Here is a 144,179-nt window from a genome sequence, read left to right as displayed (position 1 = left end):
CTGATTTCCAAAGTAAACTTTTCCAGATATAAAATTTGGCAGAAGAAAACAATAAAACGACTATACAAATTGTATATGAGAAAAAAGACTGTTTTTGAAGATAGGATATACACAGATAATTAAGGATCATAGGTCCTATGGTTGAATATGATGATTAAAAAAACAGCCCTGAATATAATGGAGCAATATAAGAAAACTGTACTAAATACATGGGATTCAATAATAAAAATTCAATTAACACATTCATAGATCATCACCAGAAAAAACGTACTATTCTTCAACCTCTAAGATATTTAGTAGTTAATTTGAAACAAAATGAATAGCAACCAACTCATTTTCAAGTGTCAAGGAGAGACCTTTATATATAAAGGAAATAAATACTACAGGAATATTCTGAATTCACAAAAAATTGCAAGAGAGATTGTAATATATTTCGAAAAGCTGAGGAATACACAATGAGTGGTTTTTGTTTTTTTAACCTAGGAGTCAATAGGAACTACTGAAAATATTTGAGGAAAGCAATGATGTGGTCTGGTCTATGCAAAAGAAAGATATTGTGTGGGCAGTATACGTAATGTATTGAAGGGGTGAGAGGTATGCAGGTCTTTCATATTAGTGGTTTTAATAATACTATCCACAGCATGGATTATTAGTGTGTGATTCAATTGAAAAAGAAAAGAGTGTCATTTTAGAAATTTCAGAGGTAGCACATCATTAAGACTGTTAAATTAAATTGGCCTATGATTTAGCCCATCTATAAGGACTTTTTTTCTCTTTCTGGATATCATAGAAATCAAATGCTGAGCCGAGGTTAGATAGTCAAATTGCTATTTTAGTTGTTTTCTTTAAGACATTCAACCACTAAACATTTAAAGAACAATTAATTCCAATACTATGTAAACTATTTGGGAAAACAGACAAAGAAGGAGTACTAATTAATTCATTTTTCCATGCAAATATAGTGCTGATACCTAAACCAAGAAGAATAAAAACAGAAAAAAAAACCTATAGACCAATTTCCCTAATGAATATGGAAGGAAAAAATTTAAATAAAATACTAGTAAAGAGATTACAACAATATGACTAAGTGAGGTTTATGCCAGGAATCCAGGGATAGTTTAATCTTAGGAAAGCTATCAGTATAATTAACCATATCAATAACAAAACCAACAAAAATCATATGATAATCTCAATAGATGTGGAAAAAGCTTTCAATAAAATACAACACTCATTCCTGTTAAAAAACACTAGAAAGAAAAGGAACAAAAGGTCAAGAATACAGTATCAAGGGAATTGATGGGAAAAAAAAGTGTGAAGTAGCCTAGCAGAAATAGATCTCCAACATTTTACAAAGTGGTAATCATCAAAACAATCTGGTACTGGCTAAGAGATAGAGTGGTGGATCAGTGGAGTAGATTAGGAACACAAAACACAGAAGCAAAAGACCATAGTAATCCAGTATTTGATAAATCCCCAAATCCAAGCTTTTGAGGCAAGAACACATTATTTGACAAAAATTGCTGAGAAAACTGGAATGCAATAATTATTTTTTTGGGTCACCTTGGACTATTGTAAGTTTCCTTCATTGTATCTTATATGTTTTTATCAGGAAAATTGAAGAATCAAAGCAGGGGATCCCTAAGGTTTAGAACTGTCCTAGAAATCTCTATCTTTATGGACAACAGTAAATAGAATGTTCAGAAACAGAATCTCAACTGCCAGAAATCAACAAATCCAATCTCCTTATTTTGTAGATGGGAAATTTAAGGCCAAGCTGAAGCAAATGATTACTTCATGAGGTTATTGGAAACAACATGCATACTTGGTAAATTATATTTCTTTAAAGTGCTCTAGAATTTTAGGCTATCTTTATTGTTTCTATTGTGGAAGCGGTAGTGAAAAGGAACAAGCTTTTGTTAAGCATCTACTATGTGCTAGCCACTATGCTAAGCACTTTACATATAACTCATTTGGTATTTACAACAGTATTGGGAAGAAGGTACTCTTAGAGTCCTCATTTCACAGTTGAGGAAACTGAGGCAGAGAGAGGTTAAATGACTTGCCTGTGGTCACCTCATTGGTATATATCTGATGCTGGATTTGATCTCAAGTTTTCCTCACTCTAAGTTCAACATTCTAATCACTACACCACCTAACTGCCTATTATTATATATTTTGATTATAACTTTTATTATAATTGTTTCTATAACAATTAACTCTTTTTGATTCCATATTTCATCTCATATTCTATTTTCCTCAATCCTAGTGATTTCTGCCCTGTATCTAGATGAATTCTCATAAGTAACAACAGACTCAATACATACAAAACTCTCTGACCCTAAACATCATAGAGATTTTTTCCCCCCAAATCCACAGAAGCAGCATCTGCACAATCTTCTGTCTTTGTGCCTTTCAGTAAGTAGTCAGTCATCCAGCCTGCTCAGGAATTCACTACTACACTGCTCAATACCATTTTATGACACATTTCTCAAATCAAATTTAAAAGCATAACTGAGTGGAATTAAATTAATTCCATCTGGTAATGTCAGCAGCACCTTGGCTATGGGAGGCTAGCTTACCTTCTAAAACCTTTTTCAGCTTCATGGTGCTTATTTTCCCCTAGTATTATTGATAGAAGCTATGTGTACAATGTATGCATGTGTATATGTCTATGTGTTTGGGGTAGGGTGAGTGGGATGACTTGTTACTGTAAATATAGCTATGGATCAATGGAATATTAGAACATAATTTTCTTTCTGAAAACAATTATCATTTGCAGCTTTTGCTTTTACAGCATAGGTATATACTGACATAGCACCCCTTACCCTTTGGCGCTGAACTCTCTCTTGTAGTAATTAAAAACAGTTAAACGTCATATCTTTCAGCATATGCCATATTCTACACCCATAGTTCCCCACCTCTCTGCTGGGATGAAGGAAGGCATATTTCATATGTTCCCCAGGACCAAGATTAGCTAGTAAAATTACTCGGTAGATTATAATTATAGAATGTTAATTCTAGAAGGGACCTTAGAACATGGAGTGCAACAGCAGGAACAGATTAAATTTTAGAACATAGAATATAGACTACTAGTGCTGGAAGAGACTTTACTCATTATCTGATCTATTGTTATCTTGGTGACCCCCCTTCTTTCTGTTCCCCCAAGATTTCTTCTAAATTGGGAGTTTTAGTGAAGTATTCAAATTCATTGAAATAAAGTGCAGTGAGATTTTGAACATCCCTGTCTATGGGGTTCATGGAGTGGATGAGTATGTGACTCTTATTTTGTACACATGATAGGCAGATCAATATATTCAGCCTTGAATCTAGTATAGCATTTTGTATGTAAAATAGACATAAAATGGATGTTTGTCATATTGTTTAATGTGATTTAATGAAAAGAGCACCTAACTCAGAGCTAGGAGTCAGGGGTTCTAGTCCTATGTGTTCATGAACTAGTCATGTTCCCTTTACTGAGTTTCAGTTACCGCCATTTAAAATAATAATAATGAATTGGATGGGACCTGGGAATATCCCTTACAATGCTATAACATGCTGCATTTCAAGAAACTTACCTGCTATGACTTTCTAGGTTTACCAAACTCTTTTAGCTCTAAAATTCTGCATTCTTCATTCTAACACTATATTCTAAGGTACCTTCGGGCTCTGTGATTCTACAATTTGGATTGGCAAAGCTGTATCCACGTGAGAAAAAGAAGACAAAATCAGTGCAATTATGTAGGGTGAAAGGGAAACATAAATGTCTCTATCTCTCTGTCTCTCTTTCTCTCTCTCTGTCTCTCTCTGTCTCTCTCTCCCCGCTTCTCTTCCTCTCTCTCCTATGTTATGTGACTTTTCTAGTCTAGTATTATTTGGATAATTACTTCAATTCTGCACTTTCCTCTGCATGGTTAGATATAACCTTCACATTGTTAAATGGGTTCAGTTACACTTAAATGAGTACAGTGCTTTGGTCTGTTTCTCTTAAATTCAAACACAGCACTTCTGTCATTTTCCTTGCATCAGTGAACCATCCCATAATGTTTTGAGCCGATACAGGCTCAAATTGTTCAAGGGAATTTAGCACACGGTGTGCTTCCTAAATGCTGAGTTGGGTTTGTTTATTACTTGCCTGCTTATATTTGCTCATCCAATCCCAAGGCCATTACTTGAACACATCAATCAATTCAGCTGAGTCTCCCTTTCAGCAGTTCCTCAATGGAAACCTTGAGAGAAGAATTCTATTGACAACAGGCTCATATTTCACTAGGGACTCCTCTTCAGAGTACTTTATTGAAGTAATGAAACATATCTGTTGTGAGACAGAAAACAGTATCTGATCATTGGTATCAGTCTTCAACCTTACACGTAGAGGATATACCTGTGTATTTACTAGATATTATAGAGGTAAGAGTAAAAGGGCTTTGTAATGAAAAGTTAGGGTTCTATTCTCAGTTCTAGATCTCTAACTAGAACTAGTGAGATTTCCCACTCTAGGCCTCAGTTTCTTTATAAGAAAAAAATAGAGTCAATGTCTCATTTTTTTTGTTCTAGCATTTTATTTTCTCACTCCTCCTATAGCTCTCATGTTCTTTGTTTCAAAGTTTTACATTCTAATTTTCGTTATAGCTCTATCATTCAATGTTAAGAACCTTTTCCATTTCTACCAACATTTGAAATCCAATGCTTCTTTCTCAGCCAAACTTGAAAATGAACTTTTAAAAAAAGATATCCTCTGATTGCCTAAACCTCCCCTTCTTTTGAATTTTATAGCACTCTATTTGCCCATTTCACGCATTTTCAAACTTTTTTATATTATAATTATTTTTCACTGGGCCTTACCTTCTGCCCATCAATATTTTGCAATCATTTTATTTCTCCTGCAGTAAACAGCACAAGTCTGGGCCCATGAAAGGTGCTCAGTTAACGTGTACACAGTTGAATATATGGGAGATAAAGGGATCACTAAAAATAGCAAAGTTTTTAACTTGTCTGTTAAGTAGTCAAGTGTTAATGATACAAAGAAAGATATGGTGTCAGAGTCAAGATGGCAGATTAAAGGCAGGTACTTGCCTGAGTTCTCCCCCAGACCCTTCCAGTATCTTTAAAAAATAACTCTAAACAAATTCTAGAACAGTAGAAACCACAAAAAGATACAATGAAACAAATTTCCAGCCCAAGACAACTTGGAGGCTGGCAGGAAAGATCTATTGCAAGAGATGAGATAGGGGCTCAGTCCAGCACAGGCCATGCCAGGACATACCAGTCTCCAGCAAACCCAGAGCAATGATTGGGTCAACTGAATCACTGGCAGCAGTAGCAGGTTTCAGATCTCTCAATCTACAGACACTAAAGACAACTTGGAAGGTTGGCAGAAAGGGTTTGTCACACCTATGTGAGAATGGAGCACATGGCAGAACAGCCCAGCATGGGCCAACATAGCCCCAGACACAGCAAGCCAGGAGCAGGCTTTGGGAGTGACTGAATCAGCAGCGGCAGTGGCAAAGGCTGCTTCTGGAACACTTAGCCCACAGGTGGTAAGGGAGTTAAACTGATCAGAAGGAGATGATAGGAATCTTTTTGCTAGCACTGAGGCAAGTCTCTGTTACTTTGCCCACATTCTGATCCAGGTCACAGTTCTGGAAGGCAGTCCTAGGGTGAGGAGGAGCACTAGCATAGCAGAGTTCATGGTCACAGTGGAGGGGGTACCCTCCTCAGTTTCAGGATAGAAAAGAGTGCTTGTGGTAACCCTCAGATCAGAACACAGTCCAGGAGAGTGGTAAACACCTCTCCTTAGATCATACCACCTTGGAAGAACTGAAAACTTACAGGTCATTAAAAATATCTCTGAAAAGAGCTACACAAAACCTCTGAAACTTGGGACAGTATGTTCTCCACACTGGAAGCAGAGCCCTACTTTAACAAAGAGTTAAAAATCAAGTAATAGGGTGTGAACATGAGCAAACAACAGAAAAAAAAAAAAAACAACTCCAAAAACTGTGAGTATAAAAAGTTTCTATAGTGACAAGGAAGATCAAGGCATATACTCTGAAGAAGATAACAATACCAAAGCTCCTACATCCAAAGCTTCTAAGAAAAATAAGAATTTGATTTCAGGCCATGGAATAGCTCAAAAAAGATTTTGAAAATCAAGTAAGAGCGTTAGAGTAATAATTAGGAAGAGAAATGAGAGTGGTGCAAGAAAATCATTAAAAAACAAGTCACAAGAAGACACAAAAAAAATACTGAAGAGAAAAAATAAAAACACCTTCAAAAACAGACTAGGCCAAATGATAAAAGAGGTCCGAAAAGCCAATGAGGAGAATGCCTTAAAAGTCAGAATTTGGCCAAATGGGAAAGGAGGTGTAAAAGCTCACAGAAAAAAATAATCTCTTAAAAGATAGAATGCAACAAATAGAAGCTAATGATTTTGTGATAAATCAAAAATCAATAAAACAAAACCAAAAACATGAAAAGAAAATAGAAGAGAATGTGAAATATCTTACTGTAAAAAAAAAACAAAACAAAAAACAATTGACTTGCAAAACAGACCCAGGAGAGATAGTTTAAAAATTATTTTACTAATTGAAGGCCATGTTTAAAAAAGAGCCCAGAAATCATCTTTCAATAATTTATTAAGGAAAACTGCCCTGGAAGTTATCAAGGAAAACTGCCCTGATATTCTAGAACCAGAGGGTAAAATAGAAATTGAAAGAATCCACCAATCACCTCCTGAAAGAAAATTCAAAATGAAAACTGCCAAGAATATTATAGCAAAATTTCAACCCTCTCAGATCAAGGAGAAAATAAGCAGCCAGAAAGAAACAATTCAGGCTAACGCAAGATTTTGCAGCTTTTACATTGAAGGATCAGACAGCATGGATTATGACATTCCAGACAGCAAAAGAGATAGGATTATAACCAAGAATCACCTACCCAGCAAAACTAAACATCATACTTCTGGGGGAAAATGAATATTCAATGAAACAGAGGACTTTCAAGCATTCTTTATGGAAAGACCAGAGCTGAATAGAAAATTTGATTTTCAAATAAAAGACTCAAGAGAAGCATAAAAAGATAAATAGGAAAGGGAAATCAAAAGGGACTTAATAAGGTTAAATTATTTATATTCCTACATGGGAAGATATTTGTAAAAAAAAATCTCATTAATTAGGGTAGTTAGAAGGAGTATATATAGACAGAGGGCACAGGTCTGAGTTGAATATGAAGGAATGATATCTAAAAAAACAAATTAAAGATTAAGAGAGGAATATATTGGGAATAAGAGAGAGGGAGAGGTAGAATGGGATAAATTATCTCACATAAAATCTTTTACAGTGGAGGAGAAGAGAAGGGAGGTGAGGGGGAGTGAGCCTTATTCTCATAAAAATTGGTTCAAAAAGAGAATAACATGAACACTCAATTGGATACAGAAATCTATCTTTCCATTCAGGAAAGTAGGAGGGGAAGGGGATAAGAGAAGGGGCTGATAAAAGAGAGGATGATTGGAGGAGGGGATAGTCAGAAGGAAAGCACTTTTAAAAAGGTACAGGGTGAAAGCAGGGAGAAAATGGAATAAATGGGAGTGGGAATAAGATGGAGGGAAATGTAGCTAGCAATAGTAATTATGAAAAAATTGTAGCAAATTTCTCTAAGAAAGGCCTCACTTCTCAGACACATAGAAAACTGAGTCAAATTTATAAAAATAGGAGCTATTCCTCAATTGATAAATGATCAAAATATATGACAAGTTTTCAGATGAAATAATCAAAACTATTTATAACCATATGAAAATAATATTGTCACTATTGGTTAAAGAAACGCAAACTAAAACAATTCTGAGGTACTACCTCATACCTATTAGATCAGCTAATAGGACAGAAAAGGGAAATGACAAAGGTTAGAGGGGATGTGGGAAAAATTGGACGTTATTGCACTGTTAGTGCAGTTGTGAAATGATGAGGTGATGCATCAGTCAGGGAATGACTGAACAAGTTGTGGCACATGATTATAATGGAATACTATTGTACTATAGGAAATGATGAAAAGGATGTTCTCAGAAAAAACCTGGAAAGACACTGATAGAAAGTGAAATGTATTGTGTACAAAGTAACAGCAATATTGTGAGATGATCAGCTGTGAATGACTTAGATATTCTTAGCAATACAATGATCAATACAACTCTGAAGAATTTATGATGAAAAATGCTATCCATCCCAAGAGAAGGAACTGATGGTATCTGAGTATAGATTGAAGCATACTTTCTTTTTAAACTTCCTTCTTTTTTCTTGAGGTTTTTTTTTTTTTTTTGGTCTGTTTTCTTTCACAACATGACTATTATGGATACATTTTACATGACTACACATGTGTAACTGTAATGAGAATGCTACTAGCAGCTGCTGTGGAAGAGTAAGACCAATAGCACCAGCACACAGGAGGGCTGCCAACACAGGTTCTTGGTCTGCTTTTCTAAAGGAAAGACAGTTTCAAAGGGGTTAATAATCTTACTTTAATTAAACAATGAGAAAGATATGTAAGTAGAGAAAAGTGAGTATACAAGAAAGAATCTAATTGACAGGGCTCAAACTGTCTAAACAAGGTAATAGATACATAATCACCAGACCAGGGAGCACCAATATATGGGTACACAAAGTAGGGGGGGGTATCTTTTAACAATGGCTACCCAGAGTCTCATCTGGCCAAATCATAAAGACTTCAGGTGAATATTTTTTCCAAAGAGCAGGCCTCAAAGTAAAATACCAACCTCTCAGTATATATAGTTTTCAGCTAATAGGCTCAGAGCCACAAGGCATCACAACCCAAGTGACTCAGTGCCAAATTGACTCAGTGCCAAACTGTATGAAAGTCTATATGACAGCACAGAATGTATCACAGTTGTGAACTGGACTGGAGTTCAAAGCATCAAGACATCCGTGATTGAAATACTTGTGTACCTTTAGACCTGGGAACACAGCCCCTTTTCCAAGGAAAAAAGGGAACACGTGGTCACATAGGATAATAAATGAACAGGGAAGATCTTATATTCCCTTAACCCTTCAATAATCTATATCAAATAGCTTGCTTTCTCAATGAGGAGTGGGAGTGGGGAGGGAGGAAAGGAGAGAATTTGGAATTGAAAATTTTATAAACCAATGTTAAAAAATATTTTTACATGTAACTGTGGAAAAATAAAATTTTAAAATACAGAACTGTATGATGTTAGGTAAGCCATTTTTGAGCTCAGTTTTTTGTTTTTTACCATTTATCAGCTGTCAAATTTACAAATCCCTTACCATCAGCCATCCTTAGGCTATAAAATGGGTATATGGGATAACAATTCATGTACCACAACCTATATCACAGTGTGCCTTTTGTTCGTTTGTTTGCCCGTTGTTTTGTTTTTATCAAATTGGTCAAGAATACCCAGAATTTATGGAGTGTCTCAAGGTTTATGAAAGACTTTCCCTGTTACAAAGCTTTTAATGCAGTTACTATTAGATAACAGACATTTTATAGATGACGCTCACTAAGATTAAATAAATTGCTCAGTATGACACAGCTAGAAGGTGGCAGAGATAGGGCTCATTATTTAAGGTGTGCTGGAGTCACCTTGAACTGGATTGAGAGTTGATGGTTAAATTTTCAGCATGAGCATTTATACCTCAAAATTATCAAGTGCAGCAAATCAGGGTTAGATTTATTTGTTTATTTTTATTGATTGCCTATACTTAAGAAAGTGATGGAGATGTTAAGAATACAGATTAAACTTAAAAGTTTTTCATACATAAGTGTTTTTTTGAGAGCCAGTTGTTAAACATTTATCATCATAAGACTACCTTACACCCATGTCTTCTTATGTCTAATCTGATGCTCACTGTAATATACCTTGCTGGCTCCTATGTAAAGTACTTTGTGATCACAACGCATTATCTAAATGTGAGTTTTCTGATAATTAAATGAGGCAAATAGAAAGGTCCCTGGAAACAGCCTTCCTTTGCCTGAACATTGTGCTTTTATACCTTCACAATCTTTTAGGTCTACATGATGTATTGGATTTACTGTTTCAATTTTTCATTATTCTGGTGTTCTTTTGATTATTAAGAATAATATTACAATAATAGCAATCAGCCTTCCACATAACTAATGGTCTCATAAATTGATTTTGACCAATCAATTGCAAATTCATTTCTTTGTAAAATTTCACCAGGCTGGGTCAGAAATACCTGCTTAAAGGTACTCCGCGTAAGACTTTGATAAGCTGTATTTTGTGGAACCCTAGAGCTCTATGAAAGCTTCTAAGGGTTTAATAGAAAGTTGTGAGGGTTCAGTGAAAGCTTGAAAAGTTCAACAGAAGCATACAGGGATTGCTGGGGAACACATGAAGGTTCCACAGAGGCTTACGAGGTTTCTAAAGTCTGTGAAAGTTCCACAGAAACATGTGACAATTTCATAGAAATGGTTTATGAGCATTTCATAGTATATTTTCACAAGTGATATGTGGCTTCAGGTACAGGGCTACGTTGCTCAATCTTTCTCCCCTTACCTGGTTTGTGTGAGGATATTCTCTTTGAATACAGTTCCTCTGTCTATCTCTAATATGCATTATTATCTTCACCCTATTTTGATATTTTTGTTCCTAAATAAAATAAACCGGATGGATTGAGGGAAAAAAATAAATGTTTTCATGTTGCCACCTATGGATTTAAGGTGAAATTTGGAAAAGTGTACACCCAAAATGGCAAGCTAAAATTGAAAAAAAAAAAAAGGCATTTTTTCCCCTAGTATTGTTGCAGAGGCAGCATGGTAATTAACAGAGCACCGAATTGATATTCTATGAATGTGAGTTCTAATCTGAGCTCTAGCCTAACTTTTTGTATGACGCTGGATAAGTACTTTACTTCTTTAAATCTATCTCCAGATAGGCTTTCCTACCCAGAAAGTGATGGAGTTGTACTTCTGTGTTCTAAGTCCCTAACTTTCTATACTGTATGGACTAATATTCTGTCATCTAGGCTAGATCTCTTCCATTCCAGTTCTATCATTTATCTGTCTAGTTGAAGAGCACATACTACCTGGCAAAAGTCACTGGATTTGAAGACACAAGGCCTGAGTTCAAATCCTGGTTCTGTTCTCATGCCCTCTGGGCAAGTCAATTAAATTATTTGTAAAGGGATGAAGTTGGGCTGGATGATCATGAAGGCCTCTTTCATTTCTAAATCTATGATCCTATATTTAGAGTAGTGTGCTAGATACTGACCAATGCAAAATAAAGATATTTCCCTCACTTCTTCTCCAGGAAGCTTGCAGTCTAATTGAGGAGACCAAACAGTCATGAGTCAAGAAATACAAAACAAATGAAAACACCACCCACGATAATCACAACAAAACTAAAACCAAATCGTGTGAGCATGACTAATTTATTTATTTGTTAGTTAATTAGTTTGTTTATTTAGAGTGAGAGAAACAACAATATGATCTGAGACAGTCAGAGAAAGATAGAAGGAGGAGCTGGTGCTTGAACCAGGCCTTGAAAAAATATCTATCATAAACATGAGAGTAACTGGCAAAGTAAAACTTTCTATCTCTTTCAACTTTCAAGTATTGTGGCCCGAATTACCCTTGACAAATAGAGAATTCCTGACACTTTAAAATTTTTATTCACTATTTTATTATTCCCAATTACACATAAAAACAATTTTAACCTTTTTTTCCTTCAAAAATTGAGTTTCAAATTTTCTTCTTCCCTCACCCTATAGAGAAGACTAGGAATTTGACATAGGTTTTACCCATGTGGTCATGCAAAACACATTTCCATGTAAATTATTTTGTGAAAGGAAACAGAAAAAAAGTAAGAGAAATAAAGGAAAAAGTATCTTTGGTCTGCATCAAGGTTCTACCAGTTCTTTCTCTAGAGATGAATAATACCTTTCTTTCATCATAAATCCTAGAGAATTGTCTTGGATCATTGTACTGCAGAGGATAGCTAAGTTTTCACAGTATATTATCATACAATATTGCTATTACTGTATACAAGGTTCTCCTGGTTCTGCTTATTTCACTTTGCATCAGTTTGTGTAAGTCTTTAAATGTTTTTCTGGGACCATTCTGCTCATCATTACTTAAAGCACAATATTATTCCATCAAAATAAGAAACAACTTGTTCAACCATTCTCAAATTGATGGACATCCCTTCATTTTCCAACTTTTTGCCACCACTAAAAAAACTGCTGTAAATATTTTTGTACACGTAAGTACTTTTCCTTGTTCTTTTTCATCTCTTTATATTTTTGGGATACAGACCTAGTAGGAGTATAACTTGGTCAAAGGATATGCATGGTTTATGGTCTTTTGGTTATAGTACAAAATTGCTCTCCAGAACGGTTGACTCAGTACATCAATATTCTAATTTTCCCACATCCCCTCCAACATTTGTCATTTTACTTTTATGTCATATTAGTCAATCTGACAGGTGTGAGGTATTAGCTCAGAGCTGTTTTAATTTGCATTTCTGTCATCAATAGTGATTTAGAGCATTTTTATGTGACTATAAATAGCTTTGATTACTTTGTCTGAAAACTGGCTGTTCATTTCCTTTGACCATTTATCTTTTGAGAAATGCCTCCTATTTCTATAAATTTGACTCCATTTTTATATGCTTGAGAAATGTCTTTATCAGAAAAACTCACTGTAAATTTTTCTTTCACTGTAATGATTAACAAATATGCATTTCCCTCCATTCTATTCCCCCCCATTTATCATACCTTCTTTTCTTTTACCCTGTCCATTCTTAAGAGTGTTTGATTCTTAATTTTAACCCCCCCAACTATCCTCCCTTTTATCAGCTTCCCCTTCTTCTCTTATCCTCTTCCCTTCCTATTTTCCTGTATGCTAAAATAGACTTCTACACCTAACTGAGTGTGTATGTTATTCCCTCTTTGAGCTAATTACAAGCAAAATAAGTTTCTAGTGCTCTCTTCCCCACTTCCCTCATTTCCCTTTGCACTGTAAAATCTCTTTCAGGTCTTTTTTATATTGGATAATTTATCTCCTTCTACTTCTCCCTTTTCCCCTTTTCCTAGTGCATTCTTCTTACTCATCCCTTAATTTTATTGTTTATTTTAGATAAACATACCATCACATTCAACTCACATCTCTGCTTTTTGTCTGTGTATACTCCTTCTAACTAATATAATAATGAGAAAGTTTTTAGGAGTTATAAATATCATTATCACATGTAGATAGTTCAACCCAATGGAATCTCTTATGATTTCTCTTTATTATTTACATTTTTTGCTTCTTTTGCATCTTATATTTGGAAGTCAAATTTTCTATTCAGTTGTGATATTTCATCTGGAATGCTTGAAAGTCCTCTATTGTTACTGAATGTTCAGTTTTCCTCCCTGAATGATTATACTAAATTTTGCTGGGTAGGTGATTCTTGAATGCAATCCAAGCTTTTTGGGCTTCCAGAATATCATATACAAATCCCTCTAGTCTTTTAATGTAGAAATTGTTAAATCTTATGTTATCATGACTGTGGCTCCATGATATTTGAAACATTTCTTTTTGGCTGCTTACAGTATTTTCTCCTTGATCTGGGAGACATGGGATTTGGCTAAAATATTCCTGACAGTTTTCATTTTGGGATCTCTTTCAGGGGGTGATTGGTGGGTTCTTTCAATTTCTGTTTTACTTTCTGGTTCCAGAATATCAGAGAAGTTTTCCTTGACATTTCTTGAAAGATGATGTCCAGGTTCTTTTTATTTGATCATGTCTTTCAGGTAATCCAATAATTATTAAATTATTCCCCCTGGATCTATTTTCCATGTCACCTGTTTTTCCAATGAGGCATTTCACATTTTTTTCCCATTTTTTCATTCTTTTGATTTTGTTTGATTCTTGATATCTAATAAAGTCATTAGTTTCTACTTCCCTAAATTTAGCTTTTAAGGAATAATTTTCTTCAGTGAGGTTTTCTACCTGTTCTTTCATTTAGCCAACTCTACTTTTTAATTAGTTCTTCCCTCCAGTGAATTTTTGGATGCTTGTTTTCCCAATTGGTCTATCCTGTTTTTTAAGATATTTTTCTCTTCATTGGATTTTTGTGCCACTTTTACCATTTGGCCTATTCTGTTTTTAAGGTGCTATTTTGTTCAGTTTTGTTTTCTTTGTGCCTCCTTCACCAAGCTATTGAATTTTTTTTTCTCATATTTCCTTGCATCACTACTATTTTTCTTCCTTATTTTTCATCTACTTCTCTTACTTATTTTTTAAAATAATTTTTTTAGCTCTTCCATGGCCTGAGACAAATTCATAATTTTCTTTGAGGCTTTGGATGCAGGAATTTTGACTTTGTTGTCTTCTTCAGAATGTGAGTTTTGATCTTCCTTGTCACCATAGTAATTTTCTATGATCAGTATTTTTTTCTGTTGTTTGCTTATTTTCTAGCCTATTCCTTGACTTTTAACTCTATGCTAAGAACTGTTCCAAGCTTTAGGGATTTTATGCAGCTGTTTTCAGAGGTAATTCTGGAGACCCATGAGTTTGGAGCTCTTCTAAGGGGGTATTATCTAGGGTGAGGATTGTTTTCTACTCTCCTGGCCTGTTCTCTGGACTATGAGTGTCCATAAACACTCTCTTCTTCCCTGGAAACTTGAGGAGGGTATCTACTCCACAGTGACTACAAGCTCTATTGTGCTAGTGCTCCGCCTTGCCCTGGGACTGCCCCCAAGGACTGCAACCCAAATCCAAGAATAGGCAATGCAACAGAGTCCTGCCCATGGAACCAGCTAAGGGACACCTGTAAATCTCCTTCTAACCTGTCATCTGATCCCCTTACTGTATGTAGACTGAGAGGTCTAGAAACAGTCACTGCTGCCAGTGATTCAGTCACCCCAAAGCCTGCTCCTGGTTTACTAGGGCATCATCTGTGCTCCTCTCTCATGCAAATATAACAGGCCTTTCCTCACAACCTTTCTAGTTGCCTTGGTCTAAAAAATTCTTTCACTGTTTTTGTGAGTTCTGACACTCTAGAATTTGTTAAGAGTCACAATTTGAAGGTATTTGGAGGAGTTTTGGGGAAAACTCAGGAGAGTCCTTGTCTTTTCTCAGCCGTCTTGATACTGCATTCCAATGTATGACAATTTTAATGAATACTATTTCTCCTGGCATTCAAGAAATTTTAGTTGTTGATTTAACTACTATTTCTAAAGCCAGAGTTGGAAAAGGAGTGAAGGGAGGGAGAGAAGGAATATCAGTACCACAGAATGACATAAAGATGGCCACAGTAAATTAATGTGGTAGGAGAAGTTAGTTATGGAGAAGTCTAAGATATCAGAATGCAGGGAACCAACAAGCCACTGAAAAGCCCTGTGAGAGGAAGAAAGAGATTTTAAACTTACTTTGCTTGTCTAGAAGGGAAGAAATAGGAACAATGATGAGGGAGGTGAGGAAGGACTATTGAACTACAGACTACATTTTGATAGATTGGTTGATTCTGTCAAGCTATTTGAGTCTTCTCTGCTTATATAAATTGAGATGGCAATGGAACCTTCCACTCCTGTACTCTGTCATTAGAGGACTTCATGGGGAAGATGAATGGCCATTTGTCAGGAATAGTCTATAGTAACGGTTTTGATCAGGATGCAGTATAGTGTACTTGGAAGTGCTCAGACTTGGAACCTGAGTTAGAATTCAAGCCCTTCTACTCAGTGACCTTACACAAATCATTTAACCTCTCTTGGATTTGGTTTCTCATCTACAAAATGAGGAGGTTGGATTAGATGTTTTATTAGGTCCCTCCCATCACTAGATCTCAGATCCCATGATCCTTGATTTATGAATCTGGAATAGATTGTCTCTGAGGTCCTATCTAGCTCTGGAAGTCTGTGATTTTGAGGATGAAGTGATGAGAAAAACAACAACATAATCAACAACAATAACAACACAGAAAAGCCTGATTATAGATTGCCTTCATTTCTTCCAGTTGACAAATCAGGTAGAAAAGTCTCCTGTGGCTTGGTTGATTGGTTGTTCAGGAGTTTATGAAAGGAGTTCTTTTTTTCTAATTAGCTCTACTGATTGCCACTGGTTCAATGTCATTAGACAAGTTAGGGCAAGTGTTTATTAAGAGGATCCTTATTAACTATGCCTGCTTTTAAAGGCTTCCTAGAGAAAGAAAGGATACAGGGCAAGTCATACTGTTCCCATTATGCCTCCCTTTCTGTGTCTGTCCACTGGGCATCTTTAATCCGGCTGAGAGCAGGTGAAAATAAACAACCAGGGGAGCCAAATTGTTTTTTGGAAAGAATACTGGATTTGGAATCAGAAGACCTGGGCTTGAATCCCAGCCCAGCTACTCAATGAATACAGTATCCTTGACAATTATAGCACATAACTGAAATAGGAAGGGAAACTCAGGCCGTAAGAGATGGCTATTTGCTCAATGTCACAGAGGATGTGGCAGAGAATGGATTCAAGAGCAGGTTCAATGACTGAGAAATGTTGCTAGTGTAAAGGTGGGAGTTTCCACTGCCACTCCATTTATATAACCAGAGAAAAACCAAATAGCTTGATAAGATCAGCCAATCTATCAGTATTATAACTAGGTGCCAATGAGCCCTTAATCAATTTGGGAAAAGTGAAGTGTTTTGATAAAGAAGCCACTCAGAAAATATCTTGTGTTTGGGTAAAAATATCAGACACAACTCAGGCTCCATACATAAAACAGAAAGCCTGTTTGGAACCTTCTCAGTGAGAGGTAGGAAAAGATGGGTCCTATGGTCTTCTCAGAAATGAAGAATGAACACAGACTGTGAGTAGACTAAGCTGCTGAGTAGGAACCCAGATAGCTGGGTAACCCAGCTCATTCTCTCTCTTCTGTCTCCCTTTCCCCTTCCTTTGGGGCTTTCGAGTTTACTGGATAGATGTCCTTCCTCCCTTCTTTCCTTCCTTCCTTCCTTCCTTCCTTCCTTCCTTCCTTCCTTCCTTCCTTCCTTCCTTCCTTCCTTCCTTCCTTCCTTCCTTCCTTCCTTCCTTCTTTCCTTCTTTCCTTCCTTTCTCTCCACCATCCTCAATTTCTTTCTCTCAAAAATATTTGCTCTGTGAAGGAAATGCCCTCTCCTTTAAACCAGAAATTATCCCTTTAATTGGTAATCAGCTGTCCAGAGAGGCGAGATTGATGTTCCTTTCTGGCAGGTGTCGGTTTTGTTCCTGCGTAATTGGCTCCTGGGAATTCAGCTATATTGATGGACCTAGCCCTAAGCTTATGTTACACAATCAACCGGGACTGGAACTACCCCTTCAGGAGAGACAAAGGAGAACACAAAAGTTTATCTTCCTCTGGATACATGTTTCCAGTGACAGAGGAGATAGCAAATGAAAGAGTTTCATTGACATGAGAAGAAGAAGTACCTCCAGCAAATTACCAAAGTAGATGAAGTTCTGGAGATTTGAGGCTGCATGGATGCAATCAAGCCTATTCTTCTATACTACATGCCCTAGAAAACAAAGGGATACTGCATGGATAACTCCTAAACTCATTCTAGTCATCAACATGTCTAATTCTTTGCTATGCCCAGTGAAGTCATAGTCATTCAATTTTGCAAACAGGAGGGATCATATAATTTATTTAATCAATACTTTCCTCCCCACCCATTTTATATGTGAGGAAACTGAGATGCTGAGAAATGTTGCATATTTCTTCTGGGTTCAGTATCTTTTCACTTACAATTTAAATCTTTCAGTTTTGGAAGTCTTAATTCTTCATTTCAGTCATACAAATGTGTTCCTCTATGGAATGTAAATTTCTTTCAACTCACTGGAGACTTCCTGATCTTCTACCATCACACATAACCAAAGGGTGAGAGTTTCAATCTTTAGTTACCCTGGGGTTTTCTGAACAGACCAACAGAAGAAAAGACAAACTGCTTTTAGAATAGAGATCAACTGCTCTGAATGACAGAAACCACTCCAGCTGGAATTTCACTGCCCATGGGCAATTATTTATACTATTGTTTATCTAGAATTCACCAACACAATTTAAAAATTAAATTAGTCTAATTACCCTAACTTAATAAGATAACTTGTCAGTTACCACCACTCCCATAATCTCTAGTTCTTCCATATCATTTTTTAGCCTAATTTATCCACTCAGTTCTAAAATTCTTATATATATGTATGTATGTATGTATCTCAAAAAATATCCTTGGAGGTATAATTAACTTTTTCATTCAGAATCCTAATTTCCTTTCCTGTTGTGTTGCGGCAATGTTTAAACTATTTATTATGCAAACTCAGAGAACTTAAACTATGAATTATGTACAAATCTATGGATCCAAGCTCAGTCTAATCACTGCATCTTAGTGCCTTCCATTTTAAGGTAAGCACAAGCAGAAGGAAGGAGTTAGCAAACCACAAATGGGTTTACTTTGGAGACTAGTCACTTTGAAGGGCAATTTCTCTGCATCAGCTCTTTTTAAAAAAATCATCTTTCATGTCTTCAGTTAGTCACTGAACCCTTCGTATTTCTCTCTGAACAAAGATAGAGATTTGGATTTGAATATATCTTTGGATGTGGCTCCCTGTGTTTCTTAACTACTTTTTCCTTGAGGGGGAGTTAGTGTAGCAGAAGGAGAATTTGGGAGGACTAGGTTCTAGTTTCCACTTTGCTGCCAACTACACGGGCAACCTTGAGTCAATGTGGCCTTGTCATCAAGAAGCCTGGCAACAGTAGTTTGGCTGCTGTTCAGTGCTATGCTGTTTGTCTCACAAACAGTCTCTTAGGCCAGGTGAGCTCATCTGCCCAATGAGAGGGCTCCCTCAGCTTCTATAATCACCAAAATAAAATGTCAATATTGCCCCATCAATGAACTGACTTGACTTGCAATCAGATAATTGTGCTGCCTGCAAATTAAATGACATGCTGAAAGAATTCAGTTCTGTCATTGGTGTGGAAATGAATATAAAGGCTTTTATGTAAATAACTTGTTTAGTGATGTTGTTTAGAAACTATGATATAACTCAGTTGCATATAGTCAAGGGGAAAGGGTAATAATTATTCAATATATTGGATAAATGTATAGAGTTGACCTAAATAATTCAGGCCTCCGGATGAATTGTCAGCCTTAACTATTGACCTGGGTTGAAATAGTTTCAAATAAATTCATTTTATCTTCATGCAGCCATAGTAAGGGACTCTCAGGAAAATACAAGTAAAATAAATCAATAAAAGTTGACATTTCTAAGGCATTTTAAAGTTTACCAAGCACTTACCTATGTAATAAGGGTGATCAGGGGAGTCCCTGATCAATTTGATGAATTCTAAAATTCAATTGATAAGATTAAAGGGTGTGAACATTTGCCAAAAGAGCATTTCACTGTGGGGGTACACATTGACCCTAACTGATTGCTGAAAGAATACAATGAATTCCTTTGGTTGGTCAGCAGAGCCTGGGGCCATCTTCAAGATGACTGGAAAAATTTTTGTGGGGGCAAGTGGTTGAGCAAGATTAATATTTTATAAACTACCCAATTTATTTCTTCCTTTTTCCTCCTTTCCTCCCTCCCTCCCTTCCTTCCTTCTTTCTTTCATTTCTCTCCCTCTTCTCTCTTTCTTTCTTTCTTGCTTTCAGTCATTTATGTTTCTGTTCATCCATTTTTATTTTTCTTTTTTTATCTCTGCCTTGGACTTACAGAAAGGAGTACAACAAGGGTCACAGAAAATGGGAATTTGCATTAAAAACACAAGGTGATTGGACGATGCTTACCCAGGTGTTTGGATAGGTCAATTCATTAACCTTCAGGTCCTAGCTGCCTTCTTCTTTCTGTTTCTTATTCTGAGTACAAGTCAAAGACTAGTGATAAATCTATGGATGGACCTAGGATGAGGCCTAGCTAACTATTGGTAGAGTAGAAAGAAAATTGACTGTAATCATAGGATCTGGTCTTGATTCTTACTTCTGATGCTATCTCTGTGACTCTGGGCAAATCATTAACTCTTTGGGTCTTGGTTTCCTCATCTGTAAAGTAAGAGACTGGGATTAGGTGGTTTTTTTGGTGCTGTTTGGCTCTGTATTTAGGATCCTATGACATTACTAGGCTGGATAATCCTTATTTTGTGGATAAGCTTTATGTTGAGAGTTTCTAAGAGACAGAGAATTTCTTACTTGGAGTGTTTGGAAACCAGCCTCTCAGAGAGGAAAATAATTCCTTTCCCTTGTGCTTCTTGGAGAAGAAAATCATTCTCAACTGAATCACTAAACCCATGCCATGAAAGGCCGGGAGATCTGAATCTTATAATCATTCATTATAACTGAGTTTCTCAGAAAGTATCTTATCTATTTCTTTCTATTTTGGGGGGGGGGGTGGGGAGAGGTTGGGGAGGTTAATTAGTCTAATGGATATTTTAATATTTAATTTTTTGAGAAGTATTCATGGATACCTGTGAATCCTCTGAATGTTTTGTACCCCCATATGGAAGCCTAAAAGAGAGAAAGTGCAGGAAAAGCAAAGGGGAAAGGGATGATCTGGATCATTGGTCACTGTTAGAGATTACAGAGAAAAGGTGATTTCTTAGACAGATTATGGAAACTGTGTTCCCTTTGGCATTGGGGACAATCAGATGAATTCTCTGTGTCCTTTCAACAAGAGGCTTCCATGGAAGAGGTCTTTCATTTAAGGTTCCATGCTGTATAGCTGTAAACCTTGACAGTTTGTTTGGGATACTAATCAAATTGATTAGGGGCTACCCAGATCACTCATATAATATGATGCAGTCACCTTAAAATTCACTTCAAAGTCTGTAACAACTGCTTACAATGGACAATGTTAAGATGAAAATTTTGTTTGTTTGTTTTTTGCATCTACATTTCCTGCTAGTGCACTTAGAACCATAGATAATAGAATGTGAAAGCAGGAAAGGGCCTTAGAACATAAAATGTTAGGAAGAGTTAGAAAGTAGAACATAGCAATCTGAGCCAAGAGGGTCTTTAAATCATAGAATATTAGGAAATGGAACAGACTGTTAAGTCTAGAAAAGATTTTCATAATAACTGACATTTCATAATAACATTTGGCATTTGCTTCAAGGTTTGAAAAGAATTTCACCAATATCATCTCCTTTAATCCTTACAACAACTCTGAGAGGTAGGTACTATTGCTGTTCTCAAGTTACAGAGGAGGCAATTGAGATATATAGAGATTAAATGACTTGCTGGGTTACACTGGTAAGTGTCTACTAGTAGCTAATATATTTCTGAGGCCAAATGGAACTTGGGCCTTCCTGAGTTCCATTTCCTAAATGCCTCTTTTCATCTCCCTGAACAGTATACCTACTTCGCAAAACTTTGGCAGCTAGATAGTATACTATAGAAAGTGCTGGGCTTGGAAGCAGACAGATTAAAATTCACATTTGACCTTAGATACCTATTCATTTTATGACCTTAGACACTTATTTGGGTGTCTAGAGCCAAAGAGTCACTTAACCTTTTTCTGTCTCCGTTTCCTCAACTGTAAAACAGAGATAATAATAGGATCTGTCTCCAGGGTTGTGTAGTGTTAATGTAAAGTGGGTGGGGGGAAGAGCTAAACATCTTCCCCCCACCCATTAATAGGCCTCAATAACTTTTGTTAGTTTCCATTGAGTCATTGAGTCAGAGGGTCATGCCCTTTGGCTCTGAAAAGTGCAAATACTCTGAGGTGAGGTTTTACTTTGGGATATACTCAATGGAAGTGTTTGTTTGGTCAGACGAGACTCTGGGTGGCCACTAAGGAGTCCCCCAGCTTTGAAAACCTAGATGTTGGTGTTTCTCTCTCTGGTAACTATGTATGTATGTAATGGTCAAATGGTTGGATCTATCTGTTGATTTGTGATGTATGTATTGCTTATGGTCAGAGAGTTGGAAGCTCTGTCTGTTGGTTTTTATTTATCTGCTTATATTTTCTTTGTTTGTATTTGTGTTTGATTAAAGTGTTTGTTGAACCCTCAAAAGTTGCTTTCCTTTTAGAGAAGCAATCCAACAACCTGGACAGCAGGTCCTACTGTATATGCCAGGCTCTTTGCTGATACAGGTTGTTGTGAGGATAAAATGAGATAAAGTTTGTAAAGTTCTTAGCATAGTGCCCCAAACATAGTAGGCACTTAAATACTTCTTCCTTCCTTCCTGTTTTCCTAGGCTACAATGGATGATTTTCTAGAATAATAATAAAGTCATGATAAAATGTGATTTACATTTGAAAAAGCATGAGCATTGAAAATGTACTCATTTTCAATGAAGGGGACTTCATGACAACATTTAAAGCATTGAAAAGCTATCTCCCCTTCTCTACAATTTTCAACAAAAGCTCATTTTAGTATCTATATTCCCTCTTTGCATCACTTTAATTTGTCTGGATGTTATAGCTTATCTTCTTTAGTGATGCAAAAAGAAAAAAAAAAAGCTGCAGTAAAGCCTGTGCTAATCTTAAATGCTCCCCCTGTTTATTGTACACTTTTCTCATTCCCTGTGCCTTCTTCCCAACCAAGTCAACCACCAAGGAAATATCATTCTTTTTTGATGTTGGGATCTTATAATTGAAACATAATGGTGGCTACCCTATTGGGAGGAAGGGTCGGGGAGAAGGGATGGGCTTACAAAACAACATATTTCTTCAGTGTAAAAGTAGTGCTAATGGAATAGTGTGGTGGAGGTGTTTATAATTTCATAAGGATTAATAGTAGGTCATTTAGTCCACAGGAGAGATAGCTAGATGGATAGATCATTAAGTTATAGCGTTGAAAGTGATTCTTTAGGCTGCACAAATAGCACCAGTGGGTACATGTGCTCAGAGAGCTGTTGAGTAAGACAAAATAAGAATGCTGTGAGCGGTTATGTGTTTGGTGCTATGGTCATGGAATCCATGGTACTAAAAATGATTAGATATAAAGATAGCTTTTTACAAGGAAACCAAGAACGTAATTCTTTCTATCTGCCAATTTTATTTGAACTGAGAGTTGGGGGTAAGGAATAGAAGGAAACTTTGTCTGAATTATCTGTACAGGGAGAGTATTATATGATTGATACAAGGTTATGCCTCCCTAGGATCCTGAGCTGCCAGGATCTCCTTCTGATCTCCTTCTGACATTATTGTGGAGCCTCAGTTTTATTTATTTTTTTCCTAGTGGGGTAATAACAATAACTAAATTCCCTAAAAACTTTTGACTTTCCTCTCCCTTAGAATTTAATAGGTTCATAGGATCATAAGATCACAGTGGCTTAGTGGACAGAGTGCTAGGTCTGGAGTCAGTAAGGCTCATCTCCCTGAGTTCAAATTCAGACTCAGATACTTACTAGTTGTGTGACCATGCGCACATCACTTAACCCTGTTTGTCTCAGCTACTTATCTGTAAAAAAAGAAAAAAAACAACAACAACAACAAAAAAGAGCTAGAGAAGGAAATGGCAAATCACCCTAGTATCTTTTCTAAGAAAACCCACAAATGGGGTCACAGAGAGGCAACCCCCACTGAAAAATGAGTCAACAACAACAACTAGGAATATATCTTTGTTCAGGGAAACACGTTATCATATGGGAAACCTCTTAAACATTAAAAACAAGATTTTAGATATCAATTGTGAAAATAGATGAATGATATAAATGTAATATAAATATTGCATTTTATCTTGAGACCACTTATATTCATTTTACAGCTGAGGAAACTGAGCACAGGAAATAAATTGCTGATGCAATATATTGATTTAGTTGAAGAGAAAGGGCTAAAATCTAAATCTCTTATGTTCAGAATAGGCCTTTTTCCACTATTCTGTTTCCTCTGAGAAACTTGTATCCTCCCACTTTAGGGTAATGGACCTGTTCCATTAGAAATCACTCACATCTAGGTAATCTGCATGCATTGAACACACTTAAAGATTTCAGATATGATTCATAGTTTTGGATGAGTCACTGCAGATGGAAAACCTTCTGTGAAAGCTTCAGCAGTTTCATCAGAAGATGTCAGGTCACTATAGAGGATGCTGAGATTAATATGAAATAGAGAGAACCAGTCGGCTTCAAGAACATTGATTTCACCCCCGCCCATCTCTGCTGCTAGTTATGAGCTGGCAACAGGGTCACCTGGAGTTTCTAATATATATTTTTCCTGCTTCTTGTAGTGTGATGATTTCAAGTTTGAGTTCTTGTTTCATTAGGAAGTTTCCAAGGAGACCAGAGGCTTTTTTTTTTCTTTCTTCAATGTTGGTGTCTCTTCTACAATTCAGCTCTGCATTCTTCCTGAAATCCACAAACATGGATTATAAAGAACATATTGAAAGCCTATACGAAATGGTTTCTATAAAGGTTTAATCATATTCTTTTCATATGATATGTAACACAGGGGACCCAATTGGATGAGAATTAAGGAAATATATTTTGCTGATTAAAACACACATACACAGCATGGTGTAAGGAAAATAGTACTGGATTTGAGATAAAAATATCTGAGATGAATTCCAGTCTGCCTGTTTATGTAGTCTTTGATATGTCTCTGGGCTTTAATTAAGTCAGCTATGAAATAAAAGAGCTTCGACTAAAAGGTTTCTGAGGTCCTTTTCTGTCCTATGATCCCCAATATCCCCTCCTATCTTCAAGAGTTAGAAGGTAATGTTCCCTAAATATGATAGGAAAAAGGCTTCCCACTGCTTTTCCTTCTAATTTTTACTCAAACCAAATTAGCTCTTTCTAATGTAGGATCTCATTCTCAAAGCTGGGAGTCTCCAAATTTGTATTGCTTTTAATTGATGGATCAGTATGAACTTAACATAGGTGACATGGTATAATGGTAATTTAAAGAGGAAGATCTTTCCCATTCATTAATAGGTCACATGGAACTCTGAGTCACATGAATCTGAGTCACATGGAGCCTATGGCGAGAGAAGTTTGCCAAAGTGGTGGAACAGAAAAGGTGGAACAGGGAGAGGCAGTGCTACAGAAGAGCTGAGAGGAAATTGGTCAGAGTCTAGTCAGGGCTAGGAAGGATGTAGGCAAGTAATTGGCTAGCATGAGTGAAAGGGCTTGTTTGGTTTTTTTTTTATTTAAGGGGGCCTGCTTGTGATTTGTTTAATGGAGCTGGTTTGTGGAAAGCCTTGCAAGGGGAAAGTTTGGGGATAATGTTGTTCACTGCATTGTTATTGTGCATAGAATTTTGTTACTAAATTGGATTTGACTTTCTGGTGTCTGAATAAATGTTTTGATTCTGTCTTCCATGTGGAGAGTCTGTTGTATTTCGTGATTCAGGATTGTGCTGGGATATTCATGGCTGCTTATCTATAGGTGCTATGAATTTGGCAATGGTGCTACAGAAGGCAATGCATAGTTACCCAGATTAATCTTTAACTTTAACTCATTAAACTTAAATTTTAACTCCTCTCTTTAACTCATCTTAACATATGCCATTAATTCCCTAACAATTTTGAATCTTCCATAGTAGGAGATCTTTCGTTTATTCTTTAATTTCCAATTGCAATGCAGCATTTTTGTTCAGATACCTATCTCTTCTTCATGTGAGGTGGCATTATAGATTGGAAAGAAAGATCATTAGGTTTGAAATTAGAATATCTGAGTTCAGATCCAGTCCCTGTTGTTTCCTAGGTATACAACCTTAGGAAAGACTTTTAACTCATGAGCATGATAAGCTAAAATGAATCTTCATTTTTTCCCCAATAGCTCCTCCTCCATCCCTCTAACCAACCTCTCTCTTTCTCTCTCTCCTTCCCTCCCTCTCTCTGTCTCTCTGTCTCTCTGTCTCTGTCTCTCTCTCTCTCTCTCTCTGTCTGTCACTCCTATCTCTCTATAGTTATCTAATCTTATGTATGTCTATCTGTCTGTATCTATCCCTCTTTCAAGGTCCAAACCAAGATCCATCTCCTCCACAATGCCTTCCCTCTTGTCCTTTTCATCAATGTCTCTTTCCAATTTCTCATTATCAGTGTTTCCCCATACTTTTCCTTTTATGTCACTGTTCCTTGAATCAGTTACTTATATATTTATCTTTTTTCTTACTTTTTTTTTTTAACTATAAAGCTGCAAGTTCCTGGAGAGCAGGGTCAATTGTGCCGGTCTTTGTTGCTGCATACACTGGGATCTGTACATTGCCTATGGTAATAAAAAATTTGTCAATGACTGACTGACTGACTGAATGAATGAATGAATTACAGTAGCAGAGATGTAGATTTAAAAGACAATGTATGAAAGTCATTGCCCAACTTTCTAGCACAACTTTCTGCTTAGCTTGTTTTTGCTCCTTGTGCATGGCTCCCCCACCCCCTCTCAAAGACTACAATAGCTGTCACCCATACCTGGCAGTCATTTCCCCTTCATTCCCTACTCATAGAATCCTTATTTTCAAAGATGCAGCTCAAGTACTCCCTCCTACATGAAGTCTTTCCTGATCTCTGTACCTCTTCCAACTGCAAATGCCCTCCTTTCACAGATAGCTTTTATTTTATTACCTTGAAATTATTTTACATTTTTGGATATATTTATTCAATGTAGTCATATACAGAATACACGTTTCCTGTTTAATAGAATGTAATTACTTCGAGTGCAGGACTTTCATTTCTTGCCTTTGTTTCTTCAGTGCTCATCATAGAATGTGGCATATAGTAAGGGTTTAATACATACTTGCTGAGTGATTTCTTTCAAATTCTCAAATTTTTAAGGTGCTAAAGGGTTGAATAGCAAAGGGGGGGGCATTCATAGAGCTGGCATAATAAAATGAAAAGATTTTCTGTAATGCAAACTCTAGTTTCAAGTATGTCGATGATGAAATGTTCTATGTGCCTTAAGCCAGTCACTTTCCTTCTTTTGGTCTCAGTTCCTTTGTTTTTGTTTTTTAAAGACAGGGTTTCTGGGTTGTGGGGCAGAGCCAAAATGGTGGTGCCTTGGTATGTAATCTGGACAATCATCCAGCCCAGTGTCACAGACTTTCTCTGTAGACTTCCTAAGGTGTCTTAGGTTGGGAAAAGTAATTTCTCATTATCACTTTTTGCTGAGTCTGCTGCTCCAAAAATTTGATGTGAGGCATTATTTTAAAGTTGTTTGAAGGAGACTGTTTTGAGAGTTCAACTCAATCATACCTTTGACAAAGAACTGAGCACTTGAAAAAAAAAGAAGCATAAAAATTTGCTGAAGGAAAGAACATCTTTAAAAGAAGCAGAATTGGACAAATGGAAAAGGAGGTACAAAAATTCACTTAAAATTTTGCCTTAAAAATTAGAATTAGGCAAGTGAAAACTTGTGATTTCATGAGATGTCAGGAAACAATAAAACAAATAAAAATAATGAAAAAAATAGTAGAAACTGCAAAAATGTCATTAGGAAAAAAAGAACTTATCTCAAAAGTAGATGGACAGTGATTAGACTACCTAAATGCCATGATTAAAGAAAAAGAGTGTGTGGGATGGGGTGAGGTGGGGGAACTAGACATTATCTTTCAAGATGTTATCAAGGAAAACTAGCCTGACATTCTAGAATCAGAAGATATAATAGAAATTGAAAAAAATATACCCGTTACTTCCTAAAAGAGCTCCCAAAATGAAAACTCCAAGGTATATATTATGGCCAAATTCCAGAGCTCTCAGGTCAATGAGAAAATATTGCAAGAAAGAAACAATTAAAATATGGTGGAGCCACAAGATTTAGGAGTTTCCACCTAAAGTAATCAAAGGGCTTGAAATATGGCATTCCAGGAAGACAAAGGAGCTAGGATTATAATCAAGAATAACCTACTCAGAAAAACTGAGTGTGATCCTTCAAGAGAAAAAATAGATATTTAATGAAATGGATAACTTTTAAGCATTCCTGATGAAAGGACCAGAGCTGAATAGAAAATATGACATTCAAACAATTGACTCAAAAGAAACATAAAAGGGTAGGTATGAAAAGATAACCTTTAGAGACTCAAAAAAAAAAAGGAAATACACTATTTCTTTATGAGAAGATGATACATGTAACTTTTAAGAATGTAATTATTATCGGGAGAGTTTAAAAGAATCTACATACACAGAGGGCATGAGTTTGAGTTAATTAAGTTGAGATAATTCCATCCCCACCCCCAAAAATGATAGGGTGAGAAAGAAGGATGCACTGGGATAACAGGAAAGAGAGAGGCAGAATGAGGAAAATTTTGTCTCATGGAAGAGGCATATTAAGAATAAAGGCCTGGAACAGAATCTATTATACCTCACCTGAAGTAAAAAAAAAAAAAAAGTTTGGAGTAGCAATCATGATTTCAGAACAAGCAATAGTAAAGTTAGACCTCATTAAAAGAGAGAATCAGGGAAACTTCATTTTGCCAAAAGGTATTAAAAATAATGAATATATAACAAAAATCTTTTACCGTAAGTTTTTCTAGTGAAGGCTTCATTTCCCAAACATATAAGAAACTGAGTCAAATTTTGAAAACAAGAGCCATTTCCCAATTGATAAATGGTCGAAGGATACAAAAAGGCAGTTTTTACAAGAAGGAATGAAAGCTATCCTCAGTCAAATTTTATTGACTATTCTATTGATTAATGGAATGAAAATTAAAACAATTCTGAGATATCACCTTACACCTAACAGAAATTATAAATACTGGAGGAGATGAGAGAAAATAAGTACACTAGTAAACTGTTGGTGAAATTATGAACTGGTTCAGCCATTCTGGTGACCAATTTGGTACAGTGACCAAACGACTATAAAACTATGCATACATACCTTTTTACCAAGCAATACTATTATTAGTTCTATTTCCCCTCAAAGAAAAAAGGACCTATATGTACAAAAATATTTTTTAACAATTCTTGTAGTGATGACACTGAATTGGCAATTGAGAAGGTGTTCATCAATTGAGGAAAGACTGAATAAGTTATGGCATATGATTGTGATGGAGTACCATTTTCCATATGAAATGAAAACAGCAGAGTGGGATTCAAGAAAAAAAAAACAAATCAAAAACAAAACAAAACAAAACATGAAGAGATCTATATGAACTGATGGAAAGTAAATTGAGAAGAATCTGGATATTATTGTATATACTAACAACAATATCATAATGGTGATCAACTGTGAAAGTCTTGGCTACTCTGATCAATATAATGATCCAAGCCAATTCCAAGGGACTCATGATGAAATAAAATGCTATCCACTTCCAGAAAGAGAACTGATGAACTCTGAGTGCAAATAGAAATAAATTTTTCTCTCTTTCTTTGTATTTTCTTGCTTTTTTTGGTGACGTAGCTAATATGGAAATGTGTTGTGCCTGATTTCACATGTATCATTGATGTCATTTTGTCTCCCTTTTCAGTTGGTAGGTGAGGCATGGGAGGAAGGGATAGAATTTGGAATTTAAAATTTCAAAAGAAAAGAATATTAAAAATAAATTTTGTGCGTGTGTGTTTATTTAAAGATATTATCTGAAGAAAAAAAAGGAAACGATTGAACTGGATAGTTTCCAATGTCCTCTATATCTCTAACATGTATACAGTCCTGAATATTTTAATTCTTCCTATAGAAGACCCCAAAAGGCCCTCCTCTTCAGTGTTCCAGCAGCCCTGTTGTCCATCACAACAGGACACAGGGATTTCAACATAAACAGAGCCTCAGCTATCTTGTATTCTTCAAGGCTTTTCATTTTCATTTGGACTGTTCATTCCAGATATTTATTAATTCTGCCTTACAAGGTCCCTCTCTTCCCTTAAGATATAGCTCAAGCACCATCTTCTTCATGAAACTTTTCTTGATACTCTTAATGAATAGTTTTTCCCTTTTTGAATTACTTTCTGTTAATCTACCTCACACAATCACACACACACATATACACACTCACAGAGATTTATGTTATATTTATATTATATCTATTCATTTTCTCCCCCATAAGAAGGTATATTCACTGAATTTATTGAATGTAAAGATTGTTTCATTCTTTTTACTTGTATTCACAACATCTGGCATATAGTATGTATTCAACAAATACTTGTTGATCAAGTCGCCCAACCAGTTATTCAATGAATCAGTAAGTTAATGAGTATTTATTAAGGGGTTTCTCTATGACAGTCAATGTCCTATGTCATGGGGATAAAGGAACAAAAAAAAGCTTAAAACCATCTTTACCCTACAGGAGCTTATATTTTAGGTAGAGAAATATATATATATACATATGTACATATACACATTTATATATATATATATATATATATACACATATATAACAATATAAATATATAAATTTATGTTATATATATGTATAATATATAACAATATAAAATTAAACACAGAAAATAAAGACAGGATAATTTTGGTGGGAGGCCATAAGTACCTGAGAGATCCAAAAGGTCTCATGTGAAAAGTGCTCCTTCAACTAAGCTTTGGAAGAGGCTAGGATTATGATTCTAAGAGGCAGTTAAAGAGGAGGTTCACTCCAGGCAAGAGGAATATGGCATGCAAAGTCACAGAAATGGAGATGAAATGCCATGTTTGACTGACAGAAAGTAGACCACTTTGGGATATAGAGTACATGAAAGAGAGTTATATGCAGTATGTCTCTGAAGGAAGGCTGGAGACTGATGGTAAAAGGTCTTAAATGTGAAACAGATTTATTTGCATATTTTGCTAGAGGTAAAAGGAAGCCATTGGAATTTCTTGAGAAAAAGAGTGAAATTGTCAGACCTGTGTTTTAAAAAGATCATTTTGGAAGTTGTATGAAGGATGGATTTGAAAGGGTAGAAAATGGAGGCAGGGGAACCAATTAGGGGAATGCTGCAAAAGTCATAGTGGTCAATACTTTGTTCCAGAGATTAGTCATACTTAAACTACTTTGATGCTAATCTGTGCTCATAGGCTCTCTTTTCTTCTTGAATTCCTATTTGTTTCGTCCTTCCCTAACCCTTCTATAAAGGTGGAGTTTATTATTTTTTTTATTTTAAATATTTCAGTTTTTTCCAATTAGATGTAAAAATAATTTTTTTACATTTTTTAAAAAATGAATTCTATATTCTCTCCCTCACTTTCTTCCATTCCTTCACATTGAGAAGGCAAGCAATTTAGCTTCTGCAGATGTGTCATGCAAAACATTTTTCCATATTAGTCATGTTGTAAAAGAAAACACAGACCTCCCCCCAACAAAAACAAGAAAAGTAAAGAAAGTGAAAAAATATGCTTGAGTCGGCATTCAGACTCCATTAGTTCTTTCTGTGGAGGTGGATAGCATTTTTCATTACAAGTCCCTTGGGAGAGTGTTCCATCACAATCATATACCATTACTTGTTCTGCCATTTACCAATTGATGGACATCCCCTATTATGTTTCTAATTCTTTCTTGCTACAAAAGAGGCATTATAAATATCTACTCATAATGGTCTTTTTTCCTTTTTCTTTGATATCTTTGGGGATGTGCCTGATAACAGTATTGCTGGGTCAAATAGAAATGCATCACTTTATAGCCCTTTGGACATAGTTCTGAATTGTAGAGCCACATTTTCTAAGCATCAGGCCTTCCTAGTGGTGTTCAAATGGATTTCTAAGAGGAAACAACCCTTGGAAGAGGAAACAATGTTTCTTTTCTTTCTTCCGCCTCTGATCAGGTGATGATTTTGTGAACTTTAAAATGTCAGAAAGTGTAGAGTTCCAATTGCTATCAATAGTTGGAGTAGACTGATTAGAGCAGTGGTTGATGATACCATTTTCATTAGGAGTTGTAAGATACAATGAAGACAAACAGAACACATCAAGAGTACTCTACAAGGACATCAGCTCTTAGGGTCCAGCAAAGAGCTTTATTTAAACAGAAATTCATAAGGACACCAGAAGGGAGAAAGGAATAACTAGTAACCAGGAGCTATGTTTACATTTTGGCCAAATACACCCTCTAATTGAGTCCACTCTCACAAACGTCCTTATATATGCAAAGGAAGACTATTTACTTGATCTGGTGAGATTTTTTTGTTTATTTCTAAGTTTTTTTTTTAACTGTCTTTTCTATACCTGCTTAGTAAACACTCTTTCTAAAATCTAATAAATTCTGACATAATTGAAATCACACCAGAGGGGGTCCATGAATAAAATACTATAAATGCAAACTTACATGGGGCAACTCTAGAACCCTGAGGAAAATGCCGTCTCAAGGGATACAATCTGCAAATATGACTAGGAGTTAGATAGGTAGCACCAGAGAGGGGACTATACTTGGATTTTAGTTGCTATAATTTTTTTTTTCATTTATCTTCTTTTTTTTCTTGTTAACCACTCAGTTAAGTGGCTAGTTCATATTTTGTTTCTCCTCACCCCCAATTTATAATTTGCATGAATTTTCTTTAGCACCCCAGGCAGAGGTGATAAGGTCCTGAACTAGTGGTAGCTGTATGAGTGGAATGAAATGAAGATATAAGAGAGATGGTGTGATGACAGAATTCAAATGAACTGACAACTTAATGGATATGGGAGTGGGGTGAGGAAGAGTGAAAAGTCAAGAACTTCCATATGGATATGGAAGTCTAAATCCATCATTTAATTAACTAGTTTTATGTTTTGATCCTTGAGGCCTAGAAGAATAACTATACCAGTTATCATCAGGAAAGGACTGTGAAGTATAGTGGCATCAGATCTGGAGGAATTTTAATATAATCTAATGAACGGAAATTCTGATTTCTAGTCCTAATTCTGCCACTAATAAACTGGCCTTAAATAAATCCCAAAGTCCCATGTAGTCTCTGCCCCTGCCCCATTTTTTGTTTTGTTGTATAAATCCATGAGGGGATTATATTGGATGATTTCCAAAATTTCTTTTTGTTCCAACAATCTACATTTAAATTTATTGAGTTTTTATTTTTTACATTCTCTTTCATCTCTGAGACTAGAACAATGCCAAATGAATTACCTGAACCCTTGTTGACTCTAGAAACACCAATTGAGGAGATCTGGAGATTTCTTATTGCCTGTGAAATCTTAAATAACTCGATTGTCATCCAAGATTCAATTGCCTTTTATGTAACTTAAGGAACATTCTGTCCAAGCCCTCCAAAATCTTTCTAGTTCTAAAGTTCTATAATCCTCATTTTATAGATTTGGCACCAGAGGCCCAGAGTTGCTTCATCAAAGACTCACAGCAAGGCTTTGATAGCCTGATATGAACTCAGGTTTCAAGATTATTATCTTCATGTACTTCTAGCAGATCACAGAATCAGCATAATATGGAGAGGCCACAAAGTACCCTCCTCATCCTCATCCCAGGCTTCTCGTTTCCCTTTCCAAAAGGTATCATCATTGCCCAGCAGGGAGTCAGCAGTTTACATATCTTTGTAACAACCAGTTGCTCCATTTTTAACCATCTGTTCCCATTAGTCAGGAAAGAGAGCCTATACCATACTTCTGTATGTTCCTACTAATCCCCATTACCAAGATCCCACAGAGTAAATAGCCTTGTTATACAGGAGCAAGGAGCAATAAAAATACCTTGTGCTTGCTGTTTAGAGTACCTTCTGACAGGGGAGCTTTTGTATCTTTGTGTATATTCATCTTGATTAACAATAGACCATTAATTTAACCAATGAACATCTTCTTACTGAAGTACCTACTATGTTCAAGCCTCTGTATTAAGGAATGGCAGTATATATGCAGGGTAGACCAGAGCATGATTGCTGCCTTTGGAAGAACATGATTGCATTCTCCCTCTGCCTAAACAGAACAGGTGTGATCCCTTGTACCTGGCCTCATCTGTAACAATTTGTTTTAAGGATGGTATTCTCTTCCCATGCCATCTCTTGGTCTTAGGACTTTCCCTTTCAGAAAATACCCTCACATCATAAATAACCACAGAGATAACTATAACTGTATATGTATATGTACATATCTCAAAGTATAAAATGGCATGAAACAATGAGGTGTGTACTCACCAAAGATGTTCACCAAAGTCATATAGGATATTCTATAAAGAGTGAAAATGTTAAGGGTTTGCCTATATATGAAAAAGTTCTTCAAATGTTTGTGTATTATTATATTGTATTTATTACATAAAGTTTCCATAGTGAGATACATGACAAATGGGGAAAAAAAAAAAAAACCATGTGCTAAAAATTCATATGGTAGTGGGGAAGGAGCAGAACAATATATTATGTTTTCCAAATAATGGCATGCATTGAGTTCTTTACCCACTTCTACTCATATTGAAAAATTTGCCTTGCAGCAGAGTTCCTTAGCAAAGAGGGAACAACAAGGCCAGTAGAGGCAGGCCCAGAGAGTTCTGCTGTGGAGTGAAGATAGAGCTAGCCCTAGGAGTCAGGATTGGACCTGTAGAAAAGAACAATCTGTGTAATATTGGATACATTATTTAACTTCTCTGGGTTTCAGTTCTTATCTGAAAAAAATGGGGAGGTTTGTTCATATGACCCTAAGGAGCCTTCAAGCTCCCCATCTATGATGCTATGAGTATCAATACTCCCCCATATTCCTTTTGTTGTTTCTTCTCTCATTAGATTATAAACTACTTGAGGGCAGGAATTTGTATCCCCAGCATTTATCAGAGTGCCTGACACATAGTAAGCACTGAGTAAATATTTATTGAATAGAACTGAATTAAATGCCTTCAGGAAATTGTCTACTTACTGTCTCCATTTCCTCTCATAACATTATTTTCTAAGTTCTCTGCAGTCTAGTTTCTGACCTCATTATTCAGCTGAAATTGACCTCTACCAAGTTACCAGTGATCTCATAATTGCCACATCCAATGGCCTTTTCTCATTTCTCATTCTTTACCTTTACAGTACTTGAAACTGATGACATATACTGGATGCTCCCTTTCTGAGTTTTTGTGACACAGTTTGCTCCTGAATTTGTTTTTATCTGTACAGCTTCTTCTCCTCAGTCTCTATTGCTAGTTATTTGTCTATGCCATGTCCACAAATTGTGGGTGTCCCCCAAGGCTGTGTCCTGAGCCCTCATCTATTTTTGCTCAATATTGTCTCACTTGGTGATCTCATTAGCTCCCATGGATTCAATTATCATCTCTATGCAGACAATTCCCAGATTTATACACCCAGCCCTAATTTCTCTTTTGAGCAAAAGTCATGCATCATCTACTGCCTCTTTTGCCTCTTAGCCATCTCAAACTGGTTGTCTCAAATGGATCTCAAATTCAACATGTCCAAAACAGAACTTATTATCTTTCTCTCCAAACCCAACCACTATTAAAACTACTCTGTTATTGTTTAGAGTACCATCATCTTCCCAGTTAACCAGTTTTGCAACTTCAGTGTCAAACATGATTCCTCACTCTTGCTAAATATAATACATACATATACATATGCATACATATACATATATATGTCATATGTCACATATATTATATGCCTATACAATTTTATATAGAGATGTATTATCAAATCCTGTCATTCTTACAAAATCTCTCATACATTTCTCTTCTTTCTATTCATATAGCCATTACCAAATTCAAGTACTCATCACCTCTCACCTAAATTATTGCAATAATCTTCTAATTTCATTCCCCTGATTCAGGTCTATTCATTCTAGTCAACCCTCTACAAAACCTCTAACTTTCTAAGGTTTAGCAGATGTAACTACATCAATCCTACTTCCTTACTTCCCCTCCTTTGCCTTCTCTACCCAGTGAGTTAAGGTAACTTTATATTACATCTAGGACCAAATATGAATTCCTCTATTTTATATAGAAACCTATTCATGATCTAGTCACTTCCTACCTTTCCAGTCTTATTATACTCTAACTCCTTTCCATATACTCTATCATCCACCTAAATGGGTCCACTTTCAATTCCTCAAACACCATACTTCATTATCCCACTCCATGCCTTTGCCCTGATGCCTGGAATACTCTGGCCCCTTGACTCTGCATCTTGATGTCCCTGGATTCCTTTAAGACTCTGTTGATGATTAGGAATCATTCGAGGAAAAGGAAAAGAACTTATATGTTCTAAAAGGTTTATAACAGCTCTCTTCATGGTCACAAAGAGATGAAAATTGCAGAAATGCCCATCAATTAGGTAATGGCTGAAGATGTTGTGGTATATGATTATGATGGAAAACCATTGTGTAATAAAAATGATGAGCTCAATGATTTTAAAAAAACATGGTTAGACTTGGATGAAATAATGAAAAGCAAAATGAGCAGCACCAAGAGGACATTGTATACAGTACCAGCAATATTGTTTTAAGAAAAAATTTGAGTGAATAAGTAATTTCATTATCATAAATACCCAAATTAAGTACAAAGGATATATGAAGGAAGACACAATGTGCATCCAGAGCAAGGAACAATGAATAGAAGCAGGTGTAGAATGGTTTTTCACATATACGTATGTATATACATATACGTATACACATATGTACACATATGTATGTATATATAACTATAGTGTGTGGGTGTGGGTGTGTGTACACACATATTTGTGTCTAAAGGTAGCCATCTCTAGATAGTGGAGGGGAGAGAATAAAAGGAAAAAGTTACATAAAATTTTATTATGAATTTTTAAAAAATGACAAGTTGTGCATAATAGTTTTACAGTTTCATTTACAATCATCTTATTTCTATTCTGCTATGTTATAGAAATGCTTGTTTTATTTATTTTCAGAATTAAATAAAATTATTTTAAAAAATAAGATTTAGTTGAAGCCTACATTCTGTAGGCAGCCTTTCCTATGCCCACACCACCACCACCGCCAAGACATGCACATCTACTATTGGCCTCCATTTTCAGATTACCTTCTGTCTAGTGTAAGTGTATGTTTGTGCGTGCACACATATATGTATTATATATAAATGTGTATACATGTATGTATATAATATACTTGGTTGTATGTATGTCTGTACACACATATACACACATATCCTGTCTCCCAATTAGAATCTACATTCCTTGTGCTGAGAGATTATTTTTGTCCTTCTTTGAATTCCCAGTACTTAGCACATTGGTACAGAAGAAATAATAAATGCTTGTTACTTGACTGATGACCATCATAATCTCTGTCTTTGTCTTTGTCTCTCTTTATCTCTGCCTTTGTTTGAGAGATTGATTTTTTAAGCATCTCATCATGGGAATCAAGTCTTTTGCTTCTCTGAAACACATTTCAACCCTAAACATCTCCTCTTTCCCTCTTTTGGCAAAGGGTCTTCTTTATCTTCTGATCTCATGCTATGCATCTTGGTTTCATCTATTTACTTGGATTCAGAGAACAAAAGGACTTATTGAGATATATAGAGTCCTCATTCTAGAGTCAGAGAACCTAGTTTTAAATCCTACTTATGAGTCGTTGTTGTTGTTGTTTTCACCCTGAACTTTTCTGGGCCCAATTTCCACATCTGTAAAATAAAGGTGTAAAACTAGGGGGCCTCTGAGGTCTTTTACAGCTCTGACCTTATAAATGAGTTACAGTATGGGCTAGTTAAACAGATAGAGATTTCAGCTCAATACCCAGAGTAAACTATTTTTGTTCTTCAGCTTCAGACTGCCTTAGAAGGTAGCAAGCCTCCAGTCACTAGAAATGTCCAGAAAAATACTAAATTACAACTTGGAAAAGATGCCAAAGAAAGTATTTGTGCTTCTTCTTAGGTGTTGGCCTAGATGGACTCTGAGGACTCTTCTGCCATTAATGTTCTATGCTCTCCAATCCCTTCTAGGTATACATTCTGAGGTCCTTCCTAGTTCTAACATTCTATGCTTCTATCTATAATATTTCATAGTTTTATCACACAAAAATAGAGCATTATCAGATACAGGAACTAAGTGAGCTCAGACACTAGCTAATTTTGGCAATCCAGTCTAAACAGGTTTGAGATTACCTGCTTTTCCCCACCCCTCCTTCTGAGCCCAACATTCCACTCTAGCCTTGGGGTTTGCCAGGAGGAAGGGCCTTCCCAGGATCATTTATTGGTTGAAAACTTCCTTCTCCTAACCTCTTTAAGGAACCTGGCTTTTGGAAAAGCAGATAAATAATGGATCTAGCAACTGCATTTGTGTGACTCAACAGTGACATCCAGTGACTGTCTCTGTCAATCCCAGGTGGTCATTCCCTGTGGATGTGCTAAGGAATATATTTCAACCTCCATTACCTAGCACATCAAGTAGCTATTGGCAACTTCTGCAATCATGTCAAATTCAGGCTGGAAGAAAAAAAAAAGCATAACATTTTAAAAACAAGTCCCTTTTTGTACTAGCATAACTCATTTAACTGCTGAAGCTTATCTCTTTCATCCCTGTTGGGCTGTGCTTTTTGCTGAACATGATACAGACATGTGCCATGGATACTTCAAATCGGATATACCTGTAAAGTCTTTTTTTTTCCTACTCTTTCATTCACTTCTATGCCCAGTTGCCTTTGCCCTGTATTTTATATGCACTTCTTCCCTCTGTTTGAGACCAGGTGACAACTAAGTTGAACCAGATAATATAAAAAAATCTTATGAATATATTTAATTTTCTATCATACATGAAAGTTATCATTGTATTTATTTTTATCAGAATTATTATAATCAACACATTATATTCAATGGACATCAATGAGAAATGGTATTGAGTCAAATAGCTATCCTGCCATTTCTCTTTTATATTTCATATTATCTAATCCATCTGTCTATCTATCTGTCTGTCTATCTATCTATCTATCTATCTATCTATCTATCTATCTATCTATCTATATCTTCTTCCTATTTATCTCATTTTTCTTATTTTGTTTGATAGGATTCAGATTGAACTAGTACTGAGGAAACTTGTTATCCTGCAATTATTTTTTCTGTATTTAACATTATGTGGACTATTGCACACAGGATAAATGGCCATTTTTCTAGTTGAATAAAGATATTAAGAGAAAGTTTATCCTCTGTAAGCTCACTGAAATAATCCTCGGTACAATTGCAGTTGCAAGTAGTATTACAGGGATTATATTTACCTTTTAATGTCTCCACGTGATTGTTATCTTATTTGCTAGGTGTCTAAAAGTCTATATATTTTGAAGACTTTTTGGTTCATGTAGCTTGGACATTATAAGTATCTGGTATGGAAAAAAAACTATTCTTGTTACTATTAGTAGTATTATGAGAATTTCATTATTTTCTACCCCTTTAAATAAGGTTCAACCTGAAATAGTCCTGACACAAGTTATTCTCCTGTTATTATTGCCTTATATCTAGTATTCTGTAGACTTTGCATAATTCAGTAACTGAATAAACCTGTTAGAAATTTTTACTTTTATGACTTTGTGGTGTTTATTTTGTTTTGTTTTTGGATTCATGGTATGTCCAGGTGCCTGTGGGAAATAGTTCACTCTGTGATAACGATCTGGTTATAATGTAATTTATTGGTTGAGCTCTCTAGGATATCTTGAAGTCTGTATTTGTATAATGGGGATTTGTCATTCGTGCATAAAAGGTACCTACTTTCTGAAGTACAAATTATGGTCACCAATTAATGTGTTTCTATGTATTTTGTAGGGGAATGATTTTTTATAGCCTGTACTGATGATGTACTGTTTCCACCATGTCCTTTTTTTAGTCTACACTAACCATAATGTATAATATCCTTAATATAATTCTTCTGTAATTTCTGGAGTTGGAGACGTGATCCTGAATTATTATCACAAAGTTTAATATTCCTTCAATGAAATCTGTATGACTCAGTCTTTTTTTAAAATATATTTCTTTGTCAACATATCATAGTCTGAGTTCATGTAGAATTTTCTCTGGAAAGGCTTTTGAATTTTATTTTTAGATTGTCAGGCTTCACTTGTGCTTCATGAAGTGAAGTTTTTTGTTCTCACACTATTCCTATATGACTTTGACTTGTTTATCATGGGCTTTAAGAATGAATATCATTCTTTTTCCTTTTTGTTAAGAGAGTGTTAATTTTTCTACAGTTCACTTAGGGTAATGGGCTTTTTGTATTGATACTATAAGGATATTTGTTAGGATACTTTTCAAATTCATTATGGTTCATTTTATGGCTCTAGAAGTGTGTGTTAAAATTGAAAACACAAAGACTTGCCTGATCTCTCCAAAATCCCCTCCAAACAACTTGAAATAACACTTCAAAACAATTCTGTAAAGGTAGAACCCACAAAATAATGGGAAAAAAGTTTCATAGACCAAGATATCTTAGATCAAAAGTAAAGGTCTGTTGTACCAGGGTGAGAATGAAGGATTGGCTGTGCCAATACAGACTAGGCTCAGCAAACCAGCAGCAGGCCATGAGGGTAACTAAATCAATGGTACCAGTGACAGCTTCCATATCTATCAGCTCACAGATGGTGAGGGAGTCAGATAACTGGTCAGAAGGAGATTATAGGGATCCCTTTGCTTATATCAGAGGCAGAACACTATTACATCACATATACTTGAATCTGGGTCATAGTCCTGGTTCTCAAACCCAGGACAAGGAGGAGCAAGAGAATACCAGAGCTTGGAACCAAAGTAGAGCTGGGGATCCTGACCATATTTCCAAGACTGAAAAGAGTGATTGTGGTCATTCATAGACCATAGCATAGGCAAGGAGTGTAGTAAACGTACTTCTTCTTAGATCATACCACCTTGGAAGAATAAAAAAAACTTATAGACCCCAGAATTAGCTCTGAAAATAACTATAAAAAAACCCTGAAGTTTGGGACAGTACCCCCTCCATTTCAGAAGCAGAGTTCTAATTTTGCATATAGTTGAAAGACAAGAAATAGGATAGGAAAATGAGTAAACAATGAAAACAAAGAGATCCTAGCCATAAAAAGTTATTTTGGTATAGGGACAATGAAAGCATAAACTCTGAAGATAGGAAAGTCAAAACAGCTACTTTTGAAGCCACAGAGTAAAAATGGGGTTGAACCACTGGTCAGAAGATTACAGGTGTACTTTTGCTAGCACTGAGGCTCCAGAATTATATTGCTTTGCCCATATTTGGATCTAGGTCACAGTTCTTGGTGTCAGTCCCAGGGTGAGGAAGAGAACTAGCATAGTAGAGCTTGTAGCCACAGTGGAGAGGGAACTGTCCTCACAGTTCCAGGGCAGAAAACAGTGCTTGTGGTCACTCATAGACCAGAGCACAGGCTAGTAGAGCAGTAAACAGAGCAAAGATGGCAGAGTGAAAGTAGGGACTACCCTGAGTTCTGTACCAAACTGATTCAAATACCTTTAAAAAGTGACTCTGGGAGGGGCAGAGCCAAGATGATGGGGTAGAAGGATGGGTATGCTCTAGCTCTACCCCCATAGCCTATAAAATACCTGTAAAAATGACTCTAAAGAAATTCTAGAGCAGCAGAAGCCACAAAACAACATGGTGAAAGAGATTTCTAGTTCAAAATAGCCTGGAAGGCTGACAGGAAAGGTCTATTGCACTGACCTTGGAGTGGAGTGCAAGCCAGTCTTGGATGTATGGTGTGGCAGGGATAAGACTTGAGCAGGTTTCAGGGCATGGAGTCATGGGCAGCAGCTATGGTTCCCAGGTTCCTCAACCCAAAAACACCAAAGATAGCTTCAAAGGTCAGTGAGAAAGCACTTTCACCTGGGTGAGAAGGGATCAGGGTGTAGCCCTAGCCTTGGCCCCAGGGTGGGTGGCAGCCATTGCAGTAGCAATAAGCATTTTTGGAGCCCTCCACCTAAAGAACCTGGAGGAAGGGAGCACCTGATCTGAGTCATCTTTCTGAATGGCAGTCCTGGGGTGTGGAAGAGTGTTGGTTTAGTGGAACTGGTGGTGACTGTGGAGAGGGAATCCTACTCGCAAATCCTGGGCCAAAAAGCTTGTGGTTTCTCCCAGACCAGAGCACAGGACAGGAGAGGAGTAAACACCTCTTCCTTGATTGTGCCACCTTGGAGGAACCAAGAGCTTACAGGTTCCTTGATTATACCATCTACTTGACAAAGGACTCAAAACTCAAGTAACTGGCTGGAAAAATGCCCAAAAAGGAGGGAAAATATGACTATAGAAGGTTACTTTCTCGGGGAAAAGTATTTTCTTCCTTCCTTTTGGATGAGGAAGAACAAAGGATACCATCAGAGGAGGATACAAAAGTCAAGATTTCAATATCTAAAAGCTCCAAAAAAATTATGCAATGACCTCAGGCCATGGAAGAGCTCAAAAAGGATTTTGAAAATCAAGAAAGAGAGGTGGAGGAAAAATTGGGAAGAGGAATGAGAGTAATTCAAGAAAATCATAAAAAGCAAGTCAACAGTTTGCTGAAGGAGATCCAAAACAGGCTGAAGAAAATAAGATCTTTAAAAATAGACTAACCCAAATGGCAAAAGATGCCCAAAAAGCCAGTGAGGAGAAGGATGCTTTAAAAAAAAAATTAGCCAAATGAAAAAGGAGGTTGAAGAGCTCACTGAAGAAGAGAGTTCTTTAAAAATTAGAATGGGGCAGATAGAAGTTAATGACTTTTTGAAAAACCAAGAAATTACAAAACAAAACCAAAAGAATGAAAAAAAAATAGGTGACCATGTGAAATGTCTCATTGGAAAAACAACTGATCTGGAAAATACATGCAGTAGAATTAATTTAAAAATTATTGGTCTACCTGAAGATCATGACCAAAAAAAGAACCTAGACCTCATCTTTCATGAAGTTATTAAGGAAAACTGCCCTGAAAACCTAGAACCAGAGGGTAAAATACATATTGAAAGAATCCACCAATCACCTCCTGAAAGAGATCTGAAAAGAAAACCTAGGAATATTGTAGCCAAATTCCAGAGTTCTCAGGTCAAGGAGAAAATATTGCAAGCAGCAAGAAAGAAATAATTTGAGTATTGTGGAAATACAATCAGGATAACACAAGATCTAGCAGCTTCTACATTAAGGGATGGAAGGGCATGGAATATAATATTCCAGGAGTCAAAAGAACTAGGATTAAAACCAAGAATCACCCACCCAGCAAAAATGAGTATAATACTTCAGGGGAAAAATGATCATTCAATGAAATAGAGGACTTTCAAGCACTCTTGATGAAAAGACCAGTGTTGAATAGAAAATTTGACTTTTAAACACAAGAATCAAGAGAAGCATGAAAAGGTACATAAGAAAGAGAAATCATAAGGGACTTACTAAAGTTGAACTGTCTGCATTCCTACAATGAAAGATGATATTTGTAACTCTTGATACTTTTGTCAGTATTTGGGTAGTTGGAGGGATTATATACATATAGATAGAGGACAAAGGGTGAGTTGAATAGGAAGGAATGATATCTAAAAAAATAAAATTAAGAGGTAAGAGAAGAATATATTGGAAGGCAAAAGACAGAAAAGGAATGGGGCAAAATATCTCTTATAACAGAGGGAAGAAAAAACTTCTTCAATGCAGGGGGAAAAAGGAAGGTGAGAGGGAAAAAGTGAAGCTTACTCTCATCACATTTGGCTTAAGGAAGGAATAATATGCACACTCAATTTGGTATGAAAATCTATCTTACACTACAGGAAAGAAGGGGAGAAGGGGATAAGTGGGGTGTGGGGAGGATGATAGAAGGGAAGGCAAATGGGAGGAAGGAGTAATTAGAAGTAAACTCTTTTGGGGAGGGACAAAGTCAAAAGAGAATAGAGTAAATGGGGGCAGGATAGGATGGAACGAAATATAGTTAGTCTTTCACAACGTGACTATTATGGAAATTTTTTGCATAACTACACATGTATAATTTATAGTGAATTGCTTGCCTTCTCAGTGGGAATGGGTGGGGAGGGAGGAAGGGAGAGAAGTTGCAACTCAAAGTTTTAGGAAGAAATGTTGAGAATTGTTTTCACATGCAACTGGGAAATAAGAAATACAGGTAATGGGGTATAGAAATCTACTTGCCGTACAAGTAAAGAGAGAAGATGGGAGGAATGTGATAGAAGGGAGGGCAGATTGGGGGAATGGGTAATCAGAATGCATGGTATTTTGAGGTGGGAGGAAGAGAGAGACGGGGAAAAAATTTGGAACTCAAAATCTTGAGGAAATGAATGTTGAAAACTAAAAATAAATATTTTTTTTTAAAAAGTGACTCTGAACAAATTTGAGAATGACAGAATACAGAAAGAGACAGAGTGAGGCAGATTTCAAGCCCAAGACAACCTGAAAGTTGATAGGAAAGGTGTGTTACGCAGGTTGAGAGAGGAATGCAGTCCAGCAGAAGCTATACAAGTGCAGAACTGGCCCCAGTAAAACCAGAGGATGCCTCAGGGATTTGAATCACTGGCAGCAATGCCAGTTTTCAAATTTCTCAGCCCTCCAATGCCAAAGACAACTTAGAAGGTCAGCAGGAGGGGTCTGTTGGAACTGAGTGAGAGAGAAGCACAGTCCAGCATATTTTGGGAGTGATTGAATTGGCAGTGGCAACAGCAGTGGTTGTTGGAGCTCTCAGTCCACAGATAGAATGTTTAAAAGTCACCCATTTTGACTTTCAGGAGCCAAAATGGCAGGGTAATCTGTAAGTTGCTCTCATCCTCCCTTATTGACTTGAAAAACCCAGAGAATATTGCTCCAGGAAAAATCTTATATCCAAAATATCTAGTGAATTAACACAAAATCTAAGAGCCATTCTCAATGGAAGTGACAAGATAAGTTCTCAAAAGACAGATTGTAACCTAATTTAATCCATCATAGATTGTTCCAATGAACAACTAATTCTTCACTTAGAAAATTTGTAAAGATGACTTAAAATAAAGATGACTAAAAAATTAAAAAATAAAAAATTGTTCAAGGATTTGAAAAGGCAGGCATATTGCTCTACTCTTGGAAGAGCTATGAATTGATACAACCATTCTGCAAAACAATTTAAAGCTAAGGAAAAAAAAACATAAGTTATCCTTATCTTAAGATATCCTTCTCCAGAAATTTCACTACTAGGCATATTTCCTGCATTAGCACAAAGCCCGAAAGAATAGAATGTCACTGCACCTTAATATATAAAGAATAAAAAGAAGAAAGCATGGTAATGAAGTAGAAGAATGAAAGAAAGCACCTGCATCTTTTTTTTTTTTTATTTTTAGATTTGCAGGATGACAGGTAAGGATTAAACTATGACATGCAATCACCGTATTGTTTGGCTGGTTTTGGTGAACATTTTTTGCTCTTTTTTACAAATATTTACTACAAGCCATAAATATTGGGTGGCATAATACATACATACATATATGTATATATACATATGTATACATATACATATACATATACATATATATATATATATATATAGAGAGAGAGAGAGAGAGAGAGAGAGAGAGCGAAAGAGAGAGAGAGAGAGAGAATTGAAAGTGATAAAAAGCCTTCTATGGGTAGAGTGATAATGGCAGAGAAGAGGAAGCAGCTCAACTCTCTGAACATTCTCCTCCAAGCAACTTTAGAATAATGTTTCAAATAGAATCCAGCAGTGGCAGTGTCAAGTGAGGCATTTCTCCACCCAGGACAAATTAGGAGGTTAGAAGGAGAGGTCTGTGACACTGGTTTGGAGGTTGCTGAGCCCATGTGATAGCCACACCAGTGGTGGGACATTGAGGTTGTGACAGCAGCAGCTTCAGAAGCTCTCAAAACACAGACAAAAAGTGGATAGAGAAACTAGTCAGAAAAAGACTACAGCAGACTCTTATGTTTATACTTAGTGTAGAATAGGATGTTATTAGGCAACTAGATTTAATATTCCCTTTTCCAGATCACAGTTTTAAGACAGAGAGGAGCATTTGCTATCTAAGGGAGTAGGGCCCCCGAAGATAAGTATTTCTTTCAGTTCCAAGGGAGCAGGAAGCCTGAGAAGCAGTATCATTTCTGACTCCAATGGAGGAGGGATCATCTCCCCCAGTCACATACTATGGAAACAATCACACACTATGAAAACACTGAAAACATCCTAAAGCCCAGAACTAGTTCTGAAAAAATTGGGGAAGAACACCTGAAGATACAGATGATTGCTCCACATCCCTAAGGCTTGGGAATAGAACTCAAATTTAAGATAACATTCAATATCAAGAAAGAGGGTGAAAATGAGCATAAAAACAAAAAGATTGATCATAGACTTACCCTTTCCAAGCTAAATATTCACTTTCACCAAAAGTGCTGTCCCCAAGGCAAAATGACTTCCAGAAGAATTAATATCAACAAATTAGAGCTCTTCTTTGAGTGTGAACAGTTTGTTGCTAACTTGGAGGGACAGTTGAGCCAACACATAGTTGTATCAGTGGAGCAGAAAAGGAGTGAGAAGCTTTCAGAGATTTGGTGGACAGCACTGCATTTGCTCATCTGGGTCAGAACACTGGTAAACACCAAGACTGGTTTGATGACAATGATGGGGAAATTCAGAAGCTGCTAAACGAAAAACAAGATCTCCACTGGATATACCAGCAGGATAGTTCATCCACCTCTAAGAAGGCAGCATTTAATTCCATTAAAAACCAAAGTACAAGCAAAGTTTAGAGAAATACAGGATTCATGGCTCAGTAAAAAGGCAGGTAAAATTCAGTTTCATGCTGATGGTAACAATCCAAAGTGTTTTTATGGTTCCCTGAAAGCTATTTATGGATGAAAAACCTATGGTGCATCACAACTACTCAGTGCTGATGGAACCACATTAATTAGTGATAAGAACATGATCCTAGAGAGATGGACTGAACACTTCCATAGTTTTCTCAACAGACCATCGACAATCAATGCTGAGGCCATTAACTGTTTACCTCAGGTTGAAGTTAATCCCTTCTTAGTTGAACTTCCAACTGAAGAAGAGATTTGATGGCTATTAGGCTGCTTTCATGTGGCAAAGCACCTGGTGCTGATTTTGTTCCAGCTGAGATTTACAAGGTAGGGGGACCATTGCTCATAGAAAAGCTGACTCAAATTTTCTAGGTTATATGGCAAGAGAAAGTTATCCCCTAGGAGTTCAAGCATGCCTCCATTGTCCATCTCTACAAAGGTAAAGAAAATGGATTGTCCTGCAACAATCACAGAAGGGTCTGTCCCTTAGTGGCAAAATTCTTGCTAGAGTCCTCTGTAATAGGCTGATCCTTCCCCTGGAAGATGGTCATCTACTTGAGGGCCAGTGTGGTTTCAGAAAGAGCCAAGGAGCAGTTGATTATGGTGTTTGCTGCCTGTCAAGTCCAGGAGAAATGCCAGGGGCAGAACAGAGATGTGTACACAACATTGGTAGATTTGATCAAGGCCTTTGACACTGTTAGTTATGAGGGTTTATGGAAAATTATGTTAAAATTTGGTTGCCCAGAGAAGTCCATCAGTATTGTACATCAATTACACAATGGCATATTTGCCTGAGTTCTTGATAGTGGACAATGCTCTCATGTTTTCCCAGTCACCATTGGAGTGAAACAGGGGTGTGTGCTTGCTCCAGGCTTTTCAGCGTGATATTTTCAGTCATGTTGTCAAATGCTTTCAATGAGAATGAACATGGCATCAAGGTCAACTATCATACTGATGGTAAGTTCTTCAATTTGAAAAGGCTACAAGCCAAGACCAAAGTAGAGGGAGGGTTGGTACATGCTTTTCTGTTTGCAGATGATTGTACAGTTCAGTGCAGCCTCTGAAACTGAGATGCAACAAAATGTAGACCAATTCTCTGCTGCCTGTGCTAATTTTGACCTAAAAATTAACACCAAGAAAACACAGGTGTTCCATCAGCCACTACTACACCACCCATATGTGGAAACAATGATTACAACAAATAGAGAAGTTTTGAATACTATGGATAAGTTCACTTGCTAGTATATTTTCCAGGGATGTACACATTGATAATGAGGTTGACATATGTAATGCCAGAGCTTGCTCAGTGTTTGGGAGGCTCTGAAGAAAAGTTTAGGAGAGAAGAGGTATTAGACTGACTACCAAACTGAAGGTCTACAGAGCTGTTGTGCTGACCTCATTGTTGTATGTCTGTGAAATATGGACAGTCTACCAGCCCCATGCCAAGAAACTGAAACACTTCCATTTGAACTGTCTTAGGAAGATTCTGAGGGTCACCTGGCAGAATAAGGTACCAGACACTGAAGTCCTTGCTTGAGCTGAACTGCCAAGCATTCAAACTATGCTTCAGAAATCACAACTTCAATGTGCTGACTACATTGTTTGAATACAAATAAAGACTGTTTTGCCAAAAAGACTATTTTTTGGAGAACTCACATGGGACAGGTGAGAAGCAATACAAGGACACTCTCAAGGTCTCTCTCAAGAACTTTGCATTTGACTGTGCAACATGGGAGACACTGGCACTGGCTCAGCAAGCCATGCCCACATTAGAAAGGGTGTTCTGCTCTATGAGCAAAGAAGAATTGAGACACCAAAATATAAACATAAGATGCACAAAATTGGAGTATCTACCCCAAATATTCACTTGGACTATCTATGCCCAACCTGTAGTAGAGCATTCTGAGCTTGTATTGATCTGATCAGTCACAGTTGTACACAATGAAACTTCACTTTTTCATGGTGATGTCATTTTGGTCATCTTCAAAAATGGACAACAACCAGTACAACCACTATGATGAAAGGGAAGCTAAAGACACAAACTCAGAAAAAGACAAGAATGTCAAAACAGTTACAAGCAAAGTCTAAAAGAAAATTGTGAGCTAAACAAAAGGAGAAAAATAATTCCTAGAAGACATAAAATGATTTGAATTACCCAATAAGAATGACAGAGGAAAAACTGGGAAAATAAATTAGAATGACTCAAGAAAATTATCAAAAAAGCAATTAATAACTTGGCAAAAGTTATTAAAATAAATATTGCTGAAAATAACACCTTTAAACTGAATGGCCAAATGGTAAAAGGAGGTATGAAACTTTATCAAAATAACTCTTTTAAAAGCACAATTGACAAATGGGGAAAAAAGAAGTACAAAAGCTCATTGAAGAAAATAATGCCTTAAAAATTAAAATTGAGCAATTAGAATCTAATGTTGTCATGAAGAATGAAAAAAAAAGAAACTGTGAAATATGTCTTGGGAAAAATAGCTAAATTGGAAAATAGATCAAGGAGAGCTAATTTAAGAATCATTGGACTGATGACCATGATCAAAGAAAGAGTTTAGAAGTCATCTTTCAAGAAATTATCAAAGTAAACAGCCCCGATATTCTAGAACCACAGGGTAAAACAGAAGTTTAAAGACTCCACCAGTCATGTCCTGAAAAAGCTCACAAAATGAAAACTCCCAAGAATATTATAGTCACATTTTAGAACTCCCACAGTGAAGAGAAAATGTTGCAAGCTCCCAGAAAGGAATATTATCATCGAGCTACAAGCTGTATCACACAAGATTTAGCAGGCACCATGTTAAAGGAGTGAAGGGCTTGGATTATGATAATGCAGTAATGTAAAGGAATCAGGATGATAATAAATAATTATCTACCCAGAAAACTTTCAGGGGGAACTTAACATTTAATGAAATAAAAGAATTTTAACGTTTCTCATAAAAAGAACAGATGAAGAGAAAATTTTACTGTCAAGTACAAAACTCAAGAGAAACATAACAAATAAACATGAAATCATAAGGACTCAATAATGACAAATCCTTACATTTCTATATGAAAAGATGACACGTATAACTTCTAAAAATTTTTCATTATTAGAGCAGGTAGTTGAAGTCTCTACATAGAAATAGGGCACAGAAGTGAGTCAATTATGTTAGGATGATCTAAAGAAAATGAATGAGTGAGAAATAGGGATGCTGTGGGAGAAGGAAGGAAGGTGAGAAAAATGGGAGAAAATATCTCACATAAAAGAGGCACACAAGAAAGATCTTTTATAGCAGAGGGGGAAATAGTGGGAGGAGGCAGGCATTGCTTGAACCTCATTCACATCTGAATTTGTTTAAATGGGGGAAATATACACATACATGCATATATGCATACATATATCTTTTCTATTATGTAAGATTTTATACATGTACACATATCTCTATATTTTACCCAATAGTAACATAGGAAGGGAAAAGGATTAGAGGAAAAAGAGATGGGGGTGATAAAAGAAAGGGAAGCTTAAGGAAGGCAATGGTCAGAAGCAAAACAAGCTTTTGAATAGAGACTGTGTTAAAAAAAATAGGGAAGGACAAGATAGAAGAAAATATGATGGAGACAAATGCAGTTGTTAATCAAAACTTCAAATGTCAGTGGGAAAAATTTGTCCATAAAATAGAAGCAGAGCTCAGAATGGATTAGAAATCAGAATCCAGAGGTATGTTGTTTACTAGAAACATACCTGAAACAGAGAGGCACAAAGAGTTAAAGTAAGGTGTTGGAGCAAAACAGATTATGCTTCAACTGAAGTAAAAAAGGCAGGAGTAACAATCATGACCTCAGATAAAACAAAAGCAAAAATGGACCCAATTAAAATATATAAGCAGGAAAATTATATCTTGCTAAAAGGAACTGTAGACAATCAAGTAATATAAATACTCAACATATATACACCAAACAACATTGCCTCCAAATTCTTGAAGGAAAAGTTAAATGAGTTACGGAAGGAAATAGTAAAACTATTTGAGTGGGAGACTTCAACATTCCCCTATTAAAGCTGGAAAATTCTAATCATAAAATAACTCGTAAAGATATTAATGCAATGAATAGAATTTTTAAAAGTTAGATATGACAGTTGTCCTGAGAAAATTGAAAGAATATACTTTTTTTTCTCAGCAGCATGTACCACTTATCCAAAAATTAACCATGTATTGGGGCATAAAAACCTTATAAACAAATGAAGAGAAGAAGTATTAAAAGCGTTCTTTTCAAGATAATAATGCACTAAAAATGACATTAAATAAAGGGACATGAAAATAGATTAAAATTAATTAGAAACTAAATAATCTAATCCTAAAGAATCAATAGGTCAAAGCACATATCATAGAAATGATCAATAATTCCATTAAAGGAAATGACAACAATGAGACAACATACCAAAATTTATGAGATGCAGCATATGTATCAGCTACAAAAAAAATCTCTTCTCTTCTCTTCTCGATGAGGGATGTTAGCAGGGAGAGAGGGAGAGAGTTTGAAACTCATATTTTTAAGTGGTAAAATTGTTTTATACATGTAACTCGAAAAATCAAATATAAAAAAATTATAATCATGTTAGATTCAGGTAAAAAAACAAAGAAGACATAAGAACTGACACAATATGAAGTGAACAGAATCAGGAGAATATTGTATACAGTAATAATAGTACTGTAACAATGATTAAATGTGAGACTTATCTACTCTTAACAATGTAATAATGAAAAAGAGTTCACATGACCTATGGTGAAAAATGCTATATGTACCTCCAAAGATCTGATGAACCCTGAGTGAAGACTGAAGCATATTTTTTCACTTTCTTTATGCTTCTTGCCTTTTTTTGAGGAGGTGGCAGCATGACTAATATGGAAATACATTTTTAATGACTTTACATGTATAATAAGTGTCACATTGTTTACCTTGTCAATAGGTAGATGAAGGAGTAGGGAGGGATAGAACAGGAACTCAAAATTTATATAAAATAGCATATAGACAAAGAATAGGAGAAAAAGAAAAGCTAAAAAGTGACAAAATGAAAGATCTAAATAATTTAAAAAACTAATAGCTCATATAAGCTAGGAAGAATGAAGAGGACAAGGAGGAGAAAAAAAGAAAGATATACCCTTAATCTAAAGAATGGCCTCAATGATGAAGAGAGATCAGAAAGCTGAGAAAGTAAGGTAAAGGGTAGATACTAAGTAAAAAATGAGGAAAGTTATGCAATTGTAACCTGTAGATTTTTATCAAATTATTTGCAAAATTTTCTTGTGCTATTCTTGTAGAGGAGATGGATAAATATATTCTAGGTTGTCCTGGAAGTAGATGAATGCTGAACAGGTTGAATGACCCTATCCATCAAGTCATCACTGATGATTTGAGGTCATTATAGAAGGAAGTCTGCGATGATTTGCCCAAGTTTTCAATGCTTAGCCATATGATGTTTAATTATATAGAAAAAGACATAAACAGCAGCATCATCACATTTACATCTGAGAATATACATTTGTTGTCACTGCCACCATTCAAAAAGAACTTGAAAATTGTGAACACTTGAATTAATCCAGAGATAAAATTTACTAGCAATACATTTCAAGTTTTTCACTTACGTTTAACAAAAAGTCAGTTTCACAAACATGACAACGGAGGATTGGCTAGTTACTATTTTATCTAGAGTATTGAATGGACTTCAAGTTCAATATGATTCATCAGTTTAGTATGCCCTCCCCAAAATAAACTAATACAATCTATTAAAATTTCATTCTTTTCAATTAGAAAGGACTTATTTTCAATAAAAATTGAAAAAGAAAAACAAAACATGCTAAATCAAGCAAAACAAATTTCTATATTGGTTATTTCTAAAAATATATATTTCTTTCTGAATTCTGAGTCCATCACTATTCTTTTTTCATCACTGATCCTTTATAGTCATGGTTGGTCATTACAGTGACCAGAATTCTAGAGTCTTTCAGTGTTGTTCATTATAACAAGGGTGTTGCTATCATAATAACTGATTCTCTAATTTTTGTTCAGTTCACTCTGAATAATTTCAGATGAGTCTTTCTAAGTTTCTCTGAAAACCTCCCTTTTATCATGTCTTAAGGCACAATAATATTCCATTATATTAATGTACCATAATTTCTTCAGCCATTTTTGCTGCCAGAAAAAATGATGCTCTAAATATTTCTTGATAGATAGACACTTATAAGTTCTAAATATTTTTGAAATATGGGTCAAAGTATAGGAACAGTCTAGGAAGTTTTGGGACATAAGTTCAAATTGCTTTCCAGAATGGCTAGACTAAATTCAAGGTTCAACCACAGTGAATCAATGCCATTTTTCCCTGAAGACCTTCCAACAGTTGTCATTTCCTTTTTCCTTTTAAATTTTATTTTGGTTAACTTTGCCAATCTGATGACTATGAGGTGGAAACTCAGAGATATTCAATTTTTATTTCTCTAATTACTAGTCAATTTGAGTATCTTATATGGCCTTTGATAGCTTAGATTTCTCCCCTCAAAAGATGTCTGATCATACCATTTGACCATTTTAATAATATGCACACAAATATGCATTACATTACATGTACATATATAATTTTGACCTACCTCATAAATATGCATGTATGCATGTGTGAGTATATATATATATATATATATATATATATATATATATATATATATATATATATATATATACATGAAGTGCATTATATACACATTTCACATATAGACGCACCTCATATATATGTATGTATGCATATATGCATGCATATATACACACACATACACATATACATACATAAAAATAAATATATATGAAATTAGCCAAAATTATATGTGTATATATTATGTATATGCACATAATATAATATGTGTATAGGTATATATAATTAATATGTTATACTTGTATATAAAATATATATATGTCATATTTATATATTTTGTATTGGGGCAGTTAGGTAGTGCAGTGGATAGAGCATCAGTGAAGGAGTCAGGAGGACCTGAGTTCAAATCTTGACTCAGACACTTGACACTCACTGGCTATGTGACCTTGAGCAAGTCACTTAACCCCAACTGCCTCATCCTAGATCATCTCCAGTAATCCTGATGAATATCTGGTCACTGGATTCAGATGGCTCTGGCGGAGAAGTGAGGCTGGTGACCTGCACAGCCCTCCCTCACTCAAAACAAAGTCAAGTGCAAGTCATGTCATCATTTCTCTGATGACATGGTCTCCTTTGGCAACAAAGGACAAACACACATATATATTTTGTATTGTATACGTATATAATTTTATCAGAGAAACTTGCTACAAAGATGTTCTTTTATTAATTTTCCCCTTTCTATTCTTATCTACACTGGTGTCTCTTAGCAAAAAAGTTTTTAATTTTTGTAATCAAAGTTGCCCATTTTATTTCTCTCATTTTTTCTGTTCCTTTTTTTGCTTATGAACTCTTCTCCATTTGTAGATCTGAAAGGTAATTTCTTCCTTGCTTCATAAATTTGTTTGTGAAATGATCTTTTATATCTAAGTCATGTATCCATTTAGAGTTTAATCCTCGTTTCTGTCTTCCAACAGGGATGTACTAAAAAAAAATGGGGATTATATCAATATCACTTTTCTTCATGCTAGAATAAATTCAAAAGGTCGTCAGAGAAATTCCTGTATGTTCAAGCACATGAATGGCTAACTAATTTAAAATCATCATAGTTACTCCACATGTTTCTGCAATGTTCCATTGTATTAATATTTTATTTGACTGATAGCTGACATAAATTCTGCCATAAATCCAATCTAAATCTTTATTTAGATTGAGGTTATTTTTGTGTATGTGTGTGTGTGTGTGTGTGCGTGCGAGCGTGTGTGTGTGTGTTGAGGGGGATTCTATAATGGGCATATAATGACTTCTGGATACACTAAAATACAGTGAAAATAATTCTAACTTGGCCACTTTTCACTTTTGTGACCTTGGGCAAGGCATTTTGTTATTCTAAGACCCCTTCTGCTGGAATGAGGATTTAGGATTATATGATTTCAGAAATTCCTTCCTGCTTAAATGGTCTGTGATTATACTTCTCCTGTAAACAGTTCATATTAATGTAGGGCAATTATAAGTCCTAAAAGTACAACATAATATTGAAAAAGAAACTTAAGTTGCCTTACCTTTGCTAATCAGGAGATATAAGCCCAGAGATAATGATTAACTTGACTATTGTTATTAAGCTGGTTAATGGAAGAGAAGGGAGAAAATCCCTAGCTTCATGATTCCCTAGGCCAGTGTATTTGCCATCAAAGCATACAGTCTTTTATATTCTCTCTCCAGAGAACCAAAACAAAGCAAAAGAAGACGAAACAAAACACAAACTAAAAACAAACAAAACCAATTCCCTAACCTGACATAGGAGATTTATTTCCAAATTGTTAAACACTGTTTTCCCATTTGACTAAGACTCATTTATTTATCTTGTACTGACTCTTACTCCTTATCTTGTCTTGCATTCCCTAGTCTATCAGAAATCAAAAAGTTGTTTTCTTGTGGACTCTGGTCAGCATCCTTAAATGAAAAACAAATTTGTTATAGAATAGAGCAGAACTCTTATATAATAAGTGGCCAGTGATACCACTCTGCCAATGTAGGAGTTGTAGGATTATCAAGATGATTTCACAAGCAATAGGATTGTATGAAGGAATTGGAAAGTAGCTGTGAACTAACAGAAGTCATCAGATGAAACCTGATTTATAACCATGCTACTACTTCACACAAGACTGATATGCTTTTCCAGAATAAATTATACTCTATAAAATGTAACTCTCTTGAATAGAGTTTAGCAAGCTACAACAAGTATGCCAATGATATGAGATCAGTAGTCTACAGGACAGAAACTACATCCAGATCTACCAATGCTTTGAGTTAGAAGATGCCTTAGAACATACAGTCTTAACACCGGAAAAAATCTTAGAAAAAGGATGCTTACACATTCAATGCTAAAGTGAAAAGGATCTCTCTGTTATATATATTATACATACACACACACACACACACACACACACACACACACACATATATATATATATATATATATATATATATATATATATATATATATATATATATATATATATATATATATATATATATGGGGTCCATAACATTGACATGACTTTTCTAAGGCCATATAATTATTGTCTTAACTAGGACCCATATATTCTAATTATCAGTCCAATGTTCTTTCTGTTATAACATACTATATCCTCACTGCTTAACCCAGTGGGGAATTACTATCACATATAATTGGTATACAATTAATGAATCCCTAATTCTGAATAAAAATCAAACAAACAAAAAACCTTACATATATGTAGCACTTGATAATGCACGAAATCCTTTCTTCTCCACCTCCTGTTGTGATTGGTGGTGCAAAGACTCTAAGCCTCATTTTACAGAACAGGAAACTGTGGCCTAGACAGTTGAACTAGCTAGCCATGAGACACACAGCTAGGAGGTATCTCAAACTGGGTCTTAAAGTAAGGTCTTTTGACTTCAAATCTAGTGGCTTTTCCATTCTTTCATCTTATTATCCTTTCCTCTGCCTTTTCCATAGTAGAATGCCTCTTGATGATGAGTGAAATACCTCAGATATCTGGAACTCTCACTTTTACAACTGGGTTAAATTGCCTCCCTCCAGTCATAATTGCTTGCTTAGGACTTTGCACTGCTTTAAAAATAACAAGTTGTGTGGGCCTGTCCTAGTCTGTGTTTAGAGTATCATCTTTGATACTACTATGGTGTGTGACAAGATACTCATTCTTTAGCATTAATGAGCCTTCTTCCCTTGATTAGTGTGGGGGAAATTAAAAAGATCACTAGTCACTGATCTCCTAGATTTTAAAATTGCTTATTAGATTAATAAAGAAGCTTCCAGGTCACATAATCCAATTTTCTCATCATATGGTGGAGAATACTGAGATCTATAGAGGGGAAATGACTTCCAAAGTGACTCAGCTATTTGGTGATCAATTCAGGATGCAAAGCCTGGACTTCTGATTCTAAATTCAGTGCTTTGTCACTGTCACACTGGAGATTCAGAATCTGTAATGACAGCTTCAGTAGGAAAATGACACTTTGGAGACCTCTAAATCTGAAAAGCATACTAGGATGAATGACAAGAAAGCAACCCGAAGTGCAATCACTAGCTAACATGGCAGACCAAGATGCCAGTGAGCGTCTGAAGCTATGAGCCCAGAGGCTGGCTGTCATGAACAATCGAGGGGAGAACAATTCACAGTGTGATGCTGATCAGGCAGCACCTAGAATACTAAAAACAGTTCTGGGCATCTCTACACAAGAAAGCTGTCAAGAAATTGGAAGAGATTCAAAGAACATCAGGGAGCTTGATTAAAGGGTTGGAGGGATTGATTTATGAGAAAAGATTAAAAGAGCTAAGTACTGGATGCATAGATGGAAAATAAGTGAGGAGGGACAAGATAGTAGTATAAATATTTGAAAGGTATAAGCACTGAAGAAGGAGAAATTTTCTTAAGGTTGCCCTAAGGAATAGGAATTAGAGGACAGAAAAAGAAAAGGAAAAATTTATTTTAAATATCGGGGAAAAGTTCGAAAAATGAGGTTGATCAGACTTTGATGGAGCCTTCCAGGGGGATTGGTGGAAATCACATTCAAGTCATTAACTGTTGCTTAGGCTCAACATAGAATTTCAACAGCCTAAGTGATTGTTACATGCCCAGATTAGGTGTGTGGATCAGGAAAACTGGGATTTTCCACAAGTGGACCACTATCTACCCTATCTGTGGAAATACCTATGACTCCAAGTTTGTCAATACCTTATTAACCTAAAACATAAGACAAACCCATTTGGAATCGTGATGTTTATAAGACAGTAGATCTTTCTTTGTAAGAGAAAACAACAAGAATAAAGTAAGATACAACTAACTTTTAAAATAATTAGGCACAAACACATTGAATTTCATAAGGGCAGACAATATTAGTTAGTCAAATGAGTCAAAATCTTCAATAAGCATTATACAGATGGATAATTAGATGGACCCTTGACCAAAGGGGAGGAGATCAAATTGAGGTTACATTTATGAAACTGCATGGAGTTTTCAGTGTCCCCAATCAACTCCCTGCTGTTAAATTCCCATTTTTCAACACCAATATTCTTCCAATAGTGCTTTGTGGCTATGAATTATGGAACATATTACATCAAAATAATACTTTTTTTAAAAGTATAGGTTATGAAAATGGCAATGAAAACACATGGTAGATGAGAACAGCCTGAAAAACATTCCAGGGAATGCATTGCTGAAATCTTAGATCTTTACATCTATCTGTCTATGTAACTCTTTAATCTATCTGTCTATCTATTTATCTATCTATCTATCTATCTATCTATCTATCTATCTATCTATCTGTCTGTCTGTCTGTCTGTCTGTCTGTCTGTCTGTCTGTCTGTCTATCTATCTATCTATCTATCCATCTATCTCTATCTATTTATTTATCTATCTACAGAAAAGGAAGGAGAGAGGAAGGGAGGGAAGAAGGGAAGGCAGTTGGTGCCACAGAGGATAGATTGCCAGGCCTGGAATCAGGAAGACTCATCTTCCTTAGGTGAAATCTGGTCTTGGATACTAACTGGATGCATGAAACTTGGCAAGTCACTTAACCCTGTTTGCCTTAGTTTCCTCATTTGTAAAATGAGCTGGAGAAGTAAATGAAAAACCACTCTAGTATCTTTGGCAAGAAAACCTCAAATGGGGTCAGAAAGAGTCAGAACTGAAAAATTACTGACTGACTGAGGATATATATTTTTACACACACATATATACATATATACACACATACAGAATCAGAGTGAGAAAGGTGTGTGTATGTGTGTGTGTGTGATATACATATATAAAAGTCAGCAGACATTTATTAAGTGTGTAGAATATGCCAGGCAACATGTTGTTTTCTGGGTATAAAGAGAAAAATTGAAACAGTTACTTTAATAAGCTTGCATTCTAGATAGCATTTATATACATAGATATCTATATGCATTAAGACATATGCACACAAACATATATTACATTATGTATGCATGTATATGTGTATATCAAACGGAGAGAGAGAGAGAAGGAAAGAGAAAGACTAAGTGCAAAGTTCACATTTTGGAGATGACGAGCTATGGGGAAAGTTTAGTATATTAATGGAGTTAAAGAAGCAAGAGAGAAATTGGAAATATGTATTATGTATTTTATATGTGCATATATACACATAAAATGTAGAAATACATATACATGAATATGCGTTTGCATATACATGTAAGTTTTCTTTTTATCTTCTTCCTTCTTATATAATTTTTACTAGGAATTTCACTGATAATTAGAGAGCAATAAGATACTAGAATCTAGTAAATAATACAAACACATGCATGAACACAGAGTCTATCTTATAAAACATATCATCCTGGTCATTTAGAATCAAGACAATTGGCAACTTATCACTCTGTGATAAGAGCACTGAAGTGGGTGTCAGTATTATTGTCTTTGCCATGAACTAACTCTGTGGTACATTGAATAATTTCCTGTTTCTAGCCCTTATTTTAATTTGTTGGTAAAATATGGAGGCTGTAAGAAATAGGGCCTAAGATCCATTCCAGTCCTAACATCCAATGATTTTACTCTGGGCTCTTATGTTACAGACTCACTGCCTTTATTTCCTCTTTATCTTTAACCTTCCCTTGGTAGTATCAGATAATAAGCTCAGCCATGAAGACTTGAAAATACTGAGCAAACAGAACTCTTTTAGCTTTCTTCCTCTTCCTTTTCCTTCTTTTTTATTCTTTCCCTCCCTGACTCATCTGTCAGAAAATATGAAAAAAATAAATCCTAAAGAAAAAATAAACAGAGAAATTTCTCTCGAACAAGCAGTGTATGTACCTGAATTATGTTAAAAATATATTAAATAGAATAAATGTGTATTCCCTTTTTCATGAAACTTTGCCGGTGCTATGTCATCTCAATTCAACTCCAGTCTCCCTCTGAGATATAAAGGTTTCTAAAATGCTGTTTCAGAACAGAATAGACTTTTGTTTTATATAGTGAGCTTTACACTCTGGCTCTCCCTAAGTGCATTATAAAGCAACAAATTAGATGCTCACTGGGCAGGAAAAAAGGCCAAAATCAAAAACTGTTATGCATCTATCAATGGGTCATAGGCCAGCATGGTGCTGGACAATTGACTCTGTTTTAGGAGAGGGGCTATCTCTGGGATCACTAAAGAAGGAGTGCTGTGCTATCCTGGGAATATCAGAGAAGTTCCCAGAGCCCAAGTGGGTTTCTCCTAAAAAGATAGCATTTATATAGTATGTTAAAACTTGAAAAGGAAATGAATTGATGTGATCACAGAAACATGTTAATTTTTAAGTTCATAAAGCATTTTTAAGTATTATCTCACTTTATCATCACAATGAGATTGGGAAGTAAGTGCTATTATTATTCCCATAGTATAGATGAGTAAGCTGAATGGAAATATCGATTATATGACCTGTCCAGGGTCAAGTAGCTGATAACTGTATGAGAATGAGTTTAAACCTGTTTCTTCCTGACTCCAGGTCCAGCAACCTATTCACTATGCCATCTACCTGGTTTGCAATAACTTGAGCAAAGTAAAGGGTAAAGAGGGAGGTTTGGGTTATTGATAAAACTGAGAAAGCAAGAGGAAAATGGAAGACCAAGAACTCGGAAAAATATGGACGTATCTAATGAATGGGTGTCTAAGGACACAGTGGATCAAGTGCCAACCCTGGAATCAAATCTGCCCTCAGACACTTACTAGCTATATGACCCTGGGCAAGTCATTTAACCTTGTTTGCCTAAGTTTCCTCATCTATAAAATGAGCTGAAGAAGGAAATGACAATCCACTCCATTATCTTTTCCAATAAAATAACAAATGGGGTCATGAAGTATGGGGTAAAAATGAAAAGCAACAGAATACAATATATTTAATGGATAATACTCTAGACCTGGTACTGAGCAGGACCAAATTAGATAATGCATGTAAAGCACTTATCAGGATTCCTTTGAAGATAGAAAAGTAGAATTAACTGTTCAGGGACTTTTTCATAATAAATATCAGGCATAAAATATGGAGAAATCTGTTCAACAGTGGAAATCCACTGCAGAATGCAAACTGGGTAGGGATTCTTTATGCATAGTGAAGTCTTCCAAGTGCTCTTGCTTGCAGACAGCATTATATTGATTGCATCAAGGCACAAGATATCACACATATTTTGGGGAAAAGTAGTTTATTACGTCCATCTAGATAGGAACGACTAAGAAAAATGAAGAACGTCTCTTACCTCAATTACAGTAGGCATCTAAATGGACCCTTTATAGATCTTGTACACTAGCATATATATCTGAGGCAGAGAGTAGATATGGAAAATGAGCTAGGCCCAGAATTGAAAACAAGAGAGGCCAAGAAAATGCAAAGTTCCTTTACTTACACCCCTCACTTTCCACGAAAGCCAAAGCCCATCTTTTAAATAACATTTTACCAGTGTTAATATGTAGCAGTGAACCATCGAATGCTATCATCTCTTCAAAAAGAAATAAACAAACAAACTAAAGAATACAACCCAGAAAGCAACAAAAAAACATGTGGTGAGGGTAAACTGGCTAAAACATATAATCTATGAGAAAGTCCAAAGAATAGTAATAAAAGATGTCACTAAGAAATTGTATGACATCAGAAGGATATGGGCTGGTCATGTGGCAAAAAAAAAAAAAAAAGAGTGGTGGGCAGTCAAAGTGCTTCACTGGTACTCATCTGATATGAGAAAAAAAGTAAGAAAGGTTTCCAGCATGTTAGGTGGACTCCCTTTAATAAACTTTTGTGCCACCAGGGACAAGAGTGATACAGGACATCTGAGTACGCCGAGGTAAAGGTCAACATCATTGGATAGAACTTGTGAACTGATGTGATCACAGAAACATATTAATTTTTAAGTTCATAAAACATTTTGAAAGCATCAAAATACTAAATGTGCAGGTTGCTTTGTGGTTATTGTTTTATTCATTATCATCACCATTAAAGATATTATTTAAAGATCAGGCTAGACCACATTAAAAAAACACTTATGTACCATTTTCATTCATGATATTTATGACAGTGTTCTCCCTTCCACAAAAGTTCGCCTCTTTTGTTTGTTTTTGCTTTATTTTTAACATATTTTTAAAACATATTTTGAACATAGTATTGCTCTCTCAACATAATGTAATTCTAAATCATGCAATATCATTATCTAAGAAGAAGTAAAATTTTCCGGTGACCTAAAGGGCAACGGGAAGGTGAATGGGAATAGCATATAATTAAGTATAACTTGTACATGAAAAGAGATTCAGTATCTTAAAAAAGAGCAACAAACACATGTATACCCAGAAAAAAGTCATAGATTACATGTAGTGAGAAAGCACTTATATAAAGCATTAATAAATGCTTTACATATCAGTTGAACAGTCTGAGTGGTTTACTTAATCGCATTAATATTTCTCTATGCCTCATTAATATATTACTGTCATGAGAAGGCTTCTAGCAATTTGGACATATGCATTATGAGAGATATAAAGAAAAACATGGACAAGAATAACATAGGATGAGAAGGCATGTATGACTTAGATTTTGCATCAGTGGACAGAAAACTCACTTTGATGAAAATATGGCTCTGTTCAAATACTCAAGTGAGTAGTTTTGCTAAAATCCATATATGAATCTTCAAGCAAAAGGTAGGTAAGCCTGGATCAGATATGTTGTAGAGAAGAGAGGCAAATTTCACAAATATGAACATAACAAAATTAAAATATGATTGTGAAATATTTAATAAAAAGTAAATGAAATATAATACAACATAGAAAATGCTAACTTGTGGTTTTCTGAGTCAATATGTTGTCCACAGAGAATGTTTCACTATTCTTTCACTGTACTATGAGAAGGTTATCACTTCCCTGGGATCTCTTCCACAATAAAGAAATCATGGGCAAAGTCAGAGTCCTCTCAGAATTCCTTGAAATGAATTCTTATCGATAGTTGCTATTCCTGGTCACTTACACATTTCTAGATCTACTATTGAATCTCTACAACATATGTAGACCAGAAATCTCATGTCTATGATTCATGTTTTCCTTGGATCGCTAAATATGGGATGTATGACTAGCAGAAGCCTAACAAAAAAGAGTAGTCCTAGGAGCAGTTACTTGGCAGAAATTTTACATAACAACCTTACTAGCATAGCAACACTGTGAGGCATTGTTCTGTAAATAACTCTTCAGATGAACTATGTGGCCAGATTTAGAGGGAAAAACAGAACCCTGACAAGAAGGAGTTGTCTCAGTGGAGTTTTATAGCTATGATATCATGGCAGCCTTGGGATCACTGAATAGTAAACCTATTCATTTCTGAAGAAGCATAAATGTCATTTATTCTTTTATCTGGCCAAAACAGATTCCCACTCTTGCACAGGTTCTTACCTGGGAGTCCATTATTATTATCATTTTATTGTTGAACTTCTATTATGTGCTATTTTTATTTTATTTGTTTTCAGTGTTCTAAAATCACTTCCACATAACTTAGATTCCCCCCCCCCTTTCCTTCCACCCTTTCTCCTCACTCCCTCCCTGAGCTGACATACAACAGGTTCTACACATACATTCCCATTAAATACATTTTCATCTTACTCATGTTGCATAGAAGAATTAAAATGAATGGGAGAAATCATAAAACAAACCAAAGTATAATACAAAACAAAATGATCTGCTTCATTCTGTGATTGAATTCCATAGTTCTTTTGCTGGATGTGGAAGGCATTTTGCCTTAAGAGACCATTGGAAATTTTTTAATTCCTTGCATTGCAATGAGGTACTAAGTCTACCAAAAAATATCCTCACACACTGTGGTTGTTGCTGTGTACAAAGTTCTCCTGGTTCTGCTCCTTTCACTCAGCATCAGTTCATATAAGTCTTTTCAGGCCTCTCCAAAGTTTTCCTGTTAATCATTTCTTACAGTACAATAGCATTCCATTACATTCATATACCACAATTTATTCAGCAATTCCCCAAGTAATGGGCATTCCCTTGATTTCCAGTTTTTGGCCACCACAAAAACAGCTGCTATAAATATTTTTGTACATATGTGACCCTTTCCCATTTTTATCATCTCTTGGGGAAACAGTCCTGGAAGTTATATTGCTGGGTCAAAGGGTATGCATACTTTTGTAGAGCTTTGGGCATAGTTCCAAATTGCTCTCCAGAATGGCTTGATGAGCTCACAGCTCCACCAACAATGAAGTAGTGTTCCAACTCTCCCACATCTTCTCCAACATTTATCAACAACCTGTTTTGTCACGTTAGCCAACGTGATAGGTGTGATATGGTATCTCAGAGTTGTTTTGATTTGCATCTCTCTAATCATGATTTAGAGCATTTTTTCATATGACTATAGATAGCTTTGATTTCTTCCTTTGAAAACTGCCTGTTCATATCCTTTGACCATTTATCAATTGGAGAATGACTTGTATTCTTGCACATTTGGCTCAGCTCTCTATTTATTTTAGAAATGAGGCCTTTATCACAGACAATAGTTGCAAAAATTCTTTCCCAGTTTTCTGCTTTCCTCCTAATCTTGGTTGCATTGGGTTTGTTTATGCCAAAGCTTTTGAATTTAATGGAATCAAAATTATCCATTATGCATTTCATAATGTTTTCTATCTCTTGTTTAGTCAAAAATTCTTCCCTTCTCTATAAATCTGATAAATATACTATTCCTTGTTCCAGTAATTTGTTTATAGTATCAGTCTTTATACCTAGATCATGTACCCATTTGGACTTTATTCTTGTCTATGGTGTCAGGCATTGGTCTATGCCTAGTTTCTGCCACACTGTTATTCAGTTTTCCCAGCAATTTTTGTCAAACAGTGAGTTCTTATCCCCGAACCTGGGGTTCATGAGTTTATCTAACAGTAGATGGCAATATTCATTGCCTACTGTGTTTTGGGTATCTAACCTATTCCACTATTCTATCCTTCTGTTTCCTAGCCAGTACCAAGTGGTTTTGAAAATTACTGCTTTATAATACAACCTGAGATCTGGTAGAGCTAGGCCACCTCCCCTAACATTTCTTTTCATTAGTTGCCTATTCCAGACCTTTTGTTCGGCTAGATGAATTTTGATATTATATTTTTCTGGCTCTACAAAATAATTACCTGGTAGTTTGATTGGTATGGCACTGAATAGGTAAACTAACTTAGGTAGACTTGTTATTTTTATTATATTGACTTGGCCCACCCACAAGCTCATTATTATTTTTAATGATAATGGAATTTCAATATAATTGGTTTCTTTTGTAATCCTATGTATTTTGTTTTATGCATTCAAAACTATTATTATTAGAAGGGGCCCATAGGTTTCACCATGCTGCCAAAAAAGTCCATGAGACAAAAATATGTTAAGAATGTCTGTTCTATAATATTCTCCCCAAAGTGGTTCAACAATAGTGAAATCTATAGCTCCAATAACATTGTATTTTATTTGGAAACAGCTCCAAGTTAAGGTGTGTTTTTTTTCTTCACCAAACAGATATTTGTTTTCACCCTCTGGCTACCTGTTCTTATATTCTAAGCATCAAAAAATAAATAAATAAATCTCTCTTACATATGGCAGCCCTTCATATTTTAAAGTTTATTCACATGTCTGACCTCAATTCTTCATAATAATAGTTATAATAATATGTATTATTTTTAGAAAAAAATTCAAAAATTCCAGATTTGTTTAACTGGGTATTTCATTCCATGGTCTCTGAAGTTCTTACCATCCTAGTGACACCCTTCTGGAATAGAGAACAGAGGTGATTACCTTGGGGAGTCTAGTGGTATTTGCAATTCTAAGTGGTCATTCAAAAGCCCTGTGGCTGTGTCTCAGAATAAGTGAAATTTGTGCAAGTGGACAACCTGACCTGAGCTGTGACAGAGATAACATTTACTTTAAATAGAGAAAAGATATAATGACAATTGACTTGAAGTGTTTTAATCAACCAACAAGTATTTTTAAAAATCATATTGGGTACCTAAAGTTACACTAGATTCTTCAGTGGATGATGGAAAATTTTAAGAAAAAAATGAGTTGTTTCCTAATCCTAAAGAGTTTATACTCTGATTGGAAGAGATAAGATTTTCAATTAAAGAATTATTAATAATTGTAATCTCTTATTAGAGATTAAATAATAAATCAATTTTTGACACATGTATCAAAAAATTTTTTTCTTGTTTGTTTGGTTCCATGTTTTATCAGAGATTAATCTGTTCTCTATGACTGCAGAAAGCCAAACAGGAAGAAAATGGATTTATTGCAGAAAGATTTAAATTAGACATCTGGAAGAACTTTTTCCTTAATAGTAAGGGAATAAATATACAAATAGAATATAAAAATACAATTAGTATTAGAATTAGAAGGGATCCTGGAGACTATATACAACCCCTTCCCTCCACAGATAAAGACATTGAGGCAAAGGGAGGCTCAGTGACTTGCATATCACACAGGTAATAAATAAACATCCTTAAGAATGTGGGAAGTTCTTTTATCCAGAAATTTTAAAGAAAGAAGCACATGACCTTTTATTTCAGTTACATGAAGTTAGTGTTTGGTTCAATATCTGGAAGCCTTTTCTAATGTTGAATGGAATATACTCCCTATTTACCACTGTCCCTTAGCATCCCCGTTTTTCTTCTAGCCTCAATTCAATCTCCACATTCTGTGTGGTCTTCCCAGATCTTTGCTTTCATTCCAAGGTTTCTCTTTGCAACTTGGGCCATCTCTAGTCATCCTGATGAATACCTGGTCACTGAAGCCAAATAGTTCTGGAGGAGAAAGTGAGGCTGGTGACCCTGAGCAGCCCTTCCCCACTCAAATCAAAGTCAACTGCAAGTTATGATAGCATCTCCCTGACGTCATAGTCCTCTGAGAACAAAGGACAAACACAACAACAACACCATCAACAACTTTCATTTGGTAAGATCTAATCCAAATGACTTTGTACATTTTCTATATATTAAGAATATATTTTAAAAGGCACATGCTGTCATCTTTCCCTCTCCCTAGATTTACACATCACTAGAATAAAAGCTTCTGAAGAGAAAGAACAATTTCCCTTTTGCCTTTGTACTCAAAGCACTTTTGTCTGGCATAGAGTAGGTGCTAAATAATTGTGTCTTGATTTATTAATCATCTGATGAGTCTGGTAGACTCTAAGCTCCATGAATGCAAGGACTGGGTCCTATTTTATCTTTCTATGCCTAGCACCTCTTAGATGTCTTTGGACACAGTAGGTATTTGATAAATTTATATAATTTAATTCCATAGAATTAGGGTAGAAGTATCCCAGGGGCTTACCCCTCTGCCAACCCCAGGTTTAAATCTTTTGTAACGTACTAAAGAACTTAATAGCATGTTTTGTTAGAGTATCATTCTTAATTGATATTAGAGATTGCATGGCATTAGAAAATTAAAAATGAGGCAAAGAAGGTGAGACTGTGTACACATGACTATGTGTGCGTGTGTGTGCATGTGTGTGTGTGAGGGAGAGAGAGAGAGACAGACAGACAGAGACAAAGAGAGACAGAGAAACAGAGAAAGAGACAGGGACAGAGAAATGGAGACACAAATGTATATATAGACAAAAAGATAGAGAGAAAGTCAACCAAGTGCACACGAAGGGAAACAGGGTATAGCTGCTGGTGAGAGACCCAGGGTACCAGGAAGGCTGTCATTTTCCAGCTTGGAGGATGCAATAAAAGTGTCATGTCAATTCTCCAAAGGTACTTACTCACACAGATCCAGAAGTGGGAGAGATAGAAAATTGCTCCTCTAAGTGTCGACAAAGTGAAGTATTTCTGAACACCTTTCTCTGATAAGTTTAAAAAAGTCAAAGAGAAGGGGAGGAGGGGAAAGCTGCTTGTAGAAATCTGGGGTGGATGTATTGAAAAGAGTTATTTTTGCTGCAAATTAAATATGGACCTTTTGGGAAATGTGTTTGGGAAATATTTCTGAGAGTGTTGAGACCATTGTGTACTTTTAGAAAGGCGTTTGCAGGTTGGGCCAAAGTTGGCACAGAATTCAGTGTTGTTTTAAGTGGGAAGAAATGGAAGGAGCCCTCATAAGAATATCTTAGCAATCTAACTACAGAAATCTGGGGCAGTTGATGCAAGCACTAAAATTTACATGTCTGACTGTACTGTGAAAAAAAAGAGAAAAAAAACTTTAAACTCTTTGCCATATTCACATTACTATCAAATAAAGGATGCCATGAGATTAAACTCTAGTTGGGTAGAGTCATAGATTCAAAGCATTGAAGGATACAGACAGTTTTTAGGCTTAGAGATCACATTACATAGTAGTTGGTTAGATAGAGGGAGAACAATATTTTATGAAAAAAGTTCTGAAATGTAGCAGCAGTAAAGAAGGCAGAAAAGGAGGAATAGAATAGCCTACTACAGTAAAGATTTAGGAAGACAGAAGATAAAATGATAAGCAGTAAAGCCAAAGAAAAATTACTAAGGGTTTTTAACTTTTCTAGCCCCAAATGGATAATATAGCTCATAGGTAACTGATCAGGGTAAGGACTTATGGACAAAGATGGACCTATAGCTTGTTCATTCTAATACTGTAAATTTTTTACATAACTGATGGGGCTTGGAGTTAGCAACTGACTACTGAGACTCTACCCAGGAGCAAGCTTGCAGTAGTGTTGTCTAGATTCAAACTGGGGATAAGAACCTATAAAGCTTAGAACAGGAGAGTAGCAATCAGACTGTGTCATTGATCAGATCATGTAGGGCATGATGAATGTTTGCAGTTCCATGGTCTGATCCTTTCTTTCAGTCCCTGAAATAAACAGAACTAAATATACAGAGAATAGAGTGTTAGGATCCCAGATAATACAAACCAGGACAATACAAATTACCAAAATTTCCTCCAGAAGTATATAGTATATAGGGCCTAGTCATAACAATGAGTCTCAATTCAAGAGGCAAGGTTAGAAAAATGAGCAAATTTAAAGACAATGCACTGATGATAAAGACACAAATATACCCAAGACAGAAATCCAGGAAAAAAAAAAACCAACAGAATTCCAAAACACCTATAATGAAAATCTGAAAGAAAAACATGAAGAAATGAAGCAAATAACACACACACACAAACACACACATACACACACACACACTTAAATTGGTGCACATGTTGAAAGATTTGAAGAAAGAAATAAGAATATTGGATGGAAAACTTGGAAGGAGAAAGAGCTTGGAGAAAGAGGTACAAAATCTTACCAAAGTAACAGACTCTCTGAAAACCAGAATGGACTAAATAAAAATTAAGACAATATGAGACAACAAGAAATATTAAAACAAACTGAAAAAATAGAATAAAATGTAAGGTATCTCATAGCAAAAATAACTGACCTGGAAATCAAGTCAAGGAGTAATAGTTTAAGAAACATTGGGATACCTGAAATTCATGACCAAAGAGAAAACCATGAAATCCTGGAAGGAAACTGCCTAGAACTATAAGACTAAAAAGCACAAAGTGAAAGGAGAAAGAATCCTCCAGTTGTCTCCTAAATGGAACCCCTAAATGTAAACTCTCAGGAATGCCATAACAAAAGTGTTGGGTTTCCAAATCAAGAAAAAGAGTATTTTCAAAAGCTAGAAATTTTAGAGGTTTAAAGTAGCAACAAACTACAACTACAATTGCAAAGGATTGTTCATTACTACTATAAAGGAATACAGAGCTTCAAAATAATATTCTAAAAAGTGAGATACCAACTTATAACGGTGAATATTTTAGTCCACAAAACTTAATATAATTCTTAGGTGAAAGGGGAGTCCTTAAATTAAGTAGAGAATTTTCAAGAATACATGATGAAAATAGCAGAGCAGAGCATGAACTTTAAAATATAAACAGTGGAATCACGATAAATGGAAATAAAAATTAAATTAAAATGAGTAAGCAGAAAAGACTGTAATATGGAAGTGTTTACCTTCTTATGAAGGGAATGATACAAGCATTTCTTCAACATTTATTAGGGATTAGGGATTCATTAGGGATCCTAGAGGGATATAAATAATACAGTGGCTCTGGAAGTGGTTTTGTTATGTTATCTTAAATGGAAAAAGAAAAGGAGAGGGAGAGGAAGATAGCAGGGAAGTAATGGGGAGGAAAGATAAGGTAACTTACTACCCTATACTATTGGAGTATGCAAACAGCAGGCTCTAAAAAGAAGGCAAAATATGTGAGGCAAGCTGGTATCACTTGAATCTCACATCCAAACCAGTCAAGGGAAGATAGAACATATGTACACACACAGTATTTGGTGTAGAAATACAGTCAACTCAACAAGGAATCAAGAAGGAACTGGGAGTGGGGAGAGGAAGAGGGATGGTAGATTCAAGGAGGAACTAGTCATAAAACAAACTATAACCTAAGTGTGCAGATTATGAAGAGATATTTTAAAAGGTCAAAAAAAGAGGAAGAAAGAATGGAGTTTTTCCAAAGCGAAGAGAAGAGGAGCCTGGGGAGTCTATCACATCAAACAAAGTACTGAAGCTGAGCATGTTTTTTGTCTCAACACAGCATTCTTTGTAAAAGAAAAAAAAAGTGGGGAGAATAGCAAAGAGAAGAGAACATATACAAATGTCAATAAGGATAAAATTAATTATTATAACTATGAATATTAAAAAGATGAAATCACTCATAAAATGAAAGAGGATTGCACAATGGCTTAGAAAGCCATTACAATACACATAACAAAAAATAAAGATTCATAATCAATTTAAGTGGGAAGATAGTATAAAAGCTAAAGTTGGGGCAGTAATCATTATCTCAGACAAAGCAAGAGTAAAAATAGACTTACTTTAAAGAAATAAATAGTAAAACTACATGATGCTGAAAGGTAACAGACAGTAGATTAATATAAATATTAATATGTAAGCACTCAATGGCGAAGTGTCGAATACAAAGTGAAAATGATAAATGAATTATAGGGAGAAATAAATGCTGGGATCTCAGTGCACCGCTTTCAATAGGAGACATATGCAAAGGAGGAAAATAAGTAGAAAAAAACAAGCCACAGAATATAATTGTGGAAAACTTAGATATGATAGGTATATGAGAGTTGATGAAAGGGAAAAGAAAAAATTATACATGTAACTCAATATCACATGATACATTTGCAGAAAAAAAACAAATATTAGAGAATAATGGGTAAAAAAATCGGAAAAGCAAAAATATTAAACATCTCTTCTGAATAAAATGCAATACATGTTATATTGAATAGTCATTGGAAAAAAATGATAAATAAATTGGTGATTGAATAATTTAATCCTAAATAATTGGTGAAATAAATAACAATTAATGAAAGATAAATGATTTATCAAAGAAAATGTTCAAAATGAGATATACCAAAATTTATGGGACCCAATCAAAGTATTCTTTTGGGAAAAATGTGCATCTTCAAATACTTTTTATCAACAAGTAAAAGGGAAAAGTTAAAATTTGACATGTAATTTAAAAACACTAGAAATCCATTTAAAACATCCCAATTAAATATCAGCATTGAAATATGAGAAACAAAGGGACTAACAAAATTGAAAGCAAAATATACTCTAAAAATAAATTAATATATAAAAATACAATCTGGTGTTTTGAAGGAAAAATCAGCAACAATAAATTAGATAAATGATTAGTAAATTTGACTGAAAAAGAAAGATAAACATCAAATTACTCGTGTCCAAAATTAACAAGGAGAATTCCTAAGAGACAATCCATACTGTTTTATAAATCAATAATTACCCAAGCATTTGGTACTGGTTAAGAAAAGTCAGTCAGTGGAAGACAATAGATACACAATATATGGAAGCAAATGGACCTAATAACTAGGGTTCTATAAATCTAACTAATACGCTAAGGATGCACTATTTAAAAAGAAAAAAAAAAATTTCTGGAAAACTGAAAAACACCTGTGCCACAAATACACATTTTCTCCTTTTCAGTTCCCTTTTATCCTTGATAGTAGATCCTGTCTTTCTTTCTAAAATAATTTCTATTCTCATCATTTGTGTTCCTGGCACGTATTGTTATTGAATCATTTCAGGCATGTCTGGTTCTTTGTGACCCCGTTTGAGATTTTCTTGCCAAAGATATTGACCTGTCTTTTCCTTCTCCAGTTCATTTTATGGATGAGACATGGAGGCAAAAAGGGTTAAATGATTTGCCCAGGATCACACAGATAGTAAGTATCTGAGGCTGGATTTGAATTCAGGTCCTTATAACTCCAGGGTTGGCTCATAAAGCTTGTTAATTTGACTTAAGGATACAATAGTTTACAAGTTAATTTAAAGTTTTTGACTTTGGGGACTATTTGATTTCTGTCTTTGTAATTCTTAATTAGTTAATTAATTCTTTGTAAATCTTAGCTCCGGGCAGGTAAGTTAAATGCTTGACAAATATTGACTAATTGATATTGAGAGTGGTTAAATGAATTTTCACCTTCACATAACTAGTAAATGCCAAAAACAAGATTCAAACTCAACCTGGTACCCTCAAGGAAAATAACTATGGTATGATAAAAAGAACATTAGATTTGGACTGAGAAAACTTTGATTCAAATCCTATTTCTGTCACTTACTAGCAGGGCGACCATTGAAAGTATTCAACCTTTCTCAGTTTCAGTTTTCTCACCTATAAAATGAGGGTCCTGGACATGTTTAAATTTCCATAGAGTTCCAGTAATCTATTAATCTCTGAGATGTGAAAATCCTTTGGTAAATTGAAAGCTTTATATAATTATCTGTATAAAGAAGTGTGTGTCTGTGTGTGTATTCAAGAAAATGAAAAGTCCTAAAAACCAAGGATCATGTGGTTCTCTCTCTCTCTCTCTCTCTCTCTCTCTCTCTCTCTCTCTCTCTCTCTCTCTCTCTCTCTCACACACACACACACACACACACACACACAAACACACACACTTCCATGATCCCTGGTTTGGTGGCAAGAACTTTCTTTTCTGCATTGATGACAGCAGGCATTGTCCTCAAAACAAGTTTTTTAAGAGAATTAAAAAGCTGTGGTGAGGAAATTGTGGGAATTGAGTGAACCACACTTACTCCATCTTGTGACTCAATTCTGTATTTACCTCATTTCCCTTCCTATTTAATTAGGGGTATAGTTCAATTTCCGTCTTGTGAGAAAATTTTATTCAGTTATAGGAATTGTGAGAAAACTTTATTGTATAGTTTGAATTGTGCTCTGTGTGGCTCTCAAGTTAGACCACCTGTACCTATTAGTTAGAGACCCTTTACTAAGGACTTAGTTTATGTTGAGCAGAGTCAGTCAGATCAGCAGATTGATGAAATAAGTTTTTTCTCACAATTATATACCTCAAGCAATTCATACATCTTGTCTGTAAACTGGTTCCATATCGGTCAATCAGTTGCTATTTTCTTGTTCTTTGACTCAATGCAGACACTTGGGAGGGAGTAGGATGCCTTTTTCTTCTTCTGATTTCAGGGAATTGTTCTTGCTTGTTCTCCCCCTCTCCACTCAGAAAGACTCAGATAATCTTTCTTCCAATTAGACGTCAGATTATCTAATTTTGTTTCCTAATTCATATCCTGTTAATTGCATTCTTTTAATGTATACAAATTTGTTTCCCACTATATTTAGGTTCCAGTACCAAGCTGAGGAGGCCTAGTCCCTATTTGTTATGCAATTGGCATGCATTGCTTAATAAATTGATATGCTTGGAAGCTTGAACCTCTGTTTCCATATTTATTTTATACTTCACCTGTCACAGTGAGAATATTTGTTACACCTTGATAAGATTGACTAGAATTAACTGGGTGAATGAAGCTTTGCCAGCAATTGGTTCAGTATAGAGTTTAAAAGCAAACATAGGTAGAGCCTATAGGAAGTGACTGGAGAATTTTTGAGCTTCTGGCTGGACAATATGTTCAGGGGAGAAGTCACTATTATTCACCATGAATGTGGCCACAACAGTCAGAATGGGAACAGCATTGGGAAAGGTTTTATTTTCAATGGAAAGTAAACTTTAAGAGTAGGAGATAAAGCAAAGTGAGGGAATAATCAGAATCAAAGCAGAACAGGCATGTTCCTAGTGGGTAAACATGAAAGAGTCACAGCATATAGTAAAATTTCAAAGGTTAACAGTAAGGGAAATGGATGAGCCTGGAGCCCGATGAGAATTAGAGACAATAGACAGTAGATGAGTTATTAACCAGAGGAGCAAGTCATACCAATGTGCTGATATAGCTCATCCCCACAATTTAAGACCAGACAGAGGTCAGCTCAATTTGTCCAAGGGATAGAAGATTTATTATTTAATATACAATGAAGGAGATCACCATCTTAATCACATTCTTTGTAAAACTCAGAGGACTGCCATAGAAATTGATTTTATAATGAAAACTAGTAGAGAAGTTAGAGTCATGTCACAAGAGTTCACTTGGTTAATAACACATTCAATTCACTAGACATTTATTAAGCTTCTACTGTGTGCAGAATATTGTGGTAAGCCCTGGAGGAGATTCTAAGTTAACACAATCTATTTTCTATGAAGCTTATAGGTCCTAATAGTGCGAAGCAACACATACACAGATAAATATACTCAAATGCATCTGTAATGACATTGATATCAATGTTGATATATTGTTGATATAATGTTGATATACATTAATGATATATATTGATACAAATGTTCTCTCATATATGCAGAAAATATCCCAACTCTATGTATTCTGTAGACTCATGCACATGTCCTTTCATAAGTTTACCACAGGATATCCACCCAATTTTCAGGGATCTTCCTTACTTTCCTCTGACATACAAGGATAGTAGTATCATGTAGGCTGTAATCTTGTTATCCTTCATTCTAGCCACAGGAAAACCCATCTTCTTTTTCATTCCTACATTTTCTTGATGATATCTTTTACTCAGGTTCTTTTTTAAGTCACACATATGTATGTAAACACATACATATAAATACACATACACATATATTCATCCATACATGTATATGTTATAGTTTGCTCATAACCACCATGTACTTCACCATTATATTCTGTATAAAACTATTTTTTCCAGTTATTACGACTTTCTGATATTTGAAGCCATACAACAATACCAATAAAATATTGATATTCAAAAACTGAGGAAAAGATTGAGATCATTAAAGAGCTCTGTGATATCATAAAGGAAAGATATAGCACACTCTCCTTTTTTATTATGCATCCAACTCATTGTCTCCAGGGGATTTGTTCTGTGAAGTTTGGTTTCAGTCAAAGGGCTACTCTTTAGGATATAGAAGGTCAAATGTGGCCTTGAGGCTAAAGGTTCCCCACCCCTGGCTCTGGTCTATCCTCTATATTGATTGATGTGTTCTATAGATCTTCTATCCAAATGCCCAGTATAATCCAGATTATGGACATCCTTCATTCAGTTCAATGCCCACCCCCCCCAACTTTTAAATGGCCAGGAGAACATATTTTACGTTATTCTAGATCCCTGCCAAGTGGTTTTGGGATATTGGAATGCTTGATGCAAACAGCACACTATTATCCACAATCACGAATATCTAAAGGAAGAGGTCAGCCTCCATATAAAATCCCTTTTCAATTTAGAGTCCATAAAAGAAAAGAAGATAAGCACACTTTTAGTAAAGATGGAAGTTTCTAGTGTCCTTTACAACAGAGTTAACTACATCACACAATTATGTAATAATGGAATTTGAAAGTTACTAAACAAAGTATGATATTAGATAAAAGTGGGATAGTTAGACAATCAATCAATAAACAGTTATTTAGAGCCTACTATGTGTCAAGAATACAAAGAAAGGCAAAAGACAATCTCTGCCCTTGAGGGATCTCATGAACAAGCTCTCTCCCTCTCTCTCTCTCTCTCTCTTTCTTTCTTTGTCTCTGTCTCTGTCTCTCTCCATATACATAGCTACATCTATCTATATCTATATATGGACAGAACTAGAATTAAAAGCAATTGGGAAAGACTTCCAGCAGATAGGATTTTAGCCTGGACTTGAAGGAAGCCAAGGAGTCTAGGAGCCAAAAATGAGGATAGAAAGTATTCTAAGCATAGAGGATAACCAGTGAAAATGCCTGAAGTTGGGAGATGGAACGCCATCTTCATGGAGAGACAAGGGGACCAGTGTCATTGAATCAAAGAATACATGCTGCTTGGGCGGCTAATCAATACATTCTGTAAATTTAAGCACTGTGCAGAAAATCAATCCAGAACCATTGTTTAAAAGATTACAGAATTCTTTATTAGCAGCTAAGTGGCATAATGGAGTCAGATGTTCTGAATTCAATCCAGTCTCAGAAACTAATTAGCTGGTGACCTTAGGCAAGTCACTTAACCTTTGTTGCCTCAATTTTCTTGTAAACAATATATTGTAGGATTATGGTTCGTAATCCATTCTGCTATCTGTTTTATGGGAGAGTTCATCCCATTCACATTTTCAGTTATGATTTTTATCTCTATCTTTCTCTCCATCCTATTTGCCCCCCCATTTATGCTTTTATTTCTCCCTTCTCGCTTCCCCTCCTCAAAAGTTTACTTTTGACCACAACCTTCCTCAATATTCCCTCCTTTCTCTCAGTTCCCCCTTTTGTTTTCCCCTTTCCCCTCCTACTGCCTGTAAGAAAAATGAAATTTCTATACTTAACTGAATATGTTATTACCTTCTTGAACCAAATCCAGTGAGAGTAAAGCTCAAACAATGCTCATCTTCCTTCCCTCTTTCCCTCTACAATATATTTTTGTGCCTCTTCATGTGATGTAAATTACCCTTTTCTGTCTCCTCCTTTCCTCTTCTCCCTTTTCATCCCTTAATTAGGTTTTTCATCATCACATCAGTTAATTAATACCCACACCTTCTATCTATGTATATTCCTCTTAAATGTCAAAATAAATATACAATTCTCAAGATTAACAAGTGTCATCCTCCCATACAGGGATGTAAACAGTTTTCTCATATTAAATAATACTTTTTTTCTTTTTTCCCTGTTTTCCTTTTTGTGCTTTTCTTGAGTCTTGTATTTTAAGATCAAATTTTCTATTGATCTCTGTCCTTTTCATCAAAAAAGTATGGAAATCTCTTATTTAATTGAATGTCCATCTCCTTACTTGAAAGATTATGCTCATGTTTTTGAGAGTAATTGATACTTGCTTGTAGTCCAAGCTCCTTTGTCTTGTGGGATATCATATTCCAATCTCTCCAATTTTCTAATGTAGAAGCTCCAAGGTCCTGTGTAATCCTGACTGTAGTTCCTCAATATTTGAATTGTTTCTTTCTGGTTGCTTACAGTATTTTCTCCTTGACCTGATAATTCTGGAATTTGGCTACAGTTTTCCTTGGTGTTTTCAATTTGGTATCTCTTTCAAGAGGTGATTAGTCAATTCTTTTGATGACGACTTTGCCCTCTGGATCTAAGATCTTGGGGCAGTTTTCCTTGATGATCTCTTTGAAGATACCGTACAGGCTCCTTTTATCTTCATGACTTTCTGGCAGACCAATAATTCTTAGATTTTCTCTCCTATATCTATTTTCCAGGTTAGTTGTTTTTCCAATGAGACATTTTATGTTTTCTTCTATTTTTTCATTCTTTAGATTTTGTTTGACTGATTCTTGTTGCCTCATAGAGTCATTAGTTTCTATTTTCCCCATTCTAATTTTTAATGAATTGTTTTCTTCAGTTAGCTTTTTTACCTCCTTTTTTCATTTGTCCAACTATTCCTTTTAAGGACTTATTTTCTCCAGTTAGGTTTTGTACCTCATTCTCCATTTGGACAATTTTATTTTTTAAAGAGTCGATTATATTTTTAAAATCATTGGCCAACTTTTCTTCTACCTTTCTAATTTGGCTTTTAAAATCCTTCTTGAGCTCTTCCAAAAAGCCTCTTTGGGCTTGAAAGCAGTTTGTATTCCTTTTTGATGTTTCCAGTATGGGTATAGTGTCAATGCTGTTCTCTTCTGAATTCATATTTTGATCTTCCCTGTCCCCATAATAAAATTCTGTGGTCTTCACTTTCTAATTTGCTTGTTGCTCATGATGATTACTTTTTTCTTGGCTTTTAAAGTAAATCTCTGCTTCTGGGCCTCAAGAGGTTCTGTCTGACATTTCTTGTGCTGGGAGCTAGGGGCCTAGTTACTGGCTTTGTATACTGTAGTCTGGTTCTTTCAGCTAAAAGCTATATATTGCTACAGCTCACCTGATGCTGAGCTGGCTGGTGTGTGCCAAGGCCCAGGCCAGGTGAAAACTATCTTTCTCCAGGGTTATACTGAAGCTTGCAGTGTAAGGTGTCGGGGAGGAGTGGTCTGGCTGCTGGAGGTCTCCTCCTCCCCTAGGGCTATACTAGAGCATAGCAGGCTCTGTGGCTGGTGAACCTCATTTTCACTGGTGTCTTCCCAATTCCCCTGGCTGTGTTCAGGCACACCTGGGGTCCTGGTGTTGTCACTTACCAGCTCCACCCCCGTGGGCCTGAGAATCTTCTGCTGATCCACTGAGATGGGGCTTGTTGGGATACCTCTTGCACTGGTCCCCTACAGCCACAGCAAGAAGGACCCTTCCCATTAATCTCCCCAGCCTCTTGAGCTAAAAATCTGCTTCATCCTTTCTGCTGGCTCCACTATTTTCAGATTTTTCCTGGGGCAATATTCTCTGGGTTTTTCAAGGTCAATAAGAGAGGGTGAGAGCACTTTCACTTTGTTTTGCCATCTTGTCTCCAGAAAGTTCAAGCAGGTGACTCTCAAACATTCAGTCTGTGGTCTGATAGCACCAGGAGCAGCATGTGTTACTGCTGGGGGCCCCAGGCTTCTCTCACATGGCTCTGCCTGACTCCTGTCCTGTGCTGAGAGATTTGGGAATTAGTACAGCTGTTGGTAGCTCAGACCACCTAGGGCCGTTCATGCTTCTCTATGGCCAAGTTTGTGCTGGTGCAGTCCATGGGTTCTCTGGTCCCCTAGCTTGGTGTAACAAATCCTTCCCCACAACATTTTGGGCTGTCCTGGGCTGGAAATCTGCCATGCTCTGTCACCTAGTGGATTCTGCTGCTCTAAAATTTGTTTAGATTCACTTTTTAGAGGTGTCTGAAGGAATTTGTGGAAAAGCTCAGGTAAGTCGTTGCTTTCACTCTGCCATCTTGGCTCCATGCCCTCAGTTTTCTCAACTATAACAATAGCACCTACCTCCCAGAGATTTTATCAGGATCAACTGAAGTATTTGTAGAGTGCTTAGAATAGCACTGTATTGCCTAGGCAATATCGACAGCACTGAGAGCAACTATGAATTTGCTGGCATAGTTCAGAATCACAAAGTATAATAGACTCTCATATTGAAGGGAGAATAAAAACATTTTTCAGACACCAGAAAGCCAAATCCCCAAACCCAGAAAGCTGAATCTGTCACAGTAGCCAAGAAGTCAATGCACATTATCACTTCAAGGGACAAAGCCATTCACCCCCTCCCCCCTGCCTTCCCATCAACAACCATTCACAAGCCTAGCTATACCTGCTTGACTATGACCTTTCTTTCTCTCCACCCTAACTGCTCTCAATAATTTCCTCTCAGTTATGCTCCACCCTTCCTGTTCCACCCATTCAGCAAGCTCCTCCCACCACATGTGACTTTGACTCCCATGAGATTTAAGCAAGTCACAGGGACCTATTAATGAATGGGAAAGATCTACTCATTTAAATTACCATTACCAGCACCTGGTACATAGGCAATCAATAAACGTTTTCCTTTCTTCCTTCTTTTCTCTTCACTAGATTCACTTAAAGTTTATTAATTTCTGAAAGGTGAGTTGCCGTTATCAATAGGGACCTTTTCTAAACTTGATTCAAAAGTCTGCAAGGGAGATGTTCTTTAATAACAGTATATACCCTCATTTAACCTCTACACACGTGTCATGATGTCATGATCCTCTTCAAGAACAAAGGACAAACAGCAACCTCTGTGAGTAGGGAAGGAGCTGGCCACTAGGGTCCAAGATTCCAATTGCATAACGTCTTTCCTTCTTGATTTCTTTCTTTCTTTGTTTCTTTCTTTTCTTTCTTTCTTTCCTTCTTTTCTTTCTTCCTTTTCCCTTCCCTTCCCTTCCATCACAATCATATACAACAATTTGTTTGACCATTCCCAATTGATGGACATCCCCTCACTTCCAATCTTTGCCACCACTTAAAGAGGTACTATAAGTATTTTTGTACATATAGGTCCTTTTCCTTTTTTATTTTTATCTTTTTGGGGTATAGACCCATCAGTGCTATTCCCAGGTCAAAGAGTATGCACAGTTTGGTTGCCCTTTGGGCATAGTTCCAAATTACTCTTCAGAATGGTAGAATCAGTTCAAAATTCCACCAAAGGTGCATTAGTGTCTTACTTTTCCCTCTTCCCCTCTAACATTTGTCATTTTCCTTTTCTGTTACATTAGCTAATCTGATAGGTCAGAGGTGGAACCTTAGAATTGTTTTAACTTGCATTTATTTAATCAATAGTAATTTAGATTTAAAAAAAAAAAAACAAACTAAAGATAGTTTCTATTACTTTGAAAACTGCCTGTTAGTATCCTTTGACCATTTTTCAATTCGGGAATAGTTTTTGTAAAATTTGTCTCAGTTCTCAATATATCTGAAAAATTAGGTCTTTATTAAAGAAACTTCCTGCAATTTTTTCAGTTATGAGAACTAACTGTGTATTTCCCTCTATCCTACTTCCTCTTGTTTATTCTATTCTCTGTCTCTTTTCAACTTGTCCATCCTCAAAAGTATTTGCTTCTGACTAATATCTTTCATCATCTTCCCTTCCTTCTATTATTCTCTCCCTCTATTATCCTCCTTCCCTTTTCCTTTTCTGTTGGATAAGATATATTTCTATGCATAATTAAGTATGCATATTATTTCCTCTTTGAGTCAATTTCAATGAGAGTAAAGTTCAAATGCTCTCTCCCTCACTTCCCCCATCTTACTCTCCACTGTAAAAACTCTTTTGTGACTCTTTTTATGTGACATAATTTACCCCATTCTACTTTCTACTTCTTTAAATGCATTCTTTTTTTCTTACTCCTTCATTTTATTTTTTCCATTCAAGAGAGATCAAGCATTCCTTTCTTTTTTATTTTTTTCTTCTATCTAGGTTCCATCGTTTTTGGTACTTGCTTTTTAGGGAATTTTCTACGATTAAGATAAGAAAAGAGCCATAAAAATTATACCCTTACCTACTCACTTCACATGTGAAAAAAACTGAGGCTCAGAGAAATAGATTGACTTGCAAAAGTCATTCACTTAGTAAGTAGAAAAGTTAGAATTCAAACCCAGGGCCTCTAACTCCAACTCTGATGGCCTTTCCACTAAAATTTTCTGTATCCTAATTAGAAATCTTTTAAACTTGATGTTCTTAAACTTTTTTTTTTTGGTCACAGATCCCTTTGACATTCAAGAGAATCCAATGGATTGCTTCTCAGAATAATGACTTACTGCCTCCATTCATAAATGAAGGAAATTATAAATTTCAATAAGAAGTGTCATTCATGTGTGTGTATGTACACACACATATTTATATATTTATTTTGTGTATGTGTGTACATATATATATATGCACACATATATCTCTGTCTACATATATCCATCTTTATCTCTCTTTCTACCTATCTTTATATCTGTGCACGTGCGCGCACGTGTGTGTGTGTGTGTATGTGAATGTATATGTGTGATTCATGGATTCCCTGAAATCTATCCATATACCCCCAGGTTAAAAGCCCTTGCTTTAATAACCTCTTTCATGTCTTGGCATTTGCTTTTATCAGCCTCCATATATTTGGCATCAGCTTGCCTTATTTCTGGATTACTAGGCTGCCAATGTAGCTCTAATGACCCTCACTCTCTTTTGACTCTGTTGCTCTTGCAGTTGTCAAATAATCCCTTCTATCCACCATCCTTTGCTTTTTATGATATGATAAAACCCAAGAAGGTGATTTGCTCTTTGGGGGTAAGAAAGACTAGTGGGTCTGATTAATCCTTCTGACACCTATCTTCAAGACATGAAAAACAAATTGTAAAGGAAAAAAAAATGAAATATGGGAATATAGCTGCCATCCTTAATGATCTATATCCTGTTGTATTCTGACATCAGAGCATTTTATAGCTTATATTGACATTTCTTGGTAATTCAATCCAGTTCAAAGACTTTCCAAGAATGGAAACCAGGGATGAGATATTACATAAATCACTTTTGGGAGAACTAGAAATTATTTTACACACCAGTTAGAATATACTAAGCTCTCTAAAGATGTTAAAAGTCAATTGACTTCTATAAAATACAATTGTCAACTGATGAGATAACCTGGGCCGGTGGGGGAATAGGGTGGAGTTTTATAGCCCATATTTTCAATACGATAGTACCAGAATCAGAGACCTAATGAAAATAACATAACTGAACTCTGACTTTGAAGATGTTCAGATTCCTTTCCAATAATAAGAATGTTGCACATTAACATAGTGTTATATCTATAAGGTCTCATTTGAATCTCAAAACCACCAGTGAGGTGAATAATATAAACATTTTTATTTTCATTTCACACAAAGGGAAACTAAGATTCAGAGGCATAGAATCAAGGTTCATATTCAGGTCTTCTGACTTCAAATTCATTGCTTTTTCACTACACTGATAGAGAAAAGGAGAATGATTCTAGGGATGAAGCAAACTCTCAAGAAGTTTGTGAAAATAGAAATTAACACTGAGAGTGACCTTCACATTAAATATTTTTTTTTAAGTTTTCCTTCGGCTGGATTCAATCTCTCTGCAAAACCTTTTGAGGTTAGTGGCATGGAAGGGATCCAAGAGGTGATATGACCTAAATAAAAATAGCTCCAAAAATATTTTGATAAATTTATTTGTTATAAAACCCAAGATGGATAATTAAGAATATCCTGTTTGTTGATTCTTAATTTACTGCAGTAGAACTGAGCTATTTGCTGTCATTACAAGATTCCATCCTACAATGTTTTCTAGATTCAGTTTTTCTCCCCAACATTCCCTTTCATTACTTAAAGAGAATTGTTGGAACTGGGAAGATATACATACATACATACATACATACATACATACATACATACATACATACACACATTCATATATACATATACATGTATTTGTGTATACACACATATATGGAATGAATGTAATATAAGATATATAAATTTATAATCTAATAGAGAGGAATATTATAGTTGTACAAATAATAATGGCTGAGTCTTTTTAAAATTTGCCCTGATAGTTCATCCTCCTCTTCCAATGAGTGTTTCAAAATATTGTCCTATCTCCACTTTACTCCCTGTCTCCTGTCCTTCCTGCAGTGATTTTATCTGTTTCCACTTGTTCAGTTATCAACTCTAAATAAATGAGTCTTAAATTTATATATCCAGTCATAATTTCTCTCCTGAATTCTAATAGTTCATCACCAACTTCCTACTAGACACAACTCTCTGCAAATTGTGTCAGCACCTTGAATTCAACTGAACCCTTATCTTTGGGGTAGAGTGATTAAACATATCTTATCTGTACCCAAGTGGTAGAGCTAGTAGGTATAGAAGCCGGAGAAGTTTTAGGCTTGGTGTGAGAGTAAAAAAAATGAACACATAGATCTCTTTCTTGGTAAAATGCATTGCCCTAAGAGATACTGGGTTCCTGATCACTGTAGGTCATAAATCAAAGAATGGATAGCTATTTGTGTATTTGGAAGAGGGGATTCTAATTTTGATATGAGGCGTTTTTTTGTTTGTTTTCCTCAATATGGCCTCAGGTCCCTTATAAGTCTGAGATTCTGTCATTTCCCAAGTTTCATTTGGGAGCACTGAGTGAAACAAATGAATGAATGAAAATACAATTTATTCAGTGCTTACTATAGGCAAATCACTATGCTAATGTTTGGCTAGGACCAATATGATGGTTGAATTTGGGAAGTATGAGCTAACTCTCACACTCCTACAAGACCAGCTAGGACTGTTGTAACAAATAAGTTGTCAATTAAGATTAACTTTGCCCAAGGTGGATTAATTTAGGATTGAGCTATGATTACTTTTGGTTAAGCGTTGTTTAAGTAGTTTTTGACACTACAGTAGTATATGTCTGAGAATTTAGGAAAATTTATAATTGTTAAATATTCTCACTGGAGATTTATTTGCTTTTATTCTTTAGGCTGTTTTTAAACATCCTTGAAAATTACTTTTACCTGAGAGTATTAGAATGATTTTATTAAGACTATTGTTTGTTTGAACCCCTTGTTATAAGGTATTCCTTCTATCTGATATAAAATAAGAACCCCAACAATGGGTGATGAGGGCAAGATTAACCAGTAAAGGCATTGAAGACATTGAAATCATGGGATATCGTCTAGATGATCCTTAGGACCTTGCTCCCAAGGAGTGGGATGAAATAATCCTTTCTTCCAGGGTTCATCTTCTCTCACCACAACATGGAATAGACTACATTTTTTTTTTCCACAAAAGGCAACAGAGTTGTTCTTAAGATTTGATTGGCCCAGGAGGCTAAGATTCAAGCTATACCTCCCTTGATCATATTTTCCTGAGAGCTTCTGGCCATGTTTACATAGTTACCTAAAGTCATAAAAGATGCACTCAAATCAAATTGGTATCCTTTGGTCTTGGCAGATGTAACAAGTAACTACGTCTTTCTCATCTTTTCCTTTTTTTGAAGTTGTAATGAATAAAATTTAATTGAAATCGTAAAGCTTTATGAAATACCTATAACTTGGGATAGTTAGAGAAAAGCATAACATTCCCTTCCATCAACAATTCATTTTGCAGAGAGTCAGATTATGGGGCAATCCAAGAACTTCTTCAAAAAAATTAATAACATTCATGTTCTCCTAATTACATGTACAGATAGTTATCAACACTCATTTTTATAAGATTTTGAGTTCCAAATTTTTCTCTTTTCCTCTCTCCCCTCCCTCTTAAGACAGCAAGTAATCTGATAAGGATTGTACATGTTCAATCATGTTAAACATATTTCTATATTAGTCATTTTTTGAAAAAAAATCAGAAAAAAGAAAAAAAACATTAGAAAGAAAAAAAGAAAGTCAAAATAGTGTGCTTCAATCTACATTCATACTCAATAGTTCTTTCTCTGTATGTAGATAGCATTTTCCATCACGAGTCATTTGGAATTATCTTGGATCATTTTATTTTTGAGAAGAGCTGGTCTACCATAGCTGATCCTTGCACAATGTTGCTGTTACTGTGTACAATACTCTCCTGGTTCTGCTCACTTCACTCAGCATCAGTTCATGTAAATCTTTCTAGGTTTTTCTAAAATCCCTTTACTCATCATTTTTATAATGTAATAGTATCCCATTATACTCATATACCACAACTTATTTAGCCATTCCCCAATTGATGGGCATCCCCTCAATTTCCAATTATTTCTCAACAAAAAGACCTGCTATAAATAGTTTTATATGTGTAGGCTATTTTCTGTCCCCCTTTTTAATAATCTCTTTGGCATATAGACATAGTAGTGTTATTGCTGTACAGTTTTGTAGCCGTTTGGGTATAATTCTAAATTTGTCTCTGAAATGTTTGGATCAGTTCACAATTTCACTAGCAATGCATTTGTGTCCAAATTTTCCCAATCTTTTCCAACATTTATCATTTTCCTTTTCTGTCATATTAGTCAGTCTGATAGGTGCGAGGTGATACATCAGAGTTGTTTGATTTGCATTTCTCTAGTTAATAGTGATTTAGAAGTATCTTTTCATATGACTTTTTATTTATCATCTTTTCATATGATAGTTTTAATTTCTTTGTCTGAAAACTTCCTGTTCATATATTTTGACCATTTATTAATTGGGGAATGACTTGTATTATTATATATTTAACTCAGTTCTCTCTATATGTTAGAAATTTGGACTTTATCAGAAACACTGATTGCAAGAATGTTGCAACCAATGGTGTTTCCCAGATTTTTGCTTTCCTTCTAATAATGGTTGCATTGGTTGTTTGTGCAAAAAACCTTTTTTAAAAAATCAATCAAAAATATCCATTTTGCATTTTAGAATGTCCTCTCTCTCTTGTTTGGTTATATATGTATTCTTCCTTTCTCTATAGATCTGACAAGTAAACCATTCCTTGATTTCCTAATTTGCTTATAGTTTTACCCTTTAGGAATAATCCATGACTTCATTTTGACCTTATCATGGTAGTGTGAGATGTTGATAGATGACTAGAATCTTCCATACTGTTTTCCAGTTTTCCTGGCAGTTTTTGTCAAATAGTGAGTTCTTATCCTAGAAACTTTAGTCTTTAGGTTTATCAAACAGTATATTACTCTAGTCATTTGATACTGTGTCTTGTATACCTAATCTATTCCATTGATCCACCATTCTATTTCTTAGCCAGTACCAAATAATTCTGATGAGTGTCACTTTATAAAATAGTTTTAGTTCTGGTACAGCTAGGTTACCTTCAATTACATTTTTCCCCCTTTAACACCCTTGATATTGCTTACCTTTTATTCTTCCAGATGAATTTTGTTATTTTTTCTAGCTCCATAATTTTTTTGGTAGTTTTATTGGTATGATACTGAATAAGAACATTAAATTAGGTAGAACTGTCATTTTTATTGTAATTAGCTCAGCTTACCCATGAACTATTAATATTTTTTAAATACCTTAAATCTGATTTTATTTGTGCATAAATTGTTTTGTGATTTTATTCATATAGTTCCTAGGTTTGTCTAGGCAGGTAGACTCTCAAATATTTTATATTATCAATAGTTATTTTAAATGGAATTTCTCTTTTTATCTCTTGGTGGTAGGCTTTGCTGGCAATAAAAAGTTGATGATTTATGTGGGCTTATTTGATATACTTTGCTAAAATTGTTATTTTAAGTACTTTTTCCTTTAGTGGATTCTCTAAGCATGCCATCAAATAACCTGCAAAGATTGATATTTTTTTTTCCTCCTTGCCTATTCCAATTCCTTCAATTTCTTGTTCTTCTCTTATAGCTAAAGCTAACATTTCTATAATAATACTGAAAAATAGTGGTGATAATGGACATCCTTGTTTCACTCCTCGTCCTACTGGGAAAGTTTCTAGCTTATCCCCATTATGGATCATACTTGCTAAGGGTTTTAGGTAGAAACTGCTTATCATTTTAAAGAATGGTCCCTTTATACCTATGCTCTCTAGTGTTTTTAATAGAAATGAGTGTTGTATTTTGTCACAAGCTTTTTCTGCACATATTGGGATAATTTTATGGTTTCTGTATGTTTTTTCTTATTGATATGGTCACTAATGCTGAAAACTTTTCTAATATTGAACCAGCCCTACATTCCTGGTATAAATTTGACCTGGTTATTACCATATACTATTGTATATTATTCTGGTGATAATTTGCTATAATCTCTTTGAGGATATTTAATTTAAATTTTTTGCATTAGTATTCCTTAGAGAAATTGGTCTATAATATTCTTTCACTGTTTTGGATCTTCCTGGCTTAGTTATCAGCACTATATTTGCATCATAAAAAGAATTTTGTAGTAATTGTTCTTCACCCATTTTTCCAAATGCAGAGCTGTTACCATAATTTTCCAGGCAGAGACTGAGACTCAAATAAGTTATGACTTGTCTGTCCCCAGGCCCCAAGAAGAGCACCAGAAGCTACTATCCACAATATATAAAGAACAATAAAAAAGGAAATTAATTGTTCTTTAATGTTTCATAGAATTCAATTGTAAATCCACCTGGCCCTGGAAATTTTTTTCTTAGGGAGCTCATTGATGGCTTGTTCAATTTCTTTTTCTAAAATGAAACTAAGTATTTCTTTTCTCTTCTGTTAATCTAGACAATTTATAGTTTTTGTAAATATTTATCCATTTCACCTAGATTGCAAGATTTATTAGGTGAGCAAAAATAGCTCCTAATTATTACTCTAAATTTTTTTCATTGCTAAGTGAATTCAACCTTTTCATTTTTAATATTGGTAATTTGGTTTTCTTGATTTTTTAAATCAAATTAACTGAAGGTTTATCTATTTTATTCTGTTTGTTTTTTTTATAAACTAGTTTTTAGTTATGTTTATTAGTTTAGTGCTTTTCTTACTTTCAATTTTATTATTCTCTCCTTTGATTTTTAGAATTCCTAATTTGGTGTTTAATTGGGGATTTTTGATTTCTTCTCTTTTTAGCCTTTTTTATTTTGAATAGTATTTTATTTCCCACCAGTCACAAAGAAAAATAATTAGCATTCATTTTTACAAGATTTTGTGTTCTAAATTTTTCTCCCTCTCTCCCATCCCTTCTTCTGGAAATGGTTGGCAGTTTGAAATAATTTACATATTGGGCTTTCACGTAAAAAAATATTTCCATATTTTTCACAGATGTGAAGAAGAAATAGATCAATAGGGAATAAAAAACATGAGAAAGAATAAAGCAAGGGAAAAAATGCTTAGATCTCCATTAAGAGTCCATCAGTTTTTTATCTGGATATAAATAGCATTTTCCTTTGTGAGTCCTTTGTACTTGTCTTGCATCATAGTTTTCCTGACAAGTTCATTTATTCATAGTTGATCATCACTGTTCCTGATACTGTGTACAATATTTTCTTGGTTCTGCTCATTTTACTTTGCATTGGTGCATACAAGTCTTTCCAGGTTTTTCTGAAGTCTGCCTGATTGTCACTTCTGTGCTTATTGAGTTCTTAGAGGGGACAGTTGAGGTCCCACACTAGTGTAGTTTATTCCTTTAACTCCCTTAACTTCTTTAAGCATTTTGATACTATACCACTTGATGCATGTAGGTTTATTATTGATTGCTTCATTATGTATGGTGGCTTTTAGTAAGATGTAGTTTCCTTCCTTATCTCTTTTAATTAGGCCTATTTTTCTTTTATTTTGTCTCAGATTTGTATTACTATACCGACTTTTTTTTTTTTTTACTTCAGCTGGAGCAGAATAGATTCTGCTTCAGCCCCTTACTTTGCTTTCTGTGTTTCTCTCTGTTTCAAATGTGTTTCTTGTAAACAACATACTATAGGATTCTGGTTTTTGATCCCCTCTGCTATAGAATTCTGTTTTATGGGAGAGTTCATCCCATTCACATTATAGTTATGATTACTAGCTATGTATTTCCTTCCATCTTATTCTTCCTTCTATCTGTCCTCTCTTTCCTTTCACTCTTTCATACCTCACCAGTGTTTTGCTTCAGTCTACCACTTCCTTTGATATTCCCTCTCTTCTGTCAGTCAACACCCTAACCTGTCCTTTATTTGATCTCTTCCCTTCCTACTTCTCTGTCTGGTAAGATAGATTTCTATATTCAACTGATTGTGTATATGATCTCCTGTTTGAACCAATGCTGATGAGAGTAAGGTTCAAGAAATGCTCATCTCCCATCTTCCCATTTTCTCCTCCACTGTAATAGGCCTTCCATGACTCTTCATGTGAAATAAATTACTCCATTTTACTTCTCCCTTCTTCCTACACCCATTGTTCTTCTTTCTCATCCCTTTATTTTTTATGTTATTTCCTCAAATTCACTTTATAACTGTACCCTCTGTCTATGTACATTCCTTCTAACTATACTATTAGTGATATACTTTTTAAGAACTACAAGTATCTTTTTCCTGTGCAGTGATATAAACAGGTTAGCTCTATTGAATCCCTTATGTTTTCTTTCCCCTTTTTAGCTGTTTATGCTTCTCTTGAGCCTTGATATTGGAGGTTAAATGTTTGGTTTAGTTTTGGTCTTCTCTTTCTGAAAACTGAAAATTCTCTTATTTCATTGAAAGGCCATTGATATATTATGCCTTGATATATTATGCCAAGTAAGTAATTTTTGGTTGTAGTCCTAGCTCCTTTGCCTTCCAGAATATCATACTACATGACCTATAATCCTTTAATGTTGCAGGTGCCAAGTCCTGTATAATTCTGATTGTGGTTCCCCAATATTTGAGTTGTTTCTATTTGACCACTTGTAGTATTTTTTCTTTGACTTAAAAGTTCTGAAATTTGGCTATAATGTTCCTTGGAGTTTTTATTTTGGGATCTCTTTCCTGAGTGATCGTGTATCCTTTCAATGCCTATTTTACCTTCTTGTCCTAGGACATAGGGCAGTTTTCCTTGATAATTTCTTGAAAGATGCTGTCCAAGTTCTCCTTTTCATTATGGCTTTCAGGTAACCCAATGATTCTGATATTGTTTTTCCTGGATCTATTTTTCAGGTCAGTTGTTTTTCCCATGAGGTATTTTACATATCTCTGCAGGTGTCCTTCTATTTCAAATATATTTCTTATAAACAAAAATTTTTGTAGGATTCTGGTTTTTTCTTCACTCTGCTATCTGGTTCTATTTTGTAGAAGAGTTCATCCCATTTCCTTTTATACTTATGATTGCCAAATTTGTATTTCCCTCCATCCTATTTTATCTCCTTTTGTACTTTTTTCTCTCTCCTTTTACCCCATCTCTCCTTATCAGTGATTTGCTTCTGATTGCTGCCAATTTCAGTCTTCTCTTCTTTCTATTATTCCACCCCTTTCTTTTTTCCTTTCCCTTTCTGCTTCCCTATAGCATAAGCAAAATTTCTATAGCAAACTGAATGTGTGTGTATTGCTCTTTTTTTGAGCAAAATCCAATGAGAATAAAGTTAAAACAATAGTCAGCCTCCCTTGCTTTTTCTCTACTCTAATAGGTCCTTGGCACTTCTTCATGTGATGTAATTTACCCCATTCTGTCTCCCGTTTTCCTCTTCTCAAAATGCAATCCCTTTTATTTATTTATTTGTGTATTTATTTATTTATTTATTTCACTTTTAACATTCATTTTCACAGAATTTTTGGGCTTCAAATTTTCTCCCCCCTTGTCCCCTCCCCCCACACCAAAACACTGAGCATTCCAATTGCCCCCCTCATCACTCCGCTCTCTCCTCCATCATTCCTCTCTGCCCTTGTCTCCATCCTCTCCTCTGTCCTATTGGGTCAAATAACTTTCTATACCCCTTTACCTGTATTTCTTATCTCCTAGCAGCAAGAACAGTACTTGACAGTTACTCCTAAAACTTTGAGTTCCAACTTCTTTTCCCTTTGGAAGGCAAGCAATTCAATATAGGCCAAATCTGTGTAGTTTTGCAAATGACTTCCATAATAGTCGTGTTCTATAAGACTAACTATATTTCCCTCCATACTATCCTGCTTCCAATTACTTCTATTGTCTCTTTTGATCCTGTCCCTCCCTGTGAGTGTCGACCTCAAATTGTACCCTCCTCCCCATGCCCTCCCTTCCATCGTCCCTCCCACCCTGTTTATCCCCTTGTCCCCCACGTTCCTGTATTGTAAGATAAGTTTTCATACCAAAATGAGTGTGCATTTTATTCCTTCCTTTAGTGGAATGTGATGAGAATAAACTTCATGTTTTTCTCTCACCTCTCCTCTTTTTCCCTCCACTAATAAGTCTTTTGCTTGCCTCTTTTATGAGAGATAATTTGCCCCATTCCATTTCTCCCTTTCTCCTCCCATATATTTCTCTCTCACTGCTTGATTTCATTTTTTTTTTAAGATATGATCCCATCGTATTCAATTCACTCTGTGCACTCTGTCTCTATGAGTGTGTGTGTGTGCATGTGTGTGTGTGTAATCCCACCAAGTACCCAGATACTGAATAGTTTCAAGAGTTACTAACATTGTCTTTCCATGTAGGGATGTAAACAGTTCAACTTTTATAAGTCCCTTATGACTTCTCTTTGCTCTTTACCTTTTCATGTTTCTCTTCATTCCTGTGTTTGAAAGTCAAATTTTCTTTTCAGCTCTGGTCTTTTCATCAAGAATGCTTGAAAGTCCTCTATTTCATTGAAAGACCATTTTTTCCCCTGAAGTATTATACTCAGTTTTGCTGGGTAGGTGATTCTTGGTTTTAGTCCTAGTTCCTTTGACTTCTGAAATATCCTATTCCACGCCCTTCGATCCCTTAATGTAGAAGCTGCTAGATCTTGTGTTATCCTGATTGTATTTCCACAATACTTGAATTGTTTCTTTCTAGCTGCTTGCAATATTTTCTCCTTGACCTGGGAGTTCTGGAATTTGGCCACAATATTCCTAGGAGTTTCTCTTTTTGGATCTTCTTCAAGTGGTGATCTGTGGATTCTTTCAATATTTATTTTGCCCTCTGGTTCTAGAATCTCAGGGCAGTTTTCCTTGATAATTTCATGACAGATGATGTCTAGGCTCTTTTTCTGGTCATGGCTTTCAGGTAGGCCCATAATTTTTAAATTGTCTCTCCTGGATCTATTTTCCAGGTCAGTTGTTTTTCCAATGAGATATTTCACATTATCTTCCATTTTTCCATTCTTTTGGTTTTGTTTTGTGATTTCTTGGTTTCTCATACAGTCATTAGCCTCCATCTGTTCCATTCTAATTTTGAAAGAACTATTTTCTTCAGTGAGCTTTTGAATCTCCTTTTCCATTTGGCTAATTCTGTTTTTGAAAGCATTCTTCTCCTCATTGGCTTCTTGAACCTCCTTTGCCAATTGAGTTAGCCTATTTTTCAGGGTGTTATTTTCTTCTGCATTTTTTTGGGTCACCTTTAGCAGGGTGCTGATTTGTTGTTCATACTTAGCTTGCAAATCTTTTATTGCTCTTCCCAGTTTTTCCTCCACCTCTCTAACTTGACTTTGAAAATTTTGGGGGCTCTTTATGACCTTTTCCCAGAACTGATCCCATTGAGTGGGCTGGGATGTAGAAGCACTGACTTCCGTGTCTTCCCCTGATGGTGAGCACCGCTCTTCCTCATCAGAAGGGAGGGGAGGAGAAACCTGCTCACCAAGAAAGTAACCCTCTATAGTCTTGGTTTTTTTCCCTTTTCTGGGCATTTTCCCAGCCAGTGACTTGGGCTCTGAATATTCTCCTCACACCCACCTCGCCTCTGGATCCTCCCAGCCAGCGCTTGGGGTCTGAGACTCAAATGCTGTTTGCTAGCCTCAGGGCTTTCGGTGGGGGCAGGGCTGCTAGTCAGTGTGAGATTAAGTTCAGGTGCCCAGGTGGGGGCAGGGCCACCTCACGGGCTCAGTTCTCTCACGGGGTTTATGCAGAGACCTTCAACAATGGATCCAGGCTCCTGCCTGCTTGGGGAGCCCGGGTCTGCTCCCGCCTCCGCTGTTGCCTCCCGAGGGGGCCTGAGTATGGGGGCACCCCACTCCCCTCTCGACCCACCAAAGAGACCTTCTCACTGACCCCCGTCACCTGTGGGTGGAGGGACCCACGCAGCCGCTGGAGATCCCGTCCCTGAAGTCCGCTCGGATCTACTCCTCTCAGTGCCGGGGCCGGGGCAGGGCTGGGCTGGGCTCCGCGTCCGCAGTGCGACGGACCTTTTGCGAGAGGTTTGCAGGTCCTTCTGGAAAAGAAATCTTATCCTCTCCGCTGTTATATGGCTTCTCCTGTTCCCGAATTTATTGGCGGCTCTTTACTACAGATATTTCATGGGCTGTGGGTTAGGAGCTAGCGTATTTGTGTGTTTCTACTCCACCATCTTGGCTCTGCCCCACTGCAATCCTTTTTTCAATACATAATTTGTTTTTTTATGTCATCTCATCAAAATCAATTTACACCCAAACCTGCTGTCTATGTATATTCTTTCTAAATAGAGATGCATTCCTCTAATAGAGATGGATTTCTCAAAAGTTGACTTTTATCTTCCGATGTAGGGATGTAAACCATTTAATTTTATTGAATAGAATGTTTTGTTTTTTTTTCCTGTTTATATCTTTAGACTTCTCTTCAGTCTTCTATTTGAAGATCAAATTTTACGTTCAGCTCTGGTCTTTTAATGAGAAACATTTGAAAGTCACCCATTTCATTGAGTGTCCATCTGTTCTCCTGAAAGATCATGCTTAATTTTGTTGAATCATTAATTCTTGGATGTAATCCAAGGTCATTTGCATGGTTTTCATGCTGTCATATACCAAGCCCTTCTATCTTTTAATGGAGAAGCTGCTAAGTCCTGGGGAATTCTGACTATGACTTCCTGATATTTAAATTGGTTCTTTCTAGCTATTTATAGTATTTTCTCCTTACCTGATCAGAGATCCAGAATTTGGCTACAATATTACTAGGAGTTTTCATTTTGGGATTTCCTTCAGAAGGTGGTCAGTGGATTCTTTCAATGACTATTTTACCCTCTGACTCTAGGATATCTGAGCAGTTTTCCTTAATAATTTCTTGAACGATCTTGTCTAGTCACATTTTTTCTCTCATGCTTTTAGGTAATCTAGTAATCCTTAAATTAAATCTCCTGGATTTATTTTCCAGGTCAGTTGTTTTCCAATGTTTTCCAATATTTCTTATTCTACTTTAAAAATCCTTTTCTTTTTGTTTGATTGAACCTTGATATCTCAAAGAGTCATTAGCTTCCACTTTCCAATTATATCTTTTAAGGAATTACTTTCTTCAGTAAGCTTTTGTACCTCCTTTTCAATTTGGACAATTCTAATTTTCAAGTTGTTTTCTTCAGTGGATTTTTTTCCTATTTGGCCATTTCCATTTTTTAAAAATTATTACATTATTTTATTTGTTTTGCGTGTTCTACAATCATTTCCATATATCTTAGATTATTGCCTCCCCTCCCCCTTCTCTCTCCCTCCCTCCCTCCCTCCCTCCCTCCCTCTCTCTCTCTCTCTCTCTCTCTTTCTCTCTCTCCATTCCCTCCCTTAGATGGCATACAATCTTACATAAGTTCTACACATACATTTCTATTAAATACATTTTCACCTTAGTCATGTGGCATAGAAGAATTAAAATGAATGGGAAAAACCATAAAATAAAACAAAACATAATACAAAAGAAAATAGTCTGCTTCATTCTGCAATTCAATTCCATAGTTCTTTCTCTGGATTTGGAAGGCCTTTTGCCTCAAGAGTCCATTGAGAATTTTTTAAGCCTTAGCATTGCAACAAAGTACTAAGTCTACCAGAAAAATTCCTTGCACATTGTGGTTGTTGCTGTGTACAAAGTTCTCCTGGTTTTGCTCCTTTCACTCAGTATCAGTTCATACAAGTCTTTCAAGGCCTCTCTGAAGTCTTCCTGTTCATCATTTCTTATAGGACAATAGTATTCTATTACATTCATATACCACAACTTGTTCATCCATTCCCCAACTGATAGGCATCACCTTGATTTCCAGTATTTGGCAACAACAAAGAGAACAGCTACAAATATTTTTGCACATGTGGGACCCTTTCCCATTTTCATGATCTCTTTGGGATATAGTCCCAGAAGTGATACTGCTGGATCAAAAGGTATGCACATTTTTGTAGCCCTTTGGACATAGTTCCAAATTGCTCTCCAAATGGTTGGATCAATTCACAGCTCCACCAGCAAAGAATTAGTGTTCCAACTCTCCCCCATATACTCCAACATTTATATCATCCTGTTTTATCATGTTAGTCAATCTGATAGGTGCGATCTAGTACATCAGAGTTGTTTTGATTTGCATCTCTCTAATCAATAGTAATTTTGAGCATTTTTTTCATATGACTATATAGCTTTAATTTCTTCCTTTGAAAATTGCCTGTTCATAGCCTTTGACCATTTATCAATTGAGGAACAATATATTCTTGTATATTTGACTCTATTCTCTATATATTTTAGAAATGAGGCCTTTATTACAGACGCTAGTAGCAAAAATTCTTTCCCCATTTTTTGCTTCCCTCCTAATCTTGGTTGCATTTAGTTTGTGCAAAAACTTTTCAATTTAATGTAATCAAAATTATCCATTTTGCACTTCATAATGTTCTCTGTCTCTTGTTTGATCAAAAATTTCTCCATTCCCCATAAATCTGACAAATACACTGTTCCTTGTTCCCCTAATTTGTTTATGGCATCAATTTTTATACCTAGATCACATATCCATTTGGAATTTATTCTTTTTTTTTTTTTTGCCTTTTCCAACTTCATTTATTTAAAAATAGTAATACCTTTAATTAAATTCTTAGGGACTCAAGGACCTTCACATTAGATGATCACATTTGTTGTAATACTTGTGTTATTACTCCCTCTTTTCTTTTCTTTTTTTCTTTTTTTTTCTTTTTTTCTTTTTTAATGTTTAACAATCACTGCCATACAATTGTGATTTTATCCCCCCCCACCTACCCCCCACTACCCCCCCTCCCTCCCCACGACTGCGTACAATTCTGTATAGATTCTACATATACTTTCTTATTGAGTATATTTTCACTATAGTCATGCTATGTAGTCAGACTAAGATAAATGAAAGAAATCGTATAACAAATCAGAACATGATACACAAACACATACACATACACGAACATGATCTGCTACATTATGTGAGTGACTTCCATATTTCTCTCTCTGAGTGTGGAAAGCATTTTGCCTTGAGATCCACCATTGGGATTTTTTTTTTTTTGTAAGAAGTTCTTGTGTTATTACAAAAATCTAAGTCTACCAGAAAAAACTCTCACACACTGTGGTCGTTGCTGTGCATAAAGTTCTCCTGGTTCTGCTCCTTTCACTCAGCATCAGGTCATATAAGTCCTTCCAGGCCTCTCTGAAGTCTTCTTGTTCATCATTTCTTATGGCACAATAGTACTCCATTACATTCATATACCATAATTTATTCAGCCATTCCCCAATTGATGGACATCCCCTTGACTTCCAGTTTTTGGCAACTACATAGAGTGCTGCTATAAATATTTTTGTACATGTGGGACCCTTTCCCATTTTTATGATCTCTTGGGGATATAGTCCTAGTAGCAATATTGCTGGGTCAAAGAGTATGCACATTTTTGTAGCCCTTTGGGCATAGTTCCAAATTGCTCTCCAGAATGGTTGGATGCGCTCACAGCTCCACCAACAATGAATTAGTGTTCCAACTCTCCCACATCCTCTCCAGCATTTATCATTTTCTTGTTCTGTCATGTTTGCCAATCTTATAGGTGTGATGTGGTACCTCAGAGTTGTTTTGATTTGCATCTCTCTAACCAATAGTGATTTAGAGCATTTTTTCATATGATTATAGATAGCTTTAATTTCTTCCTCTGAAAATTGCCTGTTCATATCCTTTGACCATTTATCAATTGGGGAATGACTTGTATGATTATACATTTCGGTCAGTTCTCTATATATTCTAGAAATGAGGCCTTTATCCCCGAGCTTAGCTGTAAAAATTCTTTCCCAATTTACTACATCCCTCCGGATTTTGATTGCATTGGGTTTGGTTGTGCAAAATCTTCTCAGTTTAATGTAATCAAAGTTATCCATTTTGCATTTCATAATGCTTTCTATCTCTCCTTTAGTAAAGAATTCTTCCCTTCTCCATAGATCTGATAAATACACTATTCCCTTGCTTCTCCAGTTTATTCATGGTATCAATCTTTATACCTAAATCATGTACCCATTTGGACTTTATTCTTGTGTACGGTGTCAGGTATGGGTCTATGCCTAATTTCCGCCACACTGCTATCCAGTTTTCCCAGCAATTTTGTCAAACAATGAGTTCTTATCCCAGAAGCTGGGGTCCTTGGGTTTGTCAAACAGAAGGTTGCTATATTGCTTGCCTACTGCATCTTGAGTGCCAAGTCTATTCCACTTGTCTACCTCTCTGTTTCTTAGCCAATACCAAGTGGTTTTGATAATTGCTGCTTTATAGTAGAGTTTGAGGTCTGGTAGCACTAGGCCACCTTCCCAAGCATTTCTTTTCATTAGTCCCTTTGATATTCTGGAGCTTTTGTTTTTCCAAATGAATTTTGATATTATTTTATCCAGCTCTAGAAAGTAATTGTCTGATAGTTTAATTGGTATGGCACTAAATAAGTATATTAATTTGGGTAGAATTGTCATTTTTATTATATTAGCACGGCCTACCCATGTTTTTTGGAATTTATTCTTGTGTATGGTGTCAGACATTGGTCTATGCACAGTATCTGCTACACTGTTATTCAGTTTTCCCAGCAATTTTTGTCAAGCAGTGAGTTCTTATCCCAGAAGCTGGGGTCCTTAGGTTTATCAAATAGTAGATTGCTATATTCATTGACTACTGTGTCTTCAATATCTAATGCATTCCACTGGTCTAACCCTCTGTTTCTTAGTCTGTACCAAATGGTTTTGATAATTGGTGCTTTATGAGATAATTTGAGATCTAACATTTCTTTTCACTAGTTCCCTTGATATTCTGGACCTTTTGTTCTTTCAGATGAATTTTGATATTATTTTTTCTAGCTCTAGCAAATAATTATCTGGTAGTTTGATTGGTATGGTGTTGAAAAAATAAATTCATTTAGGTAGAACTGTTATTTTTATTATATTGGTTCGACCTACCCATGAGTAACTGATGTTTTTCCAGTTACCTTGATCTGACTTTTATTTGTTAGAAAAAATGTCTTGTAATTGTGTTCATATAGTCCCTGGATTTGTTTTGGCAGGCAAAATCCCAGATATTTTAGAGTGTCTACTGTAACTTTAAATGGAATTTCTCTATTTCTTGCTTTTGGGCTTTGTTAGTAATATATGGACTGCAGATGATTTAAGTGGTTTTTTTTGCAACCAGCAACTTTAAAGGAGCAATTAGACAGATGGAAAAGGAGATGCAAAAGTTAACTGAAGAAAAAAATTTGATAAAAATTAGAATCAGGCAAGTAGAAGCTAATAACTATATGAGACATCAAGAATCAGTCAAACAGAATGTAAAGAATGAAAAGATAGAAGGAAATGTAAAATATCTAATTGGAAAAACAACTGATCTGGAAGATAGATCCAGGAGAGAAAATCTAAGAATTATTGGTCTACAAGGAACGCATGATGAATACCAGAGAATCAAGTACAAAACCACTTGAAATAATAAACCACTTTGCAAAGTTGCTGGTTACAAAATAACCCACTTAAATCATCTGCATGTCTATATATTACTAACAAGTTCTTGTTCTGATCTTTGTCCCTATACAAAGATTCTATGGTCTTGTCTTTTCCAGTTTGCTTCTTCCTCATGATGATCACCCTTTTCCTGGCATTTAAAGTAGATCTCTGCTTCTGGGGCTCAGGGGGCTCTGTCCCACAGTTCTTATGCCTAGAATTTGAGGCTTCATGTTTTGTGGTCTCTGGTTCTTTCAGCTAGAAGCTAAAATGCTGTAGCTTACCTCGTGCTGAGCTGGTTGGTGTGAGAAAACAGAGGCCAGGTGAAGTCATTATGGGTTTCCCCCAGAGTTACCCTGGAGCTAATTGAGTTAAGTGTGGGTGAGGGGTGCTCTGATCAAAGGAGATCTCCTCTGCTGAGCTAGAACATATGGAAGCTTAGCACTTGGTGAACCCATCTGTGCTAGTGTCTTCCCAATTCCACTGGGATATTGAGTCATGCCTGTGGTCCTGGTGTTGGTGATTATGGTCTCCACCCCCCTGGAGCTCAGGATCTCCTTCCAGTTTGCTGAGGTGGGGCTATCTGGGACATCTCCATTCCTGCACTGGTCTCCTTCAGCCGCAGCAGAGGGATCCTCCTCAGCAATTTTCCTAGTGTGACTGACTAAGAGACTGTTTACCTCTTCTACTGATCCCACTGTTCTAGGATTTTTCCTGGTGAAATATTCTCTGAGCTCTTCAAGGTCAAAAAGGGGAGGGAGATAGCAATTACTGATCACTCTGCCATCTTGGCTCCCAGAAGTTCAAGTAGGTGACTTACAGACATTTAATCTGCGGACTGATAATCCCAGGAGAGGCTGCTACAATTATCTGGGGTTCTGTGCTTCTCTCTCCTTCAGTTCCACTGGATTCCTGTCCTGAGCTGATATGTTTGAGAATCTGCAGCAAGTCCGCAGTTTCAGATCACCTGGGGCTTCCTGCTTGGCTCTGCCATGGTGGAGTCCCAGTGCAAGAGATACTTCTTGTCAATTTTCCAGTCTTTCCAGGGCTGGAAATCTGCTACAATCTGTCTCCCATTGTATTCTGCTCCTCCAAAATAAGTTCAGATTCTCTTTCTAGAGGTATCTGAAGGAGTTTGTCTTATTGCTTAGGTGAGTAGTGGCTCTTACTCCATCATCTTAGTTCTGCCTCGCCAGTTCCATTTTTTAAGGAATTATTTTCTTCAATACATTTTTGTTTTTCCTTTTCCAAGGAATATCTCTTGCATAATACTCATTTCTTTTCCAAATTTTACTTTTACCACTCTTATTTGATTTGTAAGATCCCTGTTTAACTCTTTCAAGAGAATTTTTTGGACTTGAGACTGATTCATATTTCCTTTTGTGTCTCAATACATAGGCATTTTGAGATTGTTGTCATCTTTTGAGTTTGTGTTTTGATCTTCCTTTTCACCAAAGTAGCTTTCTATGGTCAGGGCTCTTTTCTGTGTTTTTTTTTTTCTTTATCATTTTCTACTCCATTTTCTGACTTTTAAAATTGAGCTCTGCTCTTGATGCACTGGAGCCACAGTACCAAGCTTCTTGTGATGGGAACTCCATTGACCAGGGACCTGGTCACTGACTTTCTGAGCTGGGGCTCAGATGCTGGTGGCTTACCCACTGCACTGTGGTGGCCCAGCCTCATCATGCTTGTTGTACTCTGGGTTCCAGGGCTGGCAGCTTACCTTCTGTGGTAGCATTGGAGGTCTTACAGTTGGACTGCTAAGCCTGGACAGAAAGGCTTCAGTTGCTCATCTGTGCTGTGGCTGAGAGCCTTCCACTGGCTTGCCCCAACACCATCTATGTTGTACTATCCTCACCTTTTATCCAAGTGGTGCAAACTTTTCCTGAAGACCTTCTAAGTTATCTTAACCTGGAAAATTGTTTCACTCTATCTTTTTGTTAGTTCCATCGTTCTAGAATCCACTTAGAGGACTGATTTAATGTTTTGGAGGGAAGCTGGGGAAAACTTAGGCAATATCCTGACTTTTCCCTGCCATCTTGGCTCCACATTTGACAGCCTTTTTGATCTGATGTATTTTCATATAGAGGTGAAGGAGTCCACACCAACTTGAAGCTAAGTGCTGCAATATCCTTGTTGAATATCCTATTTAAGCCATGGCTAAGGAAACCTACTTTTGTAACTTTTGAAGGACCTGTGAGTGTTCCATTTTGTTCAACCACTAAATGTTAACTAACAAGGTACCACTCTGAATCAAGTCTGTCTATTGTAGTGGGGATACAAATAGACATTCTTTTCTCTAAAAGAGCTCACATTCTAATATAAGAAATAACATATATGGATCATTTAATCTGTAGGACAGATGCAAAGTTCAGGAAGTGCTTACAATGCCACCAAAAAGTAGATTATAATGCATTTTCTTTAGTTTTATTTCCATTGATCCAAAATAAATCAATTTCTAATGTTAACCCACTCCATGGTGCCAAGGACCTGTATTTCAAGAACTTTATTCTCTGAAACTGAAGAATTCAAAGCAACTAAGAAATTGATGATGAGGTCTGTACCAGAAGAGGCAGGTTGCATCAGACTGAATATGGCTCTCTTGGATGGTGATTATAAGGTAATTAGTCTGGAAACAAGCCTAGTGATCCTGGAAGGACTGCTACAGTATTCCCATAACTCTTGGACTGAAATTTGTTAGTAGTAAATGTATAGTGATGGGGTGACAGACCCATTTTTACTAAGAATTGCTTTTTTGAGAATAGGTTGGTGGGAGGGAGAGGCTAGATGCTTGGCTGATGATCTGGACATTTTCACATTTCGAGGAATCTTTAGTGAAGGGTCCTCAATCATCTCTACCTGTGTCTGAGGAAAAGGATGATGAAGGTAGCGGTGGTGGTTTGTCTCACCAGTTACTTTCTGTCTGTTCATCAGGATGACTTATTGCTTTAGTCAGGATTAATTGCTTGGTTGTGCAGTTAGTGTTAGTGGTAAGTTGGGATGGAGGGCCCCTTGTTCACAAGAATTGCTGCCTTTGTAATCTATGTGAAAGGCTGAGAATGTTAGAAGCAGAGTCTGTGGTTTCAAAGGAGGAATAAGTCAAACTCTTCCCAGAGACTTTGGGCAACAGAACCCAAGGCTGCTTGAATGAAAGTATTGGGGGCTTGACTTTGTTCAAGAAACTCTTTTTGAGGTAGTCAATGAGCTGGATCTTAAAGGAACAGAAAAATTTTAGTAAGGGTGAGAATAAGTATTTATATATGCTTTGTGTGCCAGGTACTGTGCTAAATTTTACAATTATCTTCACAATTATCTATGCTAAGCTTTACAATTATCTCACTTAATCCTCACAATAAACCTGAGAGGTAGGTGCTATTATTATCCCTGTTTTACAGTTGAGGAAACTGAGGTAAACAGAGATTTAATTAATTTACTTATGGTCATAGTTAATAAATATCAGAGGCAATTTGAACTCAGGTCTCCCTGACTCTAGGCTGTGCCATCAGCTGATTTAATAGCCAGTCAACAAATATTTATTCTTTACTAGATGCTATAAACTGTGCTAACTCTAACTACAGGGCATACAAATGCCAGACAAAAAGACAGTCCCCATTCTCAAGGATCTTTTATTCCAGTAGGGGAAGCTTGATATATCTGAGAAGTGTTGGCTAGAGTGAAGTCCTTTCATTTGAAAAGTCATAGAGAAAGGTGACTGGATTCATAGAGCAGTTGATTGGCTTGTCCTTTTCAGGATAAGTAACATTGATTTAAATATTTTTATTAGAACTAAAGCTGGAAAGTTAAAGGGTTGGAGTTCTTTGTGGTAATGGAGACAGACAAAAACTGAGCTGGTAAGTTTTAGTCCAGGCAAGACAATGCTGATGTTAAACCACAGGGAGCAACTACTCATTTATAATGCTTTAATACAAATAATTTAAAGTTGTTTTCCTAACAACAAATTCTGAGGTTAGTAATTATTGTATTATTAGTAATTATTATATTAATAATAGTAATTATTATCTCAGTCATATGGATGAGGAAAATGAAATGTGCAGTATTAGAAGCAAGATTTTAACTATGATATTTTCTGACCTTTCCTTTGTGATGGCTATGGAAGTGAAACAGTGAAATTGGGGTCTGTGGTCTCCAAGTTGTAGGTAGGTGGAGAATCATGGTATTTCTAGGGTCCTTAAGCATGGGTTTTCCAAACTGTCTTTATTAGTGTCTGAGAGAAAATAGTGCCAAGTATAATTTTCACTACAAAGTCCAGATTACTAGATTAATGACCTAACACTAAGTGAATTGATATGTGCTGACAGGAAGGATCCCCAGATCCATGGTAGTTTTCACTGAATGATTGGGGAAGGAAGGATGAGGGGAAGATACTGAATATTGGCATTTACCTACTACCTGATTTTGCCCTGACTTTCAAAAAACTCAACATATGATATAATAATGATAATACTTAGGATATTTCTAACTTGGGTATTCTTTTCTTTCCCTAGAAGCTTAAATCAAATAGGTTTTGTTATAATTGCTTCTGAAAAGTTCTTACAGTGTTTTTGAGCTTGACAAAATGGGTTCAATCTTAGTTCAGTTGGAGATTTCAGCTGCAGTGCACAGCAAGCCTGCTTTTGATTGGCCTGAACTGCTTTCCCATCCCTAGACAATATCATTCTTCCCTAGATCTGCTCTTTAGATGAAATAGGGCTGAGAGCTTCAATTTCACAGGAACTCATATTAGAAGCTATTTCTCTTTTAAATAATAACAGAATTCTAGTCAAAATGGGCAGGCAGTGGAGTTTCATAAAGCTGTGAAGGATAGTATGGGTCTGTATTTGAATCATATGTTTAATTATTCATCTAGACAAAGTTGTTTGAAGCTTTCATGCAAGAGGAGGTTTTATTGATTTTATTCTTCAGGGAAAGTTATAATTTTGACATTAAAAACAATTTCTCTGTTAAACAACACTGATAAAATGTTAGCTAAAATAATGCTAATAAATAAGAGCAAGAAGGTGCCATGCTCACCTGCTTGATCCTCCCCTCTCCTCTGGCCCCATTCTAGTTTTTTACTTCTTGTCATCAATCTTGTGGTCTCCAAACCCATAGGAAATATTACAATAATATGTATCATTAAAGATGTTTTTGAATTCGAGAAACAGTGTGATAATTTTCTTAGTATTTACATCAGTATCAGAACCATAATAACTTGTCCCATTGCTTCAGACACTATCTTAAACCTCAGAGAAGTCAGGCATCCAGTTAGCTCAAGTAAGGAATAATCATGGGAGGTCCCCTGAACTGAATCAAGTGTTCCAAAGAGATTGATGCACCTCAGAGATCATGTGGATCAACAGGAACAGATGGAATTTATAGTAGGATAAGAAATAGGGCTATGTCAGTGGAATACACATATTTTACAAATATCATTGGGCAGGTCCCAACAAACCATAACAGCTTTAGATATGAATTTGATAATGGACTCTGGGTCTGTCAAATAAGACTCATTTTCAATAAGTGTACAGGGGCTTATCACTGAAAGGCTGGCTACCAGACAAGGAAGATTTGGACCACAGAAAGACATGAAAACAGTTAATAAAGAAGGAAGAGATGGCAATCTGTGTCACTAGGAAAGACTGATGCTCCTGAAATCATGGGAAAATATAAACTTCTGAAATCACGAACCTACATAAAATAGCAGAAAGAACAAATGAATTTGTAGTGAGAGAACTTGAGTTCAAAACCCAGTTCAAGTTCTTACTATTGGTATGATGTTGAGTAAGTCATTTCATCTCTATGATACCAACTTGTTCATCTAAGTAAATAACGAATTTGGGAAAATGCATTAACTAAGAGACAGCTAATCCCTTAAGAAATAATGAGTACTAAGAAGTCAAAGAGATATGGGAAGATGTAGATGAACTCATGGAGAATGCAGAAAGCAGATGCAAGAAAACAATATGTACAATTATATATTGTAAATCAAAAGACAAAGAAATAAAGAAAAAAATAAAAATACTATATATCATAATGACCAATCTTGGCCTCAAGAAAGAGAAGACAATGAGCATGAAATATTGATTATATTATCAGAATAAGTACATGCAGCTGTCTTTTAAAAATAACTAGTGACTCCTTAAGCAGAGAAGGAGGGAGGAAGATACACTTAAAAATAAATGTGGTATACAAGTAAATACAATGATAATTTTAAATTATAAAATTATATATGTATAATTGTAAAATATAAAATTTATGTCCTTTCAACCTCTAAATTCATTTTCTCTTTGAATAGATGTGAGAGTAGGCAATGGGTAGAGAGAATAATGTCAAAGAAAAATACACTAAATCTGACTCACAGTGTTGCCTCTGCTGTATGGATTTGAGCCTTTTGGACTCAGTTTGCTCTTCTGCCAAGTGCAAGTTATGGACTACATCATTATGAGCCCTCTTACTTCCAAAATTCTATAATAGCTGTATGGATAGATGATTAAGGGAATGAAATACTGGTATAAGAAATAGTAACTGGGTTAGAGAGAATATTGAAGTTTCTAAAAGGGGATAGGGGAAAATGACCTGAGAGAAATCCAGAGGTCACAATTTGGACCAAACTATCTCTGTGTTTTTTGAGCCCTCAAGATTCTGTGATTCTGTGAGTATAAGGGGAAGTATAAAGAGTAAGAGACAGGCAGAAAAACAGAAACTGATATAGATGAGAATAAGACAAACTTTAGAGAAGTGGCAAGACAAGCAAATAGATGTGGGTTTTTTTTCCTACACGTGTTGTAATCCCACCATGGAATCTGAGTTTGGCTATTTTAAAAATGAACTCAAGGATTAATCTATTAATCAATAAGTATTTACTAAAGAACTGTAAGGTGCCAAGCAATGAGTTAAGGTTCAGGGATACAACAATAAAAATCAAAAAGTCCCTACCCTCAAGGACCTTCTATTCTAATGAAAGTGGCAGCATGTATATATAAAGGTATGTAAAGCGCTACTTTAGTGCAAAAAAGGAAAAGAAGAAAAGTAGGTAAAGGTAAACTTGGAAGACAACTCCTAGTTCATGGACTCTAAACTCTATATATCCCAGAATCCCCATAACATATTTTATAGCAGCAACCTTTGAAGCACACAACACAAAACCCCGAGTTAGACATAGTAGGATAATAGATTCATGTGTCACTGAAACATACAAATGATCTTGTGGCCTAACAGTCTTAGTAAGGTACATTTCCCGCAAAGTTAGAGACAAAAAACATGTCAGAGATTCTGTTCCTATTCTGAATAACTCAAATCAAAATAACTATTGGTTCTGGAGAATCAATAGTTTCTCCTGCTTGCATTTCTCTGAGAACAGGATTAAGGTTTTTGACAACTTCCATTCCAACCCCATCATCTCCCCACAAACCCCCTAAACCCCTTCCCCTTCCCACATATACATACCTGGCACTGGAGTCTACTTTGTGTGTATTTTCATATTTTAATCAATAACAGTAACAGCCATAAAGAGGACAGAAACATTACGGATGAGCTTATTATCTACTGAAATTGGTCACTGTGGAGACAAACAGCCAGGCCCAGAGCAGCGGGAGCCTACTCTTTCACTCCTCCACAGGAAAGCGATCTCTGTCCCCCTAGTCGGGAAGTGAGAAATTATCTTGTTCCTGATTAACCAGCTTATGAGATATAGATGAAAGCAGAACAAGAATTAGAATTGCAGAGTTGCAAGGGGTCCCAGGGGTCATAAAGTCCTAACTCTAGCCAAAACATAGATCTTGTCTATAATATCCAATAAGTACTCTTCTAATCTCTGCCTGTACATGTTCAGTGACAGAGCATTCACTCCACTTCTTTTGTTGTTGTTGTTGTGTGTGATCGTCCTCTGTTGCTGAAGAAGACCATGCCATCTGGGAAATAATGACATGACTTGCATTTGATTTTGAGTAAGGGAGGGCTGTGTAGGTCACCAGCCTCACTTTTCCTCCACAGCCATCTGAATCCAGTGGCCAGATATTCATCAGGATGACTGGAGATGACCCAGGATGAAGCAATTGGGGTTAAGTGACTTGTCCAAGGTCACACAGCTAGTGAGTGTCAAGTATCTGAGGTGAGATTTGAATTCAGGTCCTCCTGATTCCTGCACTGGTGCTCACCACCTAGTTGCCCCTGTTGTTGTTGTTAACAGTCAATTCTTATTACTGGAAGCCTCTATCTTATAGGAAGGTCTTTCTTATATAGGTCTTTGTTATAGGAAGGTCTCACTTATAGGAAGTGAGCAGAAATCTTCATCCTATCTCAAATAGAACTTTCTCTAAGAAGGATTCCCTGATTCCTTAGACTATAGTAACATTGCCCTTAAAGCCTTCCTTACCACTTTGTGTTCTAATGCAGATGAAATTTGAAATTTTGAATTATCATGATCTATGCTTTTGTCTTATTTCTTTACTAGATTAGAATTGTTATTGTCTAGCATCTGTAAAGACAGGATACTGTGTCTTACTTAAATTGTGCCTATCGTGGCACTAAACAGAGACGTGCACACAGTAAATGCTTGATGAATGTTCACATGACACTCCTGAGGCAGAGGGATGGGTGGTAAGCCCAGCACTTCATCACCTCATCCCTGTGCTACTGTTTCTATTGTGCATGTGAAGTGGAGGGAAATTAAACAAAGAATGATTATGTAGATAACCAGCTTACAGAATTTTTGTCCAGGAAATTTTTGCTGTCATTGTTTTTTGTCTCCCCCACCCCCTTCCTCCAAGCTGGCTGAGTAATCAGAAAAAACAAGAAGAGGTTCTCAAGAAATTTAAATTCTTGTTGCCTCGTATTCTTTCATTATTATTCACCTCTTCTCCCTTTTTCATTAATTTTTTTTCTTTATAGCTCGTGATCATTTGTATTCGAGCATTCTCGGAAGGCTCTCTAAGGTTATCATTACTTTATGTCTAAGGTATGTGAATTGTGGAAAGATTCAGCACATTATTTAATTACCCATATGACCCTGGGCAAGTCACTGCACCACTATGGAGAGTAGTTAATTTCTTCATCTGTAAATGAAATAGGGTTGAACTTTTGCCTTCTTCATTCTGGATATCATGCATCTCTTAGTGGACAACTTGTGGACCGAGGGAGGCTTGCAGCAAGCCAAATGATTTCTTCTACAGAAAGGATGTTTTTCTCTACATTTTTCTCAGATGGCCCAAAATCCTTAGGAGAGCAACAAGTTATGCAGGCCTGGTGTAACCGAAGACTATATTAAGTTTTGTTTGTTTGTTTGTTTGTTTTTTGGTTTTGTTTTGATCTGTCATGTCATGGTTTATAAATGCTAAGACTGTGATCCATAAAAACCTTCATTTTTTTACCCCATATGAACTATCATTTACTCCTGTCTCTCCTATTCTGTACTTTTGAAGCTTATTTCTCTGTGTGTTTGTTTTTGTTTCTGCCTCTTCTTCTGTCTTTGTCTTTTTGCCTGTCTCTCTGTCTTCCTGTCTCTGTCTCTATGTCTCCCTATGTCTCTCCCTTTTTTCCTCCCAGGAATAGAAGCTGAAATTTATCCCAATTAAATTGTACCATATTAAATTTTACCCATCCTAATAGCCTCTTGAGCCTCCAAATCATACACAAATTTGATAACCATATCTCTGCCTATATATTTAAGCATATATAGGCCACTGATAAAAAACCTAAACTGCACAAGAAGACTGATATATGAAGCACTCTATTATATATCCCATTTTTATTTTTGGCAAACAGTATTTTATTTTTTCCAATTACATATAAAGACATTTTTAGCATTATTTTTTATAAGATTTAGTTCAAATTTTTTTTCTCCCTCTCATCACTCCTCCCCAAGACAGTAGGCAATCTGATATAGGTTATACGTGTGCCGTCATGTAAACCCATTTCCACATTAGTCATGTTGTGAAAGAAGAAATAGAACAAAAGGGAAAAGTCACAAAAAATTAACAAAACAAAAATATAAAAATAATATACTTCATACTGCATTCAGACTCCATAGTTCTTTCTCTGGATGCAGATAGCATTTTCCATTGTGAGTCTTTTGGAATTGACTTAGATCATTGTATTACTGAGAAGGGCCAAGTCTATCAAAGCTGATCGTCTTACAGTGCTGCTGTTACTGTGTATATCCCTTCAAGTTGACATCCACCATTGACAATTCTTTAAGTCTAGTCTTTCAACCTTCTCCAAATCCATCTAATATGCTATTATCAGAAACACATATTTCTTAATCTTGTCTATAAGGCTAGCATTAAAAACCTTTTTTCTCAAATATTTTAACAAAATATAGATAAACACTACCTATACTATTGCTCTGATTGTCTAGTTGTCTAGATAGTCTAATTATTTTGATACTTTAATGAAATTGCGATCTTATCAATACTCACAGGTTCTCTAACAAGGCAGAGTGTGACCCATGCACACCACCTCATCCTGCATGACTCTTGTCTATACCAAAATGATCCTCAATTACCTTCCTTAAATCCTTCACAGGGGATCCACCTGCTATATTAAGGACCTCCTTGGAATTGTATGGATAGCAATGGAGATGGTGGAATGTCCACTGGTTATTTTTCTATCTCATTATATACTAACCATTTATTATTATTTTTCCTTTCCTATTTTTTTTAATTGACAAGCATTTAATTATCTCCCCTTCCTACCTCTTTCCTGACTAGGAAAAAAAGGGTTGAAAGAAATATGAGGAGGCAAACAAAACAAATTCCCATATTAATCAAAATATTTCATTCTACATATATGGGCCACAACATTTATGTCAGGACATAGGTAACATGTTTTATCATCTCTCCTCTGGAATAATAATTGGTTGTTATATTGATAAGAGTTAAGAATAAATATGTGTCTCATTCATCATATATAGTTCATAATCTTTCTGTCGGAAGATTAGTATAATTGGATGTCATCTATCCTCTGGAATCATGGTTGGTCTTCACATTTATCTGAATTCTTAATTCTTTCACTGTTCTTTATTTTTTAAATGTTGTTCCTACCTTATGAACTGTTCACTTAGTTCTGATCACTTAACTCTACATCAGTTCTTGCAAGTCTTCTCATGTTTTTCTATAACTATACCCTTCACCATTTCTTATAACACTGCATCCTGGGCCACTGTCAGTCATTTAACTTATGTCTTGCTACTATACTCTGATAACTCTGGAGTAGAGAGTAGGGGTAAAGACTTTAAGCAGCTCTGCCTCACTTAAATCCAATTCATTCCCACAGTACATCAACATCATGACAATGGTCCTCTTCAAGTATGAAGGATCTACTACTACTACTACTACTACTACTACTACTACTACTACTAATACAAAATAATGCTCAATTTCATTCAAATGCCGTAATTTGTTCAGCCATTCTCTGATTGATGGACACCTACTTTCATTTCCAATTCTTTGCAGCTTCTATTTCCAGTTATACTTCCTTCTAATGGCATATTTTATTCACCTTTGCTACACAATTCTGCATGAATAATGTCTTATAGTCTACTTATATGCCATGTTCTTCTCTATGTCCTTTAGTTGACTCATAACTTTAATTCTTTGGAAATCCATATTTTATTCCCTCTTACTCCTAAACATGGATATTTCTAAAAATTCTGTCCTGGGACCTCTTATTTTCTCCCTATATTACTTTAATTCTTGATTTCATCCATGGATTCACTTATTATCTCCATGCTGATGATAACCGGAATGATTTATCCAGCCTTAACCTCTATCTTCACCTCTAGCCTTCCATCTTTAATTGTCTGTTGCATCTTCTGAACTGAATACCTCATAGATACATTGCACCCAACATATCAAAAACTAAAGTTAATAGCTTCCTACCTCTTTTCTAACTTTCCTAATATTATTGTGAGGGCAGCAGAATCCTACCAGTCACCCAAACTGGCAACCCAAGTACTATCTTCAACTCGTCACTCTCACCTCCCCATATTCAATATATCCTGCCTCTTCTACCCTCTTAATTTCTTTCATATTCCTGCTCTCCTCTCATACTGCCACCACCCTGCTATAGGTCCTTAATGGTTGGAATATTGCTATAATCTTCTAGCTGGTCTCCTTGAGTCGTTTGTTTTTTTTTTTCTCACTCCAGTAAATACTCTATTCAACTGTCAAATTAATCTTCCTAAAGCACAGATTTGATCATATCACTTTCTTAATGAATAAAATATAGCTTTCCCCTATCATTTCCAAGATTAAATATAAAACTTTCTGTTTGATATTAAAAATCCTTCAAATCTGGCCTCTTCCTACTTTTTTTCAGAATTCAAAAACTTAACCTCCCAAAATACACTCTGTGACCTAAGTGACACTGGTCTCCTTATTGTTCCTCTTACAAGACACTCTATCTCCCATCTTCATACATTTTCATTGTCTGTGCCTCCAAGTCTAGAATTCATTCCCTTTTCATCTGTGTTTCCAAGATTCCTTGGCATCCTTCAAACCCCAGCTAAAATCCCATCTGTCAGCCTTTCCTGATCTCCCTTAATGGTAGTATGTTCCCACGGTTGATTATCACCAATTCATTCTGTATAGCATCCTATTTATATATAGTCCTTTGCATGTTGTGTCTTTGAGAGCTGGGGTTGGTTTTTCTTTTTTTTTGGTTGTTGTTTGTTTTTTACCCACCTCCTTTTTCTTTGTATTCCCAAAGCTTAGCACAGTACTTGGTACATTTTAACTTCTTAATAAATGCATGTTGAATGTTAACTGAGAGAATCATTAGAAGATTATTGATGTTAAAAAAGGGGCAGGCCTTTATTTGAGGAAGAAATACCACTAAAAATAGCATTAAATTTTGCAGATGCAATTCTGCTCACTCTCTTTCCTCCTATTCAATTTTGTACCTGTTGAGAATCTATTTGTATTATCTTTCCATGAAATGCAAAGGACCAGCGCTATGGGCAGTCCATGCAACTAAATATCATTGTATGGTTACTAAAGATTCTTCATTTTTTTTGGTGTTCCTTATGTGAATAGTTAGGTTTTATTCTTTAGAGTGCTTATGGATGTCATTTAGGAGGCTCTGCAAACTATCTAGCTATCCACTCTATTAAGAAAGAAATAAAGTCATTCTGGAATTACCTTCTATTCACGCAGTCATGATCAGTGATCATTGCTTGAATTCTTAAGTGCTCAGAAACACATTCATTCCACTTGTTGTTTCCAACTTCTAATGATAAGAAAAATGACCATCAAAATAACTCCAAAGTTTCACTTGACACCCAGAAAGCAGGCAAAAGTTATAAAACATCAGAATAGCCAGACTGGTTGAGAATGTGGAAAGACTGGCACACTAATGGGCAGTCTTTCGTGATAGGGTAATTGATCAAACCATTATGGAAAGGAATTTAGAATTATTTAACCAAAATGACCAAAAAGGCAATAATCTTGACCCCAAAATTCCTTTGTTAGGCACAAAAGTCATGGATGCCAATGACAAAGAAAATGTTTATAGCATGATTTTTGTTAGTAAAGAATATGGAAAACAATAACTAGACTCCTATCAAATGGGTAATATTTAGACAAGGTAAAGTACATGACTATGATGGAATATTACTACCTATAAGAAACAATAGATATGATGAATGCAGAGAAGCATGGAAAGACATTAGAGTTAATGCAAATTGAAGTTAAGTACAACCTGGAAAATAATACACAAAGACTTCAATAAATCAAATATAAAATAAAAATGGAACAACAATATAAAATGTAGCAACAACAATAACGACAAAACTGAAACTCAATGCTCTTAAATTTTGACAAAGCTTGACCACAAAGAAGATATACAAGAAGGAAACTCCCTCCCTTCTTTATAGAAGTGAGAGACTGTGGATATAGAATATTAAGGATAATGGCAGATTTTATGTGTGTAGGCTAGTTTTGTCAAAACTCTTCCTGCCCTTTTACTCTTTTTTTGTGGGGTGGAGCAAGTAGAGGTTTTACGCTAAGTGACTTTTCAACAGTCACGTAGCTAGCAAATGTCTGAGACTGAATTTGAACTCAGGTCCTCCTGACGCCAGGACAGATGCTCTATCTTCACCACCTAGCTGCCCCTTTTTTTTCATTTTAAGCAATGACTTTCTATGAGGGGAAATGATAGGAATACCTTGACAAATGTAGCTGACAGAAAAAAGACAATTTGTTATTCTTCATGTCTGAACATTTGTGACCCCATTTAGATTTTTCTTGGCAAAGATGCTGGAGGAGTTTGTTATTTCCTTCTCCAGCTCATTTTGCAGAGGAGTAAAATGAAGCAAACAGTGTTAAGTGACTTGCCCAAGTTCACACAGCTAGTATCTAAGACTAGTTTTGAACTCATGAAGATGAGTCTTTGAGACTCCAGGCTTGGCAATCTATCCACTGTGTCACCTAGCTCTCTTTTAAAATATAATTAAAATTTCATTTTAAAAATGCGTTCTAGAATTTTGCCAGGAACAAAAATTTGGCTCACTGACCTATATTTTGCAAAATCTACTCTTTTCCTTTCTAGAATAGTGTCTACAACAGTCCTTTTTTAAAATTGGCATGACATGTTCCTTCCTTTCATTGTATGGTCCTTCTTCCTTTCTCTATAGCTTTTCAAATAGTAGTGATGGTAACTTAGCAATCCCATCCACTACTTCTTTCATTACCCCAAGATGTAGATCATCCAGGTCTGCTCACTTGAATTTACTCATTGTTTCTTTGTTTCACCTCTCTATTATAACTCTTTTTGTATTTTCTTCAGGTCAGGGACTGAGATATTTTTGTTTTTGTTTTGTTTTTCTGAGGGGGCATATTTGTATCTTGAAGACCTAGCACAGTGCCTGATACATAATAGATCCTTAGTGAAAGAATAAAGGAATTTATTTTCATCATTATTGCCCCAAATATTCATTCCTTTCTGCCTTTGATTTTTCTCTTGTCCACAATATAAATAAACAAGGTCCTTTTCATCCCTAGGCTTCATTACCACTCTCACTTCATTCTGAGTTTTAATAGTAAACATTGTTTTTGCAGGATCTCATCACATTTTTTTCCATTTGTCCTCAATTATGTTCTCATATTTCTATCTTATATTTGTATCTTAATTATTTAAGGTTTCCCTTTGCATTGGTAGTATTCCCTTTAGTATACTCAACCAACCCTTTTCTTCTTCAATGAAATACCTCACATTCCCAGAATTTCATACTTTGGATCATAGATCTGGAGGTAGAAGAGACTTCAAAGGCCATCTACTATAGTCTCTTTATTTTACGTGTGACTTTTTTACATGACTGATTTTTCCCTCTTTGTTCTTGTCTTCTTCTCTCCACCCCATCTGTCTCTGTCACTGTCTTTCTGTCTCTCTCTCCTTCTCTCTGTCTTCTCTCCCTCACTTTTTTCTTTGCCAGTCTGCACTCATGTTAGTAGGTTGACTCCTTCCTTGAGAGGGGCAGCTACTACAATAACTTTCAGGATTCTAGGGGTACATCCTTTCACTGCCTATATTCCTGTATTTATAGCTCCTGATTCCTAATGTATGAGTTCTCCACTAACAAATTACCAGCTGACTCAATTGACCCTTAATAAAAACAAAGGAAGACTAATAATTATATAATATTTAATGTATAAATCTTGGGGGCACTCTTCACAAAACACACACAGTATCTATAGGGAGACTGAGCACACATTTAAATTACCATAGTAGTGAAACACATGTGTAATGATCACATCTGGACAGGGTAATTCACAGCCCTGCAGCTTCATGTCCTTTTGTTTTCTTGAGGTAGACTGACTTCAAAAACCTTGTTGGGGGGTGGAGGCAAGATGGAAGACTAGAAAGACACACTTACACAAAGTCCTCCCCACAGCCCATAAAATACCTGTAGAGAGGGACTCTCAATAAATTCTGGAGCAGCAGAAGTGGAGAACAACAGAGTGGAGGAGATTTCCAGCCCACGGTGACCTGAAAGGACCACCACGGAAATGTTGGTTGTGCTGGATGTGGAGCTGAGCAAGGAGCCCAGCCCAGCCTTGGCCAAGCGGCACAGCGTGGCGTGACAAGACTCTGGGAGGAGGACACCTTGGGGGTGAAATCTCCAGTCACAGTACCAGGGCCTCAGATCCCTCGGCCCACAGGTGACAAAGGTCAGTGGCAGGTTTAATCAGCAGGCCAGGAGGGAGAAGGGCTTTCCCATAGCTCCAGCAGCAGGCAGCAACCACAGAGCCTGCACAGCAGCCCATAAGGGAAGCTCCATTGTTGGAGTGTAGAAACCCCTGGGGGCATTGAAGAGCTGAGTCCTGCCTCTGCCCTGGGTGGTGGCCCTGGCCTAGCTGGTCTTTGTCTCACACTGAATGGCAGCCCTGCCCATTCAGCTTATCTGAAAATCAGCCCCCAGTGCTGACTTAGGAACTGGAGGCCAAGTGGCTGTTGAGAGGTATCTGCTAAGATTCTGGGAATGAAAATGCATCTCTGGTTCCAGACCAGTACATGCTTGATTGTGCCACCTTGGAGGAACTGAGATCTCACAGATTCCCAGAGTATACCCTACTCCTGAGAAAGGACCGAAAAGTCAAGTAACTGGTGGGAAAATGCCCAAAAAAGGGAAAAAAAATAAGACTATAGAAAATTACTTTCTTGGTGAGCAGATATCTCTTCCCATCCTTTCAGATGAGGAAGAACAATGCTTACCATCAGGGAAAGACATAAAAGGCAAGGCTTCTGTATCCCAAACATCCAAAATAAATATTCAATGGGCTCAGGCCATGGAAGAGCTCAAAAAGGATTTTGAATATCAAGTTAGAGAGGTGGAGGAAAAACTGGGAAGAGAAATGAGAGAGATGCAAGAAAAGCATGAAAAACAGGTCAACACCTTGCTGAAGGAGACCCCAAAAAATGCTGAAGAAAATAACACCTTGAAAAATAGGCTAACTCAACTGGCAAAAAAGGTTCAAAAAGCCAATGAGGAGAAGGATGCTTTCAAAAGCAGAATTACCCAAATGGAAAAGGAGGTTCAAAAGTTCACAGAAGAAAATAGTTCTTTCAAAATTAGAATGGAACAGATGGAGGCTAATGACTTTATGAGAAACCAAGAAATCACAAAACAAAACCAAAAGAATGAAAAGATGGAAGAGAATGTGAAATATCTCATTGGAAAAACAACTGACCTGGAAAATAGATCCAGGAGAGACAATTTAAAAATTATGGGATTACCTGAAAGCCATGATCAAAAAAAGAGCCTAGACATTATCTTTCATGAAATTATCAAGGAAAACTGCCCTGATATTCTAGAACCAGAGAGCAAAATAAATATTGAAAGAATCCCCTGATCACCACCTGAAAGAGATCCAAAAAGAGAAACTCCTCGGAACATTGTGGCCAAATTTCAGAGTTCCCAGGCCAAGGAGAAAATATTGCAAGCAGCTAGAAAGAAACAATTCAAGTATTGTGGAAATACAATCAGGATAACACAAGATCTAGCAGCTTCTACATTAAGGGATCGAAGGGCATGGAATAGGATATTCCAGAAGTCAAAGGAACTAGGACTAAAACCAAGAATCACCTACCCAGCAAAACTGAGTATAATACTTCAGGGGAAAAAATGGTCTTTCAATGAAATCAAGAACTTTCAAGCATTCTTGATGAAAAGACCAGAGCTGAAAAAAAAAATTGACTTCCAAACACAAGAATGAAGAGAAACATGAAAAGGTAAAGAGCAAAGAGAAGTCATAAGGGACTTACTAAAGTTGAACTGTTTACATTCCTACATGGAAAGACAATATTTGTAACTCTTGAAACTTTTCAGTATCTGGGTAGTTGGTGGGATTACACACACACACGCACACACACACACACACACACACACACACACAGCACAGAGTGGATTGAATAGGATGGGACCATATATTTAAAAAATGATAATAAGTGGCGAGAGAGAAATATATTGGGAGGAAAAGGGAGAAATGGAATGGGGCAAATTATCTCTCATAAAAGAGGCAAGCAAAAGACTTTTCAGTGGAGGGAAAAAGAGGGGAGGTGAGAGAAAAACATGAAGCTTACTCTCATCCCATTCGACTACAGGGAGGAATAAAACGCACACTCATTTTGGTATGAAAACCTATCTTACAATACAGGAAAGTGGGGGAGAAGGGGATAAGCAGGGTGGGGGGGATGATGGAAGGAATGGCAGTGGGAGGAGGGAGCAATTTGAAGTCAACACTCTTGGGGAGGGAGAGGGTCAAAAGAGAGAGCAGAAGAAATGGGGGGCAGGATAGAATGGAGGGAAATATAGTTAGTCTTATACAACATGACTATTAGGGAAGTCATTTGCAAAACTACACAAATATGGCCTATATTGAATTGCTTGCTTCCCAAAGGGAATGGGTAGGGAGGGAGGGATGAAGAGAAGTTGGAACTCAAAGTTTAAGGAACAACTGTCGAGTACTGTTCTTACTACTAGGAAATAAGAAATACAGGTAATGGAGTACAGAAAGTTATCTGGCCCTATAGGTCAAAAGAGAAGATGGGGACAAGGCAAGGGAGGGATGATAGAAGAGAGGTGATAGGGGCAATTAGAATGCTCAGCGTTTTGGGGAGGGGGGGAGAAACGGGGAGAAAATTTGGAACCCAAAATTTTGTGAAAATGAATGTTAAAAGTTAAATAAATAAGTTAAAAAAATTGTTGAAAAATGTACCATAGGAGTTGGATGGATGAAGCCTTTGCTAAGCTGGGCTGCTCTCTGGCAGGACTAAGCTGCCCCATTGCAAGGTTTGACTACTTTTTTCTTGCCTTTCTGGGATAAACCACTTCACTGGTGGACTAAGCCTGTGCCATGCTGAGTTCAGTCTCTTTACTGAACTCTTCTAGAAATGCAGAGATCCTTAGCCTGAGATTGGCAAAAGCTTCTTTAGTTCACCTCTCTTGGCTAGACTCTGAAGGATTTCCACCTTGCAGGCAGTAAGTGCCATGTGGCAGCGCAGATAATAGTCTTTGTTTTTCCAGCCATCTCTTTTAGGACACAGATAGAAAAGATTTATAGCTTCTGCTCCAGTGGTCTCTGAGCTCTTTCCTTAGACCAACTTTCCTAGTTCATTGATAGGTCCCCTCAATAAGAGGCCTCTCTCGTTGTGGTCAAGCAGTTCATTTACTAAACTCTTACTTCATCAAATGAAGACAACTAGGCAAAGCATACTTGTCAATAATCACAGAATTCTGGAGTTCAGGGATCCCTAATAATTAACTTTAATGTTTCCCTTTTGGTTATATGCAAATGATAGTCGGGAAACAAAATTCTGTGGCAGTCTATGTTTTGGGTAAGTGTATTGCTTCTTTGGGTTGCTTTCTTAATGTTTTTGTTTGTTTGTTTGTTTGGACATGCTAACAGTTGTCTTTGTTTTTGCCCCTAGTAATCAGCACAATTTCCAAAATTTGGAAGAAGCACAGATTTTCAGAAATCTGAGGCCAGTGAGATTAATTTACTTAAACCAGGTCATACAGAAGATAAACTTGAGGGATAAGATTTGAATAAAAAGCCTCTAATTCCAGAGTCAGTACTCATTTAAAAGTACCATTTCTCCTCCATTTTCAGCATTTGCTTTTACTCCTGCTTTTCTTTCTCTGTAGACTGAGAGTGTAAGCCATAGAATATTTAGTCTCATTTTTTTTAACACTTTGAAATATATTTTCTCGTGTCAAATCTAGAGTATATGTCAGAAAATGTCCAGCTTTCATCTCCTTCTCAATTGCAGATTCTGATATGGAATAATCACTTTCTACTCCTCTCCCCATTATTTCCCATTCTATGCATGTTCCATTTTGTTTTTAAGAATCAGATGCATAAGAGTCCTTTCTCTCACCATTTTCTTTATTTTTTTTTTCAATGTTTCCCCCAAAAATAATATTTGGCTTATTGATTCTGAATTCCACATCTGTTCCCTTAGTGATCCACTCAGTTTTATCTCTTCTTAGAATAAGATTTGAGAACATAACAAGAAAAAATTCTATTTTATGAGAGAATCACAAAGCCCCATGTGTGATGTTAGCTAGATATTAACCTGTTGCAAGATTTAAGGAGAGCAGGGTTCAAGTCTTGGTTCTGCGACTAGTTTCATTTTTGACCTTGGGCAAGTCAGTCTCCCTGTTCTTGAGGTAATTCAGTTGTGAAATGAGGGTATTTACACTAATTCTCTTTTCTTCTATCTCCAAATATTTATGATGTTATTCTCATTATTGGTATATAAGTGACTTCTGAGGACTGCTAAAGATGAATAATCAATGGACTTTAAATTCAAAGAATTTGGGTTCAAATTCTCTCTCTGAAAGTTACTGAATATATGAATTTGGACAAATCCCTTTTCCTTGCTAGACTTCAATTTGATTGTATTTAATTTGAAAGAGTTGGAGTAATTAATCTTTTTAGTTCCTCTAGCTGAAATTCTTTGAATTTAGGACTAGCAGAACTCAAAAGTGGAAAATATATATTATCATTTGGTATGACAACAATGAGGTGGTGACATTAAGGGTTTAAAGGGGAAAGAAGAAGAATGAGAGAAAATGTGTATGTGTGCATGTGTGTATGACAGAGAGAGAGAGAAAAAGGGAGAGAGAGAGAGAGAGGAGAGAGAGAGAGAGAGAGAGAGAGAGAGAGAGAGAGAGAGAGAGAGAGAGAGAGAGAATCATAATAACTCTGCTCTGAGGCACTCTTTGGAGAGTATAAACAGTTTAAATTATTAAACTGTCAAATTATCTTGACATAAGCAAACTCAACTGAACAGGTAATACCCCTTTGTGGCTAGGGAACAGCCAATGTAGAGAAAGAATACATAAAATATATAATACAAGTTTTAAAATTCAAATGCCTCCTGTGATAGCTGGGAGCTTTAACAGTAATTCCCTAGCAGGAAGGTGGCCTGTCACCTTTGCTGGTAGGTATATTTACTTATCAGAACAACATCTACTCAGGGAGAAGCAGGATGGAACAAACTAGGCACCAGGAGATGGAAGAGAAGTAAAAAAGAAGGCACTGGGGCAGTGTAGAAGGTGGAAAGTGTTTATTTGTCCAGTGACTTTTTTCTGTAGAACAATCTAAAGGAGTGCCTAGAAGATAACAATGTGTACTTCTCCAGCAACCATTCACCCTTAGCTTACAAATAAGTGGGTTGTACTCTTAGGTTTCTTTTAGATAATACGCTGTACAGACATTGTTCCAATATTCTACGTTCAAAGATCCCTTTCAGTTCTAAGATTTTATTTTCTAAGATTTCTAATATAAAGAACTTTGCCAAATAATTTAAGAATATCAGTCATTTCTCCATTCATAAATGGTCAAACACTATGAATAGGTAGTTTTTTGATGAAGAAATCAAAACTGCCTATAGTCGTATGAAAATTCTTCAAATCAATATTGATTAGAGAAATGCAGATTAAAACAATTTTGAGATACCATCTTGCATCTATTAGATTGGCTAAATTGATAAAAGGGGAAAGTGACAAATGTTGGAGGTGATATGGAAGGTAGAACTGTAAAATGATTTAACCATTTTGGAGAGCAAACTGGAATTCTGTCCAAAGATTTATGAAACTGTGTATACTTTGTGAATGTGAAGTATCACAATCAGGTCTGTTTAACAAAATGATTAGGGAAAAAAAGAAAAGAATTTATATGTTTTAAAATATTTATAGCAGCTCACCTTGTGGTGAAAAAGAACTAGAAACTGAGGGGATGCCTGCCAATTGGGAACTGGCTAAACAAATTGGGGTATATTTGTGAAGGAATACTACTGCACTATAAGAAATAATGACCTTGTTGATTTTAGGGAAAAAAACATGGAAAGACTTGCATGAAATAATGAAGAGTGAAATGAACAAAACCAAGAGAACTTTGTACACAGTAACAAAATTGTTCTAAGAACAACTTTGAATGACTAAGTCATTTTTAGTATTATAAATACCCAGATAAGCTACAAAGAACCTAGGAAGGATGATGCTATTAACATCCAGAGAAAGAAAAGATAAATACAAATACGTATAATATGTTTTTTATATATATTCACATATTTGTGTCCAATGGTTGCTTTCTTTAGGGCAGGTTTGGGAGAGGGAGAAAAGAATAAAAAGTGCACAGCAGAAAACAAAAGAAAGTGTACAAAAGTGGGATAGTTTTGGAAATAATGCGTAGTATTTATTACATAGTTTTTTTAAAGTAAATAGTGTGAAATGGAAATTCATGATTTTATATCGAATCCTCTTTTTATGTTGTGCTGTATACATGGAAATCTTTTTTTGTCTTTTTGAACTTAAGTTTTTTAAATTTTTGAAAGATCTCTTCTATCTTTAATATTCTACTTTCTAATATGTCATAATTTTAAATTTCTATCCACCTATAACCTTCTATGTTGATTTTGAATTCCATTTGATCTCAGACAAATTCACGTCATCTACATATCCCTGGAAAATCCCTTACCCTTTCTGAGCTTTGGTTTCCTTATCTTTAAAATGGGAAGTCATAATACATCCATCCATAAGGATTATTGTAAGGATCAAACCAGATTATGTAGATGAAAACTGTAAATGATAAATTTCTACTTGTGTCAGTTATGAATATAATTATTATTTCTTCTAGCACCAATATTTATGATTGCAATTTTTTAAAACTCTACTTTGAAAATTGAGAGAAATCAGGACCCAGAGAGTACATGTTATCTACCAAGGCAATATCACAAAGAATAGAACTTAGATCTTTTAACTCTATATCTAGTCGTTTTGACACAGTGCCACACTGAAAGTCCTTTAGGAATAAGGGCAGTTTTGAAGTGTTACTTCACCTCATAGTTGAGGGACATGGAAAACTGAGGCAACTACCTACACATTTGGGGAAATCATGGTTTCTTTAAAATTAACTACTGAGAAAAAGTAGCTTTAATTATTCGACATAGTTCTTTCTTTTGAGGAAATATTAAGGAAAATAATTAAATTTGTGCCTCGTTTTCACCTCCATAACCCTCTCTGAAAGACCTTCTCTGCTCTAGAACCTAAAATGACTCCTCTTTTCATTATATAATTAAATTCAAATTCCTTTTTGTTATTCAAGGCCTTTCCTTAACTGATACTATGCAATCAATCTATTCTCCTCTACTTTTCCATATGCCTCACTTCAACAGGAGAGACTCCTCCTCTAAGTCACTTTCCATCTCTGGCTTTCAGTTTCCTCATCTCTAAAATGAAAACACAGGCTTATATAGGCTCCAGGGTTTCTTTCAGCTAACATTCCATGAATGTATGGTATCTTGTAATTTCCACACAAATCATGGTCCTTCCTGTGTCAGCCATACTTACTGCCTTTCCAAGTAATGCTGCCTGGGAGTCTGTAATATATGAAAAACTTAGCCAAAAGAACCATGCATATGTATAAGAAGCAATGTGGCATAATAGGAAGTTTTCCTTGGAGTCAGGAAAACTGACTCTAAATTCTCCCGTTGCCACACACTATCTGTGTAACCTTGGAAAACTTGTTGACCTAGACAATAATTTTCAGGGAAGGAGCCAATCTGCATGGGTAGAAGGAGTTCCTCCCTATGAATTCCCCACACCCATGAAATTGTGGGTAGAGGAAAAAATGACTTGGCATCCATCAAAAAAAAAGATCAATCTGAGCAATTATCTTTCAAGAGTGGTATTTATCCTGTTCTTATAGTAGGACAATTATAGCTTAGTCACCATGTCCCAAAGCCTAGAACACAATAAGTCATAATTCCAATTATGGATGATTCCTGATGACATTTTTAAGCAGTGGAAAATAGGGAAATCAAGTTATCTGGGTCATTGTAGTATAAGAAAACAGAGAGAGAGAGAGAGACAGACAGAGAGACAGACAGAGACAGAGATAGAGACTGACAGATGCAGAGAGAGAAAGAGACAGAGACAGATAGAGACAGAGAGACAGAGACTGACAGAGATTCAGAGACAGAGAAACAGAGAATGAGAGTGAGAGAGAGCGTGCAAATCCCAGCTTTACTATTTGTTAGCTCTGGGACTTTTGTCAAATCACTGAACCTTTCTGGACTTCAGTTTTTGCCTCTCTTAAAATGAGATGGTTGGACTAAGCAGTCCCTAAGACTTTTGCAGATCTAAATTCTATGATTCTATAAATTTCATTCAACCCCAAGACACCACCCAAATAAAGACTTACTTTTATGAAAGGGGTTTGAATGTTTTTGTTGTTGTTATTCAGCCATTTTCAGTTATCTGACTTTTTGTGACTCCATTTGGGGTTTTCTTGGCAAAGGTACTGGAGTGGTTTGCTATTTACTTCTCTAGGTCATTTTACAGATGAGGAACTGGAGCAAACAGGGTTAAATGACTTGCCCAGGGTCACACATCTAGTAAAGTATCTAAGGCCAGATTTGAACTCAGGAAGATGAACATTGCTTACCCTATTAGACCTGGCCTCCATCCAATGTGCACAGAGTTTTGAGAGTTTTACCCATTTTGTAAAACTAATAGGTGTGACTCTGGTTTGAGGCTACCCTCCAGATTGATGGGGAATACTAGATCATTCTTATGCCCTCCATTTTCCTCTCTTCTAGAAAGTCTTGATCATAAATCTATTAACAATCATTAGTGAACTTCTAGATTAAGGACAGTATGGTAATCTTCAGGTTTATGTCATTTATTTCCATTGAAAAATCAAAATTTTCTTTCACTTTTGAACTATTTGACAATGCCAAGACAAGAATGCCAATGACAAGAATTTTCTTTTATGGGTCTTTAATGGGTATGGCTGACATGCCTGCAGGAGCAGTTGTCAGGCTATATCTTAATGAGTGTTGCTTCATGGAATGATAACATTGAGCTAGAGACATTGGTATTCCAAAAATTCTTGTTCTCTTTGTCACCAGCTGCTTCCATCAGCGTCTGACAGGAGATGGTGCTCAAAGTTGTTTTGTAGAAGGCTGACCAGACTCATTCCCCTTTGTATCTTTTTCTCTTTCTGGTTTCACCTCTACCAAAAAAGATGCTCCAGTGCCAGCTACTCTTTTGTGAAGTCCCCTTGCCTTCTCCTATCTTCTTTTGTGTGGTGTCTCCCCCTCACATGGAAAACTCTTTGAGGACTGGAACTGTCTTTCTTTTTATAAATTGAATCCGCAGTGCTTGCCACAGTGCCTGGAAAAAAGTATGGACTTAAGAAATGTTTAGTGAATTGTTGGCTTTTTTGATTTGTCTGGGTGAAGACAACTCCTGTTTCTCCATCAGAATGCCCCAGTATTTCATCTATTCTGGTTTGCTTGCCCTTTGAGTAGCCCTTAGATAGCATTTAACTGGGATGGCTGGCCTATTCTCCGTAATATTTGTTCGCAAGACAATGGCTGTGAGAGTTAGGCAGGAAGCAAAATAAGTAATCACAACTTAGCCTAATATCTGGAACACAAAAACAGTTCAATATATGTGTGCTAACTGAATGAGTGACTCTACAGTTCCTCACCAACTTATGCCAACAGTTCTATCAATTCTACACAAGTGATTATCTCACTTGCATGTGGAAAGTGATTTCGTATACTGGAGAATTTCATTCCATCAGCTTACATGATGTACATAACTGGTACAGTGGATAGAATACTGTGCCTGGAAGCCTGAATCAGGAAGACCTGAATTCAAATGTGGTCTCAGACACTCATTGGTTGTCCAGTCCTGGGCAAGTCAGCCAATCTCTGCTTACCTCAGTTTTCTTACTCATGAAATGTGAATAATAATACCAGGATAAAAGGATGTCATAGGATTTTTGTTAGAAAAAATGAGGTACTGTTTGATAAAAGTACTTACCACAGTGTCTGACACATAGGACATGTTTAATAAGTACTTATCCCTTCTTGCTTCTCTTAAATCTGAGGCCTCTGGTTGGTTGGTTGTTGTCCATCATTCTCAAAGAGGACCACAATGACATCACTATATTGGAGTCCAACTTTGGCTGATCAGACCAATATGAACTTGGAATGCTCTACCACAGGTCATGAACCAATAGTCTATATGAATATTTGGAGTGGAGATTTCTCTAAATTTGCACATCTCGTGTTTCTTTTGAGCTAGTGCAATTCTGTTTTGCTTGTAGAGTACGGCACCTTCTTTGATATGAGCATGTCATGCTGGGCAGTCTTGTGCCAGTGTCTCTCATGTCTCATAACTGATTCGAGTTCTTCAGAGACCTTGAGAGTATCCTTGTTTCACATCTTCTGACTTTCATGTGAGCCTTTGCCATGTGAGTTCTCCAGAAAATGGTTTTTTTAAGCAACCACATATTTGGCATTCAAACAGCTTGGCTAGTCCATCCAAGTTACACTCTCTGTAGTAGAATTTGAATGTTTGCCAGTTCAGGTTGAAAGAGTACCTCAGTGTGCAGTACCTTATCTTGCCTAGTGATCTTCAGAATCTTCTTAAGACAATTCAAATAGAAGAAACTCAGTTTCCTAGCATGGCACTGATATATTGTCCTGGTTTCACAGATATACAAAAATTAGACCAACCCAATGGCTCCTAGATCTTCATTTTGGTAGTCTAATACTTCTCTCATACACTCTCCTTTAGAGCCTCCCAAATATTGAACTATCTCTGGCAATGCATATGTTTCAACTTCATCATCTATGTGAACATCCTTGAAAAGTATACTGTCTAGATAAGTGAACTTATCCACAGCACTCAAAACTTCTCCATTTGCTATAAATAGTGATTCCATTTATGGATGTTGTGGTCCTGACTGATTGAGAACCTCTGTTTTCTTGGTGTTAATTGTTAGGCCAAAATTAATGTAAGTGGCAGAGAATAAATCTATACTTTGTTGCATCTAAACCTAAGAGGTTGCATTGAGTGTACAATCAGCTGCAAAGAAAAAAGTCATGGGGCAACTTTCCCTCTTCTTTAGTCTTGGCTGGTAGTTTTTTCAAATTAACTCATTTACTGTCAGTGTGGTAGCTGACCTTGATGCCATTTTTATCATCGTTCAAGGTGTCTGACAACATAGTTGAAAAGGTAATATTTCAAACATGGGAGCAAGCATATAATCCTACCTCATTCCACTGGTGACTGGGAAAGCATGAGAACATTTTCCTTTGTTCAGAACCCATACAAGCATGTCATCATGAAATTGATGTCCAATACTGATGACCTTTTATGGTCAACCAAATTTTGCCATAATTTTCCATAAGCCCTCACAACTGGTTGTATCAAAGGCCTTCGTTACATTGACAGACATTGTGTACAGAGCTCTGTTCTGTTCCTGGCATTTCTCCTGGAGTTGTTCAGCCCTTTCTGAAGCCACACTGGCTCTTGGATAGATGACTGTCTTGAGGCCTCAAATTACAAGGTGGTGGAAGAAAAGAGAAGAGACAGGAAGAAAGATAAAATGAAGTGTGATGGAGGAAAAGTGATAGGGAAAGAGAAATCAAGAAAAAAGGAAAAGGAAAGGAAATGAATAAGAGAGAGAAGATAGGATAAGAAAGGTAAAAGTGAAAAGGGACAATTATGTAGGAAAAGGGAAAAGAGAAAGATAATGGAGAAAGAAGAGAAGGAAAAAATTAAGATACACATAAAGAGGAATAAATAGAAGGAAAGTGGGGGAGAGAGAGAGAGACAGAGAGAGAAAGAGAGAGAGAGAGAGACAGAGAGACAGAGAGACAGAGAGAGACAGAGAGAGAGAGAGATAGAGACAGAGACAGAGACAGAGAGACAGAGAAAGACAGAGAGAGACTGACAGAGAGAAAGAGAGAGATTTGCAAAGACCTAGAAACTTCATGAATAATTCTCTTCAAGGTAAAATACAATCATTCGAATGTGATTCTCCTTTTTTTCCCTCCCAGATCAAACTTCCTTTATTAAATTTTGACAAAAAAATACAAGACAGGTAATTACATTCCCATCAAAAAATGATACTGCTGAACTGGGAAGCCCTAGATGGAAAACTAGCCAAGAGTAAGGAGGGCAATTCAATTATTTTAGTATATTGTAACATATTAAAAGGACTCTCAAGAAAGATAGGAGAAGAATTTACTTTAATACCATAAATGCTCTTTATCTCATTGGTGTGGTTTTTAGCTTGTCTGAGCTATTTAGCTAATGGCCATCAAGAATTGTTGGGCCAAAAATTTTATCAGCATGTGACTTGTTATCTAGTTATGAACCTCTCATATGCAGCTAGGCTGATTCTCAGACAGCAAATATTACTGGATTTGTGTTTGAAGCTTTTTGATTTAGTTAAGATCCCAAAGAGACTATGCTAAGCAGGCTAGCTTTTCAGTCTTCAGATTTATTCCATTGTGGCATCAAGAGAAGATTTTAGGGGAGATCAGAGAAGAACAGAACATTTAAAATCAATAAAATGTTGGTGGACTTCACAACCCAGAGCTTGTTTTACATTTAGACACGCAGGAGTTGAAATGTGACAATTAGCGCGCAGTGTGCTTATTAGTGACATTTCCCTCAAATGTGACTACCCAAGCTTACCATCCCATAATATCCCAATTGCAAATAAAAATAAGTAAATTTAGAAAATTAAATAAAAAGTAAAGCATTGTTTTAGTGAGTCTAGAATGAGTAAATTAAGTTAGACATCATCAAATCCTTACTTCTGTCCTACTTAGTTGAGTCAGATGAGTATAAAAGTGAAAAGCGTAGGACTTAATGTTACAAGACTTGGTTTATGGTTTCATTCTGCTTATTGGTCCTGCAAAGTTAGATAAACTTTTTCTCCATCAGAGCTTCCATTTTTTTATTCATAAAATAAAGATGATAATCCATGAACAACCTATCTGTGATCCTACCTTTAGGGTAGTTGGGAGAAAAGCTTTTTATAAGCATTTAGGCTGTTATTATTTTCAGTAGAGCATCTTGGAAAGCCAAGTTAATCCTTTCAAGTCGCTGAAACAATTGGAAACATACCAACTGATAAATTTCCACCAGGGTAAATGACTTTTATCTCTTCCAAAGATAGTATTTTTTTTGTGGGCATATGTAGAGAGGCACTGTTTCATGGTGGTTAAAAAATTGACATTAGAATCAAGAAGACTTGAGTTCCAATTTCATTACTAACAAATTCCAAATATGTGATCTTAGGTAAGTCATTAAACTTCCTAGTGTCCTAGGCTGCCTCTAATGCTATAACATATATAAAGTGATAACCTGAATTGGGAGAAGAAATTCCTTGTCTAGGAAGTTTTCATACCAATTAATCCAAAAATTCATTCCCTGTCTCCTATCTTGATGTAGATAGTGCCTTAAAGTTTTATACCACTTGGCATTTTCTTAAGGAGAACATTATAAGATCACAGACTTCAGAGCTAGAATGTATAATAAAGAACATTTTCTCTCTCTCTCTCTCTCTCTCTCTCTCTCTCTCTCTCTCTCTCTCTCTCTCTCTCTTTCTCTCTCTCTCTCTCTCTCCCCCCAGGGACACAATAGTGTCCCAAAGAGTTTCAGCTAATTTAAAGTGTCACAGAGAGTAAACGGTAAAACCAGAACTTAAAACTAGCCCCCAAGACTACACAAGGTAAATAAATGAGATATCAAATAAATATTTAAGCGAGTACACTGTGCTCAATTCTGTATTGGTTGGTATACAGGCCTCCACATTGTGTGGGAAACAAGAAAGATGAGCCAGAGATTCAAAGTCAATTAGATAAGTCACGACTACAGTTTGACTCAGAAGGGGTACAGCTGATTCAAAGGAAAACAGCACATTAAAAGGTGAGAGTTGAGCAGAATATGAAGAAGATAAACTAATGCAAAGAAATTCAATGATCAGCAGCAAGGGACATATTAGAGAGAGTTTTCACTATGAAGTGAAGGAAAGAAAAAGAATAGACGTGTGTCATTAGACTTGTTGTTAGACAACACTAAAAACCACCTGGACTGAAAATGGGAGGTGAGGAATTTGGTAACTATATCACAGAAATGGTACATGGTATGAACACCCCAGGAATCTCAACTTTTCTTTTCTTCTTTCTGGGCCAGTTCAATCACTTAACCTGGACTTACACTGTCAAGTTGGGGATTTCTTGGATGGCAAAATGACACTAATTATTTTATATTTATTTTATTCTGAAATATACTTGGAATAAGGGGAGAAAGAGAGGCAGAAATACAGAAAGAGATAGGAAGATAGAAAGATAGAAAGATGGATGGATGTGTGTGTAGAGAGAAAAGAAAATGTTGAAGACAAAGAAAAACAGAGATAGAGAAATTTTTCATACACATAGAAGAAAAGGAAAAAATACATGTGAAATACATGAATCTCATTATGTGCAGGATTTTGGGGTGTGTGTTTTTTTTTAAAATACAAGGGAGTTCAAAGGTCTCAGAGCAAGAGCTTAAAACTGAACCAAGACTTTTGGGACATCCTATATAATATGTTCATGTTGTTTTCAAATCTATCCCTCCTGTCAGTGTCTCGTTCTGAACTTTCTTCTGTTCTCTTTTGAGCATTTTCTAAGATGCTGCAATAATGCTTTTTTAAAAAATGTCCTTTTCTTTGTTTACTCAATACAGTCACTAGTTCAACTCGCTTCCAAACAAACAAGGAAAAACACAGTTCGTGTAATAAATGAACACAGGCAGGCAATACCAAATCAAGAGACTTCCCATATGCAAAAATGTATGTCTCATTCTTCAACTTTCAAGAGATGGGTAGCATGCTTCATAAATGAACCTCTGGAGTCATGATTGGTTATGGCATAAGTACTTTTAACTTACTTTGATTTTTAATGAGGAAATTGCTTTGTAAATTGTCCTCCTAGTTCTGTACATTTTTCTCTGTATCAGTTCATAAAAGTCTTCCCATTACATACCATAATCTGATTATGCATTTTCTAATTGATTGATGGTTTCTTTGTTTACAGATATTTGTAGAAACAAAAAAGAACTTCTACAAAATATTCTCGTATGTGTTAGTCTTTTCATTTTCTCTTGTATCAACATGGGATATTTTAATATGTGGATAACTTAATAGTGGCATCACTGGGTCTCAGTTTAGTGACATTTGAGGTACAGTTCTAAATTATTTTCCAGATGTGGAAAACAATGTGCAGCTTCATCAATAGTACATCATTTTTACACTCTTTCTGCAACTCCTCCAGAAATTTTCATTTGTTTTCTGTTTGTCATCTATGCCAGTCTGATAATAATGAGGTAAAATATCAGTCATTGTAATTTGTATTGTTGTTGTTTGTCCTTTGTACTCAAAGAGAACCAAATGACATCATGATGTTGGGGTCAAGGTAGAGTGTGTTTAACCAACACAAACTCAGTAAGATCTGCCACAGGTCAGCCAAAAGTAGTCCGTATGGACATATTGGATGGAGATATCTATGTATTTACACAGCTTACATTTCCTTTATGTTAAAGCAATTCTGCTTTGCTCATAGAGCACGGTGCCTTCTTTGATGCATACCAACCTGGATGGTCCTGTGCCAGCATTTTCTGTGTCTCACAAATGATGCCAACGTTCTTCAGAGAGACCTTGAGAATATCCTTATGCCACTTCTTCTGACCTCCATATGGGCACTTTATGAGTTCTCTGTAAAAATATTTTTTTAATTAAATGTCCATTTGGCTTTCACACTATGTGGTCAGCCCATCAAACTTGTGCTCTCTGCTTCCTTCCTGGTGAGCAATAAACTGCTCATCCATGGACTCTTTTGATTATTATCTTGACTTGGAACTGCTACTTTTGTTGAATGCAAATATTTAGCTTGGAGAGGATAAATCTATGATTGGTTCAGCACTCTGTGCCACACTTTGCCTTTTCACTCTCATATCCTTCCTATCTTTTCTCCTTACCATGATCTCTATTAAAAGCCAGTGCTAAAGGTCCAGAATATCAGGGGAACTGATGAAAATAAACCCTAGGGAAGGTGGTCTAGCCATACCAGATCTTAAATTGTATATAAAGCATCAATCATCAAAATCACTGGGTACTGGCTAAGAAATAGAGTGGCGGAAACTGAGCATAGACCAATGCCTGACATCATACAAAAGAATAAAGTCCAGTTGGGTACATGATCTAGGTATGAAGTCTGATACTATCAACAAACTAAGGAAGCAAGGAATAGTTTATTTGTCACATTTATGGAGAATAGAGGAATTTATGACCAAATAAGAGACAGAGAACATTATTAAATGCAAAATGGATAACTCTGATTACATTAAATTAAAAAAGGTTTTGCACAAAAAAAGCCAATGCAATCAAGATTAGGAGGGAAGCAGAAAACTGGGAAAGAATTTTTGCAACTAATGTCTGTGATAAAGGCTTCATAAAGACTTCTAAAATGTATAGAGAACTGAGTCAAATTTACAATAACATAAGCCATTCCCCAATTGATAAATGGTCAAAGGATATGAACAGGATGTTTTCAGAAGAAGAAATTAAAGCTATCTATAGTCATATGAAAAAATGCTCTAAATACCTATTGATTAGAGAGATACAAATCAAAACAACTCTGAGATATCACATCATACCTATCAGATTGGCTAACATAACAAAACAGGAAAATGATACATATTGGAGAAGATATAAGAAAGTTGGAACACTAATTCATTGTTGGTGGAGCTCTGGGTTGATCTAACCATACTGGAGAGCAATTTGGAACTATGCCCAAAGGGCTATAAAAATGTGTATACCCTTTGATCCAGCAATAGTTTCTAGGGCTGTATCCCAAAGAGATTCTAAAAATGAGAAAAGGACCTACAGGTACAAAAATGTTTATAGCAGCTCTTTTTGTGGGCCAAAAACTGGAAATCGAGGGGATAACCATCAATTGGGGAATGGCTGAACAAGTAGTGATATATGAAAGTAATGGAATACTATTGTGCTATAAGAAATGATGAACAGGTGGGCTTCAGAAAAACCTGGAAAGATTTATATGAATTATGCTAAGTGAAGTGAACAGAGCCAGATGAACATTATATACAGCAACAGTCATGGAGGGTGAGGGTTATTTTTGATAGACTTAGCTCTTCACAGCAAGACAAGGACCTAAAACATTTCCAAGGTCTCATGATGCAAAATGCCATCCATATCTACAGAAAGAACTATGGAACTGGAATACAGAATGAAACAGAGTGTTTTCTCCTTTGATATATTTTGTTTTTCTCATGGTTTCTCCCATTCATTTTAATTCTATGCAACATGACTAATGTGAAAATGTGTTTAATAAGGATGTATGTGCAGAGTCCATATAAGATTGCATGCCATCTTGGGAAGAGAGGGGGAGAAAATTTGGAACTTATGGAAATTATTGTTGAAAATTAAAAACAAATAAATCTACAGGGGAAAAGTCAGCGCTTACTGTGAGGGTGCATCCATGATGTTTTATTGCATTTAAATAAATGGAAGACAGTGTGCATGAGGGGAAGGTTGTGAGATGCACAAATCTGCAGAAGTAAGTGACTATTGCTGTTGATGTTTCTGACTCCTTTTCTCCCAAGGACTTCCTGCCACATCTGATAGTCCATGCCGACGCTGGTGTTAAAGTCACCCAGAATTATGAGTTTGTCCTCTTTCAGCACATTGATGATGGAGGTCTCCAGGTCTTCATCAAATTTATCTTTGACTTCATCAGGGTTTGTCATGGTGAGAATATACATACTGATAATGATGGTGTGATACTTTGGTGCAAATGGCAGTTGTATTGTCGTGAGGCTGTAGTTCATTTTTTGGGAAGCATGTAAACTTGCTGACTAGACTAGATCTGACTGTGAAACCTATACCAGCTTTCCAGCTCTCCCCATCACTGTAGCCACTCCAGAAAAATGTGTATCCAGCTTCAACTTTGGTAAAGTCATATTCATTTACTATCCTTGTTTCACTCAGTGCTGCTATTTGGATGTGATACCTGCTGAGTTCTGTTGCAACAAGAGCTGTTTCTCTTTCAGGTCTACTGGATTTCATGTCCATGAGTGCATGCAAATGCCATGTATTGATGATGAGTGCCCTTTTTTACATTTTGAGGAATTTCTCCTTACTGCAGTTAGCAGGTCAGGGTTGGGTGAAGCAGACAATTTTTAAGGCAACTTTTCTAGCTCCTTCTTTACTGTAGGAGGTGAGTCATGCAGTGCTTAAAAAAACTACTCAGGCACCCAGGGGGCTTCTGAATCTCATTGCTGCTTCAGTCTAGTGAGAAGATCATTTTATCCCCTGGGTCAGTTATGTGCAGGGTTGTGACTTCAACTTTCAATGTATCAGCATCTGCTGCTTTGTTACTCATCTGCCACCACAGAGCTTAAAGGTAGGTAAAATAGGAAAATAATAAAATAGTAAAATACTATGGGTAATGAATGCCTTTACTTTCATGTGAATTGGATTTAAGAGAGAGGTAGAGGTGTGCAAAGCTATCAGCCTCACTCTCTCTTCTGGAGAGTTCAAAGTCCAGTGGCAAGACAAAAGTCAAAACAACAGACAGTGTTCTAGGATGCAGCATATTCGATGTCTGACCAAGCTTTAAACATTCCACAGAACCTGCTTGCACCACGTTCACATGGCCCATGGAAACAAATTGCTCTCATCCACCCATTCTGCTGGGGAAGTCTTCACATGTTTAGACATCTCCCTAACTCGACAGTGGGTTTGAGGCTTGTCATTGACTCTCAGCCTTACTTAGCCAATCTTCCCAGAGAGTTTTACTAGGTTCCTAGTTTACTAGTTTTACTAATGTTTCACTGTACGTGCTATAGTTTCTTAGAGCCACAGATGAGAGTTAGGTGACAGGTGGACAGCAAAGGTGGATCAGCAACCTTGAAAAGGACTTAGCAAGCCCCCATACCAGAGGTGCTAGTTCTCCCTGAAGACCCTGTTCATCCCAGTTTCTTCCATTACTATATATTTGTAACTCTTTTTTGTATAGCTGTTGATAGCTTGGATTGCTTCCTTTCCTAACTTTTGAACATTTATTTAGGGAATGACTGTTCCCATTCCTTACATGTCACTCAATTCCTTATACATCAGGGATATAAGACTTTTATGAGAGAAACTTACTGCAAAGATTTTCCCCTGTCAATTGAATAGTATACTTCTCTATATAATGACTGATTTTGTTTATGCAAAGAGATTACATTTTTCTAGTCAAACTTGTACATTTTCTTTTCTATGATTCATTCTATGAATACTTCTCCTTTTTTATGATTCTTAAAAGGTATTATTATGCCTGCTCTTCTAATTATTTATAAGGTGACTTTGATGCCTGTCATGTTTCCATTTGAAGTTTATTATAGAATATGGTGTAAGATCTTGGTCTAAGTTCAAATTCTGTCATTTTTTATTAGCAGTTTTGTTGAATAGTAAATTCTTGCCATAGTAATTAGCTGTCGGGTTCATAGAAGTCTATACTGCTATGTTCATTTGATTCTGAATGTTTTTGTTGGTCCTTCATTCTCTAAGAGAACCATGATATCAGGAAGATGATCCTATGACTTATAAATTAATCAGATTTAAGTGTGGCTGTGTAAGGTCACCAGCCTCACTTTCTCCTCAGGAGCCATCTAGGTCCAATGACATGATATACTTCAGGATGACTGGAGATTCTGGGATGCAGTGGGAGATCTTGACCTTTTTAAGCTACAGTCTTTCCAAATTCTCACTTTGATTAAGGCAACACCCATTGAGTGATAGTTTAGTTAAGAAAGAAGTGAAGAAATGACTCCTTTTATCTAATCAAAAAAAATCAGTCTGGGAGAGGAAGACCCTTAGAGTATCTGGCCAAGACAGAAACAATTACTGTTTATATTCACTCTGAGTCATCAGGGCCCAAACAATGACCACAAAGCGGTGCTTGTGTCTGGACCTATTATTGGCCAATCAGTGAGAGCCAAAGTGAATTATGTTTAAGACAGTGCTTTAAGAGAGAGATCTAGTCAGTAAACTCCAAAATATCTTGCTAGGTTTGGGTCATCAAAATTTACATACCTTTGGGCAGAGCACCCACAAGTAAGGGCATGGTATCCTATATGGACAGAGGTAGAGTAATGGGGGAAAGAAAAGGGAAAAGAAGGAAGGGAAGCAGAAAGAGAAGGGAAGAAGAAGGGAAGGAAGGAAGGGAGGAAGGGAGGAAAGGAAGGAGCTGAGTTGCTCAACTGAAAGTGGCCAGTTGGGTCCACAGTGGAGCAGCTTGGACTACTCACAGATTGTTGTTTGTCCTTCATTCTCAAAGAGAACCATGGCATCAGGATGATGATGCCATGCCTTTTTTTTTTTTTTAGTTTATTCATTTTTTTAATTGTTGGCTTCCATGAATACTACAATCTGGATCTTTTTTTCAGATATCTGCTCGTATTCTAATTCTCCACTTAAGCCCTGTGTAACTAGAAATTGTTCCAGCTTGGCTACCTTGTATTCTACCATCCTGAGGTATAATGGAATTCTCTTCTGCATGGCAACTGAGTGTGGGAAGCCAGTCAGGATCTCTTTGGAGAGGCTGCGCACAATCCATTTTCTATATTGTCTTTTGAAGTAGCATCATCATCATCTGGTGTTGTTTCATCTTTTGCTGCTTAGATTGCTATCTCTATTTTAGTCTCCCAGTGAGGGGTGAGGGGAGGAGGAGGAAACAAAAGGCAAGGAAAGTCTTCCTAGATTGGATCACTAGCTACAAGGGACTTGTCTGCCTTTTCTTTGGTTGAGGGACTGATGGTGGAGAGGGGTAAGTGAGGGAGGAGTGGGGTTCCTGAAAAGGACAGAGAAAGAGGGGTGGGCAACGACACACTCTCCCTCCAGTGGGTTCTCTCTTCTCTCCTCCTCTCCGCCTCTCCCTCTTTCCCTGTCTCTGCCTGCTTCTCTTTGTGTCGCTCTCCTTGGCTGAGGCTCGGTCTTCTACCTTAAACCACTCCCAACCCTTGATCCACACCAGGGCACAGAGGTCTGCGAAGATGCCACCATTCAGCTGCCCCTAGGAGCACTTCACAGTTCAGCCACAGGCGGGCGAGCATGCGACGCGGCTTCCTGCACAGAATGAGGGAAGGAGGCAGGTACAGAGGGGCGGCGGTGCGGAGACTACTAAGGCAAGGGTAAAGATGGGGGTGTGGGCAAGGGCGAGGGCGGTGGGAAGGTGAGGGAAGCAGGAATGAGGACCCGAGAGAGAAAGTGTTGGAAGGAGACAGAGGAGGAACAAAAAGGGAGGGAGATGGCAAGACAGCGCGTCGGTCGGCCTAGTGACTGCCAGTGGACAGGAGGCCTTCCTTTCTGCTCAGCCGGAGCCCGCAACTTCTTCCTGGATTGGATTGATTATGCACTGAGTTGCAAACGAATTGGATTTATGTGCGGGAGGGCTGTGCAAAGTCGCCAGCCTCATTTTCTCCTCTGGAGCCATCTGGTTCTACAGGAAAGATATAGATCCGAATGACTAGAGATGGTCCCACCTTTATGTTGTAGACTGATGCAGTGCAATCTTCAATTAATTGCATTTTCAATTAATCAATTTTTATTTTTTTTTAGCCTGTATCCAATAGCCTGTATCCATAATTGGACAATTATGGTTTTCTACTATAGTTTGAGATTTGGCACTGCCAGGTCCCCTTCCTTCTCACTCTTCTCTATTATTTCCTTTGAAGAACCATGCCCTTTTGTTCCTCCAGATAAATTTCTTATTATTTTTCTTGTTCTCTAAAGTGGCCCTTTGAGAGTCTCGTTGATATAGAACTGAATATATAATACAATTTAGATAATATTGCCATTTTTCTTATATTGCCATAACCCACTCCTGAAAAATTAATATCACTCCCCTTACTTTGGTCTATTTCTACAAAAAAAGTTTTTTTGTAGATGTATTTATTTATTTTTGCATATTTTCTGATAAAGAGTTTCTATTTTTACAGGTTTTGCCATGATAGAAAGATCTTAAGTGCTATCCTGGCAATAAATGGGGTCTATATCCCAAGGGTCAGCCTGGTTAAGTGAATAGAAGTTCATCTCCAGCGCTGTCCATTTGGTGATGGATTCTTTAGCTATATCAACTCATGAAACAAAGGAAAATGCATTTTTTTCTTTGTCCTATTCAGCCTCCACCCATTTCGGTGGTGATGTTGGTAGAATAACAGATAAGGAGTCAGAAGGACTAAACATCACACAATTTTCAGACAATGTACATGCTGTAACCTGGTTCTTGGTATTGTAATTCTGAGATACTTATTCAGTGATCAATAAGTTGATGTATTACTGGAGGGACATAATTTTATTAATTTTGAATTTCTCAGTGTAAACAAAATCTGAACAAAGAAAAAAGTTGCAATTACTTGGAAAAATGACTTCAAATCCTCCTTGGAGAGGGGTTAAGGGAGAGCTGGTTTTATTTTGCTCCCAAAGGCAACAACAGCCAAAACACATTTCATGGGACAGTTTAGTCACCTTGTCTTGTAGTGCTTATGACTAGTATATAAAAAGCACTAAGAAAATAATTACAGCTTTTACACCAATACATGTTGCAGATTATGAAGGAAAAGAGACATTCTATAAAGCCCTAGACTAGACATTGAAAATTAAATCAGCATACACTTTGATGCCTGGTGACTTTAATGCAAATATAGATTGAAAAACATGGATAAGGAAATAAGAACTAAGAGAGACTAGAGAGGGACCTGGCATTTAGATAGTCCGAGTATTTTCTTTTAGGGGGAAAAAAGAATGCCCTGTACTTCAAGTCCTGACTAACAGCACAAAAATGATTATATATTTATACATAAATGTATATTGACAATTTTTGTTCTGATATCAGCTACAATTTCAACTATCACAATATGCCCTTTACCTTCCCAGAAAACCATCCCTCATAACGTAAAGAAAAACAGCCATCAACAAAACTAGTTCAGCAGAACTATTCAAGCCATCAGTCAACTCTGGCATTATGTGCAATGTTTCATTCCCATAGTACCCTACATTTACCTAGAAAGTTGAGAGGTGCTTTCTGTTATCTCTTTTTTAGAATTCATTATTCATTAGAATTCCATATAATTCAGTTTGAGTACGATGTTGCCATTGTTATTTCTATTGTGTGAATTTGAAATCGACTACATTTTAACATAGAACATGGTAGGACCACTAAGTAGCCAAGGGGGAATCTACAGTTGTATGACCCTGGGCAAATCACTTAACCCTCTTTACCTCAGTTTCCTCACCTGTAAAATGGCAAACCACTCCAGTAACTTTGCCAAGAAAACCCCAAATGTCATCAGGAAGAGTCAGACACAACTGAAATGACCAAACAACAACTACAACAAATATAAGATTAGCAGGGAGAAAATAAGAGAGTACCTAGCTGACCTTGATGAATTCAAATTAGAAGTTGTACTAGAATTACAATAGTACGATAAAGTTTATTTGGAATTTTGGAACTACTGGAGTGGCCTGATCCAAACTTGGAAGAAAATTTCTTTTGGAGTACACTAGGGATCTCTGTTTGACCTATGCTGTTTCACAGGATTTTTTTTTTAATTTTTATTTTTATTAATGATGCTTATAATAAATCAGACATAATATTTATCAGATTTGAAGATGATATAAGTTTGGGAGGGATAGCTGACACTCTGGATGACAGTCAGCATTCAAAGTAATCTTGACAAGCTAGAACATTCAATTTAATTTAATATAATGATATTTAATAATGATGCATGTCCAGTCTTCCCTGAATGGGAAAAAAATATGAAATTTACTAGGGGCAGAAGGAATAAGCATTTACTGAGGGTGTCACTGTGCTAAGTACTTTATAGATAGCATTACATTTAATCCTTACAACAAGTCCATGAGGTAAGTGCTATTATTATTTTACTTTTACATTTGGTGAAATTAAGACATACAGAGGTTTTGACATGCCCTCAATCAACTAGGTTGTAAGTTTTTGAAATGGGATTTGAACTCAGGTCTTCTTGACTTCACTCCCAGTGTTCTATCTCCTGGGCCACCTCAATTCCAAGAGCAGGATGAAGAAAGTATCCTTAGCTAGAAGTTCATTTGAAAAACACCAGAGGTCATTAGTCAAAAGTACAGTAAATAATTTCATTCTAAGTTGCATTAAGAGAGGCCAAGATCTAGACTTAGTGAGGTGGACTCTTCCTTTGTTAGACCACATCTGCAAAGTTGTTTTCAGATGTACACAACATATTTTATTTTTCCCCAAAAGTTATTAATTTATGTGTTTTCAGTTTTCAACAATCACTTCTATAAAGTTTTAAATTTTTGCCCCTCCCTCCCCAAGACAGCATGCAATTTTATATGGGTTCTACACATATATTCTTATTAAACACATTTTCACATTAATCATGTTGCATATAAGAATTGAAATGGATGGGAGAAATCATGAGAAAAACAAAACAAAACAGAAGAAGAAATAGTCTGGTTCCTTCTGTGTTCTGAGTCCACAGTTCTTTCCCTGGATGTGGATGACATTCTGTATCACAGGTCCTTTGGAAATGTTTTGTGTCTTTGCCTTGCTATGGAGGACTAAGTCTATTAAAAACAGCCCTTGCACCCCATGACTGTTACTGTGTTCAGTATTCTCCTGGTTCTGCTCCTTTCACTCGGCATCAGTTCATATAAGTCTTTCCAGGCCTCTCTGAAGTGTTCCTGTTCATCATTTCTTATAGCACAATAGTATTCCATTACATTCATATGCCACAACTTGTTCAGCCATTCCCCAAATGGTGGGCATCCCCTCAATTTCTAGTTCTTGGCCACCACAAAAAGAACTGCTATAAATAATTTTGTACATGTGAGTCCTTTTCCCATTTTTATGATTTATTAGGGATACAACCGTAGAAGCAGTATTGCTGGGTCAAAGGCTGTGCACATTTTTATAGTCCTTTGTGCATAGTTACAAATTGTTCTCCAGAATGGTTGGATCAGTTCACAGCTCCATCCACAGTTAATTAGTGTTCCAATTATTCCACATCTTCTCCGACGTGAATCATTTTCCTGTTTTGTTGTGTTAGCCAATCTGATAGGATTGATGTGGTACCTCAGAGTTGTTTTGATTTGCATCTCTCTAATCAAGAGTGATTTAGAGCACTTTTCATATGACTATAGATAGCTTTAATTTCTTCCTCTGAAAACTGCCTGTTCATAGCTTTGACCATTTATCAATTGGGGAATGACTTATATTCTTGTAAATTTGACTGAGTTCTCCATATATTTTAGAAATGCGGCCTTTACCACAGACACTAGTTATAAAAATTATTTCCCAGTTTTCTGCTTTCCTCCTAATCTGGTTGAATTTACTTTTTCGTGTAAAAACTTTTCAATTTAATGTAATTAAAATGATCCATTTTGTATTTCATAAGGTTCTTCATCTCTTATTTGGTCATAAATTTCTCCATTCTCCATAAATTTGGTAAATAAATTATTCCTTACTCCCCTAATTTGTTTATTTTATCAGCCTTTATACCTAGATAGCGTACCTATTTAGACTTCATTCTGCTATACAGTGTCAAGCATTGGTCTATGCCCAGTTTCTGCCTTACTGTTTCTTAGCTATTTCCAAGTGGTTTTAATGATTGTTGCTTTATAATACAATTTAAGAGTTGATATGGCTAGGTCACCTTCCTGAGCATTTCTTTACATAAATTCCCTTGACATTTTGGATCTTTTATTCTTCCAGATAAATTTTGATATTATTTTTTCTAGCTCTATAGCATAAGTTTTGGTAGTTTGATTGGTATGGCACGGAATAAGCAAATTAATTTAGGCAGAATTGTCATTTTTATTATATTAGCTCACCCTACCTATGAGCAACTGATGTTTTTTCCAATTATTTAGATCTGACTTTATTTGTGTGAAACATGTTTTGTAATCATGTTCATATAGTCCCTGGGTTTGTTTTGGCAGGTAGACTCCCAAATATTTTATAGTGTCTACAGTAACTTTAAATGGAATTTCTCTTTCTATCTCTTGCTGTTGGGCTTTGTTAGTAATATATAGAAATGCAGATGATTTATGTGGGTTTATTTCATATCCTGCAACTTTGTCAAAGTTGTTTATTACTTCAAGTAGTTTTTTACTTGATTCTCTAGGATTCTCTAAGTATATCATTATGTCTTCTGCCAAGAGTGATAACTTTAGTGCCTCTTTGCCTATTCTAATTCCTTCAATTTCTTTTCTTGTCTTATTGCTAAAAAGTAACATTTCTAGTACCATAATGAACAGAACAGTGGTGGTAATGGACATCATTGTTTCATCCTTGAGCTTGTTGGAAATTCATCTAGCTTATTGTCCTTATATATAATGCTTGCTGATGGTTTTAGGTAGATGCTACTTTACACACCATATTTTAGCAAAGACCCTGATGAGCTGGGGAGTTTCTAGAAGAAAGCCAGGAGGAAAAGGGACTTGAGCTGATGTCATACTATTTCTTTCCTTCATGAATTCATTCAACAAGCACTTACTAATTGGTTACTACATTCAAAGCATTGTGGTAGTCTCTAGGGATAAAAACCAAAACCAAAACCAAAACCAAACTAAAAGGAACTTATATCAGAACTCCAATGGCTAATATTCTAATGGGGAGAAAATACCCACTAATAAGTAAATTAATAATGTATGCACAATAATCACAAAACAATTACAGGAGAGGAGGGGTGCTTACAACTGGAAAGAAGGGAATTAGGAAAAGCTTTGTCTTTAATGTGGCACTTGAGGTGAGCCTCATATGGTTAGCCTTGTAGCCTCTATGGATTATAAGAAGTTGAGATAAAAAGACAATACATTCCAGGAAGGAGGGGCAATCTGTACAAAGGCACCAAGATAGGAGATGCAAAGTCATGTTCAGAGAACCAATTACAAGAATTCCCATTTGAGGTAAATATTGCTTATGTGAATATGAAATCTTCCTAGAAAGATAAGTTGGAGACTATATGTAAGGATATTAAATGTCAGATTGAGAAAATGTATATTTTTATCTAGAGTCAATAGGAAGCCACTGAGTTTTCCTGGGTAGGGGAGTGCCATGGGAATATATATTTTTTGGGAATAACAGTTTGGCATCTGTTTAAATGATGTATTAGAATTAAGAGAGAGTAGAGGCAGAGAGATCCATTAGCAAACTTTTTCAAGAGTCCATATGAATGTTGTCCGGACATGAATGGTGGCTGAATGAGAAGAGAGGACGGTCGGGGTAAAAGCCAGGTTTTAGAGGGAAAACCAGGTTTTGGTAACTGATTGGACATGAGAGGTAGTGAGAAAAAGGGAATAGTTGGAGATTACCCTATGGTTACAAACCTGATTGATTAAAATGGTGGTGGTAATGTTGATAGAACAGCATTTATTTTATGTATAATTTATATTTACTTATAGGATCATAGTCTTATATAAAGAAGATCCTTTAGAGGTCATCTTGTTTAATTCCTTCTTTCTTGTAGAAGAGGAAACTGAGTTTCAGTGAGGTAAAATAACTTTCTCAAGGTCCCAGACAGAAAATGGGATGGTCCAAATTTGAACACAGATCCTGTGGCTCCAAAGACAGTACCCTTTCCACTCTACCAAAGGGTTCTCTTTTATCTATTCACATGATATATTCATCCAGAAAACTATAAATATCTTGAAGACATTTTTTGTGAGGTTAGGGGGAAACTTTTTATCACTAGTACTTGGCGTAGCACTATGTAAAGCACCATATTCTTGATAAATACTTGGTTAATTAAATTGTGTTAAAGTTAAGAAGAGGGGTGGATTTAGGGGAAAAAAGGTAATGAGCTCTGCCTTGGACAGTTTGAGTTTGAGATGTTTATGCTATCATTTGGAAAGGGTCAGGAGGCATTTGATGACATGGGATTGAAGAGATTAGTGCTGGGTCTGGATCTAGGAGTCATCTAAACTTTAGGAGCTGATGGGATCACTATGAGAGAGAGCATGGAAAGGGAAAAGGAGGCCCAGAACAGAACCTTGAGGTGCAACCATAATTAGATAGTGGGTCATGGATGTTAATGCTGAACACGAGCAGTAAGACAAATAGAAGTACTAAAAAAAATGGTCTCAAAAACCTGGGAGACCAGAGTATCTAGGAACAGAGAGTTGTCAAAGGTACCAAATGCTTCAGAGGGTTGAGGAAAGAAAAGGCTTCAAAGGCGTTAGATTTGTCCATTGAAAGATAATTTGTAACTTGAGGGTGGGGAAAGATCTAGAGGGTGGGGGGGGGGACAGAGAAACAGAGAGATAGACAGAGATAGTGAAGCAGAGACAGAGAGATAAAGAGAGAAGCAAAGACAGAGACAGCAGGTAGGGGAGAGAGAGACAGAGGCAAAGACACATAGAGAGATAGAGACACAGAGCTAGAAAGACAGAAAAAGAAGTAACAAGAGATAGAGACAGAGAACCAAGGACAAAGAGAGAGAAAGCAACAGAGAACAGAGAAGACAAACAGGGGCAGAAAAATAAAAAAAACAACCAGAAAGACAAAGCTAGAGATAGTGAAAGACAGAAGGGCAGAGAAGACAGAGATGGAGAAGCAGAAAGACCCAAAGACAGGAAAGAGATAATAAAAGATAGAGGTGGAGACAAAACATAATTGTTTCAGTTCACTGATGAGGTCAGAAGACAGATCAGAGTTTGCAGAGGAGAGTTGAAGGAAATGAAATGGAGGCAATTGACTTTATAGATATATATTGAGTCATCACTCAATTCTGAATGGGTATATTTTATTGAAAAGGAGCAAAAGAGGTAAAAGGTTGGGGTTGGGGCTATAGCATTGAATATTACGACGATAATCCAAGAACCAGGATATGTAAAGCATAATGAAGCATATCTGGGTGAGGGTTTGTCAAAAGAGGGAGAAAGAGAACTGATTTTGTCATTGGAATATATAACATAGTACCTGGACAGAAAGAGGAAATTGACAAGGAGTTTTGGAAAATGTATAGTAAGTCTTCCACATAGTATAAAAGTAACAGGAGACTTCAGTTATAAAGGAGTCTGATGGAGCTTTGCTTAGCCAAAAGTTAAAGAGATAAGTACTTCTTGGTTTGCCTTAGTAACTATTCAATCCTTCAAAGAGCAAAAAACCAAACAAGAGTTTTCTATTTTTCATCAAGTTCTAACAAGGAGAAACAGATTTTAAGTATTTAAATGGTGGGAACTTTAAGGGTAATCAAAATCTCTTATAGAAATTGTCATATATAAGTATAGGGAATATAAATACAGTCTAAAATCTATGCTACATTACAGGAAAGCAGATTTCAAGGAAATCAGAGGGAATAAATATTTTGGGGAAAATCAATTCATGCGAAATGAGAAATGGTCAAGAAAATATGTTTTGAAGCATAAAGGAAAACAAATTTCAATGAAGAGCAAAAACGGAGTTTTCTGAAGAGACTAGATGCATGGGTAGGTCACCAGCCTGCTTAAATTAATATGCTTATATGTGTATACATACATATATGCATACATATGTACATATACATACATATGTGTACACACACATACATACACAAAATGTGTGTGTATATACGCATATTACATTTAAGTTTATGTATTTAAATCTAGACAAACATACATGTGTGCCAATGTATATAATTTATATATGTGTATACACACACAATAAAAGGCTAGGTAACAGAAGATGAATATATATGTTTCTATCTATCTATAGATATAGATCCATAAATATTCACATATATATATGCATACACATTTTGTGTGTATATATCTCTTTTTATATGTGCAATGCATATATACATCATTTGTGTACATGTGTGTTAT

Source organism: Notamacropus eugenii, chromosome 1 (genome assembly GCF_028372415.1).
Source record: "Notamacropus eugenii isolate mMacEug1 chromosome 1, mMacEug1.pri_v2, whole genome shotgun sequence".
In the NCBI taxonomy this organism is placed as follows: Eukaryota; Metazoa; Chordata; class Mammalia; order Diprotodontia; family Macropodidae; genus Notamacropus; species Notamacropus eugenii.
The sequence above is the reverse complement of the archived record's forward strand: the minus strand, read 5'-3'. Positions refer to the sequence as shown.